Source organism: Dendrobates tinctorius, unplaced genomic scaffold (assembly GCF_039654945.1).
Source record: "Dendrobates tinctorius isolate UK_male_01 unplaced genomic scaffold, ASM3965494v1 ptg000023l, whole genome shotgun sequence".
Lineage (NCBI taxonomy): Eukaryota > Metazoa > Chordata > Amphibia > Anura > Dendrobatidae > Dendrobates > Dendrobates tinctorius.
This window is the reverse complement of record NW_027361691.1, coordinates 10,394,923-10,539,101: the sequence shown is the minus strand read 5'-3', so window position 1 is coordinate 10,539,101 and position 144,179 is coordinate 10,394,923. Positions and strand designations below refer to the sequence as shown.

Below are 144,179 nucleotides of genomic sequence, written 5' to 3'. Positions count from 1 at the left end.
GGCTGATGGGATGATGTGGGATATTAGGGGTAGTAGTCCGGTGGCTCTGGCTGACGGGATGATGTGGGATATTAGGAGTAGTAGTCCGGTGGCTCTGGCTGACGGGATGATGTGGGATATTAGGGGTAGTAGTCCGGTGGCTCTGGGTGACGGGATGATGTGGGATATTAGGAGTAGTAGTCCGGTGGCTCTGGCTGATGGGATGATGTGGGATATTAGGGGTAGTAGTCCGGTGGCTCTGGCTGATGGGATGATGTGGGATATTAGGGGTAGGAGTCCGGTGGCTCTGGCTGACGGGATGATGTGGGATATTAGGGGCAGTAGTCCGGTGGCTCAGGCTGACGGGATGATGTGGGATATTAGGGGTAGTAGTCCGGTGGCTCTGGCTGACGGGATGATGTGGGATATTAGGAGTAGTAGTCCGGTGGCTCAGGCTGACCGGATGATGTGGGATATTAGGGGCAGTAGTCCGGTGGCTCTGGCTGACGGGATGATGTGGGATATTAGGGGTAGTAGTCCGGTGGCTCTGGCTGACGGGATGATGTGGGATATTAGGGGTAGTAGTCCGGTGGCTCTGGCTGACGGGATGATGTGGGATATTAGGGGTAGTAGTCCGGTGGCTCTGGCTGACGGGATGATGTGGGATATTAGGGGTAGTAGTCCTGTGGCTCTGGCTGACGGGATGATGTGGGATATTATGGGTAGGAGTCCGGTGGCTCTGGCTGACAGGATGATGTGGGATATTGGGGTAGTAGTTCGGTGGCTCTGGCTGACGGGATGATGTGGGATATTAGGGGTAGTAGTCCGGTGGCTCTGGCTGACGGGATGATGTGGGATATTAGGGGTAGTAGTCCTGTGGCTCTGGCTGACGGGATGATGTGGGATATTATGGGTAGGAGTCCGGTGGCTCTGGCTGACGGGATGATGTGGGATATTAGGGGTAGTAGTCCTGTGGCTCTGGCTGACGGGATGATGTGGGATATTAGGAGTAGTAGTCCGGTGGCTCAGGCTGACCGGATGATGTGGGATATTAGGGGCAGTAGTCCGGTGGCTCTGGCTGACGGGATGATGTGGGATATTAGGGGTAGTAGTCCGGTGGCTCTGGCTGATGGGATGATGTGGGATATTAGGGGTAGTAGTCCGGTGGCTCTGGCTGACGGGATGATGTGGGATATTAGGAGTAGTAGTCCGGTGGCTCAGGCTGACCGGATGATGTGGGATATTAGGGGCAGTAGTCCGGTGGCTCTGGCTGACGGGATGATGTGGGATGTTAGGGGTAGTAGTCCGGTGGCTCTGGCTGATGGGATGATGTGGGATATTAGGGGTAGTAGTCCGGTGGCTCTGGCTGACGGGATGATGTGGGATATTAGGGGTAGTAGTCCGGTGGCTCTGGCTGACGGGATGATGTGGGATATTAGGGGTAGTAGTCCTGTGGCTCTGGCTGACGGGATGATGTGGGATATTATGGGTAGGAGTCCGGTGGCTCTGGCTGACAGGATGATGTGGGATATTAGGGGTAGTAGTTCGGTGGCTCTGGCTGACGGGATGATGTGGGATATTAGGGGTAGTAGTCCGGTGGCTCTGGCTGACGGGATGATGTGGGATATTAGGGGTAGTAGTCCGGTGGCTCTGGCTGACGGGATGATGTGGGATATTAGGAGTAGTAGTCCTGTGGCTCTGGCTGATGGGATGATGTGGGATATTAGGGGTAGTAGTCCGGTGGCTCTGGCTGACGGGATGATGTGGGATATTAGGAGTAGTAGTCCGGTGGCTCTGGCTGACGGGATGATGTGGGATATTAGGGGTAGTAGTCCGGTGGCTCTGGGTGACGGGATGATGTGGGATATTAGGAGTAGTAGTCCGGTGGCTCTGGCTGATGGGATGATGTGGGATATTAGGGGTAGTAGTCCGGTGGCTCTGGCTGATGGGATGATGTGGGATATTAGGGGTAGGAGTCCGGTGGCTCTGGCTGACGGGATGATGTGGGATATTAGGGGTAGTAGTCCGGTGGCTCAGGCTGACGGGATGATGTGGGATATTAGGGGCAGTAGTCCGGTCGCTCAGGCTGACGGGATGATGTGGGATATTAGGGGTAGTAGTCCGGTGGCTCTGGCTGACGGGATGATGTGGGATATTAGGAGTAGTAGTCCGGTGGCTCAGGCTGACCGGATGATGTGGGATATTAGGGGCAGTAGTCCGGTGGCTCTGGCTGACGGGATGATGTGGGATATTAGGGGTAGTAGTCCGGTGGCTCTGGCTGATGGGATGATGTGGGATATTAGGGGTAGTAGTCCGGTGGCTCTGGCTGACGGGATGATGTGGGATATTAGGGGTAGTAGTCCGGTGACTCTGGCTGACGGGATGATGTGGGATATTAGGGGTAGTAGTCCTGTGGCTCTGGCTGACGGGATGATGTGGGATATTATGGGTAGGAGTCCGGTGGCTCTGGCTGACAGGATGATGTGGGATATTAGGGGTAGTAGTTCGGTGGCTCTGGCTGACGGGATGATGTGGGATATTAGGGGTAGTAGTCCGGTGGCTCTGGCTGACGGGATGATGTGGGATATTAGGGGTAGTAGTCCGGTGGCTCTGGCTGACGGGATGATGTGGGATATTAGGGGTAGTAGTCCGGTGGCTCTGGCTGACGAGATGATGATGTGGGATATTAGGGGTAGTAGTCCGGTGGCTCTGACGGGATGATGTGGGATATTAGGGGTAGTAGTCCGGTGGCTCTGGCTGACGGGATGATGTGGGATATTAGGGGTAGTAGTCCGGTGGCTCTGGCTGACGGGATGATGTGGGATATTAGGGGTAGTAGTCCGGTGGCTCTGGCTGACGGGATGATGTGGGATATTAGGAGTAGTAGTCCGGTGGCTCTGGCTGATGGGATGATGTGGGATATTAGGGGTAGTAGTCCGGTGGCTCTGGCTGACGGGATGATGTGGGATATTAGGAGTAGTAGTCCGGTGGCTCTGGCTGACGGGATGATGTGGGATATTAGGGGTAGTAGTCCGGTGGCTCTGGGTGACGGGATGATGTGGGATATTAGGAGTAGTAGTCCGGTGGCTCTGGCTGATGGGATGATGTGGGATATTAGGGGTAGTAGTCCGGTGGCTCTGGCTGATGGGATGATGTGGGATATTAGGGGTAGGAGTCCGGTGGCTCTGGCTGACGGGATGATGTGGGATATTAGGGGCAGTAGTCCGGTGGCTCAGGCTGACGGGATGATGTGGGATATTAGGGGTAGTAGTCCGGTGGCTCTGGCTGACGGGATGATGTGGGATATTAGGAGTAGTAGTCCGGTGGCTCAGGCTGACCGGATGATGTGGGATATTAGGGGCAGTAGTCCGGTGGCTCTGGCTGACGGGATGATGTGGGATATTAGGGGTAGTAGTCCGGTGGCTCTGGCTGACGGGATGATGTGGGATATTAGGGGTAGTAGTCCGGTGGCTCTGGCTGACGGGATGATGTGGGATATTAGGGGTAGTAGTCCGGTGGCTCTGGCTGACGGGATGATGTGGGATATTAGGGGTAGTAGTCCTGTGGCTCTGGCTGACGGGATGATGTGGGATATTATGGGTAGGAGTCCGGTGGCTCTGGCTGACAGGATGATGTGGGATATTGGGGTAGTAGTTCGGTGGCTCTGGCTGACGGGATGATGTGGGATATTAGGGGTAGTAGTCCGGTGGCTCTGGCTGACGGGATGATGTGGGATATTAGGGGTAGTAGTCCTGTGGCTCTGGCTGACGGGATGATGTGGGATATTATGGGTAGGAGTCCGGTGGCTCTGGCTGACGGGATGATGTGGGATATTAGGGGTAGTAGTCCTGTGGCTCTGGCTGACGGGATGATGTGGGATATTAGGAGTAGTAGTCCGGTGGCTCAGGCTGACCGGATGATGTGGGATATTAGGGGCAGTAGTCCGGTGGCTCTGGCTGACGGGATGATGTGGGATATTAGGGGTAGTAGTCCGGTGGCTCTGGCTGATGGGATGATGTGGGATATTAGGGGTAGTAGTCCGGTGGCTCTGGCTGACGGGATGATGTGGGATATTAGGAGTAGTAGTCCGGTGGCTCAGGCTGACCGGATGATGTGGGATATTAGGGGCAGTAGTCCGGTGGCTCTGGCTGACGGGATGATGTGGGATGTTAGGGGTAGTAGTCCGGTGGCTCTGGCTGATGGGATGATGTGGGATATTAGGGGTAGTAGTCCGGTGGCTCTGGCTGACGGGATGATGTGGGATATTAGGGGTAGTAGTCCGGTGGCTCTGGCTGACGGGATGATGTGGGATATTAGGGGTAGTAGTCCTGTGGCTCTGGCTGACGGGATGATGTGGGATATTATGGGTAGGAGTCCGGTGGCTCTGGCTGACAGGATGATGTGGGATATTAGGGGTAGTAGTTCGGTGGCTCTGGCTGACGGGATGATGTGGGATATTAGGGGTAGTAGTCCGGTGGCTCTGGCTGACGGGATGATGTGGGATATTAGGAGTAGTAGTCCTGTGGCTCTGGCTGATGGGATGATGTGGGATATTAGGGGTAGTAGTCCGGTGGCTCTGGCTGACGGGATGATGTGGGATATTAGGAGTAGTAGTCCGGTGGCTCTGGCTGACGGGATGATGTGGGATATTAGGGGTAGTAGTCCGGTGGCTCTGGGTGACGGGATGATGTGGGATATTAGGAGTAGTAGTCCGGTGGCTCTGGCTGATGGGATGATGTGGGATATTAGGGGTAGTAGTCCGGTGGCTCTGGCTGATGGGATGATGTGGGATATTAGGGGTAGGAGTCCGGTGGCTCTGGCTGACGGGATGATGTGGGATATTAGGGGTAGTAGTCCGGTGGCTCAGGCTGACGGGATGATGTGGGATATTAGGGGCAGTAGTCCGGTCGCTCAGGCTGACGGGATGATGTGGGATATTAGGGGTAGTAGTCCGGTGGCTCTGGCTGACGGGATGATGTGGGATATTAGGAGTAGTAGTCCGGTGGCTCAGGCTGACCGGATGATGTGGGATATTAGGGGCAGTAGTCCGGTGGCTCTGGCTGACGGGATGATGTGGGATATTAGGGGTAGTAGTCCGGTGGCTCTGGCTGATGGGATGATGTGGGATATTAGGGGTAGTAGTCCGGTGGCTCTGGCTGACGGGATGATGTGGGATATTAGGGGTAGTAGTCCGGTGGCTCTGGCTGACGGGATGATGTGGGATATTAGGGGTAGTAGTCCTGTGGCTCTGGCTGACGGGATGATGTGGGATATTATGGGTAGGAGTCCGGTGGCTCTGGCTGACAGGATGATGTGGGATATTAGGGGTAGTAGTTCGGTGGCTCTGGCTGACGGGATGATGTGGGATATTAGGGGTAGTAGTCCGGTGGCTCTGGCTGACGGGATGATGTGGGATATTAGGGGTAGTAGTCCTGTGGCTCTGGCTGACGGGATGATGTGGGATATTATGGGTAGGAGTCCGGTGGCTCTGGCTGACGGGATGATGTGGGATATTAGGGGTAGTAGTCCTGTGGCTCTGGCTGACGGGATGATGTGGGATATTAGGGGTAGTAGTCCGGTGGCTCTGGCTGATGGGATGATGTGGGATATTAGGAGTAGTAGTCCGGTGGCTCAGGCTGACCGGATGATGTGGGATATTAGGGGTAGTAGTCCGGTGGCTCTGGCTGACGGGATGATGTGGGATATTAGGGGTAGTAGTCCGGTGGCTCTGGCTGATGGGATGATGTGGGATATTAGGGGTAGTAGTCCGGTGGCTCTGGCTGACGGGATGATGTGGGATATTAGGGGTAGTAGTCCGGTGGCTCTGGCTGACGGGATGATGTGGGATATTATGGGTAGGAGTCCGGTGGCTCTGGCTGACAGGATGATGTGGGATATTAGGGGTAGTAGTACGGTGGCTCTGGCTGACGGGATGATGTGGGATATTAGGGGTAGTAGTCCGGTGGCTCTGGCTGACGGGATGATGTGGGATATTAGGGGTAGTAGTCCGGTGGCTCTGGCTGACGGGATGATGTGGGATATTAGGGGTAGTAGTCCGGTGGCTCTGGCTGACGGGATGATGTGGAATATTAGGGGTAGTAGTCCAGTGGCTCTGGCTGATGGGATGATGTGGAATATTAGGGGTAGTAGTCCGGTGGCTCTGGCTGACGGGATGATGTGGGATATTAGGGGTAGTAGTCCGGTAGCTCTGGCTGACGGGATGATGTGGGATATTAGGGGTAGTAGTCCGGTGGCTCTGGCTGATGGGATGATGTGGGATATTAGGGGTAGTAGTCCGGTAGCTCTGGCTGATGGGATGATGTGGGATATTAGGGGTAGTAGTCCGGTGGCTCTGGCTGATGGGATGATGTGGGATATTAGGGGTAGTAGTCCGGTAGCTCTGGCTGACTGGATGATGTGGAATATTAGGGGTAGTAGTTCAGTGGCTCTGGCTGATGGGATGATGTGGAATATTAGGGGTAGTAGTCCGGTGGCTCTGGCTGACGGGATGATGTGGGATATTAGGGGTAGTAGTCCGGTAGCTCTGGCTGACGGGATGATGTGGGATATTAGGGGTAGTAGTCCGGTGGCTCTGGCTGATGGGATGATGTGGGATATTAGGGGTAGTAGTCCGGTGGCTCTGGCTGACAGGATGATGTGGGATATTAGGGGTAGTAGTCCGGTGGCTCTGGCTGATGGGATGATGTGGGATATTAGGGGTAGTAGTCCGGTAGCTCTGGCTGACTGGATGATGTGGGATATTAGGGGTAGTAGTCCGGTGGCTCTGGCTGACAGGATGATGTGGGATATTAGGGGTAGTAGTCCGGTGGCTCTGGCTGACGGGATGATGTGGGATATTAGGGGTAGTAGTCCGGTGGCTCTGGCTGATGGCACAATATGGGATATTAGGGGTAGTAGTCCGGTGGCTCTGGCTGATGGGATGATGTGGGATATTAGGGGTAGTAGTCCGGTGGCTCTGGCTCACGGGATGATGTGGGATATTAGGGGTAGTAGTCCGGTGGCTCTGGCTGACGGGATGATGTGGGATATTAGGGGTAGTAGTCCTGTGGCTCTGGCTGACGGGATGATGTGGGATATTATGGGTAGGAGTCCGGTGGCTCTGGCTGACAGGATGATGTGGGATATTAGGGGTAGTAGTTCGGTGGCTCTGGCTGACGGGATGATGTGGGATATTAGGGGTAGTAGTCCGGTGGCTCTGGCTGACGGAATGATGTGGGATATTAGGGGTAGTAGTCCTGTGGCTCTGGCTGACGGGATGATGTGGGATATTATGGGTAGGAGTCCGGTGGCTCTGGCTGACGGGATGATGTGGGATATTAGGGGTAGTAGTCCTGTGGCTCTGGCTGACGGGATGATGTGGGATATTAGGGGTAGTAGTCCGGTGGCTCTGGCTGATGGGATGATGTGGGATATTAGGAGTAGTAGTCCGGTGGCTCAGGCTGACCGGATGATGTGGGATATTAGGGGTAGTAGTCCGGTGGCTCTGGCTGACGGGATGATGTGGGATATTAGGGGTAGTAGTCCGGTGGCTCTGGCTGATGGGATGATGTGGGATATTAGGGGTAGTAGTCCGGTGGCTCTGGCTGACGGGATGATGTGGGATATTAGGGGTAGTAGTCCGGTGGCTCTGGCTGACGGGATGATGTGGGATATTATGGGTAGGAGTCCGGTGGCTCTGGCTGACAGGATGATGTGGGATATTAGGGGTAGTAGTTCGGTGGCTCTGGCTGACGGAATGTTGTGGGATATTAGGGGTAGTAGTCCGGTGGCTCTGGCGGACGGAATGATGTGGGATATTAGGGGTAGTAGTCCGGTGGCTCTGGCTGACGGGATGATGTGGGATATTAGGGGTAGTAGTCCGGTGGCTCTGGCTGACGAGATGATGATGTGGGATATTAGGGGTAGTAGTCCGGTGGCTCTGGCTGACGGGATGATGTGGGATATTATGGGTAGGAGTCCGGTGGCTCTGGCTGACAGGATGATGTGGGATATTATGGGTAGTAGTCCGGTGGCTCTGGCTGACGGAATGTTGTGGGATATTAGGGGTAGTAGTCCGGTGGCTCTGGCGGACGGAATGATGTGGGATATTAGGGGTAGTAGTCCGGTGGCTCTGGCTGACGGGATGATGTGGGATATTAGGGGTAGTAGTCCGGTGGCTCTGGCTGACGAGATGATGATGTGGGATATTAGGGGTAGTAGTCCGGTGGCTCTGACGGGATGATGTGGGATATTAGGGGTAGTAGTCCGGTGGCTCTGGCTGACGGGATGATGTGGGATATTAGGGGTAGTAGTCCGGTGGCTCTGGCTGACGGGATGATGTGGGATATTAGGGGTAGTAGTCCGGTGGCTCTGGCTGACGGGATGATGTGGGATATTAGGAGTAGTAGTCCGGTGGCTCTGGCTGATGGGATGATGTGGGATATTAGGGGTAGTAGTCCGGTGGCTCTGGCTGACGGGATGATGTGGGATATTAGGAGTAGTAGTCCGGTGGCTCTGGCTGACGGGATGATGTGGGATATTAGGGGTAGTAGTCCGGTGGCTCTGGGTGACGGGATGATGTGGGATATTAGGAGTAGTAGTCCGGTGGCTCTGGCTGATGGGATGATGTGGGATATTAGGGGTAGTAGTCCGGTGGCTCTGGCTGATGGGATGATGTGGGATATTAGGGGTAGGAGTCCGGTGGCTCTGGCTGACGGGATGATGTGGGATATTAGGGGCAGTAGTCCGGTGGCTCAGGCTGACGGGATGATGTGGGATATTAGGGGTAGTAGTCCGGTGGCTCTGGCTGACGGGATGATGTGGGATATTAGGAGTAGTAGTCCGGTGGCTCAGGCTGACCGGATGATGTGGGATATTAGGGGCAGTAGTCCGGTGGCTCTGGCTGACGGGATGATGTGGGATATTAGGGGTAGTAGTCCGGTGGCTCTGGCTGACGGGATGATGTGGGATATTAGGGGTAGTAGTCCGGTGGCTCTGGCTGACGGGATGATGTGGGATATTAGGGGTAGTAGTCCGGTGGCTCTGGCTGACGGGATGATGTGGGATATTAGGGGTAGTAGTCCTGTGGCTCTGGCTGACGGGATGATGTGGGATATTATGGGTAGGAGTCCGGTGGCTCTGGCTGACAGGATGATGTGGGATATTGGGGTAGTAGTTCGGTGGCTCTGGCTGACGGGATGATGTGGGATATTAGGGGTAGTAGTCCGGTGGCTCTGGCTGACGGGATGATGTGGGATATTAGGGGTAGTAGTCCTGTGGCTCTGGCTGATGGGATGATGTGGGATATTATGGGTAGGAGTCCGGTGGCTCTGGCTGACGGGATGATGTGGGATATTAGGGGTAGTAGTCCTGTGGCTCTGGCTGACGGGATGATGTGGGATATTAGGAGTAGTAGTCCGGTGGCTCAGGCTGACCGGATGATGTGGGATATTAGGGGCAGTAGTCCGGTGGCTCTGGCTGACGGGATGATGTGGGATATTAGGGGTAGTAGTCCGGTGGCTCTGGCTGATGGGATGATGTGGGATATTAGGGGTAGTAGTCCGGTGGCTCTGGCTGACGGGATGATGTGGGATATTAGGAGTAGTAGTCCGGTGGCTCAGGCTGACCGGATGATGTGGGATATTAGGGGCAGTAGTCCGGTGGCTCTGGCTGACGGGATGATGTGGGATGTTAGGGGTAGTAGTCCGGTGGCTCTGGCTGATGGGATGATGTGGGATATTAGGGGTAGTAGTCCGGTGGCTCTGGCTGACGGGATGATGTGGGATATTAGGGGTAGTAGTCCGGTGGCTCTGGCTGACGGGATGATGTGGGATATTAGGGGTAGTAGTCCTGTGGCTCTGGCTGACGGGATGATGTGGGATATTATGGGTAGGAGTCCGGTGGCTCTGGCTGACAGGATGATGTGGGATATTAGGGGTAGTAGTTCGGTGGCTCTGGCTGACGGGATGATGTGGGATATTAGGGGTAGTAGTCCGGTGGCTCTGGCTGACGGGATGATGTGGGATATTAGGGGTAGTAGTCCGGTGGCTCTGGCTGACGGGATGATGTGGGATATTAGGAGTAGTAGTCCTGTGGCTCTGGCTGATGGGATGATGTGGGATATTAGGGGTAGTAGTCCGGTGGCTCTGGCTGACGGGATGATGTGGGATATTAGGACTAGTAGTCCGGTGGCTCTGGCTGACGGGATGATGTGGGATATTAGGGGTAGTAGTCCGGTGGCTCTGGGTGACGGGATGATGTGGGATATTAGGAGTAGTAGTCCGGTGGCTCTGGCTGATGGGATGATGTGGGATATTAGGGGTAGTAGTCCGGTGGCTCTGGCTGATGGAATGATGTGGGATATTAGGGGTAGGAGTCCGGTGGCTCTGGCTGACGGGATGATGTGGGATATTATGGGTAGGAGTCCGGTGGCTCTGGCTGACAGGATGATGTGGGATATTAGGGGTAGTAGTTCGGTGGCTCTGGCTGACGGGATGATGTGGGATATTAGGGGTAGTAGTCCGGTGGCTCTGGCTGACGGGATGATGTGGGATATTAGGGGTAGTAGTCCGGTGGCTCTGGCTGACGGGATGATGTGGGATATTAGGGGTAGTAGTCCGGTGGCTCTGGCTGACGGGATGATGTGGAATATTAGGGGTAGTAGTCCAGTGGCTCTGGCTGATGGGATGATGTGGAATATTAGGGGTAGTAGTCCGGTGGCTCTGGCTGACGGGATGATGTGGGATATTAGGGGTAGTAGTCCGGTAGCTCTGGCTGACGGGATGATGTGGGATATTAGGGGTAGTAGTCCGGTGGCTCTGGCTGATGGGATGATGTGGGATATTAGGGGTAGTAGTCCGGTAGCTCTGGCTGATGGGATGATGTGGGATATTAGGGGTAGTAGTCCGGTGGCTCTGGCTGATGGGATGATGTGGGATATTAGGGGTAGTAGTCCGGTAGCTCTGGCTGACTGGATGATGTGGAATATTAGGGGTAGTAGTTCAGTGGCTCTGGCTGATGGGATGATGTGGAATATTAGGGGTAGTAGTCCGGTGGCTCTGGCTGACGGGATGATGTGGGATATTAGGGGTAGTAGTCCGGTAGCTCTGGCTGACGGGATGATGTGGGATATTAGGGGTAGTAGTCCGGTGGCTCTGGCTGATGGGATGATGTGGGATATTAGGGGTAGTAGTCCGGTGGCTCTGGCTGACAGGATGATGTGGGATATTAGGGGTAGTAGTCCGGTGGCTCTGGCTGATGGGATGATGTGGGATATTAGGGGTAGTAGTCCGGTAGCTCTGGCTGACTGGATGATGTGGGATATTAGGGGTAGTAGTCCGGTGGCTCTGGCTGACAGGATGATGTGGGATATTAGGGGTAGTAGTCCGGTGGCTCTGGCTGACGGGATGATGTGGGATATTAGGGGTAGTAGTCCGGTGGCTCTGGCTGATGGCACAATATGGGATATTAGGGGTAGTAGTCCGGTGGCTCTGGCTGATGGGATGATGTGGGATATTAGGGGTAGTAGTCCGGTGGCTCTGGCTCACGGGATGATGTGGGATATTAGGGGTAGTAGTCCGGTGGCTCTGGCTGACGGGATGATGTGGGATATTAGGGGTAGTAGTCCTGTGGCTCTGGCTGACGGGATGATGTGGGATATTATGGGTAGGAGTCCGGTGGCTCTGGCTGACAGGATGATGTGGGATATTAGGGGTAGTAGTTCGGTGGCTCTGGCTGACGGGATGATGTGGGATATTAGGGGTAGTAGTCCGGTGGCTCTGGCTGACGGAATGATGTGGGATATTAGGGGTAGTAGTCCTGTGGCTCTGGCTGACGGGATGATGTGGGATATTATGGGTAGGAGTCCGGTGGCTCTGGCTGACGGGATGATGTGGGATATTAGGGGTAGTAGTCCTGTGGCTCTGGCTGATGGGATGATGTGGGATATTAGGAGTAGTAGTCCGGTGGCTCAGGCTGACCGGATGATGTGGGATATTAGGGGTAGTAGTCCGGTGGCTCTGGCTGACGGGATGATGTGGGATATTAGGGGTAGTAGTCCGGTGGCTCTGGCTGATGGGATGATGTGGGATATTAGGGGTAGTAGTCCGGTGGCTCTGTCTGGCCGGATGATGTGGGATATTAGGGGTAGTAGTCCGGTGGCTCTGGCTGACGGGATGATGTGGGATATTATGGGTAGGAGTCCGGTGGCTCTGGCTGACAGGATGATGTGGGATATTAGGGGTAGTAGTTCGGTGGCTCTGGCTGACGGGATGATGTGGGATATTAGGGGTAGTAGTCCGGTGGCTCTGGCTGACGGGATGATGTGGGATATTAGGGGTAGTAGTCCGGTGGCTCTGGCTGACGGGATGATGTGGGATATTAGGGGTAGTAGTCCGGTGGCTCTGGCTGACGGGATGATGTGGAATATTAGGGGTAGTAGTCCAGTGGCTCTGGCTGATGGGATGATGTGGAATATTAGGGGTAGTAGTCCGGTGGCTCTGGCTGACGGGATGATGTGGGATATTAGGGGTAGTAGTCCGGTAGCTCTGGCTGACGGGATGATGTGGGATATTAGGGGTAGTAGTCCGGTGGCTCTGGCTGATGGGATGATGTGGGATATTAGGGGTAGTAGTCCGGTAGCTCTGGCTGATGGGATGATGTGGGATATTAGGGGTAGTAGTCCGGTGGCTCTGGCTGATGGGATGATGTGGGATATTAGGGGTAGTAGTCCGGTAGCTCTGGCTGACTGGATGATGTGGAATATTAGGGGTAGTAGTCCAGTGGCTCTGGCTGATGGGATGATGTGGAATATTAGGGGTAGTAGTCCGGTGGCTCTGGCTGACGGGATGATGTGGGATATTAGGGGTAGTAGTCCGGTAGCTCTGGCTGACGGGATGATGTGGGATATTAGGGGTAGTAGTCCGGTGGCTCTGGCTGATGGGATGATGTGGGATATTAGGGGTAGTAGTCCGGTGGCTCTGGCTGACAGGATGATGTGGGATATTAGGGGTAGTAGTCCGGTGGCTCTGGCTGACAGGATGATGTGGGATATTAGGGGTAGTAGTCCGGTGGCTCTGGCTGACGGGATGATGTGGGATATTAGGGGTAGTAGTCCGGTGGCTCTGGCTGACAGAATGATGTGGGATATTAGGGGTAGTAGTCCGGTGGCTCTGGCTGACAGGATGATGTGGGATATTAGGGGTAGTAGTCCGGTGGCTCTGGCTGACGGGATGATGTGGGATATTAGGGGTAGTAGTCCGGTGGCTCTGGCTGATGGCACAATATGGGATATTAGGGGTAGTAGTCCGGTGGCTCTGGCTGACGGGATGATGTGGGATATTAGGGGTAGTAGTCCGGTGGCTCTGGCTGACGGGATGATGTGGGATATTAGGGGTAGTAGTCCGGTGGCTCTGGCTGACGGGATGATGTGGGATTTTAGTTAGTTACCATGGCCGGGCAATGCCGGGCTCTTCAACTAGTGTTTAATAAAGTTAGTTTTATTCATCAAAAACGCAGCAAAAACGCCCGATTTCACCTTCTCATTGCTTTCTCCTGGTGAAAAAACGCTGCAATTATGAAAAAAGGTGCAGTTTTCAAATTCAGTCAGGAAAAAAAAATAACACTGGTGTGCATGAGATATGCTGGTACTGTAAAAAAACAACTTTTGATTTGACAAAAAAAAGCTACAAAAATGCATCGTGAAGACATACCCTAAAAGGTTTTTTTCTAAGCATTTTTTTTATGTTCATGTGGCGTTTTTTGCTGTTGATTTTGAAGCAAATGAACATTAGAAGAACCTCCAGGCTTTATTCATCATTTGAGTCATTTTTATGTCACTTTTTTATTTTTAGCTTGTGCTATTTCAAGACATTTTTGTGCCAAATTCATCAAAATCAATTTTGGGCAAAAAAAAATCTATTTCTTTCTGTAACATTTTTGTTCACAGGCTCTTTGTGTGAACTTGGACAAGTTTCAAAAGGGGATTCAGCCCGTTGTCATGGGATCTTCCAAAACCTGTTACCCATAGCAACCAATCACAGCTGCTTTCATTTTACTCAGTCCTAAGAGCCGGAAGCTGATTGGTGGTTGTAATGTGGAGCACTTGCTCCTAGCCAATCGCCTGTCATTCCTTGTACAGGCGAGCCGCCATATTTGGATTTCCTATCAACGTCCGCCTCATATTTTTACACACGGCGAGGCCCCGCCCTCAGGTCGCATGACTGTCTCACCTCCGCCGCGTCACGTGACCGCTGACACTATTTAACCATTGCACGCTGCTCCTTTCCTTCCGTAGTTGGAGGATTGGGAGATGGAGTCTCTGAGCGCCGTGCTGGTGGTTACGCTGCTGGCGGTCTGGAGCCGGCCTGCGGCCTCTGACACCCCGGCCAACTGCTCCTTCCCGGACCTGGAGGGGATCTGGGAGTTCAGAGTGAGCCCCAGTAAAGGAGGGGCCCGCACCAACGACATAGACTGCTCCCAGCTGGGTGAGAGGGGGAGGAGGGTGCGACCTGGGGTGGGGGCAGAAGCAGAGTCAAAGGTACCACAGACCCCCTAACCCTGCCCGCTGCTGGGTAATAAGGTGTGAGCTCTGCTGCCCGGGGGTATAGTGGTATAATGGGGGGTAATAGTGGTATAATGGGGGGGGGGGGTAATAGTGATATAATGGGGGGCATAGTGTGAGCTCTGGTGCCTGGGGGCATAGTGATATAATGGGGGAGTAATAGTGTGAGCTCTGGTGCCCGGGGGCATAGTGATATAATGGGGGGGGCATAGTGTGAGCTCTGGTGTCCGGGGGCATAGTGATATAATGGGGGAGTAATAGTGTGAGCTCTGGTGTCCGGGGGCATAGTGATATAATGGGGGAGTAATAGTGTGAGCTCTGGTGTCCGGGGGCATAGTGATATAATGGGGGAGTAATAGTGTGAGCTCTGGTGCCCGGGGGCATAGTGATATAATGGGGGGGGCATAGTGTGAGCTCTGGTGTCCGGGGGCATAGTGATATAATGGGGGAGTAATAGTGTGAGCTCTGGTGCCCGGGGGCATAGTGATATAATGGGGGAGTAATAGTGTGAGCTCTGGTGCCCGGGGGCATAGTGATATAATGGGGGAGTAATAGTGTGAGCTCTGGTGCCCGGGGGCATAGTGATATAATGGGGGGGCATAGTGTGAGCTCTGGTGTCCGGGGGCATAGTGATATAATGGGGGAGTAATAGTGTGAGCTCTGGTGTCCGGGGGCATAGTGATATAATGGGGGAGTAATAGTGTGAGCTCTGGTGTCCGGGGGCATAGTGATATAATGGGGGAGTAATAGTGTGAGCTCTGGTGTCCGGGGGCATAGTGATATAATGGGGGAGTAATAGTGTGAGCTCTGGTGCCCGGGGGCATAGTGATATAATGGGGGGGCATAGTGTGAGCTCTGGTGCCCGGGGGCATAGTGATATAATGGGGGAGTAATAGTGTGAGCTCTGGTGTCCGGGGACATAGTGATATAATGGGGGGTAATAGTGGTATAATGGGGGGGGGGGGGTAATAGTGATATAATGGGGGGCATAGTGTGAGCTCTGGTGCCCGGGGGCATAGTGATATAATGGAGGAGTAATAGTGTGAGCTCTGGTGCCCGGGGGCATAGTGATATAATGGAGGAGTAATAGTGTGAGCTCTGGTGTCCGGGGGCATAGTGATATAATGGAGGAGTAATAGTGTGAGCTCTGGTGCCCAGGGGCATAGTGATATAATGGAGGAGTAATAGTGTGAGCTCTGGTGTCCGGGGGCATAGTGATATAATGGGGGAGTAATAGTGTGAGCTCTGGTGCCCAGGGGCATAGTGATATAATGGAGGAGTAATAGTGTGAGCTCTGGTGTCCGGGGGCATAGTGATATAATGGAGGAGTAATAGTGTGAGCTCTGGTGCCCAGGGGCATAGTGATATAATGGGGGAGTAATAGTGTGAGCTCTGGTGCCCAGGGGCATAGTGATATAATGGAGGAGTAATAGTGTGAGCTCTGGTGCCCGGGGGCATAGTGATATAATGGAGGAGTAATAGTGTGAGCTCTGGTGCCCAGGGGCATAGTGATATAATGGAGGAGTAATAGTGTGAGCTCTGGTGTCCGGGGGCATAGTGATATAATGGGGGAGTAATAGTGTGAGCTCTGGTGCCCAGGGGCATAGTGATATAATGGAGGAGTAATAGTGTGAGCTCTGGTGCCCGGGGGCATAGTGATATAATGGAGGAGTAATAGTGTGAGCTCTGGTGCCCAGGGGCATAGTGATATAATGGAGGAGTAATAGTGTGAGCTCTGGTGTCCGGGGGCATAGTGATATAATGGGGGGGCATAGTGATATAATGGAGGAGTAATAGTGTGAGCTCTGGTGCCCAGGGGCATAGTGTGAGCTCTGGTGCCTGGGGGCATAGTGATATAATGGGGGGGGGGGTAATAGTGTGAGCTCTGTGTTCAGTGACTATAATCGGGTGTGATGGAGTGTGAGCCTTGTGGTCCGGCTCGGCTATGTGTCATTTGGCCACTTCCTCGCCCACGCACCTGTCTGATGTGATACATTAGGTTGTGATCTCTGGGGCCCGGGCCACATGATCGCTGTGACTCTGCTGGTTAGGGAAGTCCGATAAAACTAGAAGTTCACATGTTCTTTCCTTAATCTTTCCAAAGGTGCATTCTGATGGAAATCACCTTGTAAATAGAAACTGACAAATATCTTATTAACCCCTTTTTATCAGAGCTTGGTGACAATCAATATGGCTGCCAGAGTTATGGGTCTCATTGTAAGATTTTGCCTTTCTAGGTGGTAGGTTGCCCGTTATGACCCTTGATAAACTGGATAACAGTGTTGCGGGAGATGTTCTGCAGCATCTGAGCCCCAGTCCGGCTTTGTGTGGGCGACTCTTGTGCTTCTACCTTGTACTTTCGGTTTGGCTGAGCGGCCTCCCGGCTGCTACTTTCTATATTATGTTACATGACGCTGTAACTTATAGCCACAAAGTAACTGCAGGTTTTGTCTGCTTCCAGCAGGTAAAAGGTTAATCCTGCCATGGTGTTTTTGGCTTCCTCTGTGTTCACATTGCACAATAGTAAAGTGATGTTAACAGGTTATATTGGGGGACGGGTTCTGTCTTGTCCTGAGCGCCATGATTAGCTGTGACCGGTGTGAGGTCAGGCGGCTGCAGTAAAGCCCCAGATCAGCACACCACTCTAGGTACTGTTTAGTGAGGGGCAGAAGCTGAGCTGCTATAAAAATAACATCCAATGGCCGAGAATTAAAATAAAGTTAACTTGCATCATGCCTTTATTTAGAGAGGTTGTCACATGATGACTCCTTTTGTCTGCAGCCATCCCCAAACTCGGTGTGGAAGTTTGAACCTGATGCTTTTGGGTGTGTGGAGGAGGGAGTCAGCAATCTGATGTTTGAGGTGAGGTCTCCCAACTCTTCCCCCTGACAAATGCTGCAGAGGAAAGCAGATTGTGACAAATATTTAAACACCCTGTCAAGTAGAGACTGAGCCAGACGTGCCATTATCGGCAGAATCAGCCGACTGCTTGTGTACAAGGGGGTCTCCCAACCCTCCTCCGACTCCCAAAAACCGATCTTCTCGTTCTTCCTGGAGATGAGCTGCTGTTGTAGACAAAAAGTAGCGCTGGACCGACTGTTCCTCTGTATGGGGGAAATCGGGAGAGAAGGCCATCTGCAGAACCATCATTCTTCGGCCAATGTGTGTGTTTTGGGGGTCCGAGCTTTGGGACAAAAAAGTGGTAGAGTATAGCTGACCTTACAGGTGGGAATTGTCAGTGATTGGTAAAATGAACGTTCGGCTAGCTCCCATCCCCAAGTGTTCATGTACTTTCAAGAGTAGAAAGTTGCGGTCTGTGGCTTGTATCACCGAACTTTAAAAGGATCGAACGATGAGAGTTCACTTGCTCGATTTTGTTCTCCTCCACCATAATCAGCCAGGGAGACATAGGAGGCCGCCATACAGGTGAACGCTGGGATTGGATAGCTTTCATCTACTGTGTATCAGGGTCTTTGAGCTCTGTGCACTCATCTGAGTCTTTGGTGTTACATGTCAGGATGCATTTGTAGTGTCTCCAAAGAAAGGAAGCCTTTGTAAATGGAGCCCAAGTGCTAAGTCTGACTTCTACCCTAGGGACCTGTCAGACTTTGGCGCAGTCTCTGCTTAGGAATAATTTAAGACTAGTTTAAAGTTGAATATCCACCTAGATTGCCCCAGTGTTTATGTCCTACAGAGTTTCACTTTATATACCAGAGTGAAGAACCTCTCCCAGAAGAGCTCCTCTCGAATCCTGGAGCCTTGGGTTGTGTTTTTTTTTTTTTTTTTTTTTTTTTTTTTTTTTTTTTTGTTTTTTTTTTTCTTGGCCGATCGAGATGAGCTGGCCTTGTCTGAAGTCCAGTCTGATTTTCTTTATCAATTGGTATCCTGATGATCCATGATGACATGGGGCCTAGCAAGGGCAAAAGCAATGACTGGGCTCGGGACCATTGGAGTGTAAATCAACTCTCTCCTCCCTAATGACCTTTCATTGGCTTTATCATGTCAAGAATAAGTGCTTGTCAGTAGGCGGAGCTGTTGTGAACTCCTTTTCTTTACCTCTGGCTTCTGGTGAGGGTGGTGGAGCTGGCTGTGCTGACATAGGAGTCGTGAGTTCTCCATCCGGGCTCCCTCTAGTGGTGACAGTAGGTAATGAAGCTGATCTAAATAGCAGAGACCTGCCACCTGAGGAGGAGGACTGTGAGTGGACAGCAGGAGTCTTGGACTGGATTTAAGACAGCCGACTCCCTAATTTTGTGCTGGTGATTATTTTCATGCCCTGAGGTTCTGGTTTCCAGTTCTGTTCCTGCCTTCTCAAGCTTAGTGTGCACTGCTATTTTTTCACGAGATTTTGTCTGGTTTACTCAGGTTTTTGTGGTCAGCCAGCCCCTGCTGGGGCTGTGCTGAATTTCCATTCTTATGTCTGTTTATGCCAGTTTGCTTTTTGTCCCTGATCAGTTTGGTCTCTTTTTGCTCTGTCTTCAGAATATACCAGAGTGCTGATATAGGGAATTGAAGTCTAGCGACTTCAGGGTTTTTGTTATCAGAAAGTGTTGGACATTTTTTTGGCAGGGTTTTGTGCGTGATTGCAGACAGCATCTTTCCTTTCCTGTCCTTTCTAGTTAGTGTGGGCCCCATCGTTTGCTCAGCCTATTTTTCTATCTGTTTGTGTTTTCATCTTGTCTCACTGACAATACATGTCTGGGGGCTGTCTATTGCTTTGGGGTCTGCGCTGGGGCCGTAGGAGGATTTTTTCCTTAATGGAGATTAAGCAATTGTCTGATCATGTGCAGCAGCTTGCTGCTAAAGTGTGGGGAATTTCCGCCTATCTCTCTCAATCACATGCTGTTGAACCAAAAATCCCTACTCCTGATGTGTTTTCTGGGGATCGGTCTAAATTTTTGAATTTTAAGAATAATTGTAAATTATTTCTTGCCTTGAAGCCTAGCTCATCGGGGAGCTCTGCGCAGCAGGTTAAAATTGTCATCTCTTTGCTGCGTGGCGATCCCCAGGATTGGGCTTTTTCTTTGACACCTGAAAATCCTATTCTGACTAATGTGGATGCATTTTTTTCAAGCCTTGGGGTTGTTGTATGATGACCCTAATACTATTGATCAAGCTGAGACAGCCCTATTGGCATTGAACCAGGGTCAGGATTCTGCAGAGTTATACTGTCAAAAATTCCAAAAGTGGGCGGTCCTTAACATGGAATGTTGGTGCCTTGGCAGCTCTTTCGCAAGGGTTTATCAGAAACCGTGAAAGATGTTATGGTGGGATTTCCTGTTCCCTCTGGTCTTGACGATTCTATGTCATTAGCCATTCAAGTTGATCGGCGTTTACGTGAACGTAAAACTACACGAGAGGTGTTGCCGCCTTTTCAACAAATGTCTGAACCTATGCAATGTGATGGTTTTGTCTAGGGTGCAACGTCAGGAGTATAGAAGGCGTAATAAGCTGTGTTTTTTCTGTGGAGATGCCTCTCATATTATTTCTGTCTGCCCTAAACGAGAGAAATGTTTTGCGCACATATTTGCTGTGGGTGGCGTACAACCTAATTTTCTTTTGGCAATTACTCTGATCTGCTCCTTATCCACATTTTCCGCCAAGGCTTTTGTGGATTCGGGAGCGGCTTTGAATCTGATGGATTTGGATTTTGCTAAACGTTGTGGTTTTCCCATGATACCTCTGCGGACGCCTATTCCTTTGAGGGGTATTGATGCTACTCCTTTGGCGGAGAATATACCTCAGTTTTGGACCCAGGTGACAAAGCAGGTCGCCCCAGACCACCAAGAAAATTGTAAATTTTTGGTACTGCATAATTTGCATGATACTATTCTGGGTTTTCCCTGGTTGCAAATCCATAATCCAGTTTTGGATTGGAAATCTGTGTCTATGGTGAGTTGGGGTTGTCAGTGTGTTCTTAGGGACGCTCCTGTTTTCTCCACCTCTCCTCAGTCTCATGATGATCCTGACTATTTGGCTGATTTTTATGATGTATTTAGTGAGAGTGAGTCTGCGTCCCTGCCTCCTCATAAGAGTTATGACCGTGCAATTGAGTTGAGGCCTGGGTGTAAATTTCCCAAGGGTCGGCTTTTCAACTTATCTGTACTTGAACACGAGGCTATGCAATCTTATATTAAGGAGTCGTTGGAGAAGGGTCATATTAGACCGTCCTCATCACCCTTAGGTGCTGGGGTTTTTTTTGTGGCTAAGAAAGATGGTTCATTAAGGCCTTGTATTGACTGTCGTTCCCTTAACAAGATTACGGTTAAATATCAGTATCCGTTACCCCTGATTTCTGCTTTATTCTCCAGAGTTAAAGGTGCCTGCTCGTTTACTAAGCTTGACCTCAGGGGGGCATATAATCTTATTCGCATCAAGCATGGGGATGAATGGAAGACGGCGTTTAATACTCCGGAGGGACATTTTGAGTACCTGGTGATGCCTTTTGGGCTCACTAATGCCCCTTCTGTCTTCCAATCCTTCATGAATATTTTCCGGGACTTTGTTTGTGGATAAGTTTTTGATCATCTATTTGGATGATATTCTGATCTTTTCCAGTGATTGGGATTCTCATGTGGAACATGTTCGGACTGTGTTCCGGATTTTGAGGGAGAATTCCCTGTATGTTAAGGAATTGAAATGCCTTTTTGGTGTACAGAGGATTTCATTTTTGGGATTTATTTTGTCTCTGTCAACTATTGAAATGGACCCGGCCAAGGTACAGGCCATTTATTATTGGGTTCAGCCCACTTCTTTGAATGCTCTCCAGAAGTTTTTGGGTTTTGCTAATTTTTATCGTAAATTTTATATCTAATTTTTCTGGTATTGCCAAACCATTGACTGATCTGACCTAGAAAGGCGCTGATGTGCTGAATTGGTCTCCAGAGGCTGTTTTGGCATTTCAAGAGCTGAAGCGGAGGTTCACTTCTCCGGTTTTACGGCAACCTGATGTCTCACTTCCATTTCAGGTAGAGGTAGATGCTTTGGAGATTGGTGCAGGAGCTGTTTTGTCCCAAAATGATCCGGTGACTTCTAAAATGAATCCCAGTGTTTTCTTTTCCCGAAAGTTCTCCCCATCTGAACGCAACTATGATGTGGGGAATCGGGGAATTGTGGGCATTCGAGGAGTGGAGACATTGGTTGGAGGGAGCTAGACATCAAGTTTTGGTCCTCACTGACCACAAGAACTTGATTTACCTGGAGTCGGCCAAACACTTGAATCCTAGACAGGCTAGGTGGGCCTTGTTTTTCACGCGTTTTGATTTTGTGGTCTCCTTTCTTCCGGGCACTAAGAATGTTAAGGCAGACGCCCTTTCTAGGAGTTTCTTTGCTGATTCTCCTATTGTGACCAAACCTACTACCATCCTAGGTGAGGAGGTAGTTCTTTCTGCCATCTTGCCCGAGTTGAGACGTGCTCTGGAAGAATTTCAGGAGGACAAACTTGAGCGTTGTCCTATGGGAAAATTGTATGTTCCTGACCAGTGGAGGAAGAGAGTGATGTCCGAAGTTCATTGCTCCACGTTGGCTGGTCATCCAGGTATTTTTGGTACCAGCTATTTGGGGAGTCGGTCTTTTTGGTGGCCCACCTTATCTCGTGATGTCAGGAATTTTGTGCAGTCTTGTGGGACTTGTTCCCGGTCTAAACCCTGTTCTAGTGGGTTGTTTATGCCCTTGCCGGTGCCCAAGAGGCCATGGACCCATATCTCAATGGATTTTATTTCTGATCTTCCTGTCTCTCAGAGAATGACTGTTATCTGGGTGATTTGTGATAGATTTTCTAAGATAGTCCATCTTGTACCACTCCCAAAGCTGCCATCTTCCTCAGAGTTGGTGCCCTTGTTTTTACAACAGGTGGTTCGGTTGCATGGGATTCCTGAGAACATTGTGTCGGACAGAGGAGTCCAGTTTGTCTCCAGACTTTGGAAAGCCTTTTGTTCCAAGCTGGGAATTCAGTTATCCTTCTCCTCTGCGTTTCACCCACAGACCAATGGGCAGACTGAGAGAACAAACCAGACTTTGGAGTCCTATTTGAGATGTTTTATGTCTGCTGATCAGGATGATTGGGTCTCATTTTTGCCCTTGGCCAAATTCGCCCTAAATAATAGAGCTAGTTCTGCCATATTGATGTTGCCCTTTTTCTGTAACTTTGGGTTTCATCCTTGATTTTCTTCAGGGCAAGTGGAATCTTCAGCCTGCCCAGGTGTTGACACTGTGGTAGAGAGAATGCAGCAGATTTGGGACCAAATGGTGGATAAGTAGTCCCTCTCTCAAGATAAGGCCCAGCGGTTTTCCAACCAGCATAGGACCATTGGTCCCCAGTTTAAAGTGGGTGATGTGGTTTGGTTGTCGTCAAAAAATATCTCTGTAGGTTGCGTCTCCAAAGTTCAAGCCAAGATTTATTGGACCTTATAGGATTTTGGAGATTCTTAACCCGATTTCTTTTCGATTGGCTCTTCCAGTTACGTTTAAGATCCATAACGTGTTTCATAAGTCTCTGTTGAAGAGGTTTGTTGAGTCAGTGGTTCCTATGGCGGCACCTCCTGACCCTGTGTTGATTGAAGGTAATGTGGAATGAGGTAGAGAAAATACTGCATTCTCGTCTGGCTAGACGAAGACTCCAGTATTTGGTCAAGTGGAAAGGTTATGGCCAGGAGGACAATTCTTGGGTCTCTGCCTCTGACATTCATGCCGATAGATTGGTTCGTGCTTTTCACCGGGCCAATCCTGAACGGCCTGGTGGTGTGGATGAGGGTTCGGTGACCCCTCCTCAAGGGGGGGTATTGTTGTGAACTCATTTTCTGGTTTACCTCTGGCTTCTGGTGAGGGTGGTGGAGCTGGCTGTGTTGACAGGAGTCATGAGTTCTCCATCCTGGCTCCCTCTAGTGGTGACAGTAGGTAATGAAGCTGATCTAAATGGCAGAGACCTGCCACCTGAGGAGGAGGACTGTGAGTGGACATCAGGAGTCTCTGATTGGATTTAAGACAGCCGACTCCCTAATTTTGTGCTGGTGACTTTTTTTTCTTGAGGTTCTGGTTTTCAGTTCTGTTCCTGCCTTCTCAAGCTAAGTGTGCTCTGCTATTTTTTCACATGAGTTTTGGTCTGGTTTACTCAGTTTTTGTGGTCAGCCAACCCCTGCTGGGGCTGTGCTTAATTTCCATTCTTATGTCTGTTTATGCCAGTTCGCTTTTTGTCCCTGATCAGATTGGTCTCTTTTTGCTCTGTCTTCAGAATATACCAGAGTGCTGATATTGGGAATTGAAGTCTAGCGTCTTCAGAGTTTTTGTTATCAGAAAGTGTTGGACATTTTTTGGCAGGGTTTTGTGTGTGATTGCGGACAGCATCTTTCCTTTCCTGTCCTTTCTAGTTAGTGTGGGCCCCATCGTTTGCTCAGCCTATTTTTCTATCTGTGTTTGTGTTTTCATCTCGTCTCACCGACAATACATGTTTGGGGGCTGTCTATTGCTTTGGGGTCTGCCCTGGGGCAGTTTGATTTCCCCTTTTCTTGCTTTAGGCTTATTTAGTTCTCTGGCTGTGACAAGGCATCTAGGATCATCGTAGGTACGCTCCACGGCTACTGCTAGTTGTGTGGATAGGATCAGGGGTCTGCAATCTGCTTAGTTACCAACCTCTCTGGTCTTCTGTGGCTTAGCTTGTTTTTCCTCCTCGGTGACTCATTCATAACACCGAGCCCTGTTGTGGTAGATTAGTGATGGTGGGTGAACCTTTTAGAGACCTAGTGCCCAAACTGCAATCCAAAACCCCACTTATTTTTCGCAGAGTGCCCCGAATACTGAGGTTTTAAATTAGAAAGACAGCTCGTACATTAGCGCGCTATAGTCAGTATCAAAGAGCTTGTAAGCGCTGCACTCCAAGCCAAAGGTACTAGCTGTCAATTGTAGTAGAGGTCTGTTCTTGAGAATGGAGAGGATTTTTAATCAAAAGTAAAATTGTAAAGTTTTTTTGTCTTTACAACCTCAATGCTATTGTAACCCTTTATCATGATGAGAACAAACCCTTTAAGGCAGGGATATCAAACTCAAATACACAGAGGGACAAAGTTTAAAAAATGGCAGAAAGTCACGGGCCATCCTTAATATTTGTTAAAAAAAAAAAAGTCTACAATTGAGGAGGTTTTTCCTTATTAAATAAAGCGATAAACTTTTGGAATTATAGTGGAATAGTATAATGTGATATGGAAGAGCAGTAAAAAGGGTATGGCCCAATGGCCTAATATAAATATGTAATCACAAAGGATAAAAGAACCTTGAATAAAACATGTGCATGAGTGCGTTGTGCCGGATCCTTCTCTGGTTTCTGTAATGTGGATCTTTCAGCTTATAAATCCTGGAGGCGATCTGGAATATGGCCTTGTGTGGCGCGGTGGCTTCACATCACGAAGTCGTAACGCTCTCGTTATTCTAGGGCCGGTGGAGACGACAACTCGGGTCACTATAAGACCGCTGGACACCGCTGAAGATGATATGGGGAATGTCGGCTTTGTTACCATCATCTACAACCAAGGCTTTGAAGTCGTGATCGGCGGCTACAAGTGGTTTGCCTTTTTTAAGGTATGTGTGGACTAATCGGGATTTCTAGGAGAAAGAGGGAAGGTCCTGAGTGGAGACACTCACTCAGGTCTGCAGGGAAGCTCAGGTGGTTCCATTATACATGACCTTTCTATAATGACGCCTTAAGTCTGTGGTTCAGATGGCCACATTTCAGTTTGTGGAGACCACAATATCCTGGACCGACCACTGCTCTGACCCAAACTTGTAGACCCATATCCAGTCCAGCATTGCATTCCTATACGGCTGTCTGATCCTAGTGCTGCATTTAATATATAAAATGAGGCCCGTTTGCCAACCTTTTCATTTTGAGTCTACAACCCCCAGGCAGACCTATGTGACTCCATGGTAGCAGGCTTCAAACAAAGTGTAGGAAGTCCCCTAATTCTTCCAGCATAAATTTTGAAGAAACGTGAAAGTAGAGGCCAGATGTACTTTTACCCCATGTCACTCTTTTTGCCTACAGACCCCTTATAAATGGGGAATAATAATGTGGTTTCCACAACCCAGGACCTAAGGCTGGTTCAGGAGGTTGGGTGGGGAGGGATAGAATGATCGTAGGTGATCTTGTATGGATTGTACTTGAGGACCATCGCGGGGAGTCTGGTGCTTGTGGTCGGCCGCGTAACTCCCGTTTTCTTCACTTTCAGTATGAGCAACATGAGACGAACGTCACCAGTTACTGCCACGACACCTTCCCCGGCTGGGTGCACGATGTGCTGGGGAATAACTGGGCCTGCTTCGTCGCCAAGAAAGCCTCCTCCCGGTCTGGTATAAAAGTGAACCCCGTGCCGTTTCCCAAGGAAGGAGGATGGTGAGTCTTGTAGTATAAATGGTTGTGGGCCAAGAGGTTATGATTGGTGATTAGCGCAAGTACTCACTACCCCACATTGCAGAGGGTCCTTGTGTATCGCAGGTGCTCGAGTGACCTGTTCGAGGTCCTCATGATTCACGACTGTTAGCCAGCCAGGGATTGTCTGACGTACCCAAGCAATCCCCCCCCCACCTCCCCTCATCACTAGTGAGTCTGTCCTAATCTCACTCCATATGTGGGCCAAGTTGGAATGGCGCCATTTACTGTACACTAAAAATATATATATATATATTTTTTTTTCAGAGAAGTAAATGCTAAGTGGGTGACATGATTAAAAAAAAAAAAAAAAATCTGGATTTCTACTTCTGTTCTTCGCTGTTTTCTTTACGGCAAACATTGTGTAATAGAAATAACTTTATTCCTTGATTCTATGATTGGGTATAATTATGCTGATGCCTAAATTAAGGGCGTGATGGTTATGTTCATGCATAGATGTATTACTACTTCTAATTGAAGGGGTTTAAAGCTTCTCATGGGTAAAACATCGCAAAATGTTTGAACGAAAGAGCAACTATTTACTAAAGAATATAGAGATTTCTTTTATAGGTTTAATCTCAAGACCATTCAGGGCTGTTTTTTAAATTTTTTGTTCATTGCCTTTTTTACCAGCCACCTCTGCAGTGGCCTTTTTTGCTATACAGCTTGCAAACAGAACGCCTTTGACTAGCAGAGGTAACGCAACCTCTCCTTGTAGAGTAGTGGAGCTCATGCCAGCGGCTCTGGTCTGCAGTGATCAGATCGGACCACCATGCACAGTCTTGGCCGCGGCTCTTCTGATCGGCCAATGACCCCTTCATACATCTTCATACAAGGCTGTCTCGTTCAGGTCAGGAAATCCACGGCCAAGTCTGTGCATTGTGGTCTGAGTCCTAACCCCTTCATGACGCTGCCAGTTTCCTTTCCACTGTTTAATTTTCTTTATTTTTTTTTAATTTTTTTTTTTTTCTTGCCTTTTCCCAGAGCCATAACTTTATTTTTGGGCCAAGAATACTTTTTTTTTTTTTATACCATTTTGGGATAGATATGACTTTTTGTGCACTTGATATTGTGGTTGCGGTTTTTTTTTTTTTTTTTTTTGTTTTTTTCCTTCTTAGGCATGTCCCTTTTTATCCAGTATGAATGTATATAAACTAATTTTCACCCTTCTTCAGGACCTCACGCTCAACCTTCAAAAGCAACCATGGGTTTGTGCAACAAATAAACTCGGTCCAGAAATCTTGGACTGCGAGGGTGTACCCTGAATTGGACGGGCTGTCAATGGAGGATCTTCTGAGACGAGCCGGCGGACGTAAATCTAAAATTCCAAAGTAAGTCAATCTGTAGATGAGACTCCTGAAGTCCTGGTGCCGTGGTATCTCCTCATTGTGCTGCACTTACTGCACTACGATGGGTCAAATGCCGGTAGTGCACCATACATTGGCCTGTACCTGTAGTCTTCAGGTTATTTTGTGGGGAGGGGGTTTATGTTTTGGGGGAATAAAAGCGTATTTGTTTTCCTGTGATCTCGCAGCATTCCACCTCCGGCTCCTCTGCCCACCGATGAAAAATTTCAAGGTCTCCCCAATGCTTGGGATTGGCGTGATGTTGAGGGGTACAACTTTGTCAGCCCTGTTAGGAATCAAGGTACTGTTACCAGACAGTCTAGTTCTTCAGAATTAGACCGGGGAGGGGAAGACTGACCCATGTTTTTTACGCAGCATCTTGTGGCAGCTGTTACGCCTTCGCGACCATGGGAATGTTGGAAGCTCGTATCCGTGTGATGACCAAACTTCAACAAAAGCCCGTACTGAGCACCCAACAGGTGGTCTCCTGCAGTAACTACTCCCAAGGTAAGTGGCCTCTGACGTAAAACCGCACATCCTTAACCCTGGCGTAATGGATGGAATACTTGGCAAGTCCGATGTCCAGCAATGTGCACGTCCTCCTGATGAGCCGACTGCCGGTTGACTCGCATGCTCGGTCACTTTGCCCACAGCCAGGTCTCTTATGTAAGGAGCGGCTGATAGACACTGCTTTCTGCTATTCAGGAGAAGAGCGAAGCCTCTGACTCTCTATCCATAAGGATATATAAGGTTGTGTTCTAACAATTTTTTTTTTTTTTTTTTTTTTTTTACTGCAATAGTTTCCTTAAGGGACTAAGAGCTGTGATCTTCTGATCGCTTAGGTGACAGAGCAGGACTTCACCTATGCTATGTGTAGCAGAAATGATCATCTGGTATGAATGGTGACCATGGGGCGGCGCTCATAGCAGATTGGCAATGACAAGTACAGGGATCTCCTGCAGATCCCCAGCTGTCATGTCAACCTATCGGCTCACCGCGATCATGTGACACGCTTCTGGTGTTCGCTTGTTAAATGCCGCTGACAGAGATTGACAGTGGCGTTTAACAGATGCAGGCGGATTACGATTCCACCCACAGCTGATAGGGACACAACAGCTGATCATATCATCTGTCGTGCTGGCACTGAGACCACTTCAAATGCTAGTACATACTTCAAATGCTAATAAATTCTTCATACCTATGGGTCATGAAGGGGATAATATTTTGGAACTGTGGAAGACTGGATGCCAAGCTCTTTAAAGATTTTCATGTGCCAATTAAACTGCTTGTGCTTGGTGGTATTGTAACTTCTGGTCTGCTCACAGGTTTTCTGTGATTACCATCATGACCAAGGAATGGGCAGTAATACTGTCCTTCTTGAGCATGAAGGACAATAAGTGAATGACAGTCATGTGAGCACAAACTGGATGGAGACTGAGTCTAATTTCCACTGTGTGTGATGATTACATGCATACATACTCGCTTCAATGTGAGCCATAATGAGATGGGCCACGTTCAGACATCTGATTCACAGATCGGCCATAAGTCTTTCAACCTAAACTTGGCAGCTTGGAAAAAAAACCTATGAGGTGAAGTTCAGATCCAACTTACATCCAATCCGGCATCACAGTCCATACATGGGCTGCATCCACACATCTGCATGTCGCAATCCAAGACTTGAGCCATATGTGCTTGTGCTCCCTCTAGTTGTGGCTGCATGGAGCCATGATGCCTTTTTTTTTTTTTTTTTTTTTTTTTTTTTTTTTTTTTTTTTTTTTGCTAGTTTCACAAGCTGAATGTATGAACTCTTTTGACCCAAACTCAACACTCGATAGCCTCGCAGCCGGTTCAGCCATTGTGGTCCAAATTTCGGCTAAAAATATGATGTTACTCCATAATCCGAAATTAAATATGTATATAAATAGGGTACACAACTTTGAGAGATTAAAATCTAGAAATAAGGAGAGGCCAATGAGAGATACAAATATAAGATAATGCAAGAGGTAGCCACCTGATATCAGAGTACTACCAAGGATTGATAATGAAAATGTAAAGTTGTGGTCAAAAGTCCAGCATTGGCTTGGGGAAAAAAAACTTTTACATACTTCATTAAAACTGGAGATACATGTTTGTTTTTGTAATTCCTCAATGTGTCATACATTTTAATTTTTTTGCACTAACCATACCCTCCACAACACAAAGCCTTCCGACACCATTGTCTGCCGAGGAGCCCCACACCATTACTTTCATCAGATGTTTCGCAGAGGAGCCCAAACATTCTGGCTTGTTCTCTTTATGCGGGAACCTTCTCATGTATGACTTGTCTTCATTTCCCAAAATGCGCTTTCATCACTAAATGACCAATTCTTCAACTCCTCCTTTCTCCATATTTCAATGCCCACAGTTTTCGCTTTTGTCTTTGTATAGGTTCTTTTCCGCCTTGCAGCTTTACAAATCTGCTTCCAAACTTCTCTACCTAACAGTTGATGTTGCTACCTCCCTTTTCTTGCCATTCTCGCAGAGGCTTGGTGAGCTTTCAATTGCCAATGGATGGTCTTGGTACTCTATCCTCCCTTTTCGATGACTTTCTGGGATGATCAGATCTGGGCCTGTACAGAGATATTCCAAGCTGTTTGTTTCTGCAAAGCTATTACAACCTTTCCTGCAATGTGTGGGCCAGAATGTCCCTCTCCTCCGTGCACTACCACACCTCGCACACGATCCTCCGCTGTCAAAAATCTGAAGGCTGCCATCCTAATTGGATCTCCTGGTCTCTAGATAAACCAACAAATCGTAAAGCATCAGTTGTGATTGTCTACCACATCCCGCTTTAGGCTTGGTCACACGAGAATAATCGGTGATTGGCTAGTTTTTGAGTCTGAATTTGTACAACATTGAGTTGTGACTTTTTTTTTAATGCAGAGGAAACTACTTCAAAAGCTAAAAATCTTACGAATGGCAAAAAATGGAATTCTGTACGCACCCCTATATAACATGTCACAGTAGTGTCGAAGATATTTCACAGAAAATGTTTTAAACTTGAAAAAAATCAATTTGGCCTATGCAAGACTTCTGAACACCACTGTATATCCTGGAGGTTGGAGCGATGGAGATTGGATGTAATATATGCACAAATGGTGCAATGTACTTCACAAGATTGATTGACTAGGATGCACCTTTATAAATTTAGTTAGACATGCCCAAAAATAAAATGTCACCACATTCAGGGCTGTGGAGTCAGTCTGTCGTGGAAATTAAAGAGAATCTGTCACCCCACTTTTGCTCTGAGCTGACGGCATTGACATCAGGGTCTTATCTACTGCATTCTGTAATGCTGTAGGTAAGCCCCCTATGTAATCTGGAAGAAAAAGGAGTTATACTCACTGGGGGGGGGCGGGCCGGTCTTGGTCCGATGGGTGTTGTGGTCCGGCGGCTCCCATCTTCTAACGGTGATGACCTCTTTGCTGCCTGTTGTGACGCAGGCGCACTGCACAGAGTAAAGTACTGCAGTGCGCAGGCGCTGGGCCTCTCTGACCTCTCCCGGCGCCTGCGCACTGCAGGACTCTGCTCTGCCCTCAACAGGGCAGAGCAGTGAGCCTGCGCTGGAGCCACGACAGGCAGCAAAGAGGACGTCACCGTTAGAAGATGGGAGGCGCTGGACCGCAACACCAATCGGATGAAGACAGGACCGCCCCCCCCGGTGAGTATAATATAACTTTTTTTTTCTTCTCTTTCAGATTACATAGGGGGCTTATCTACAGCATTACAGAATACTGTAGATAAGCCCCTGATGTCGGTGCCGGCAGCTGATACTCGAAAAATGGGGTGACAGATTCCCTTTAAGGAGTCGGAGGTTTGGCTTACTGACTCCACATCCCTGACCACATTGGCCTCTAGTTTAGACCCTACTTCATCTTGAGGGACGTTATTTTGTGTCTCTCATCGGCCTCTTCTTGCTTTCGGGGCGTCTTTATTTTTAATTATTTAACTTTTATTGTCTTTATACACTTATTGCATGATGATCAGAAGTCAAACACTTAGGTGTGCTCTCCATTATATTGGGATTACTATTGGATTATAAGCTCCTTTTAATATTTAGGCCAAGTTCATACAGCTGTTTCACCATCCAAGAAAGATGGCTATATTTTTGCCTTTAGTATTGTCTTTTGGCCGACCTTCCTCGATGTTCTTGCACACTGTGTGACATTCTTCACTTTCATGTCTCTTCATTGCAGGCTGTGACGGTGGCTTCCCTTACCTGATCTCTGGCAAATACATCCAGGACTACGGTATCGTAGAGGAGTCTGATTTCCCATACACCGGCCACTCCTCCCCCTGTACCCTGAAGGATAACTACTACAGATACTACTCCTCCGAGTATCACTACGTGGGAGGGTTCTACGGGGGCTGCAACGAAGCCTACATGAAATACGAGTTGATTGCAGGAGGACCTATAGCCGTAGCCTTCGAGGTTTACGATGACTTTGGGTATTATTCAGGAGGCATCTACCACCACACGGGGCTGCAGGATCGCTTCAACCCATTCCAATTAACAAACCACGCGGTTCTCCTGGTGGGGTACGGAGCGGATTCCAATACCGGCGAGAAGTACTGGATCGTGAAGAACAGCTGGGGGGAGTCATGGGGGGAGAAGGGTTTCTTCCGAATACGGAGGGGCACAAACGAGTGCGCAATTGAAAGTATAGCCGTGTCTGCCACACCTATTCCAAAGCTGTAAGAAGAGCCTGGGGGTGGGGGGGTGTTATTGTCCTGTGCATATAGATTGAGGTGGGATGGCTCCATGCTGGACATGCACAATGTTTAATGAATGTTCTCAATCATGCTGTAACTGAGACTTGGCGGGGGATTCACAGTCTCAGACCTACTGAACACCTAACCAATGGTGGTTATTGGTCTAGACCTGCCAGAGATTAATCATGTCTTGGCATTCAGCTTTTGTACAATTTGGCAAACTTATAGATAACTTTTTAAAAAGTGAGGGGAGGGGGGGGTGCAAAACTAAAGGAACCCTTTAAAAAATATGGCGGCTGGGAAAGCATTTCCTCTGCACTGACCACTACAGGTGGAATGTAGTATTGCATGACAGCTATCCAGATAAATGGCTGTCCATGTAATGGTCTACTCGGGTCTGACTGAACGTGGCTCTCTGATCCTGCTAGTGGCGATCCTGCTTCATGGACGTCTATATGCCCTTTGTGGCGTAGTTCTGTTCAGTAGGGTGGGCCTGGGTCCCTGAGACCCCCAACGAGTGTTCAGAACACTATGAAGCACACAGTTCTTGCATGAGTGGTGTATGGCCACAATAGTAAGTCTGTGGAGCGGTGTTTTGACTAATCAGCGAGGGTCTTGGGACCACCTCACCCCATGGATCGGCAGCACTATACAGCACCTATAATGGAAAAAATAAAGCTTCAATCTCTGTGTTCCTGCAATGTAAGCTCGGTTATTGGTGACATTTATTACATGACCGCTGCTGCCTTCTTGGTATTCCTCCTGAGCAGATCTTTGATGTGGCGGAATATCAGCGGCTTCAGCCGAACAGGATACAGACACGAGGCCCGGACCCCCTGAATCTAGAGGGCTTGGCTCCGACTGCTATATTACACACACGTTTCCCCCGGTCTCTTCTGCGCTTTTATATCCAGATCTTGCTTTGCCATCAACACACAACCCCTCTGCATTTATAAGGTGAGCGGCTGTGTACATCTGCACTAGGAGAACTCTCTCCACAAAGGGATTTCATGTGCCTTAATTCAATTTATTATCAGGGACTTTTTTTTTTTTTTTGTTTTTATGCCATCTGTGAAATTTTAATGATTATCAATAAAGATTGTTTTATATATTTAAAAAAAAAAAAAAACTGCGGCTCTTTTTCTCGCCGTGCAAACTATGAGGGAAAAAATCAAATGGGATTATAAGACCACTCCGATATGGAGTTCTAAAAAAAAAAAAAAAAATAGTACACCAGCACCACTAGGTCTAAGGGCCCCGTCACACATAACGACACACCACCGATCCCGACAACGATACGATCTTGTCAGGATCGCTGGTGTGTCGCTACATGATTGCTGGTGAGCTGTCAAACAGGCAGCTTCACCAGCGATCAGGACCAGCGACACGCGGGTAACAAGCGACGCACGTCACTCGGTTATCCGCACCAGCATGCTGATGCAGGGAGCTGGTAACCAAGGTACACATTGGGTTTCTAGGGGCCGTGCAGCACTTAGAAACCCGACGTTTACCTTAGTTACCAGCTGGCAGATCGCTGGTCTCCGCCTGTCACGCAGCGATGCAGGAGACAAGCGATCAAAAAAAGGTCCAGACATTTCCACAGCGATACCCGGCAGGGGGGCCGGTCGCTGATTGCTGTCTCACACAGCAATCTCGCTGGTGAGATCACTGTTGCGTCACAAAACTTGTGACTCAGCAGCGAGATCGCTGTGTGAGACGGGGGTTTAAAACCCATCCACATTAATATCAGTCCTGGACAGCCCCACTCCCATCATCAATTTGCTGTGGACAGATGGGCACAAAGTATAGACCCAGAACAGCGCCATACATTGTGTAGTGGCAGTTTTTGTTACTGCAACTTGGATCACATTTTTTGGGGGGGGGTTGTTTTATATTGGAAGGGTTCAGCTTTCTATAGTGTTGTCCAAACGTGGCCCATTAGCGGGAGTCCCGGCATCCAATTTGTTGGCCTTTAAAATAAGCATATTTAGACCTGGTGTCAGGTGCTCAGGCATCAATACATTGTGTAGTGGAGGGACCAACACAAGCTAGTAACACAGGTGGAAGGCATGTGGAGCTGGTAAGGTGGCCATGCTTGCTGGCATTGTTGGTGACTTATAGGGCGCTACAGTTTAGGTACTGGATAATGTTGTAGATGATCGTTATGGAGCTGCTGAATAATGTAGGCAACGGTTATGGGGCAGCTGCTGGCTTGTAGGGCACTAGTTGACATTATTAATATTTGATGGTCTTTGGCTCAACCTCGAGCCATGGTGACTTAATAGATGAACGATCTGTAGGAAGATCGATCTGCAAACCGAGAGGTCCACCAGGGTCTTCTCCGCTGTTATCAAGCCATCCTTTTGCTGGTCTTGCTTTTCACCTTGTTCCTTCTATTCTTCCAACCATGATGTCCTTCTCCAGTGATTGCTCTCTTCGTATGACCATGACGTCCTTCTCCAGTGATTGCTCTCTTCGTATGACCATGACGTCCTTCTCCAGTGATTGCTCTCTTCGTATGACCATGATGTCCTTCTCCAGTGATTGCTCTCTTCGTATGACCATGATGTCCTTCTCCAGTGATTGCTCTCTTCGTATGACCATGACGTCCTTCTCCAGTGATTGCTCTCTTCGTATGACCATGACGTCCTTCTCCAGTGATTGCTCTCTTCGTATGACCATGACGTCCTTCTCCAGTGATTGCTCTCTTCGTATGACCATGATGTCCTTCTCCAGTGATTGCTCTCTTCGTATGACCATGATGTCCTTCTCCAGTGATTGCTCTCTTCATATGATCTCTCCAAAGTAGACAAGTAGTAGCTTGGTGATCCTTGCTCCTCCCAGTTACATGTCTGGCTTGATTTGTTCCTAAATTGATTTGCTTGTTTTTCTTATAATCCATAGTAATGATAACAACCTTCTCCAGCACCACATTTTCAAGGCAAAGATTCTTCGGTATTGTTTTGATTATCTTACAGGCTTTGCATCTGTAAGTTGCCACACTAAAGACCACAGAAATGGGTAACTACACTGACCAAAGATAGAAACACAATTGGGTTTTCACCCCATTTTTTCATGAGCTGAACTCAAAGATCTAACACTTTTTTTCTTTGTACATAAAGGCCTTTTATCACAAATATTGTTCATAAGTTTGTCTAAATGTGTGTTGGTGAGCTCTGCTCCTTTGCTGAGAGAATAATCTACCTCCCAGGTGTGGCATATCCAGATGCTGATTAGACACACGATTATTACACAGGTGCCTTAAGCTGGCCGCAATAAAAAGGGTTTCTAAAATGTGCAGGTTTACCACAAAGCTTGCAGTTGGCATGCTGACGGCAGGAATGTTCACCCGAGGTTTTGCCCGTGAATTGAATGTTCATTTCTCCACCATGCACCCTCTCCAAAGGCGTTTCAGAAAGTTTGGCAGTACATCCAACCGCAGACCACATATAACCACACCAGCCCAGGCCCTCAACATCCAGCATCTTCACCTCCAGGATTGTCAGAACAGCCACCCAGACAGCTGCTGCAACAATCTGTATAACCAAAGACTTTCTGCACAAACTGTCAGAAACCGTATCTAGGAAGCTAGTCGTCCTCATCGGGGTCTCCACCTGACTGCAGTTCATTGGCGTAACTAACTTGAGTGGGCAACTGCTCAGTTGATGGCGTCAGGCATGTTGGAGAGGTGTTCTCTTCAAGGATGAATCCCGGTTTTCACTGTACAGGGTAGATGGCAGACTACATGTATGGCGTTGTGTGGGTGAGTGGTTTGCTGATGTCAACGTGAATCGAATGGCCCGTGGTGGAGGAGTTATCGTATGGGCAGGCGCATGTTATGGACATCAAACAGGTGCATTTTATTGATGACGTTTTGAATTCACAGAGATGCCGAGATGAGATCCTCAGGCCATTGTGCCATTCATCCACTACCATTTCCACATGTTGCAGCATGATAATGCCTGGCCACATGTTGTAAGGTTCTGTACACAATTCCTGGAAGCTGAAATCATCTCAGTTCTTGCGTGGCAGCATACTCACCGGACACGTCACCTATTGGGCATGTTTGGGATTGGCGTATACAATCGTGTGTTTGAGTTCCTGCCAATATCAAGCAACTTCGCACAACTATTGTAGAGGAGCGGACCAACACTACTCAGGCCACAATCAACAACCTGATCAACTCTGAAGGAGACACTAAAAAGAGATTAACTGGTATATAAGTTGGTGCGCATGCTGCACGCTCACACTGACCACTTAACACACAAACCTAAGATTAAGAAAATGAGCAAATACCCTGCAGTAAATAAACAGCAATAGTGCATGAAAATAATATAGCGTACATAGTTTTGATTTAAAAGCGAAAATGTAAACTATGTTAAGGCCATCCAACCACATCAAGGTGACCCTACTCGGAGTGGTCCTAATCTCTAGTATTAAAACCTTACCATTTGTCAAGTAACATAAATGTGAAAACACAGAAGTATAAGTTGTTTAGTGCTCAGAGACATGGCTGAGCTGAGGAGGCTGAGCCTGACCGACATAGTGTACCGGCGCATGCGCAGTAATGATTTTCAGCTTTGCCCGCAGTTGGGCAAAGCATACTGTGTGAACGACGCAAGATTGCTTTGTCCACGCGTGTACTATGGAGTTGAACTTCTCTAATACCAGCAAAGATCGCGGACGGGGGCCACTGATGGGGTGGAGAAAGAAGAAACCCCGCCCATCGGACCGGACAAAGGCCATTTACATAGGCCTCCAACTTCCGGTGACAGATTCCCTTTAAAGATGAAAGGATAATGACCCGGCCCCGTCCTCACTGGACCTAAACTCTACAGAGAACTTGTGGTCTTTCTTACATGGGAGATTTACTGTGAAGGACAATAGTCACCTCTCTGATCAGTGGTTGGGGCAGCCCAAAAAGTTGAACTGTTGATTGTCAACCGATGAAGAAACTGATAGACACCATGGATGGGAACTTATGGCTGTTGCTAAGTAGAAGGGTGGCCATATTACTATATTGGTCACTGATCTATAAATGCAAATATATATTATTGAACAATTTTAGCCCTTTGGTTCATATTCTCATTGATGAAAATAAACAATCGAGATGGAAAATTTGCAGTTTTCATTTTGTTACCCAATAATTCTGCTCACAGAGAAATTTTCCTAAGAAAGACGGAACCGCACTTTTTTACTTTCTTAGATATTCAGGTTTATTAACCTTTTGGATGACCGACAGCTCTGGAGATTTCCAATAATAAAAATGAATCCTAAAAAAAAAAAAATTGCCTAATAATTCTGTGCACAGAGTACTGCGAGCGCCGCTGTAATCATTACCCTGCACGTTGACGGCTTGCTCGGCACTCAATGCATTTTCAGGCTGATTTTTCTTTGGAATCCACTTGAAAAAGCGCTAAAAAAAAAACTCCAAAATGAATGAACATGTGGAGAGTGATGTCAAAACGAATGGCTGCGCCCACGTTCCATTATTTGTCACTTCTTTCAACGGCTTCATTCTACGAAAATCATAATGGCAGGAGCCTAACTGCAATAGGTGCAGAGATTGTAATTGTACCCAGGCCCTTGTGCCTTGGGGGTCCTAAAAGGTCCCTTTGCCCCATGTCAAAAGACTATTACTATGGAAGACCTCAGGTAGTTGGGGAAACTATTGCAAATTTTCCATTTGGGACTACAAGCTTCACATTATGCCACTGTATAAAGGGGCTAAAATCACCACCGGCCCGTTCCCTTTTAAGAGGTCCTCGGCCGGCTTTTCGGCTATGTTCCGAGAACCCTTGTTTTGTCATTTTATGTCTCTTGAGGAACAGACCATAAAAGACGGACCCAATTCATTATTGTATTTATTTACCCCTTCTTTTTTCATCTCATTTTTGGTGTTTTTTTTAGCATGTTTTCATTTTGCACCAAATACTTTTATCCTTTTTTTTGCAGCTTACTTTGTGTTAATTGTGGTCGAGATTTTTTGGTTTCCAGAAATTTCGCATCTGATTCGCCAAAGGTGGATTTTTAATCTTTACAAAAATTGCAAAATGATTGTATTCCAGTCCTCACTGGAGTTTTTTTTTTTTTCTTCAAACCTGAATTTTTTGGCATAAATTTTATGACAATGTGGTTAGGCGGTGTGCATGCGGTGAGTTTTTGGAGCAGTTTTTCCTGCATGGAATTGGCCCCAAAGCAATAGGGGTTAAGGAACAAAATTGACAATGTGTGTCTAGAGGAATGTGACACAAAAGGAACAACAATAGAGGACAGGAAAAAAAAACTAGCAAAATGCTGAATTTGACCCAAAGTGTCCCGATTTGTTTTTCTTTATCTGCTCCACATGCTTTCTCCATCATTATCTCCCCGGGTAATTAAAATGCAGCATCTCGCTCCAGCAAAGGCATGTAAATGAGCAGATTAAATGTGCCATCTAATGTCTTCAATCCATTTTTAATAACCGCGTAGCCGAGGTTGAAACAAACCCGTCCATCACTCTCCGCGCTCCCGGAATTTTAACTACTTGAAGTCGTCCAGCTGTCATTAAAAAATGGCCCAGAGACACCAAAATAAATATGCATGGTATTAATGATCCTACGGAGACACAACCACTGCCGGGCGAGCGGCTTCCTCCTGTCGGCAGTGAATCGTGACGCCGCCTGCTCTGACAGGTACGCGGTGACGGGAACCACCAAGGACAATTATTGGCACTTTTTTTTTTATCGTCCCAGAGCCTTTTTTTTTTCTTGCTCTTTAATTGAGACATACTTGTCCGATAGATTTTTTTTTTTCTTTGGGATTAGTAATTTTATGGTGCAACTTTATGGCAATGAAAAACCTCATTTGTGCCACTTTTTTCACATTTCTATAGTTTGTATTATTTTTCGGCAATCAATACAAACCTAAATAGAAATATTTATGTTTTTATTATTTTATACAATCATTTTCTTTTTCGTGACGTGCTATTTTTTTCTTTTCATGACTCGCTGCAGTTTTTGTATTAAATTTGACTTTCCAAAGAGTGTAATAAAAAATGAACACAAAAAAAACAGCAATTCTATATTTTGATTATTTTTTCTAATCAACTTTCGGTCTAATTGTTGTGTTTTTTATTTTTATTCTGTGGGTCAATACGATCACGATGATATCAGATTTATATAGGTTTTTCGGTTTCGCTACTTTTGCACAAGAAAATACTTTTTGTTGTTTTTATTGTCTGTCTCCATGTTTTGATACCCATAACTATTTCTAGTTTTTCCTTAGATGAAGCTTTATAAGGATTTTATTTTTTCTTTATTCTTCATTTTTTTTTGCAGGTGAAGATGTATTAATTGGTAAAAATAAGCTTAGCTTTTCTTGTTTTACAATGCGTACTAGTCCCACAAAGAAGACTTTTAGCCGCAAGTATTGATTGCATTGATAATACACTGCACTACTTGTTTAGTGTAGTTACAGGCTAGGTAGTGCAGTGCATTATCCACCCGGCCAGTGTGTGAAGGACCGGTAACCTTTGCCTTTAGTGGAATCTCGTGGGTATATGTCAGACTCGGAGGCCATAAGGAGACTTCTCATCCTGCTACGTGCATGACTACACTCTATGGCATTAAAATAGTGGCAATCTTTAAGTACAGTTACATCCATTTGCGGGAAGGGGTTGAAGACATGCTACGGAAAACAGTCTGTTGATCCCCCGAGGTGGCAGATCTGCATTCGTATTAGTTAAGAGCTGCACACAATAGTAGCAGAAGGCAGATAATACTTTGTCACAATCGTCAGAAGGCTCCAAATCATTTAGGCTGCTGGTTTCTTTGACAACCTCAAATCCTGGATATAAATCTCCAAAAAAAATCACTTGAAAAGAATCAGTAAATGTAGAAAGCAAACGTAAAATAAAAAAATCCAACTGAATGTTTCAAATGGGAGCACCCCTTTTATGACATATTGGCAAGATATAAAATAAGTGTCCTAGACTTGCAGGGAATACACAATTATCCTAGTTATTTCCATGGCTAGCCAGAAAACTTACACTGAACTGTGCTGCCAACAGTGGAATTCACTTTATCAACTACGGCTATTGTATAACTAATTTTCATTGCATGGTGTATGATGTTACACTATATGTGTTGTTTGTTTTGAATATATATATTTTTTTGTTGCAATTTGCTATGTATTTATAACCATTCAATTTATCAAGTAGGCATTTGCACAATTGATGGGGATTAGTGTGGATGGTATCTAAGGCCCCTTTCACACATCAGTTTTTTGCCATCAGGCACAATCCGTCGTTTTTTGAAAAACAACGGATTCGGCGACTGATGCCGCTGGATCTGTTTTTTTTCTCATAGACTTGTATTAGCGACGGATTGTGACAGATGGCCTCACCTTTCGTCCGTCGTTCGCTGGATCCGTCAAAAAATGTTTGCCCGGCGGCCGGACACGACGCACAAATGAATTCATCTCTGCGCAGGTGCCCCGGCTGACCGGAGATGAACTAATAAGCGTGGGAAAGTTTCTGAACTTTTTCCCACACTGTTGGATCGCCGCGGGTCAGGCGGGGAGTCTGCGAAGCCTCAGTGACTACCGCTGAAGTCACTGAGGCTGCGCGGAGTCCCCGGCTGACTGGAGGTGAACTCGGGAGCGTGGGAAAAAGTTCAACCACTATGTCCAGCTATCGCCCAATATTGCTGCTCCCATTCACTTCCAAACTTTTGGAGCAGCACGTCCACGCTGAACTTTCCTTCCATCTCTCATCTAACTTGCTCTTTGACAATCTACAATCTGGCTTCTGCCCCATCACTCCACTGAGACAGCCCTGACTAAAATTACTAACGACCTACTTACAGCCAAAGCAAACGGACAATACTCTATACTCCTGCTTCTAGACCTGTCCTCTGCCTTCGACACAGTTAACCACTGCCTCCTACTACAGATCCTCTCCTCCTTTGGCATCAAAGACCTCGCCCTATCCTGGATCTCCTTATACCTTTCAAACCGCACATTCAGTGTCTCCCACTCCCACACTATCTACTCATCCCACCCTCTGTTGGAGTCCCCAAAGGCTCTGTTCTTGGACCACTACTCTTCTCCATCTATACACTTGGCCTGGGGCAACTCATAAAGTTCCATGGATTCCAGTACCACCTTTAGGCCGATGATACTCAGATCTTCCTCTCTGGCCCAGATGTTACCTCCCTGCTCGCCAAAATCCCGGAGTGTCTATCAGCCATATCCTCCTTCTCCTCAAACTGAACGTGGACAAATCTGAACTGATCATCTTTCCCCATCTCACAGATCTTCCTTACCTGACCTATCTATAACAATTGACGACATCACGCTTTCCCCCGTACCGGAGGTCCGCTGCCTCGGAGTAACCTTTTGACTCTGCCCTGTCCTTCAAGCCGCACATCCAAGCTCTCTCTACCTCCTGTCGCCTCCAGCTCAAAAATATTTCCAGAATCCGCCCCTTCCTCAACCCTCACTCTACTAAAATGCTTGTGCACGCCCTCATCATCTCCCGCCTCGACTACTGCAACATCCTTTTCTGTGGCCTCCCAGCTAACACCCTCGCACCTCTCCAGTCCATCCTTAACTCTGCTGTCTGACTAATTCATCTCTCTCCTCGCTACTCCTCCGCTTCTCCCCTCTGCAAATCTCTTCACTGGCTCCCATTCCCTCAGCGTATCCAGTTCAAATTACTAATACTGACCTACAAGGCCATCTATAACCTGTCTCCCCCATATGTCTCTGAACTAATCGCCCGATACCTTCCCTCACATAATCTCCAGTCCTCCCAAGACCTCCTCTCCTCCACACTTATTCACTCCTCACCGAACCGCCTTCAAGACTTCTCCCGAATAGCCCCCACCCTCTTGAATTCTTTGACCCAACACATCCGACTATCAACCACATTCGGATCCTTCAGATGGAACCTGAAAACTCATCTCTTCAGGAAAGCTTACAACCTGCAATGATCCTGCTACCCCCTCACCACTACTGGTGCCACCGCCTCACCATCACTGGAGCTGCTGCAACCCCCCAACCTACTGTCTCCTTCCCCACCATCCTGTAGCATGTAAGTCCGAAAGGGCAGGGTCCTCTCCCCTCTGTACCAGTCTGTGATTGTTAGTTTGTTTACTGCAAGTGATATCTGTAATTTGTATGTAACCCCTTCTCATGTACAGCACCATGGAATCAATGGTGCTATATAAATAAATAATAATAATAATTTAACTTAAACAACCCTAGACCACCACGGAATATTGCATTGGCTTTTGTGCTACCCTAGTCAACCAGGGAGTATTGCATTGGCTTCTGTGCTACCCCAGACGACCATTGAGTATTGCATTGGCTTCTGCGCTAATCTAGTCAACCAGGGAATATTGCATTGGCTTCTGCGCTAAACTAGACCACCACTGAGTATTGCATTGGCTGCTGCATTACCTTAGACCACCAGGGAATTTTGTATTGTTTTTTTAAATTAAAGTACTGGATAGCTGGTAGTTCTTCAGCATAAAATCTGCTAAAGAAAATTAATTAAAGAAATTTAAAAAAAAAATTCTGAAAAACTTAAAAGAAATTCAAGTTTAAATAATAATATGAAAAAAAAAAGAAAAACCTATGAGAAAGAGACACAGAATAATCCCCTGACGTTCGCTGCTCATGTGATCCGTCACACTGATGGGGTCAGTCTCTAAGGTCATGTGAACATCTGATGGAGACAGTAAGGACTACAGCGTAACAAAAAGATCATTGATGTTCCCGGCCCTTCACTTTTGCTTAACTTTTCTTTCCAAAAGCAAAGAACGTTGCAGTTCTGAACCCGAGATCTGACCATCTATATAACCTTCCGTTTTTCGTTCACCCTACGCCAATGGCTAATTAGAATAAAACAGCAGTGCTATTCCTTATTTCTACCACAAGGTGGCATCTTTCTGGCAATGTGATGGGTGACGGCCGGCGGGACACGCTGCCGACATGTAATACCAGTACAAGAGAAATAAGTCACGTGAGTGACAAAAATTAAAGGGGAATTTCACCTAAATGCATCTTTTGATGGTCACATTGGAGTGTAGGGGAAGAAAAGGCAAAAAGTGAAATGGAAACTTCTTCTTTCTCCAAACTGGAGATGGAAAAGTGCAAAAATGTCACCTCGATGTCCTCCGGTCACATAACCTAAATTGATTCCCAAGTAATGACAACAAATTGAATTTGCCTTAATAAAAAGTGCAAAAACAATTTTGGCGAAGAGGAAATTTTGGGAATTTGATTCTCACAAATCCAGCAAAATAGTGACCAGTCATCCGCTATATTTGTAGTTCCTATAGATCAGGAAATGGTTAAAAAACAATACAAATTTTAAGAGGGACACATTAAATATATTTTAGGCAGATCAAATTTCAAATGATGAAAAAATGAAAACAAAGTGTTGAAATCATCTCTGTTTATTCAGAATGTTGTGTGAGCGCCACAGAAATCCCGGAACCTCCAGCCTCAGCTGCTATCATTGAGGTTATTAAAGGCCGTCTGAGGAAGGTTCTGCAGCCGCTGAATATATCTGGGAAAATCATCAAGATCTGCTGCTGGCAGCTTCTGTGAAATCACCGACCAATGTCTTCTCAGATGTGCTCGATGGGAGACAAGAGAGGGAAAGTAAAAAAATGCCAATGTTATTTAACACAGAATTTACATCAATAGTACACAAATACAATGGGCATGACAAAGATGGACAATGTGGAACAAAGGTGCAGAAGGCACACAGACCCCAAAAGTATGCAATGGATGGGGGACCAATTGAAATAGCGGCATTGCAAGTAAATTGCCAGTGCTTCATACAATTCCTAATCACAAATTCTGTGAGCTCACCATGTAACTATTAAATTTGGAGTCTCACTAGACAAAAATAAGTGTCCAAAGTCCAATCTCAATGCTAGCAGCCCTGAGGCTCATAATATGAATCACAGGAAGAGAGGGTGAAGGTGATCAGGCCGTATATACAGCTATAGCCATTAATAATAGGTCTTACCCATAGTCTCCGCAAGGGTCCCGTTCCCGCAGCCCCAACGCACGTTTCGCGTGGGCTTCCTCTGGGGGCTGTGAGACAAGTCTGGAGATGCTGCAGGCCATAGTGGCACGTTTAGACTACCCAGGTGGCTAACATTAGCATGAGCAACATGTTCCTGAGAGACTTTGGAGAAATGACTGAAACACTGGTTTCATTATTAATTCATTCTATACCGCAATTGTAATTAGAAATTGCCAAGTCAAAGGTGTCAAACAATATCTACACAAATCAGCAGAAGGCGTCTGCACGATATTGGTCTACGAGCCAGATGTCTGGCTACAGGTGCTTCATTGACCTCATGCCACTGCTCTCAAATGCCATCACTGGAGGCTGGAATGGAGGTCTGTCCTCTTCATTGTTGAGCCTCTCTTTTGTCTTGGATGCAATGATAGTCAGAGATTGGTCTGAAGACAATGTGGGCAATGCCATAATTAGGCCTTCATGAGGGAACATCACACTGTTCTTACTCCTGGGATTATGGTGTAGTGTGGCACCATGTACGGTAGTCGGACCCTTCTAGTCTTCTTTCCAGATACACTAACAGCTCAGCGTTACATTGATTTGGTCATGGCACCAGTGGCACGGACATTTCTCAAAAATGTCTCAGGAGCCATTTTTCCTCATTATAACGCTAGACCGCATGTTGCTCGTGCTACAGTGAGCAACCTGCATGACCTAAATGTGCCACCATGGCCTGCAAGTGTCTCCAGACTCATCTTCCATTGAGCACATTCAGGACGTCATTGGTTGGTGATTACACAGGAGCTGCCAGCAAAGGATCTTGATGATTTGCCCAAATGCATTCAGCACAGCACAACCATTAATAACCTCATTGATAGCAGCTGAGGCTGTAAGTGCAGGGATTTCTGCACGTGGCTCATACTCCCGACTGAATGAATCAAGATGTTTTAAAAAAGTTGTTTCTATTTTTTTCTTCAGTAGCATGTCTGTCCAGCCTGTGATTTCCGTAATTCCACCTCTTTTTTCTTCTTTGTTTTACAATTTCATTGTTGAGAGGTGTAGAACTTTTATTAGTTTATTTTTAATAAGTTAACAAAATACAAAATAAATGAACGAAAGACAAATCTAAATCCCATCGATATTTGTTGTGACCGCCATTTGCCTTGAAACAGCATCAATTCTTCTAATTGCGCTTACACAAAGTCAGGGATTTTGTAGGGTTATTGTAGGAATAATGTAGTGTCTTGCACACAATAAGGACTTGGCTGAGAAGATTTGGATCCAGTGATCAAGAGAGCCACTTCCCAGGTTTTGCCAGAACAGTGTATAACACATCAAGTAAAGCTGAACTCAAGTTTCACCACTAGAACTTTTTCTAAGACATGGCTAGCTTTAATCTTCACCTTTATACTGTGTCCACCCCAAAGACTTATGCGGAACGTTTTGTAGGACTATTGTCAGGTGAATGAGTAACCACCTATACCAAACAGGTGATAATGATCAACACTTTCATATGTAGGTTGAAAAATAATGATTTGCTGAAACAGAACCAACTGTGGGGAGGCTACAAAGTGGGTGAGGAACAGCCAAACTCTGCTACAAAGGTGTGGTTGTGGAAGACAGTTTCAGGTCACTGGGTTTACACAATGGAAAGACTGAGCACAACAACAAGACACAAGGTAGTTATACTGCATCAGTAGTTATACACAATGGAAAGATTGAGCACAGCAACAAGACACAAGGTAGTCATACTACATCAGTAGGGTCCTCTCCAAGTCAATCCATGTCATTATGGTGTAAATCACTGGGCAAAAAATTTTGGTTACCACCCCACCCCAGTAATAGGCTGCTCTACAGATTCACAATTTGATGAAAAACAAAGTGGACACAGATGGCGGACACCTTGATGAACTTTGAGTTATCGCATTATAATAGGTGCTGGTACAGTATATCGATATGTCCCAGCAAGCGATAAAACCAAATACTGAAATGATTTTGGATGAAGGAAGTTTTGGAATTGAGCCCTACTCCTTCCTTTGGGGGTGCTAGGAAGGCTCCATTATAAAAAACCATAAAGGTTTCACGAACGAAACCCGCAGTGAAGCTTTTCCAGAGCATCCCCTACAGACAAAATGTAGTACTGCATGCTGGACACTCAACTAAATGAGCAATTATATAATACGCATAATGGTTGTGTCCAACAGATTGAGAGCTACGCTTGTTGAAGGGACCACCAAGTAAGGGACCCCCTTTATTGCACCAATATGCGTTGGGGCATAAGGTCTTTTTAATTCCAATTTTCACCATATACATAATTTTAACATTCAAGGTTTGTATAAGCGGCGGCTACCACAACTTTAGGAATTCTCTCAATGTTTGTATCAATCTCTACATCCAAGTTAACAAATACAAAAGGGATTAAAAAAAAAAAAACACTTTAAAAGACTCATAAATTTGAAATCCGCCTGAGTGCACAAAGGGACAGCGTCAGATGTTAAATATATGCAGGAAGCGAGTGTTTGGTGTCTCATTGTCATGCAAAACGCTTCTTTTCCACCGGGGATAAACAGAAAATCGTTGTTGTAATTTGCATACGTCAGTAATTATGTTGACAAAGTAACAAACACATCATCTCTAAATCCCAAATCTGTCACAACCTACCTCTTATATCATTCTGGGGTACACACCGGCTATTTGTGCCATAACTCTGCCCAAAGATCCAAAGAGGAGAAAGCTACGAGTTCAGCAGACATTTCTGGAAAACAATTCTGAAAAATATTTCTGTATCCAGTTTAAAGCTCTCCCATAGACAGGCCGGACTGGTTGTAGACAAAATGTGGACCTGAGCAAAAAATAAAAGTTGCGCCGTAAATTCTGCACTCACATTGTGATATTAACAGTACGTCCACTAACCCATAGCCTGTCTAATAAGACACGGGAATGATACCTGGAGGTCATACATACCAACAGGTATGTGGAAAATGGATGTGAGTCCAAAAAATAGAAGCGCTAGGCACCAAGCACTAACATCAATGTGACAATAAGATCTGTCCGAGAAAGGAGGCTAAATCAGGCGTAGCGCTCAGGAAACATATAGACAAAGTGTAATAAGAGAAGAAATCAAGCTGCATAAAAAAACTTCCGTTATTTCCAAATAAGTGCATATCACAGGAGAGTATTTATTTGTTTCTATTTATGCAGCGTGGTGAATTACATAATTTCTTCTCTCTTATTATTATGTGTAAATGTGACGTCCTCAGCTCACGTCACCTCCGGATGCAACAATGAGCGGCGGTGGGCTTAAAAAAAAATAAAGTCTTCAACAAAATGGCCTCGATGCATGTGTAGCAGCATCTAGTCGGTAAGTGATGCTCTCAATCTGTGCATGCGCCGCCCACTGTATACCCAGGACCAGTGTGAGAGCACGTACAAGAAGAGGCTGTCATAGCACCTAGGAGTACAGCGCACACAGGAGCCAAACACAGGAACCAAACAGGAGTCAATCATAGAAGTCAAACACCGGAGCCCACACAGGAGCCAAACATGGGAACCAAACAAAGGAGTCAATCATAGAAGTCAAATACAGGAGCCAAACACCGGAGCCCACACAGGAGCCAAACATGGGAACCAAACAAAGGAGTCAAATACAGGAGCCAAACACAGGAGTCAAATACAGGAACCCACACAGGAGCCAATCACAGGAGTTAAATACAGGAACCCGCACAGGAGCCAATCACAGGGGTTAAATACAGGAGCCAATCACAGGGGTTAAATACAGGAGCAAAACACAGGAGCTCACACAGGATCCAAACACAGGAGTCAAATACAGGAGCCAAACACCGGAGCCCACACAGGAGCCAAACAACGGAGCCCACATAGGAGCCAAACACCGGAGCCCACACAGGAGCCAAACATGGGAACCAAACAAAGGAGTCAAATACAGGAGCCAAACACAGGAACCCACACAGGAGCCAGTCACAGGACTCAAATACAGGAACCCACAGAGGAGCCAATCACAGGAGTTAAATACAGGAACCCGCACAGGAGCCAAACACAGGAGTCAAACACAAGAGCTCACACAGGAGCCAAACACAGGAGTCAAATACAGGAGCCAAACACCGGAGCCCACACAGGAGCCAAACAACGGAGCCCACATAGGAGCCAAACACAGGAGCTCACACAGGAGTCAAACAACGGAGCCCACATAGGAGCCAAACACAGGAATCCACACAGGAGCCAGTCACAGGAGTCAAATACAGGAACCCACAGAGGAGCCAATCACAGGAGTTAAATACAGGAACCCGCACAGGAGCAAAACACAAGAGCTCACACAGGAGCCAAACAGGAGTCAAATACAGGAGCCAAACACCGGAGCCCACACAGGAGCCAAACAACGGAGCCCACAGGAGCCAAACACAGGAGCTCACACAGGAGTCAATTACAGGAGCCAAACACCGGAGCCCACACAGGAGCCAAACACCGGAGCCCACACAGGAGCCAAACAACGGAGCCCACATAGGAGCCAAACACCGGAGCCCACACAGGACTCAATTACAGGAGCCAAACAACGGAGCCCACACAGGAGCCAAACACCGGAGCCCACACAGGAGCCAAACAACGGAGCCCACACAGGAACCAAACACCGGAGCCCACACAGGAGCCAAACACAGGAGCTCACACAGGAGTCAATTACAGGAGCCAAACAATGGAGCCAAACACAGGAGCCAAACAACGGAGCCCACACAGGAGCAAAACACCGGAGCCCACACAGGAGCCAAACAACGGAGCCCACACAGGAGCCAAACACCGGAGCCCACACAGGAGCCAAACAACGGAGCCCACATAGGAGCCAAACACTGGAGCCCACAAAGGAGCCAAACAACGGAGCCCACATAGGAGCCAAGAACAGGCGTCAAATACAGGAGCCCACATAGGAGACAAACACACGAGATTTGGTGTAAATAGCATTAAAGTAATAAATTCAACTCACTGTGCCACTAATGTATTATAATATATAACAAATATTAATTTTCTGGCTGGCTACCTAGTTAGGGATAGGATAACATCTATCAATCCATTACAGTAGAGTTCAAAATAATAGCCGTGTGTTCAAAAATATGAGTTAATCACAAAATCTTTCTACAAGTTTTTATTTCCAGCATTGCGAACATTACACTTTGTTTACTGAAGAGAAATGTAGATAACACAGGTCTACAAAAAAATGTTTTTTGTAATCATCGCAGGTGACTTTGTACTGTTCTGTATGTGTATAGTTTTTCTGTAGCACGTATAGTTTCCATGGAGAAGGATCATTATAAGGTATAGGAAATATACTGGCAACATTAAGAAAACAGTAATCTACACATCAGAAAAAATGCTTCACCTTACAAAACAGTTTTTATTGAACTAAAATAATTTCACATGCAAAATAGAAACCAAAATATGAGCAGAAATCAAAAGTGCTTGACATTAGACTGTCGTTACGATTTTTCAGGGTTGCCCCTATATAACAGTAAGGGTATATGCACACGTTGCGGATTCTGCCGCAGATTTTTCCACACAAAATCCACAGCTCTTGGCAGAAAACGCACGTGCCTTTTTGATGCGTTTTTGCCGTGGATTTGATGCAGTTTTTCAGTGCGGTTTTGCCTACGGATTTGTATGTGTTTTTGTAAGCTAAATAAAGATATGTTATTTAATAAAAAAAAAGATTTGTGATGTCATTTCTGTCCAACCTCATTTACATTGGTCCAACCCACACTCCATTACACACACGGATAGATAGATGGATAGATAGATAGGATAGATAGATAGAAGGATAGATCTATTCATAGATCTATCTATAGATACAACCATAGATAAATCTATAGATTTAGCCATAGATATATAGCCATATATTTTTTTTTTTTTAAATGGCGTGGGTTCCCACGCAATTTTCTGCGTCAGAGGGGGAAAGCTGACGGCCTGGGGCCAATATTTGTAGCCTGGGAAGGGGGTAATACCCATGGCTCATTCCCAGGCTATATCAGCCCAGAGCTGTCTGCATAGCCTTTACTGGCTATTAAAATAGGGGAACCCCCCCAAAAAAATGATGTGGGGTTCCCCTATATTTTATAGCCAGAAAGGCTACGCAGACAGCTGCGGGCTGATATTCATAGCCTAGGAAGAGGCCATGGATATTGGCCCCCCCCTTTGCTACAAATACCAGCCCGCAGTCGCCCCAGAAATGGCGCCAATTCTGGCACTTCGCCCCTCTATTCTCACTCCCATGTAGCAGTGGGATTTGCGGTAATAAGGGGTTAATGTCACCTTGCTATTGTAAGGTGACATTAAGTCCGATTAATAATGGAGAGGCGTCAATAAGACGCCTATTCATTATTAATCTTATATTAACCCCTTCACGACCTTTGACGCCACGTAGGCGTCATGAAAAGTGCCAGAACGACTTTAAAGCCCCCCTGCGGGTCGGGTGACCTAGGTCACTGAAAGGTCACCCGATCCGCAGATACAGTGGGCTTTGTTCTTCACCACAGGGGGCGTGGCTTCGCCCCCACGTGGCTACGATCGCTCTGATTGGCTGTTAAGTGAAACAGCCAATCAGAGCGATAGTAATATTTCATCAATGAAAATTGATGAAATATTACAATCCAGCCATGGCCGATGCTGCAGTAGCATCGGACATGGCTGGAGACCGTGATCCGACCCCCCCCGGCTCACGGGGCCGATCGGCCCCCGATACCGACTGACGGCGGCAATGTGCCGCCGCCGTCATCATCGGCTCCCCTCCCCCTTTTCTGTGCTCCCCCCACCTTCTGACCCCCCCCGGTACCTCCGATGTCCCTCTCCGCCTCCCGGTGTCCCGCGGTCCCGGACCATGGGCGCCGCCATCTTGAAAATGGCGGGCGCATGCGCAGTCCGCCCGCCGGCTGCAATTTCCCTTCATTCTATTTTGATCACTGTGATAAACTCTCACAGTGATCAAAATATAATGAAAAGTAAATAACCCCCCGTTTATCACCCCCATAGGCAGGATCAACTAATAAAATAAAGAAATTATTTTTATTTTTCCATTAGGGTTAGGGTTGGAAAGAGGGTTAGGGTTGGAAAGAGGGTTAGGGTTAGGGTTGGAAAGAGGGTTAGGGTTGGAAAGAGGGTTACGGTTGGAAATAGGGTTAGGGTTGGAATTAGGGTTAGTTTTGGAATTAGGGTTAGGGATGGAATTAGGGTTAGGGATGGAATTAGGGTTAGAACTAGGGTTAGGGTTGGAATTAGGGTTAGGGTTGGAATTGGGGTTAGGGTTGGAATTAGGGTTACGGATAGGGTTAGGGGTGTGTTGGGGTTAGGGTTAGGGATGTGTTGGGGTTAGGGTTATGGTTAGGGGTGTGTTGGGATTAGGGTTGGAGTTAGAATTGAGGGGTTTCCACTGTTTAGGCACATCAGGGGGTCTCTAAATGCGACATGGTGCAACCATTGATACCAGCCAATTTTGCGTTCAAAAAGTCAAACGGTGCTCCCTCCTTTCCAAGCCCCGACGTGTGCCCAAACAGTGGTTTACCCCAACATATGGGGTATCAGCGTACTCAGGAAAAATTGCACAACAACTTTGCTGATCTAATTTCTCCTGTTACCCTTGGGAAAATAAAAAATTGGGGGCTAAAAAATTATTTTTTTGGAAAAGAAATTTTTTTATTTTCACGTCTCTGCGTTATAAACGTCTGTGAAGCACTTGGGGGTTCCAAGTACTCACCAGACATCTAGATAAGTTCCTTGGAAGGTCTAGTTTCCAAAATGGGGTCACTTGTGGGGGTTTCTACTGTTTAGGCACATCAGGGGCTCTGCAAACGTAACGACGACCGCAGACCTTACCATCAAAGTCTGCATTTCAAAATGTCACTACTTCCATTCTCAGCCCTTACGTGCACCCAAACAATGGTTCCTCCCCACATATGGGGTATCAGCATACTCAGGACAAACTGGACAACAACTTTTGAGGTCCAATTTCTCCTGTTACCCTTGGGAAAATAAAAATTTGCGAGCTAAAAAATCATTTTTTGAGGAAAAAAAATGATTTTTTATTTTCACAGCGTTGCGTTATAAACTTCTGTGAAGCACTTGGGGGTTCAAAGTGCTCACCACACATCTAGATAAGTTCCTTGGGGGGGTCTAATTTCCAAAATGGGGTCACTTGTGGGGGGGTTCCACAGTATAGGCACATCAGGTGCTCTTCAAATGTAACATGACGCCCGCAGACAATTCCATCAACGTCAGCATTTCATAATGCCACTACTTCCCTTCCGAGCCACGACGTGTGCCCAAACAGTGGTCCCCACCCACATATGGGGTATCAGCGTACTCAGGACAAACTGGACAACCACTTTTGGGGTCCAGTTTATCCTGTTACCCTTGTGGAAAAAAAATTGCTGGCTAAAAATCATTTTTTTTTAGCAAAAAAAATTATTTTTTGTTTTCACGGCTCTGTGTTATAAACTTCTGTGAAGCACTTGGGGGTTCAAAGTGCTTACCACACATCTAGATAAGTTCCTTGGGGGGTCTAGTTTCCAAAATGGGGTCACTTGTGGGGAGTTTCCACAGTTTAGGTACATCAGGGGCTCTGCAAATGTAACATGATGCCTGCAGACCATTCCATCAAAGTCTGCATTCCAAAACGTCACTACTTCCCTTCCGAGCCCCGACGTGTGCCTAAACAGTGGCCCCCACCCACATATGGGGTACCAGCGTACTCAGGACAAACTGGACAACAACTTTTGATGTCCAGTTTCTCCTGGTACCCTTGTGAAAATAAAAAATTGTGCACTAAAAAATAATTTTTTGAGTTAAAAAAAATATTTTTTATTTTCACGGCACTGCGTTCTAAACTTTTGTGAAGCACTTGGGGGTTCAAAGTGCTCACTATGCATCTAGAAAAGTTCCTTAGGGGGTCTAGTTTCCAAAATGGGGTTATTTGTGGGGGAGCTCCAATGTTTAGGCACACAGGGGCTCTCCAAACACGACATGGTGTCCGATAACAATTAGAGGTAATTTTAACTTCAAAAAGTCAAATGGCGCTCCTACCCTTCTGAGCCCTGCCGTGCGCCCAAACAGCGGTTCCCCCCACATATAGGGTATCGGTGTACTCAGAACACATTGCACAACAACTTTTTTGGTCCAATTTCTCCTGTTACCCTTGCGAAAATAAAAAATAGCGTGCTAAAAAATCATTTTTGAGGAAAAAAATGATTTTTTTTATTTTCAGTGCTCTGTGTTATAAACTTCTGTGAAGCACCTGGAGGTTCAAAGTGCTCACTGCATATCTAGATAAGTTCCATAAGGGGTCTAGTTTCCAAAATGAGGTCACTTGTGGGGGGTTTTCACTGTTTAGGCACACAGGGGCTCTCCAAACGCGACATGGTGTCCGATAACGATTGGAGCTAATTTTCCATTCAAAAAGTCAAATAGCGCTCCTTCACTTACGGACCCTGTCGTGCGCCCAAACAGTGGTTTATGACCACATATGAGGTATCGGTGTACTCAGGAGAAATTGCTCAACAAACTTTAGGATCCATTTTATCCTGTTGCCCATGTGAAAATGAAAAAACTGAGGCTAAAAGAAAATTTTTGTGAAAAAAAAAGTACTTTTTTTTTACCGATCAATTTGTGAAGCACCTGGGGGTTCAACGTGATCACTATGCATGTAGATAAGTTCCTTGGGGGGTCTAGTTTCCAAAATGGGGTCACTTGTGGGGGAGCTCCAATGTTTAGGCACACAGGGGCTCTCCAAACGCGACATGGTGTCCGCTAAATATTCCAGCATGTTTTCCATTCAAAAGTCAAATGGCGCTCCTTCCCTTCTGAGCCCTGCCGTGCGCCCAAACAGTGGTTTATGACCACATATGAGGTATCGGTGTACTCAGGAGAAATTGTCCAACAAATTTTAGGATCCATTTTATCCTGTTGCCCATGAGAAAATGAAAAAATTGATGCTAAAAGAAAATTTTTGTTGTAAAAATTAAAATGTCCATTTTTTCTTTCCACGTTGCTTTAGTTCCTGCGAAATACCTGAAGGGTTAATAATCTTCTAGAATGTAGTTTTGAGTAGCTTGAGGGGTGCAGTTTTTAGATTGGTGTCACTTTTGGGTATTTTCTGCCATATAGACCCCTGAAAGTGACTTCAAATGTGAGGTGGTCCCTAAAAAAAAAATGGTTTTGTAAATTTTGTTGTAAAAATGAGAAATCGCTGGTCAACTTTTAACCCTTATAACTACCTAACAAAAAAAAATTTGTTTCCAAAATTGTGCTGATGTAAAGTAGACATGTGGGAAATGTTAATTAGTAACCACTTTGTGTCACATAACTCTCTGGTTTAACAGAATAAAAATTCAAAATGTGAAAATTGCGAAATTTTCTAAATTGTTACCAAATTTCTGATTTTTTCACAAATAAATGCAAAAATTATCGACCTAAATTTACCACTAACATGAAGCCCAATATGTCATGAAAAAACAATCTCAGAATCGCTAGGATCCATTGAAGAGTTCCTGAGTTATTACCTCATAAAGGGACACTGGTCAGAATTGCAAAAAATGGCCAGGTCATTAAGGTCAAAATAGGCTGGGTCATGAAGGGGTTAATAAAGGGTTAAAAAAACATACACATAAGAATAAAGTATTTTAATGAAATAACACACAACACGGTTTTCATATTTTTATTGCATGCCCAGATCCAAGCGATGCCCTCGGTCTCCTGTATTAAAAGGTAAAAAAATAAACAAACCAAATACTCCCTGTCCGACGCAGTCCAATTAATAACTAGTGTCTCACGACAATCTCCTCTATAGAACAGTGGCATCAGGTGATGTCACTGCTCTACAAGGGCTCCCAGTGATGAACTGACAGGAGACAATGCCTCCTGCAGTGCATCACTGAGGTTACCTGAGTTCAGAGTCTCATTTTACAGCAATGCTGCATGAGAATTAAGGTTAGGGCTAGGGTTACTGGACCTCTTTCCCGGCAAAGGGATACCTCCGCCTGTCATTTCATCGCTGTAGCCCCTGGAGAGCGGTCGCATCAGCTGATGTGGCAGCTCTCCAAAGGAGATCATCGTGGGACCCTCGTTATTAATTGGACTACGGCGGAAAGGTAAGTATATGTTGGTTTATTTTTTTATGTTTATTACAGGAGATCGATGGCTTCGGGGAATTAGAGTATCGGGTATCGGCCGATACTTGCTGTATCGGAATTCCGATACCGACTTCCGATATTTTTTCAATATCGGAATTCGGCATCGGAATCGGAAGTTCAAAGTTGATTGACGGCCTGACGTCATCATGATGCGCGGTGTGTGCGCATCATGATGCGCCGTCATTTCGGGCCTTCCGGGGGTCTCTGCCGGCCTGCCGGGGGGCTGTGTGGACTGCCCGGGGTTGGTACCGGCCTGCCGGGGGGCTGTGCCGGCCTGCCGGTGGTCTGTGCACCCTGTGGGGGTCTGTACCGGCCTGCCGGGGGGCTGTGCCGGCCTGCCGGTGGTCTGTGCACCCTGTGGGGGTCTGTACCGGCCTGCCGGGGGGCTGTGCCGGCCTCCCGGGGGGCTGTGCTGATGTCCGGGGGTCTGTGCAAGCATCGTCCGATGGGACTACAAGTCCCATCTGGCGATGCCTGCTACCATGACAGTGATTGACACATTAGCCAATGATGGGACAGTAGTAGTCCCATCATCCGGCTAATGTGTTAAATGTTAAAAAGAAAAAAAAAAAAAAAAATACTACATACATACTACATGCATGCTACATACATACTACATGCTACATACATACTACATGCTACATACATACTACATATATACTACATGCATGCTACATACATACTACATGCTACATACATACTACATGCTACATACATACTACATATATACTACATACATACTACATACATACTGCATGCTACATACATACTACATACATACTACATGCATGCTACATGCATGCTACATACATACTGCATGCTACATACATACTACATACATACTACATACATACTACATGCATGCTACATGCATGCTACATACATACTACATGCTACATACATACCACATACATACTACATACATACTACATATATACTACATGCATGCTACATACATACTACATGCTACATACATACTACATATATACTACATGCATGCTACATACATACTACATGCTACATACATACCACATACATACTACATACATGCTACATACATACTACATACATGCTACATACATACTACATACATACTACATGCATGCTACATACATACTACATGCATGCTACATACATACTACATGCATGCTACATGCATGCTACATACATACTACATGCTACATACATACCACATACATACTACATACATACTACATACATACTACATATATACTACATGCATGCTACATACATACTACATATATACTACATGCATGCTACATACATACTGCATGCTACATGCATGCTACATACATACTACATACATACTACATGCTACATACATACCACATATATACTACATACATACAATACATTCATACAATACATACATAGACATACAGTACATATAACATAGAGTAACATACTTACCAATACTTGTCACATTGTTCCCCGAAGCCATTGTCTTTTACGGAATAAATATTAACATAACAAACCACAAAAATACTCACCCACAATCCGAAGCAGTCCACGAGTGTGTCCCACGACGATCTTGGGTAGAGAACTGCAGCATCAGATGATGCTGCCGTTCTCTACGGGCTGCAGGAATCCAATGACGGAAGGTAGGTATCCTTCCGCACTGTATTCCTCCGCCACTTAAAAAAAAAAAAAGTCCCTAGTCTCACTTTATGCCATTGCTGCGTGGGAAATTCCCACACAGCAATGGCATAAAGTGAGACTAGGGACTTTTTTTTTTTTTAAGTGGCGGAGGAATACAGTGCGGAAGGATACCTACCTTCCGTCATTGGATTCCTGCAGCCCGTAGAGAACGGCAGCATCATCTGATGCTGTAGTTCTCTACCCAAGATCGTCGTGGGACACACTCGTGGACTGCTTCGGATCGTGGGTGAGTATTTTTGTGGTTTGTTATGTTAATATTTATTCCGTAAAAGACAATGGCTTCGGGGAACAATGTGACAAGTATTGGTAAGTATGTTACTCTATGTTATATGTACTGTATGTCTATGTATGTATTGTATGAATGTATTGTATGTAGTATGTATGTAGTATATATGTGGTATGTATGTAGCATGTAGTATGTATGTAGTATGTATGTAGCATGCATGTAGCATGCAGTATGTATGTAGCATGCATGTAGTATATATGTAGTATGTATGTAGCATGTAGTATGTATGTAGCATGCATGTAGTATATATGTAGTATGTATGTAGCATGTAGTATGTATGTAGTATGTATGTAGTATGTATGTGGTATGTATGTAGCATGTAGCATGCATGTAGTATGTATGTAGTATATATGTGGTATGTATGTAGCATGTAGTATGTATGTAGCATGCAGTATGTATGTAGCATGCATGTAGTATATATGTAGTATGTATGTAGCATATATGTAGTATGTATGTAGCATGTAGTATGTATGTAGCATGCAGTATGTATGTAGCATGCATGTAGTATATATGTAGTATGTATGTAGCATATATGTAGTATGTATGTAGTATGTATGTAGCATGCATGTAGTATATATGTAGTATGTATGTAGCATATATGTAGTATGTATGTAGCATGTAGTATGTATGTAGCATGCAGTATGTATGTAGCATGCAGTATGTATGTAGCATGCATGTAGTATATATGTAGTATGTATGTAGCATATATGTAGTATGTATGTAGCATGTAGTATATATGTAGTATGCATGTTGCATGCATGTAGTATATATGTAGTATGCATGTTGCATGCATGTAGTATATATGTAGTATGTATGTTGCATGTAGTATATATGTAGTATGTATGTTGCATGTAGTATATATGTAGTATGCATGTTGCATGCATGTAGTATATATGTAGTATGTATGTTGCATGTAGTATATATGTAGTATGTATGTTGCATGTAGTATATATGTAGTATGAATGTAGCATGTATGTAGTATGTAGTATGAATGTAGCATGTATGTAGTATGCATGTTGTATGTATGTAGCATGTAATTTATTTATTTTTTTTACATTCAACACATTAGCCGGATGATGGGACTACTACTGTCCCATCATTGGCTAATGTGTCAATCACTGTCATGGTAGCAGGCATCGCCCGATGGGACTTGTAGTCCCATCGGACGATGCCTGCACAGACCCCCGAAGCCTGCACAGCCCCCCGACAGGCCGGCACAGCCCCCCGGAGCCTGCACAGCCCCCCGGCAGGCCGGCACAGCCCCCCGGCAGGCCGGCACAGCCCACCGGAGCCTGCACAGCCCCCCTGGCAGGCCGGCACAGCCCCCCGGCAGGCCGGCACAGACCACCGGAGCCTGCACAGACCCCCTGGCAGGCCGGCACAGCCCCCCGAAAGGCCCGTACAGACCCCAGAGAGGCTGTACAAGGGAAAAACAGGATTTTTCTTATTCCGATACCGGAAGTCCCATAGACTTGAATGGGACTTCCGGTATCGGAATCGGCGATACCGATACTTTTTTTTAAGATCGGCCGATCCATTCCGATCCGATACTTTGAAGTATCGGACGGTATCGCTCAACTCTATTGATGATGCTTATATTGTATAGCATCCAAAACAACAGACAGATTTTCATAACTTTCCTTTAGAAGACATGAGTGAGCAATAGGGATTGATGGTTTCATATTTCCATTGTGAAGCAACACTGCTTTCAAACTTCTTTAATTTATGTTAAGAACCTATAATGCTGCCCTTCACTTCGCCAAACAGACCTACTTCACCACCCTGATCTCCTCACTAGCCAACAACCCCAAGAAACTTTTTGACACTTTTCACTCCCTCCTCAGGCCAAAAGCACAAGCCCCTATCACAGACATTTGTGCTGATGACCTGGCCTCCCACTTTACAGAAAAAATAGACAATATCCGTCAGGAAATCTGCTCCCAACCACCAAGTGCTGTGACTCCCATCCCTTCCTGCATCTCCCCTGGCTCACTTTCCACATTTGATCCCATCACAAAAGTCTCCAGACTCCTTTCTTCTTCTCGTCCGACTACATGCACTACCGACCCCATTCCCTCACATCTCCTCCAGTCTCTCTCTCTAGTCGTCACAACCCACCTAACTACAATATTTATTCTCTCCCTCTCCTCAGGCATTTTCCCATCCTCCTTCAAACACGCCATCGTTACTCCATTACTAAAGAAACCCGCTCTCAACCCATCCTGCACAAACAACTACAGACCAGTCTCCAATGTCCCCTTCATATGTAAACTTTTGGAGCGCCTAGTTTACTCCTGCCTCACCCGTTACCTCTCCACTCACTCCCTTCTAGGCCCTTCACAGTCCGGCTTCCGCCCCCTACATTCGACTGAAACTGCACTCATCAAAGTGACCAATGACCTTCTGACAGCAAAACGTAACAGTGACCACTCTCTGCTCATTCTTCTTGACCTATCTGCAGCTTTCGATACTGTTGACCACCATCTCCTACTCTCTAGGCTCCAGTCACTAGGCATTAAGGACACTGCTCTCTCCTGGTTCTCTTCCTATCTCTCTGACCGCTCCTTCAGTGTTTTGTGCTCTGGCTCCACGTCATCTCCTCTTCCTCTTGGAGTCGGGGTACCTCAGGGCTCAGTCCTTGGCCCCTTCTTTTCTCTCTACACGGCCCCAATTGGACAGACCATCAGCAGAATTGGCTTTCATTACCATCTTTATGGTGATGACACACAACTATATACGTCGTCCCCCGACCTTACCCCCGCTGTACTACAGAACGCCAGTGACTGTCTGTCCGCAGTCTCCAACATTATGTCCGCTCTCTATCTGAAACTCAACCTCTCCAAAACTGAACTTCTGCTCCCGCCGTCTACTAAGCTCCCTAAATCTGACATTTCCCTCTCCGTGGGTGGTACCACAATAACACCCCAGCAGCAGGTGCGCTGTCTGGGTGTTATGTTTGACACCAATCTCTCCTTCACATCCCATATAAACTCTCTTGCCCGCTCTTGCCACTTACACCTAAAGAACATCTCTAGAATCCGCCCTTTTCTCACCATGGAAACAACAAAAACCCTCACTGTTAGTGTTGAGCATTCCGATACTGCAAATATCGGGTATCGGCAGATATTCACTGTATCGGAATTCCGATACCGAGTACCGATATTTTTTCAATATCAGAATCGGAAGTTCCCATAATGCAATGAGCCACTGTTGTGGCTCTGATTGGCTGCCAAAATGACATCATCATGATGCGCGGTCTGTGCTCATCATGATGCGCCGTCAGTTCGGGCCTTCCGGGGGGTCTGTGCCGACTGCCCGGGGGTCTGTACCGGCCTGCCGGGGGTCTGTGCCAACTGTCCGGGGGTCTGTGCCGACTGCCGGGGGTCTGTGCCGACCTGCCGGGGGGCTGTGCTGGCCTGCCGGTGGTCTGTGCCAACTGTCCGGGGGTCTGTGCAGGCTGCGGGGGTCTGTGCAGGCATCGTCCGATGGGACTACAAGTCCCATCGGGCGATGCCTGCTACCATGACGGTGATTGACACATTAGCCAATGATGGGACAGTAGTAGTCCCATCATCCGGCTAATGTGTTGAATGTAAAAAAAAAAAAATACATACTACATGCTACATACATACTACATATATGCTACATACATGCTACATACGTACTACAGATATAGTACATGCATGCAACATGCAAACTACATATATACCACATATACTACATGCATGCAACATACATACAACATATATACTACATGCATGCAACATGCATACTACATATATACCACATATATACTACATGCATACAACATACATATATACTACATATATACTACATGCATACAACATACATATATACTACATGCAACATGCATACTACATATATACTACATGCATGCAACATACATACTACATATATACCACATGCATGCAACATGCATACTACATATATACTACATGCATGCAACATACATATATACTACATGCAACATGCATACTACATATATACTACATGCATGCAATATACATACATACTACATATATACCACATGCATGCAACATGCATACTACATATGCACCACATATATACTACATGCATGCAACATACATATATACTACATGCAACATGCATATAGTATATATACCACATGCATGCAACATACATATATACAACATATATACTACATGCAACATACATACTACATATATACTACATGCATGCAACATACATACTACATATATACTACATGCATACTACATATATACCACATGCATGCGACATACATATATACAACATATATACTACATGCATGCAACATGCATACTACATATATACCACATATATACTACATGCATGCAACATACATATATACTACATATATACTACATGCAACATACATACTACATATATACCACATGCATGCAACATGCATACTACATATATACTACATGCATGCAACATACATATATACTACATGCATGCAACATACATATATACTACATACAATACATTCATACAATACATACATATAGACATACAGTACATATAACATAGAGTACATACTCACTATCACTTGTCACTTTGACCCCGAAGCCATTGTCATCTGTGGAATAAATATTAAAATAACAAACCACCAATATACTTACCCCTGATCCGCAGAAGTCCACGAGTGTTCCACGACGATCTTGCGTGGAGAACAGCAGCATCAGCTGATGCTACCATTCTCTACGGGCTCCAGGAATCCAATGACGGGAGGTAGGTATCCTTCCGCACTATATTCCTCCGCCACGGTAAAAATAAAAAGTCCCTGACGAAGAAGCGAAACGCGCGTTGGGGCGAGGGGGAAGCCAGCGCCATTACTCACATCTTGTAAGTGCCCTTCTTTGGACTGTCCGCATGTTTTTATATTGTCTTTCTAGTATAGCGCTCTTGTTCTGGGCGCTTCCAGTAATTGATATGTAATCATGGATTGGCTATGTTCATTCCCACTGTGGAAAGCACTGTGAGTTCAGAGGCATTTGCGCTGTTCTTATTTTGATATTGGTTACTAGTTTGAGTGCAGCATATTTTATGCCATTCCTTGATTATTAATTGTAATTGATTTGTACCTTTACTTGCATATGTTCATTCGGGCACGTGTGCAATATGGCTCCCTCTTTGGATAGCAGTGACCCATTTGTGTAATTTTTGTAATTTTTATCCATTCATTTGTTATGCTTTTGCATTCAATAAAATTTGTATTTATGGCAATTTATACTTACTTTCGTGGTTTATGGTTTGTATCTTGAGTTTTTGCCGTGATAATTATTTATTGGGTTTGTGTTGGTTATCATGTTGTATATATGTAGTATGCATGTTGCATGCATGTAGTATATATGTAGTATGTATATTGCATGTATGTAGTATGTATTTTTTTTTTTTTGTACACTCAACACATTAGCCGGTTGATGGGACTACTACTGTCCCATCATTGGCTAATGTGTCAATCACCGTCATGGTAGCAGGCATCGCCCGATGGGACTTGTAGTCCCATCGGACGATCCTGCACAGACCCCCGCAGCCTGCACAGACCCCCGGACAGTCGGTACAGACCACCGGCAGGCCGGCACAGCCCCCCGGCAGGCCGGTACAGCCCCCCGCAGTCTGCACAGACCCCCGGACAGTCAGCACAGACCACCAGCAGGCCGGCACAGCCCCCCGGCAGGCCGGTACAGACCCCCGCAGCCTGCACAGACCCCCGGACAGTCGGCACAGACCACCGGCAGGCCAGCACAGCCCCCCGGCAGGCCGGTACAGACCCCCGGGCAGTCGGCACAGACCCCCGGCAGGCCGGCACAGACCCCCGGAAGGTCCGTACACACCCCCGAGAGGCTGTACAAGGACAGAAAAGGGTTTTTCTTATTCCGATACCGGAAGTCCCATAGGCTTGAATGGGACTTCCGGTATCGGAATCGGCGATACCCGATACTTTTTTCGTATCTGGCCAATACCATCCGATCCGATATTTTAGGGTATCGGATGGTATCGCTCAACACTACTCACTGTAGCATTGATCCACTCCCTCCTGGATTACTGCAACGCTCTATTAATTGGCCTCCCCGTCACTCGACTATCCCCTCTCCAGTCCATACTTAATGCAGCAGCCAGGGTTATCCATCTGGCTAATCTGTACTCGGACGCGTCCGCTGTTCGCCATTCCTTACATTGGCTGCCCATTCATTATATGATCCAATTCAAAGTACTTGTTCTCACCCACAAAGCTCTCCACAGTGCAGCACCCCCCTACATCTCCTCCCTCATTTCTGTCCATTGGCCTAACCGACCGCTCCGCTCTGCAAACGACTTCCGACTAACCTCTGCACTAATCCGTACCTTCCTCTCCCGACTCCAAGACTTCTCCCGTGCTGCTCCTATCCTCTGGAATGCTCTACCCCAAGACATCAGGACTATCCACAAATTGCATAGTTTCAGGCGCTCCCTCAAAACACATTTGTTCAAAGCGGCCTATCACGTTCACTAATCAAAGTCATTCTATGTGTAAGTGTGCGTGTGTAGCCCACTCACTATCTCCATCCATCCCTCACTCCCTCAAGATGGCTGGACCTTCATTGTAAATACACACCTGTACTTTGTATCTCCCTCACCTCATGGTAGATTGTAAGCTCTCACGAGCAGGGGCGGCTTATTTCGTCTTATTTCGCTTTAATTATTGTATTGTTAACGTTGTTACTTATAACTTGTGTTTTGAAACTGTTAAACTGTAAAGCGCTGCGGAATATGTTGGCGCTATATAAATAAAGATTATTATTATTCTCTGGGATGAGTCAATAGACAATCGCCAATCTGCAACAAAACCCTCTTGGTTCAGTTCTTCAAAGAGGCCATTCAGTACACCATTGGTCCATCAACTGTGAAAAATTGTGTTAAAGTGTTACTTCTGTTTCGGTAATAACACACTTTGACATCATCATGAAAAAGATTCTTCTGTATCAAACTACATGCAAGAAGTTCAGCTTTATCTTTTGACAATGAAAGGTCTCTGATGAGATCATTTAATTCATGTTGAGTAAAGCGTTCTTGCTGCTCGGCTGCTCCATCAGGTACATACTCATCTTGACTTGAGGTCTCCGTGTCTTCGCCAGGAGCTTCAGCTCCATAGTCTTCATATTCTACTTCATTTTTATCTAATACAGAGAACGGTGGTACAGGAATTGGCAAGGTGCCATCATGTGGAACTGGCCTAATCGCAGATTCAAGTTGAAGGTAATTAATCTTATGTTTGTTCTTTGAAGAAAAGCCCTTCAGTTTGACAAAACAAAAGTAGCAGTCATCACTATGTTTTTTGGGCTCTCTCCAAATCATGAGACCAGCAAATGGCATAGCCACTTTCCTCCTGTTCAGGGGCTGGCTGGCAAATTTTAGCCTGGGGAGCAAGCACAATGCAGTGGCCCACTGTGACGCAGGCCGCGCCTCATCTTAAGGTTTGGGTCTCCTGTAGTAGCACTTGAGTATAGCTCATGTGCGACAGAGGTACACCTTCTAACAACCCATTTCATAAAAATGGTTGAGGAACAATAAGGGTGTGTGCACACGTTGCGGATTCTGCTGTGGATTTTTCTGCGCAGATTTGCCCAAATCCGCAGGTCAAAAGACCTGCGGTTTATCTGCGGATTTAGTGCGGTTTAGCCTGTGGTTTGACACCGGTCATGGAATCCGCACAAAGGATTGACATGCTGCGGTTTTGAAACCGCAGCAAATCCGCGCGGAAAAATCCGCAACGTGTGCACTGCGTTTTTCTTTTTTACATAGACTAAAATGGTACTGTACAACGCAGCAGAAACTGCTGCGGATCCGCAGGGCCAAATTCACTGCGGATCCGCAGCAGAATCCGCAATGTGTGCACACACCCTAAATACTTATCAATAGAAAAAAGGCTCTGTTAGTGTATCACCACCGAAAATATAAGTGCTCAATTAAGCGAGTCAGCCAGGGGTCCACAGCATACCATAAATTGATATCAGCACAAATCCTGCCTTGCTGCAGGTCCAGCTCTCTGAACCATCGGCACGCTATACCACCACCATCAGTAACATAGTTTTGAACATGGTTTTGAAGGCTGAAGGAAGACCTTATGTCCATCTAGTTCAGCCTATTTTTAGTGCAGCTGTTCTGCATTGTTGATCCTGGGGAAGGCAAAAAACCCACAGAGTAGAAGCCAATTTTCTCCATAGGGAAAAAAATTCCTTCCCCTAAGCTGGGTCAACCATCTACCTATAATATTCTGTTATTCGTAACCTTCTATGCTGTTACTCACAAGAAAAGCATCCATTCCTTTCTTAAATTCATTCAGTGAGTTGGCCATCACCACTCCCTCAGGAAGAGAATTCCAGAGCCTCACTGCTCTTACCGTGAAGAACCCTCTTCTATGCTGGTGCAGAAATTGTCTTTCCTCCAAACGAAGAGAATGCCCCCTTGTTCTTGTCACAGTCCTTGGTACAAACAGTTCATTGGAGAGATCTCTGTATTGCCCTCTGATATACTTGTACATATATATTAAGTCTCCCCTAAGTCTTCTCTTTTCTAGAAGAAAAGAGAATACTACCATAATTTTACTAAATTATTGGTAGTGGTTGTAGTAGTGCCTATACAACCAGCCGATATCTCAGCCCCATATTTTCAGCGCAGTGATATATACTGTATATATATTTATAAAAAAAAAAAATTAAGAGACGACCACATCAAATCCCTGTCAGGGCAGCCCAATCTCCAGACCTGAACCCCATTGAAAACCTCTGGAATGTAATCAAGAGGATGATGGAGAGTCACAAGCCATCAAACAAAGAAGAACTGCTTACATTTTTGTACCAGGAGTGGCATAAGGTCACCAAAAAGCAGCGTGAAAGACTGGTGGCAAGCAGCCAAGACGCATGAAAGCTGGGATTAAAAATCATGGTTATTCCACAAAATATTGATTTCTGAACTCTTCTATTAGTATTGTTGTTTCTAAATGAATATGAACTTGTTTTCTTTGCATTATTTGAGGTCTGCAAGCACTGCATTTTTTTCTAATTTTGACCATTTCTCATTTTCAGAAAAAAAAATACAAAATTTATTGCTTGGAAATTCGGAGACATGTTGTCAGTTTATAAAGTAGAATAAAACAGCAATTTACATTTTCCTCAAAAATATAAAGAGAAAAATCAGACAGACTGAACATTTCAAAGTGGTCTCTTGGTTTTTGCCCGAGCTGTATATACTGTGTATATATTCTTTACAATCAGCTATAGTGTGCTATGCGCTACAGTATTGAACCACACTCAGGGATAGCACCCATTTATCAAATAGGGATAATATTGGACGTGGACACCACTTACCGCAGGGCGTAGGCACTGGGCAGCAGGGACTGGAGTAGGAGTGGGACTCAGACTGGCCTGTGGCACACTGTAACCTCATGCAGTGTATATAGGGAGGCTGTGCGGGGCTCATGCAGTGTATATAGGGAGGCTGTGGGGGCTCATGCAGTGTATATAGGGAGGCTGTGGGGGCTCATGCAGTGTATATATGGAGGCTGTGCGGGGCTGATGCAGTGTATATAGGGAGGCTGTGGGGGCTCATGCAGTGTATATATGGAGGCTGTGCGGGGCTGATGCAGTGTATATAGGGAGGCTGTGTGGGGCTCATGCAGTGTATATATGGAGGCTGTGCGGGGCTCATGCAGTGTATATAGGGAGGCTGTGTGGGGCTCATGCAGTGTATATAGGGAGGCTGTGTGGGGCTCATGCAGTGTATATATGGAGGCTGTGCGGGGCTCATGCAGTGTATATAGGGAGGCTGTGTGGGGCTCATGCAGTGTATATAGGGAGGCTGTGTGGGGCTCATACAGTGTATATAGGGAGGCTGTGTGAGGCTCATGCAGTGTATATAGGGAGGCTGTGCGGGGCTCATGCAGTGTATATAGGGAGGCTGTGTGGGGCTCATACAGTGTATATAGGGAGGCTGTGTGAGGCTCATGCAGTGTATATAGGGAGGCTGTGCGGGGCTCATACAGTGTATATAGGGAGGCTGTGCGGGGCTCATGCAGTGTATATAGGGAGGCTGTGTGGGGCTCATACAGTGTATATAGGGAGGCTGTGCGGGACTCATGCAGTGTATATAGGGAGGCTGTGTGGGGCTCATGCAGTGTATATAGGGAGGCTGTGCGGGGCTCATGCAGTGTATATAGGGAGGCTGTGCGGGACTCATGCAGTGTATATAGGGAGGCTGTGTGGGGCTCATGCAGTGTATATAGGGAGGCTGTGCGAGGCTCATGCAGTGTATATAGGGAGGCTGTGCGGGGCTCATGCAGTGTATATAGGGAGGCTGTGTGGGGCTCATGCAGTGTATATAGGGAGGCTATGTGGGGCTCATACAGTGTATATAGGGAGGCTGTGTGAGGCTCATGCAGTGTATATAGGGAGGCTGTGCGGGGCTCATACAGTGTATATAGGGAGGCTGTGTGGGGCTCATGCAGTGTATATAGGGAGGCTGTGTGGGGCTCATACAGTGTATATAGGGAGGCTGTGTGAGGCTCATGCAGTGTATATAGGGAGGCTGTGCGGGGCTCATGCAGTGTATATAGGGAGGCTGTGTGGGGCTCATACAGTGTATATAGGGAGGCTGTGTGAGGCTCATGCAGTGTATATAGGGAGGCTGTGTGGGGCTCATACAGTGTATATAGGGAGGCTGTGCGGGGCTCATGCAGTGTATATAGGGAGGCTGTGTGAGGCTCATGCAGTGTATATAGGGAGGCTGTGCGGGGCTCATGCAGTGTATATAGGGAGGCTGTGTGGGGCTCATACGCATTGAAAATTTCATCCGATCCCTCTCACCCGGGACACTCCTCATTCCAACTACTCCCTTCAGGACGTCGCTTCAGAGTCCCCAAATGCAGCACCAACCGCCATATGAACAGCTTCTATCCACTCTCTGTTCAACAATTAAATCGTCATGTGTAGACTATATACTGTATCTGTCTTGTTAGATGTTACTTGTTGTATCTGTTGTTATATATTATGTTGCCTCTTTGCCACAAAGAATTCCTTGTATATATGTAATATGTACTTGGCGATAATAAATTTGACTGATTGATTGATACAGTGTATATAGGGAGGTTGTGTGGGGCTCATGCAGTGTATATAGGGAGGCTGTGTGGGGCTCATGCAGTGTATATAGGGAGGTTGTGTGGGGCTCATGCAGTGTATATAGGGAGGCTGTGTGGGGCTCATGCAGTGTATATAGGGAGGCTGTGTGGGGCTCATGCAGTGTATATAGGGAGGCTGTGCGGGGCTCATGCAATGTATATAGGGAGGCTGTGCGGGGCTCATGCAGTGTATATAGGGAGGCTGTGTGAGGTTCATGCCGTATATAGGGAGGCTGTGTGAGGCTCATGCAGTGTATATAGGGAGGCTGTGTGGGGCTCATGTAGTGTATATAGGGAGGCTGTGTGGGGCTCATGCAGTGTATATAGGGAGGCTGTGTGGGGCTCATGCAGTGTATATAGGGAGGCTGTGTGGGGCTCATGCAGTGTATATAGGGAGGCTGTGTGGGGCTCATGCAGTGTATATAGGGAGGCTGTGTGGGGCTCATGCAGTGTATATAGGGAGGCTGTTGGGGGGCTCATACAGTGTATATAGGGAGGCTGTTGGGGGGCTCATACAATATACAGAAGGGGTTGTGCTTGGGTTCAAACGATATATAGGGGGGTGTCAGCATACTTAATTCTGCTCAATATATTAAATTCTGATACAATTAAAATTATCAATAATATAAGAATAAAATATCAATATTAATATTGAGAAGAATTAATTTTGGCCTATTGGTTCAGCCTTCCATGACAGTCATGATCTCTCATGTGGCCCCTCAGGAAAATTAATTGCCCACCCGTTATAGAGGGTCACATCCACATTACAGAAGGTCACATCCACATTTTAGAAGGTCACATGATGTGACCCTCTAAAATGTGGATGTGACTCTCTACAATGTGGATGTGGCCCTCTACAATGTGGATGATATCACCCACATCCACACCCTGGCCATATCCACATTTTAGAGGGTCACGTGACTCACATCCACATTTTAGAGGGTCGCATCACATCCACAATAGAGAGTCACATCCACATTACAGAATCTGTAATGTGGATGTGGCCCTCTAAAATGTTCATGTGGCCCTCTAAAATGTGGATGTCACCTACATCCACATTTTTGAAGGTCACATGCACAATTTAGAGGGTCACACCCACATTTTAGAGGGTCACATCACATCCACATTTTAGAAGGCCACATCCACATTACAGAATCTGTAATGTGGATGTGGCCCTCTAAAATGTTCATGTGACCCTCTAAAATGTAGATATCACCTACATCCACATTTTTGAGGGTCACATTTTAGAGGGTCACATGACTCACATCCACATTTTAGAGTGCCACATCACATCCACATTTTAGAGGGCCACATCACATCCACATGTTAGGCTACTTTCAGATTTGCGTTCGGAGGCGCAGCGCAGGGCCACCGCTAAGGTTTCTCCGCCCCCAGCGGCGCCTCCTCCGGTCAGCTCTTCCTCTGATCGCATGACTCTGCATGCGATCAGCCGCGTACCCTATAGTTAACATTGGGTTCGCTGGTCGTGTGCTGGTAAACTTTTGCCGGTGCTTGTGCCCTTTTGGCACAGCGCAGAGCGCACAAAAATGCAACACGGCGCGTTTTTGTGCACTCGGCACAGCGCCAAAAGGGCACAAGCACCGGCAAAAGTGTACCAGCGCACGACCAGCGTACTCAACGCTAACTATAGGGTACGCTGATCGCATGCAGAGTCATGCGATCAGAGGAAGAGCTGACTGGAGGAGGCGCCGCCGGGGCCAGAGCTTTGCGGCGGCCCTGCGCCTCCGAACGCAAATCTGAAAGTAGCCTTAGAGGGACACATCACATCAACATTTTATAGGGCCACATCCACATTATTGATGTCTGTGGCTGTGGATAAAACACATTTTCCCATACTTGCTGCTGGAGGAGCCTGCCTGGGCTGGAGGACACACGTCAGGACCCCTGTGTGAGGTGAAGTAAGTAGCAGCAATTGATTCAATCAGCAGTGCACTGACTCAGTGGAGCGAGTGGACTGTGGCCTGGCTGAGGCTGTCACTGTGTGAGCAATGGCGGCTGCTCTCTGCCTCTTCACTCAGATCTGGCTGGGGTTCAGAGGCGTACTCATGTAGCATGCTGTACATGACCCACCCGCCTCTCTGAACCCCAGCCAGATCCTCCAATCACAGCATGCCGCTGGCTGCCACATCATTGCAGTCTCAGCCTGCAGTCTGTGCAGTGACTGAGTGCCGCCCACCTGCCCGGCCCCACCCCTCCCCCATGTGCCTGCAGACAGCTACTAGTGCTATGTGTGCGGTGCCCGCCCACCTGCCCGGCCCCCCTGTGTCAGCTAATGCTATGTGTGCGGCGGACCGCCCATCCGCCCGGCCCCCTTGTGTCTGCTAATGCTATAATAATGTCACATAGCATTAGCAGGCACAGGGGGGCCGGGCGGGCCGCCACACACATATAGCCTATGTGTGTGTGGCAGCCCGCCTACGCGCCCGGCAACCCTCTGTCAGCTAATGCTATGTGTGTGTGGCGGCCCGTCCACCCGCCCGGCCCACCTGTGTCTGCTAGTGCGGCCGCTCTCCTCCTGTCTCCTCTGACATGGCCGCGGCCGCCATGTTTGCAGTGATGCTGACTGACTCTGTCATAAATATGTATGTACACACGCTGCGGGGCGGGTGGGCGAGTGGGGCGGCCCTGTCTTTTGCCAATTAACCGGCCCGGGGGCAAATGCCTCCCTGCCACCCGGCCCAGCCCGCCCCTGGTCATATTCAACCAGTCACGAAGACCATTTGAACAACTTGAACATATCACATGAGGGGCCCAGCTTTTGTCTTGATCACCAAGTGGACACTTAAAGTACATCTGGTACATCTTTTTAACATCATGAGTGATTGAACGTACTTGGCCTTTTGGTGTAAAAGAATCACACACATAGCAGAATCTAACAAAACCAAAGGAAAGACAATGTGTGCTTATACCCGAATGAAAATAAATAAGTAAAAAAGCAACTGCATTAAATAACATAGGGTACTTAGTAAACACTATTTTTGATCAAAAAAAGCATAAAGCTGTCCCACCGCGATAAGGTGTACTCAATTGGGACAGAGCCTACACTCTCTATTGTTAAAACCTACCTAGTGTAAATAGTGGCAGAGAGTCACCGGGTCCCAACCGGACACCCAGCTTTGGAGGGACTATATATGAACTGCAGGTCACTGAAGATTCACTGACCTGTCATTTAAGTAAAGGCTGATAACAATGAGCCCAGAGCACCACCCATAGGCCCACCTCAAAGCACCAGCATATCTTAAAACTTCAGAGAACGATTACCCAAGAACCAAAAAACCTCCACTGCAAGTATCATTTTAATCATTGCAACAGCAGCAATATGACAATGCCTGTACTTACATTAGCAAAATCTTGCTGACAGGTTCCCTTTAACATCATGTCTACTCACCCACTGCCAATAGTAACATTGCATGCATCACAGCACAAGTGGGGTCCCAGCATGGGGCCCTCTGTGGATAAGGGGCTCTAGGCAAGTTCCTTGCCTGCCTGCTCTTAACGCCTTCTCTGTAGATGGGATGTGTGATAAATGTATGATTGAAGGGAGTCAGACCACTGAGACCCAAAAATCACTTGTCTGACCACATTAGATTGATTCTACTGTGAATTGAATGCCAAAAATATGGGATTGGTGACAAAATGAAATTTTGGGGAAATTCATAGCGAAATGTGACTCGCTCATCTCTAGTGATAAATATTTTTTATTGGAATGTGACCACACAGGAGCAGTGTAGATCACTAGGATCCCAACCTAAGGCTGTGTGCACACGATGCAGATTTGCAGCGGTTCCGCAGCGGATTTTACCGCGCAGAAACGTTGCATATCTGCATTGTGATGTACAGTAGCCTTAAAATCAATGGAAAAAAAAAAAACGCTGTGCAGACGCTGCGGATTTTTCCGCGGTACAAAATCCGCAGAATGTTACTTCTTTTGTGCGGTTTTCCATCTCCCCTGTCACCAAATCCACAGGGGAAAAACCACGATGGAAAACCGCACAAAAAACGCATGAAAACCGCATGAAAAATGGAAGAAATCTGCAGGAAAAATGCAGGTCATTTGACCTGCGGATTTCTTCCATTCTGCGCGGAAAAATCCGCAGGGCCAAAAAGTACGTCTGCACACAGCCTAAAAGTCATGCCACAACATTGGAGATGGAGCCCACCAAAAAAGTCATCGGCTTCATGAAAATGGACACATGCATAGGCGACGCATGCATAGAGTTAGATCTCAGCTCAATAACAGTGTCAATATAATGCGCCTGAATAAAAATATCAGCCCTATGCTGTACCCCTAAATAATTGCCCCTCAATGTACTCTCTGCAAAATATATGGCCCCCACACTGTCCCTCTTATAATACATGGCCCCCACAATATCTTCTCCTATAAAATATTGCCTCCACACTGTTTGACTCTTTCAACACTGGGCCCCCTCATGCTAGGTCTATATTGCCAGTCTCCATACTGTGCCCCCTCCTCACATTCTCCCCTCTATATATTATCATCTAAAATCCCCTATGCTGTCCCCTCACACTTTCCCCAGATACTTTCCCTTCACCTTCATAGTGCTCCCTCACACTACCCCCCATACTGTCCCCTCACAATACTCTCCGCCCAAACCGTTCTCTCACACTTCCTCCATACAGTGTCCACATACTTTTCTCTGCCCTACTGTCCCCTCACACTGTTCTAACCCATACTGTCCCCTCACACTTACCCCCACCGTCCCCTCATAAGATTCCCTTCACTCCATTAGAGCGTTTACCTTTCCACCGTCCACCTCTTCTACGGTGCAGGGGTGACATCAGCAGCGTGATCAGGTGATTTGATCATGATGCAAACGTTGCCCTGACCTGAAAGTGCAAATCAAAAGAGGAAAGGCCAGTACAAATATAGTGTGCACACCTGGAATAATGTAAAATATATAACAACTTTATTAAACACCAAGAGACATACAGAAAGAAGATAAAAAAAACATCTAAAAGCAAGTGCATGGGTGAACAATAATGTGGCCTACACCCCTGAATAAGCGAGGCAACAATTTAGAACAGGGGATCGTAGTAAATAAATAAAAAATCAATGATATATTAATGTGATATATGCCCATGTAATGCTTCAAATAGAAAACTATAGCATATGCTCATAAGGATAGAGACATGAAGGAGGATGTACAATACACATACAGGATGAACCTCGTGGGGGAAAATGTCCAGAGAAATATGAGCATACCATATGATGAAAAGCATCTGTAACCCTAATCAAAACATGAAAATACACCACGTATCGCCGTACACAACAACTTCGTCAGGGGAAGTATGTCACTAGATGAAGGTGGAGATACATATATATATATATACAAAAGGGAAGATGAGGTAAGTATTTATTGGTGTCACATCCATGATCACTGTCATTCATGAGAGTGGGGAGAGAGTCCGGCGCATGCACTGGGGAACAGAAGGCGAAGATTGGCCAATATACCGACATGTCAGCCCAACTGCCATGTCAAGGCGTCCTTCAAAAGTTGGGTCCCTGTCCTCCTGATATGTCACCTGTCCTGGGCATAAAAAAGACTATAATTTATGGGACAGGAATGGACCACCTAACTACTTAAAATTACTAGTGGCTGATGGGAGTGGGAGTGCACATGTCCAAAAAGAGTTTGATACAAATGGAGAAAAAGACCAGCACATCTAAGCTAGTGTGAACAGGTGCCAACCTAAAAAAGCATATAACTTGAAAAACAATAAAGGCTGCACCATGATTTACCAACAATCATTATTCTAGAACAGACCTGGGCAAAGTGCGGCCGCATGGAGCCCGCCCGCTCACTGTCTCCATCTGCGCTGACGGCATTGGTGGAGGAGGGGCCTCTGGTCACTTCCTCCACCAATTAGCGTGTGAAACAGCTGACGCGATGGCATCATTTCATCGCGTCAGCTGTGTACTGCGAAGAGTCAATGCAGCGGAGACAGGAACAAGCAGGGAGGAAGGCTGTGTGGGGCTCAATCCGTATATAGGGAGGCTGTGTGGGGCTCATGCTGCATATGGGGGAGGCCGTGTGGGGACCCCATGCCGTATATAGGGAGGCTGTGTGGGGCTCATGCATTATATAGGGAGGCTGTGTGGGGCTCATGCAGTGTATGGGGAGGCTGTGTGGGGGCCCCATGCAGTATATAGGGAAGCTGTGTGGGGGCTCATGCATTGTATATAGGGAGGCTGTGTGGGGGCCCCATGCCGTATATAGGGAGGCTATGTGGGGGCTCATGCATTATATAGGGAGGCTGTGTGGGGCTCATGCAGTGTATGGGGAGGCTATGTGGGGGCTCATGCATTATATAGGGAGACTATGTGGGGGCTCATGCAGTGTATATAGGGAGGCTGTGTGAGGCTCATTCAGTATATATTGGGAGGCTGTGTGGGGCTGATGCAGTATATATAGGGGAAGCTGTGTGGAGCTCATGCTGCATATGGGGGAGGCTGTGTGGGGACCCATGCCGTATATAGGGAGGCTGTGTGGGGCTCATGCATTATAAAGGGAGGCTGTGTGGGGCTCATGCATTATAAAGGGAGGCTGTGTGGGGCTCATGCATTATATAGGGAGGCTATGTGGGGGCTCATGCAGTGTATATAGGGAGGCTGTGTGAGGCTCATTCAGTATATATTGGGAGGCTGTGTGGGGCTGATGCAGTATATATAGGGGAAGCTGTGTGGAGCTCATGCTGCATATGGGGGAGGCTGTGTGGGGACCCATGCCGTATATAGGGAGGCTGTGTGAGGCTCATGCATTATAAAGGGAGGCTGTGTGGGGCTCATGCATTATAAAGGGAGGCTGTGTGGGGCTCATGCATTATATAGGGAGGCTGTGTGGGGTTCATGCAGTTTATATAGGGAGGCTGTGTGGGGGCCCCATGCCGTATATACTGTAGGGAGGTTGTGTGGGGGCTCATGCATTACATTGGGAGGCTATGTGGGGGCTCATGCAGTGTATATAGAGAGGCTGTGTGGGGGCCCCATGGCGTACATAGGGAGGCTGTGTGAGGCTCATGCAGTGTATATAGAGAGGCTGTGTGGGGCTCATGCAGTATATAGGGAGGCTGTGTGAGGCTCATTCAGTATATATAGGGAGGCTGTGTGGGGCTGATGCAATATATATAGGGAGGCTGTGCAGGGCTCATGCATTATATAGGGAGGCTGTGTGGGGCTCATGCAGTGTATGGGGAGACTGTGTGGGGGCCCCATGCAGTATATAGGGAAGCTGTGTGGGGGCTCATGCAGTTTTTTATAGGGAGGCTGCGTGGGGCTCATGCAGTGTATGGGGAGGCTGTGTGGGGGCCCCATGCTATATATAGGGAGGCTATGTGGGGGCTCATGCATTACATAGGGAGGCTATGTGGGGGCTCATGCAGTGTATATTGAGAGGCTGTGTGGGGCTCATGCAGTATATAGGGAGGCTGTGTGAGGCTCATTCAGTATATATAGGGAGGCTGTGTGGGGCTGATGCAATATATATAGGGAGGCTGTGCAGGGCTCATGCAGCATATATAGGAAAAAAGGAAAAAAAGCGCTATTTAATGTATATATGAAATACTCATCTGCAAAATTGCTATGAAAAATGCAGTAAAATAGGAGGTACTTAGTGCATTGATTGGCTAATATATGTGAGCCCGACTGCCATGTCAAGGTGTCCTTCAAAAGTTGGGTCCCTGTCCTGTCCGGTATATATACCAGAATGTTTTTAAACCTGTGTACTTTTTGTCTGTTTGTAATTTTGATACCTGTTAATAAAGTGCCATATATATTTTTATGCAATTGAGGTGTTCCCTTGTAATGTGGACATGATTTTCTCTTTTGGTCTAGAAAGACTTGCCGCATGTCTGTCTCCGCGGGTGAGCCGCAGACGTCTGTGCCCGCATAGTGGGCATAGGATTTCAAGAAATCCCATCCACTATGCTGTAATACCTGGATGCTGCAGGTTAGACGCTGCACAATCACGCAGTGTCCAACACGCAACTTTTACTGACCGTGTGCACATACCCTTACAGTTCTCTAAACCGCATGAACCATAAAAAAAAAAAAGTACCTGGGGCTAAATAGCTCCGTCCTGGACTAGTTAAATCTGTATCGCAAATATGAAAACAACTTAAAAAAAGAATTAAAAAAAATGGTGTTTTATGTAGCCCAACATCATGTGAACCAAAGAGATATCGATCTACAACTTATCTTGATGCAATGATACCACACCAGCTTCCGTTTTCTCTGATCTCTCTGCACATTTGTGATAATTCGAGACCTCCTTGAATCTTTTCCTAACTTTTCGACAGTTGTTTCTTTTTTTTCTTCCCTTTCAGTGTCTGTTGTATTCCATCAGTGCTGTTCCTTCATCCCTCCCCCTTTCCATCCTCCTGACCCTGGCAAGAATTTGCTACAGAGCATGGGATTAGTCTTTTGGGAGCTTGGGAATCAAGATGCACAGCCATCACACGGAGCATCTCTACAAGATCCTGGTGATTGGTGACCTGGGTGTTGGCAAGACGAGTATCATCAAACGCTATGTCCACCAGAACTTCTCGCCACATTACCGCGCTACCATTGGGGTAGATTTCGCTTTAAAGGTGCTCAGCTGGGACTCGGATACCGTGGTCCGTCTACAGCTATGGGACATTGCAGGTGAGTGAAGCAAGAACAGTTTTTTGGGAATTCTGGAGTTGCCGCCTGGTTGAGATTCGACATCTTAGCGGGGTTTTGATCCCACGTGAGCATCCGTACGGTAATGCCGTGAAATCCAACTTGTCGCTCTCCGGCTTTTGTGAAACTACAACCTCCATCGTGATGCAAGATTTAGTTTCCTAAAAACTGGACAGTGACAGGTTGATGACCATTGTAGTATTGTCAGTCAGGAAAATGGGCAAAGATAGAATTTTTGAGAAATATCAGTTTTGGAACCCCAGAGATCCCCGACTTTTGACATGTAGTTAAAGGGTGATTCCAGGGTACAAAAAAAGAGGTGTTGGGAGAGGGCTGGGAGCCTCAAAAAGGGAACTCAATCATTATTTTTTTTTTCCATTTTATGACGCACAAATTTTTATGAACCGAAAAACCTTTTTAATTTTCAGCTCATATTTTTTTTTTGGACTGATCCCTACACATCCAGCCATTCGTTGCCTTTTCTTTACTTATGGAAACATCGGAGAAACTGATGGCTGAAGTGATCATGCAGTTTTCATTTTGAGTATATGGCACATCAGCTTTGTAGCCGAATTAAAAATTTTTGTGGGCATCATTTTATTTTTGACTATGGACACGGGATCAGTGCACATTGGGGTGATGGGTCTAAGAGATCAGTTCTGTCAGGCGCTGGCATAAACTGAAACAGTACAATGGGATCCAAGCCTCATGCCATGTTCATGCTCACACGACGAGGTCAAGGTTCTTTTTTTGTTCCAAATTGCGGTAAAGCCACCATTTTGCAGCAATTTTTAAAAATCTATGCAAAAATTGTTTTTACCGAAATTTAAAAAAAAAAAAAAAAAAACGCGACGTAAGTGTATTGTGTGAATATATTGTGACACAGCGAATCCTATACAATAATTTCAACTGTTTCTTATACCTTAATATTAATAGAAAAAAATATTTGATTATTTCATTTTTTTTTACCGTCGTCGCAGTAAATTCGCGGCTCTCCAGGGACTCGCGCGTGACGTCAATCTCGCCCTTTGAGGTTTGCGAGAAAGTTCTGTCCTAAATTTTACCTCTGCTAAAAAAAAGGTATTAATGCAGTGTACCTTTAATAATATACAATCAAATTTTGTCAATGTAGCAGAATTGGAATTGGAATTAGCTCCGCGTCATTATCTAGAAAAATGGATTATGCCGATTTAATGATTCATTGGGAATCCTTCAGGCTCCATGATGAATCCATTATTTGACCCCTTCACTGGATTCTTTATTAATATCACAGTGACTTGTGCCTAGTGTTAAACTCAGCTCTGCTACGTACGAATGAGGCGAGTGCAGAACTCCCTGCAAGTTAAGACGCTAGTAAATGTATTAACATGGGTATGTCAAATGTCACACAGCGAGGAGAAAATGCAGTGCAATTCCTGAATTTACTTTAATGTGCCGCAATTACTTGTTTCGGAACGATAAAATGACTTTGATCGGATGTAGCAGAGTGGAATTTGCTTTCGGTGCATCATCATTTTTTCTGAGTTTAGGATGTGCGAGATTTATATTAACTACATAACCAACTCAGCTCCGCTACAGCCTAGGGAAAACCGAACAGCAAGTATTTTTAGAGGTAGCCCATGCAACTCCTATGGGGCACATCAGAGGTATAGCTTAAAGCTCAGAGGCCCCAATGCAAAAATCTGTAAAAGAACCCGTACCTACAGTACTATGTGCCATTTCTAATCCCACCGAGCTGTTGCTGCACCTTTTCTAGCTTGCTTAGCATCATTATAATGCCCTATATTGGGACATTTAAACCTCAACCCTGGATCACCCCTAAAAGGCTCAAAAGGGAGGGTTCGCAAGACCCCCTATATGGTAAAATGGCATGGGTGCGCACCGATGTTTCTTAACTTTTAAGGGATCTGACCCCTGAGCGTTCATGGTAACGCATGGAAGTTGGATTGCGACTTACACTAGCGGTTAACATTTTACGTATACAGCTTCTATGCAGACGTATGTGTCTCCATGGTTACAGACTACAAACAAACTGTGTAGTCAGTGGTCTCACCCTACTGTACCTCCTGTGCTGCCATGATGTCGGTCCTACCTAGCTGATTCATTTTCAGTATAAAAAAAAAGTAGGGTGGAGGCGGCAATGGGAGCTGTGATCATGCAATCCGCCACCAGCATAGGTCTCCATTTTGAAACAGGCCCTCCCCCCCCCAAAAAAAAAAGGTGGACTAAATGTGAAATGGGGACATTAACTTGATAAAGTAACCCACCCCATGCTGTGTTGTTGCCACCATTTTGGGAGGAGTTTAAGTCCCCAACACCAGTCCTTTTGAGAAAGCCTCTGACCTACCCCAGAACACCCATTTTGGGGTGGGACTGTGATAAACCTCGCCCCCTTTGAGCCAGGAGTCCCAGGAGATCCACGACAGGTGGAAGCCAAGTAATAATATATCTTGGAAACTGAGCAGTTCTGTCGAATTGTCGTACTATAATGATGTAATGGTGGAGTGGGCCGAGGAGCCATGATTGTGCCATCACGTGTGGGGCAGGTTGGACTATAACGCTGACATCCTGCTCTAATATCGTTAATTAAGACTACCGAACCCCTTAGATGCCCAGGATGCAATCAGAACTGTGAGGAGCCATTGGTTGCTATGGTAAACAGACGCCTAACGACGGCCTACAGGTCTGCCATCTTGGAAGGCCTTGCCAGAGGCCGTACCTGATAGGCTGCGGTGCTCGTCAGGGCTACATGTGTTGATTTCTTATGGTGTCACATTGTTACCCGCAATCTCCTGTGACTCATTTCCAAACGTGTTAGATTTTCGGCCTCTAGTCGCCATTCACCCGCGACTCACTTACTACAGACTTCAGTGCAAGTCACAAACAATTTGCGTTCGGCTTATCTGTGATTTGGACATTTTTTATAAATCAAAATCACAGATCTAAAATAGTCACATTGTCGACAGAAAGTGGGAGATAAATTGTACGGGTGAGGGTTTTCGGTCACGCGACCTGTTTGAGAATTGCCGTCGCGCAACACATGACGTCGTGTACAGCGACAGACATAACTACAGTATTACCTAAGGAATCAGAGGATTAGACATTCAAGACATTTAGTGGGAGTAAGAAAAAAAAAAATAGATAAAATTGTTTTTGGAAAAAAAAAAAAAAAAAAAAAATCGTCTTACAAAAATAAATGCATTGGCCTCAATTCATCAAGACCGGAGATTTTTGATGAGGGGTCGTGGATCCTGATATATGTAGAGAAGTGGGCCACGTCAGAAATCTTACTTTTAGGCCGGGTTCACACATGCGAGAAACTCGGCCGAGTCTCGCGTCTCAATACCCGGCACTGCCGCCGACACTCGGTTCGGAGCGTTCAGCTGCATGTATTGCTATGCGGCCGCACGCTCTGCTCCCGAGTGCCGGCGGCAGTGCCGGTTATTAAGATGCGAGACCCGGCCGAGTTTCTCGCATGTGTGTTTCCGGCCTTAGTGAGCGACACAGCTCATCATCAATTAGACGAGCTGCGGCATCGCGCCCCTGCCACATCATTTTGGCGTAGCTGGGAAAAACTGGTGTGGAAATACCAAAAGTCGCAAAATGTTTGCGCCATAATTTTACGACTTTTCATCAAAGCATTTTATGACAAAAAAATAATTACTTTGCTGGATATGGGCCATTACTTATCAGACATTTTTTTAAAAATGCTGTTTTTTTTTCTCCATCCAAACTCCCCTCCCCCCACCAAGAAAAAAGCCATGAATAAAAAGTGTAAAAAAAATGGAAGGAAACCCAAAATAGAAAACAGACTCACATGATAAAAATAGTAAAATGATCCTAACGCATTTTACTCCTCCAACCAAATTCCATGGTGTCTTGGATGTGGCTAGTGGATTGGTATATTACCATTTTTTTTTTTTGTCTACGTCACATTCATGACCTGCAGTATAGTTGTTAATGAAAACCTATCACCAGGCCAAAAAATGGTCATATTTTGCTCTTATTTTATTCCTGCTGTTCCCTGGAGTATTCCGTTGTTTGTTTTTTTTAGATTCGCCATATGGTTTCAGAGATATACAGTCATGGCCAAAAGTATTGACACCCCTGCAATTCTGTCAGATAATACTCAGTTTCTTCCTGAAAATGATTGCAAACACAAATTCTTTGGTATTATTAGCTTCATTTAATTTGTCTTAAATGAAAAAACACAAAAAGAATTGTCCTAAAACCAAATTGGATATAATTCCACACCAAACTTAACAAAGAGGGTGGACAAAAGTATTGGCACTGTTCGAAAAATCATGTGATGCTTCTCTAATTTGTGTATTTAACAGCACCTGTAACTTACCTGTGGCACCTAACAGGTGTTGGCAATAACTAAATCACACTTTCAGCCAGTTGACATGGATTAAAGTTGACTCAACCTCTGTCCTGTGTCCTTGTGTGTACCACATTGAGCATGGAGAAAAGAAAGAAGACCAAAGAACTGTCTGAGGACTTGAGAAACCAAATTGTGAGGAAGCATGAGCAATCTCAAGGCTACAAGTCCATCTCCAAAGACCTGAATGTTCCTGTGTCTACCGTGCGCAGTGTCATCAAGAAGTTTAAAGCCCATGGCACTGTGGCTAACCTCCCTAGATGTGGCCGGAAAAGAAAAATTGACAAGAGATTTCAACGCAAGATTGTGCGGATGTTGGATAAAGAACCTCCACTAACATCCAAACAAGTTCAAGCTGCCCTGCAGTCCGAGGGTACAACGGTGTCAACCCGTACTATCCGTCGGCATCTGAATGAAAAGGGACTGTATGGTAGGAGACCCAGGAAGACTCCTCTTCTTACCCCGAGACATAAAAAAGCCAGGCTGGAGTTTGCCAAAACTTACCTGAAAAAGCCTAAAACATTTTGGAAGAATGTTCTCTGGTCAGATGAGACAAAAGTAGAGCTTTTAGGGCAAAAGCATCAACATAGAGTTTACAGGAGAAAAAAGAGGCATTCAAAGAAAAGTACACGGTCCCTACAGTCAAACATGGTGGAGGTTCCCTGATGTTTTGGGGTTGCTTTGCTGCCTCTCGCACTGGACTGCTTGACCGTGTGCATGGCATTATGAAGTCAGAAGACTGCCAACAAATTTTGCAGCATAATTTAGAGCCCAGTGTGAGAAAGCTGGGTCTACCTCAGAGGTCATGGGTCTTCCAGCAGGACAATAACCCAAAACACACTTCAAAAAGCACTAGAAAATGGTTTGAGAGAAAGCACTGGAGACTTCTAAGGTGGCCAGCAATGAGTCCAGACCTGAATCGCATAGAACACCTGTGGAGAGATCTAAAAATGGCAGTTTGGAGAAGGCACCCTTCAAATATCAGGGACCTGGAGTAGTTTGCCAAAGAAGAATGGTCTAAAATTCCAGCAGAGCATTGTAAGAAACTCATTGATGGTTACCGGAAGTGGTTGGTCGCAGTTATTTTGGCTAAAGGTTGTGCAATCAAGTATTAGGCTGAGGGTGCCAATACTTTTGTCCAGCCCATTTTTGGAGTTTTGTGTGAAATGATCAATGTTTTGCTTATTGCTTCATTCTATTTTGTGTTTTTTCATTTAAGACAAATTAAATGAAGATAATAATACCAAAGAATTTGTGTTTGCAATCATTTTCAGGAAGAAACTGAATATTATCTGACAGAATTGCAGGGGTGTCAATACTTTTGGCCATGACTGTAAGCCTTGTTATTTAGTGCTAATTTCTATGGTCTTTACTAGAGTGGAGTGGCTCACTGGATCCTCGGGGGCGTGTCTTTAGGCTGCTCTTTATAACTAGTCCGTGAGCCACGCCTCCTACGTAAAGACCATACAAATGTGCACTACATTAAAAGGCCCATATCTCTAGGACAGTATGGCGGATTTTAAAAAAACAAGACACTGAATATTCAGGGGAGAAGTGGAAATAAAATAAGAGCAAAAGCTGCCCACTTTTAGCCTTGTGATAGGTCCGCTTTAAAGGGGTCTAAAACGAGAAAAAAAAATTGACAACCCTTTTTTATGTGACTCCTTGATCAGGTTTTTTTTTTTTTCATTTTATTTCCCACCCCCTGAATATGCAATTGGGCATCGAGACAGCTGGGAAGTCCGGGCGCAGTCATTTCTGAATCCTCTGAAGAGCTCCAACATCCACTTGCCTGTAGCTGTTTTTTTGCCTTGCCCCACCCAGATTTTCTAGTTTCACCCTTGGTGGCTCAGTGGTTAGCACTGTTACTTTGCAGCTCTGCGGTCTTGGGTTCAAATCCCACCAAGGACAACATCTGCATGGATTTGGAGTAGGTTATCTCTTGGAATTCCAATTTCATCTCAAGATATACTGATAAGAATGTAGGATGTGAGCCTAATGGGGGCAGTGATGTCTGCAATGTACTGTGGAATATGTTGGAGCTATATAGGAAATATAGGGCTCATCTTTGAGACACCCAAGGATGCCAGAAGTCACCTAGGCCTCAATTAGTGATACTTTCTGTCCAAGACGCTGCTTGGCTTTCTCCATAAACTTCAACACCATGGACCACATCTCTCATATATTTCTATGACAGAGGGTCCAAATCTAGAAGTTGGTATGCCACCACCTACCCGCAAATGTTTCATCCTGGAGAGTGAGAGTCCTCTATATAACCACAAGTAACATGATTCAGCTTTGCTACATCTTTAGCTGTAAGAAATGTGGGAATTAGGAGGGTAGGGGGGATATGTGGCTGCACAATAATGGGTTTGTTACATTTATTTACTCACAAATATTCTAAATATCTCTCTAATGTTACAGCTGATTTTCCTCTCCAGCTTCGTGCGGCCGCGCAGTGACACAGGAGCGAGCGCAGACCGGAGCGTAACGGGAGATAACATCTCGTTACACAATGCGATCTTGTGTAAGATGCTGCAGGTCATGTGTTGTCCGATCATATGATGCCGCTTCCTGCAGAAGAAACCAGAAAATGAGCCGAGATTCTCAGCATTTTGTAGAGCTTTTCCCTGAGAGCACCGTGGAGGGAACATTCTGCTATCCCAGAAAAATCACAATGAAAGAGGGGGTTCAGAACACATAAACAAAAGCATTTAAAAGAGTAACTAAACATTTTTTTCATAAATTTGTCCAATATGGAATGTTATAAAACTTTGACAATCACTTTATTAGGGGATTTGTCTTTTGTAAAAAAAAAAAAAAACTGCATGTAAGTGGCTTCCAAACTCTGGCTTTTCCCCATTCTGGTTACCTGCCTGTAGGTGCATAGATATGAGAATGAACTCATTTGGAGTACAGATGATGGCAGTGATGGGTCATCAGCACGTGTGTCTTGGTCTGAGTATGGTGCTTTTCAGGACAATCTCCTGGAGTAGATTTGTCCCCAGAGTTAATGACACAGGTGCTGAGTTGACCCATCACTGCCATCATCTGTACTCCAGCCTAAGGCAGACAAATAAACTGGGGCAAAAGCAGAGGTTTGGAAGCCACTTACGTGCTGTGCAGGAATGAAGACAAATCCCCTAATAAAGTCAATTGAAAAAAAAAAGTTTCAGAACTTTCCAAGCTGGATAGAATGCGTATATTGCTTTGCTAGAAGCGTGGATAGAGTTTTGAAAACCCTACCGCACATTGTGACAGATCAACATTGCGGAATTCTTATTAAAAATCCTGAATATTTTCTCTAAATTCATGCTTGAATCTCTCAATTTTGCTAAAATCTAATTTGATTCCACTGACACCAGGCGCACTCTTCTATACCCCTCATACACATTGCACACATACTCGTGTTTTTACATTTTTTAGCGTCCTTCACATCGATTTAGGGAGATCGATCTTGTGCAAGACATACTCAAATTACACATAGATATCCACGTACAGTAGACTAACATTAATCACACACATACACATTGTAGGAGTGTATGAGGGGTATAAGAGTGCGCATGGAACAAACGGAATGTATGTGCAAAAGTATCCATTTATATCAGTAATGCACATGGAAGCAGAATCGGCAAGGTTTGTTATAGGGTTCATTTGGGTTCCATTTGTTTCGTTTTTTTGTGTACAGTAAAAGATTTCTTCTTCTAAAAACCAGCAATTCCCTTCTAGTGTTGTCCTATACAGGCCACATGGTTTCACGTGCTGCACCTACCAGGATTGTATTCAAACTACTGACAAATGTGCCCTCTTGTGCAATAATTTTTTTCTCATAGTAGAATAAAAAAAAATATACATATATATACATACTAGATGGTGGCCCAATTATGCTAGATAAAAAAAAAATTAAAAAAAGGTTATTCTCACCTTCCGACGGCCCCCAATCTCCTCTCCACGCTCCCGGCATCTTCTGGTCCCTGTAATGCCTGGTGCGAAGAACCGGAGATGATATCACTCTCGCGAGAGCGCGACGTCATCAGCGGTCTTTCGCGCAAAGCATTACTGGGACCGGAAGATGCCGGGCGCGTGGTGTGAGGAGGGAAAGAGTCCGGGGGTTGTCGGAGGAAGGTGAGTATATCACTATTTTTTATTGTAATTCTATTTTTTACAGGGATATGGTACCCAGGGCCTGGAGGACAGTCTCCTCTCCTCCGGACCCTGGGTACCATCTGCGCCGGTCATCTCCCGGCTGCGTCGCCACTGACCTCCGTGCGGCAGGAGATGACCCGCGACAACCGTCGAGAGATCTGCGGTGCTGGCACCACAGATCTCCCGTTGGTAGCGGTGGTGTGCGTTGTTCGAATGCCGCGCCAATTCGTGGCCGGACTGCACCTGACGCTGTTTGGTCGCGGCTGGCTGGGCGCGACCAATCAGAGACGCGGGATTTCCGTTTCAGACAGACAGACAGAATTAGACGATTACATAGTAGATAGAAATATATATTATGAAAAAGAGAATATATATATATATATAATAGATATATACAGCTCTGACAAAAATTAAGGGACCACTGCAATATTTTCAGTTTGTCTGATCTTTCTCTTTATAGGTGTATTTTAGAGTAAAATTTAAATTGCTCTTTTATTTTATAAACTACTGACAACATGTCTGCAAAATTCTAAGCACTAAGTTTTGTATTTATTTTCAGAAAATGAGAAATGGTCAAAATAACAAAAAAATGCAGAGTGCTTGCAGACCTCAAATAATGCTAAGAAAACAAGTTTATAATCATTTAGAAACAACAGTACTAATGTTTTAACTCAGGAAGAGTTCAGAAATCAATATTTTGTGGAATAACCATGATTTGTATTCACAGCTTTCATGCGTCTTGGCTGCTTTCCTCCAGTCTTTCACACTGCTTTTGGGTGACCTTATGCCACTTTAAGCAGTTCTTCTATGTTTGATGGCTTGTGACTGTCCATCTTCCTCTTGATTACATTCCAGAGGTTTTCAATGGGGTTCAGGTCTGGAGATTGGGCTGGCCATGACAGGGATTTGATGTGGTGGTCCTTCATCCACACATTGATTGACCTAGCTGTGTGGCATGGAGCATTGTCCTGCTGGAAAAAACAGTCCTCAGAGTTGGGGAACATTGCCTGAGCAGAAGGAATCAACTGTTTTTCCAGGATAACCTTGCTTGTGTCTTGATTCATACGTCCTTCGCAAAGATTAACCTGCCCAATTCCAGCCTTGCTGAAGCATCCCCACATCATCACCGATCCTCCACCAAAATTCACAGTGGGTGCAAGACACTGTGGCTTGTACACCTCTCCAGGTCTCTGTCTAACCATTAGACGACCAAGTGTTGGGCAAAGCTGAAAATTAGACTCATCAGAGAAGATTATCTTACTCCAGTCCTTTAGGCTCCAATGCTTCTCATTGATGAAAGGCTTTTTTCTAGCTTTACATGACTTGAGCCCTGCCTCTAGGAGCCTGTTACGAACTGTTCTTGCCGTGCACTTCACCCCAGCTGCCATTTTCCATTTCTTTTGTAGGTCACTTGATGTCATCCTGCGGTTGCTGAATGACATTCAAATAAGATGTCGGTCATCCCGGTTAGTGGAGAGTCGTTTTTGCCCTCTGCCGGTCTGTAGCTTTGTTGTCCCCAATGTCAGGTGCTTGACCTTGTTGTAATGGACTGCCGTCTTAGAAATTTTAAGGATGGAGGCATCATGACGCTCACTGTATCCCTCTGCTAGTAAAGCCAGAATTGAGCCCTTCTTTTCCTCAAGACTTTTCAACTCCTTTGGCATGGTTAAAAGTTATTTTTTCATTCCTATTACTTTTGGGATATTACTAGCACTTGTTTTGCCATCCAGCTTGTTTTATTGCAAAAGGATTGTGAGCGGCACAGCAGGGTTTTTTATACTTTCCTTCGTTAAATAAGATGTGGTTCAGGTGACCACCTAATCAGAAGCACATTAAGTAGAATGAGGTGTACTCTGGTTGGAATTCAACTGACACTGGAATGGAATGGCTGTCAGACATGGAGAGAAGCTGATTTTTATAAAACTGTGCAGTGGTCTCTTAATTTTTGCCTTAGCTGTATATATTTTCCTCTCTGTGTCTGAGAAGATCAGCTATGTCCTTGTAACCTTGCTCCTCATCCTCACTGTCCTTTGCCTGGCTGTAAGAACACTTTCTGCAGCAGGAGCCTCTCCCCATCTGATTAAGCACCGCCCCTTCAGCAGTTCCAAAGATATGAAGGGAAGAGATTAGTAAGGAATCAACTTCTGCAGGGATTTCCGAAACTGTATTCTACTGTATTCTACCATACCTCCATGAACAATTACTGGGCGAACGACTAAAGTTGTCACTCCACTTTCCACAACCCCTAATCATGAGTAAATCTGCATATTTTGTTTGTGCTCCCTCTTTTAGAACTAGTATCCAGCATAATCCCAAGCGTGCTAAATCCCCTATAAACACAATAGTGCAGTGTTGTACAGTGACCGAATAACCTTCCCTATAAAAGTGGTAATTCTACAATTACAATAATGGCAGATTTCCACTACTAGGGGTCAGGAAAACTTGTGAATGGAGGTGGCTGCCGGTCAGACAGATTAGTGCAGGTTTTTTTTTTCTTTCCAGCCTTTGAGACATTTTTTTGAAGGATTATATTAGTTTAAACAAAGAGCTAAACGTACGCTACACATTTGTTTTGCTACAATGAGTTACTATTGGGATAGAGATTACTGGGCTGTAAACTGATTGTAGGTACCAGTTAGAACAAGAAAGTGATCTGACTTTTTCTTGAGCCACAATTTTTCAGTTTATGACTTTTTGGTTATATATATATATATATTCATACGTAAAGTGATCTAGATCCTGTATTACAATTATTAAAGACGTAGGCCCCAAATAATACTGGCATATAGTGACCTAATCATATTGCCATACAGTGCTGTGGTGTTGGAGACCCCAGATGTTATCGGTGATGGTGGAGACCCTAGCTGTTTGTTGTGGTGGTGGAGACCCTGGCTGTTACCTGTGATGGTAGTGTGGCGCCCCTGAGGCTCAGTCGCCACAGAGGTACTGCACCTCCTCCTGAGGTGTGGTATCCCACCATCCAGGTAAGGTGGAGACTCCTGACCACGCTCCAACATCTGCACCCCACACAACAAAGTAGTGTAGCAAAGCACCTTCGGCGGCTCCCTGCTTGGAGTATAGCAAAGCACCCATTGGTGGCTCCCTGTTTGGAACACGAAACGTGCTGGGAGGTGGGTGGAGTTAGATTACATTTCAAGGACCGGGAAGAGTTTGAGTTAGTTAGTCAGTAGTTGGTTGGAGAGAGAAGAAGATCCCTAGAGAGAGGGATAGATGGATGGAGGTGCTGCAGCAGATCCCAGTGATCTGGGTCTGCTGGCACGGGAAGGAGAGAAAGAGAAGAGACTGAAAGCTTGACTCTCCATAGAAAGAAAGGATTAGTACAGAACGTGAGGAATAAAAGAGAACAGAGGACGTGGGTGAGAGGAGAACCCTTCCTAGAAGTTCTAAGCGCAAGGCCGGGGCCCGGTCCCCGAGGTTGTACGGATACTAATGGTCCTGCAGCAGACACCGGAGGAATAGAAGTAGTGACCACTTTATTCCCACACAAGACTTGGGGGCACAACAGCAACTGGACAGTGAGTCGGGACTTAGGAGTAGAGAGTCCCCGAAGCAGGCTACAGCTGTCTGCTGTACAAGTAGAGTTCATAGGAACATCAGACAGGAGGAACTCCAGTGTAACTCAGTACTAGGAGTACTTCATCTAAAGGCGCTATAAGAGGAGACGTTAAGAAAGGGACCCCAGCTGTTACTTGTGGTGGTAGAAACCCCAGCTGTTACTTGTGGTGGTGGAGACCCCAGCTGTTACTTGTGGTGGTGGAGACCCCAGCTGTTATTTGTGGTGGTGGAGACCCTGACTGTTACTCCTGGTCAAGGGTGGATTAGAAGATGACAGGGCTCCAGGCAATTTAGAAGGTATTGCCCCACCCATACACAATGTATCACATGATGGGCAGCACGGTGGCTCAGTGGATAGCACTGCAGCCTTGCAGCACTGGAGTCCTGGGTTCGAATCCCACCAAGGACAACATCTGCAAGGAGTTTGAATGTTCTCCCCGTGTTTGCGTGGGTTTCCTCTGGGCAGTCAGGTTTCCTCCCACATTCCAAAGACATACTGATAGGGAATTTAGATTGTGAGCTCCATCAGGGACAGTGATGATAATGTGTGCAAAGTAAAGCGCTGCGGAATATGTTAGCGCTATATAAAAATAAAGATTATTATTATTATATGCCACATGATTTCCTTTGATAGGTCATGTGATTGAAACACAGGTGCTCTGGTGCACATCTGTAGAAGGAAAACTACAGAGGAAGCGGCATGCTATTTTTTTCTCTTTTATACGTTGATATACATAAGAAACTGCTATACATAATAGACCAGTTATTTTTTATATAGCGCTAACATATTCCGCAGCACTTTACAGTTTGCACACATTATTTCAATTCTTTCACTTAGTATTGAACAGAATTAAGTATGCTGACACCCCCTATATACTGTATAAGCCCTCACACAGCCCCCTATATACCGTACAGTATGAGCCCCTACACAGCCTCCTATATACAGTATGAGCCCCACATATCCTCCTATATACAGCATGAGCCCTCACATAGCCTCTTGTACACAGGATGAGCTACTACGTAGCCTCCTGTATACAGTATGAGCTTCCACATTGCCTCATATATGACTTTCAAAAGTATTAACTCCCCTTTGGCTTTCGTGTTTTGCTACCTTACAACCTGGAATTTCACAGGTTTTTTTGAGAGTCTGCATTCAGTTCATGTAAAGAACATGTCTACAGCTATGAACATTTGGGTTTCTTTTTTTTTGTGAAGCATACAACAAATAAGACAAAATAATTGAAAAATAACTGAAAACTTTGGTGTACACAGCTAGTCACCCCCTAAAGTCAGTACTTTGTAGAGCCTCCTTTTGTGTCAATTACAACTGCAAGTCGCTTTGGATAAGTGTCTATGAGATTACCACAGCTTGCCAGCGGGATTTTTGCCAATCCCTCAAGGCAAAACAGCTCCTGCTATTTCAAGTTAGATTGTTTCCTCTGGTGAACAGCAATCTTCAAGTGTGACCACATATTCTTAATTGGATTAAGGTCTGGGCTTTGACTTAGGCCACTGCAAAACATTTACACATTTCCCCTTAAACCATTTTAAACCACTTTAGTGTTACTTTAGCAGTATGCTTTGGTTCACTGTCTTGTCATAAGGTCAACCTACGGAGGTCCCAGTCTCAAATCACTGACAGACTGAAAGAGGTTTTGATCAGCTATATCTCTGCATTTTGCACCAATCTTTCCCCTACTTGGACCATTTTCCATGTCCCTGCTGCTGAAAAACATGATCCTGCCACCACGATGTTTCACTGTGGGGATGGTGTTCTTGTGGTGATGATCTGTGTTGGTTTGGCGCCAGACATAGCGTTTACCTTGGAAACCAAAAAGTTAAAATTTTGGTCTCTTCTGACCACAGCATCTTCCTCCATACATATAGGGAGTCGCCCACATGTCTTTTGGTAAACTCAAAGCCTTACAATTTTTGTGTGGAAGCAAAGGATTTTTTCTTCCCATTTTTCCATAAAGGCCAAAGCTATGGAGTCTACGGCTTATTGTGATCATATGGAGAGATACTCCAGTCTCTGCTTGGGAACTCTGTTGCTCCTTCAGGGTTACCTTTGGTCTCTTTGCTGTCTCTCTAATTATGCCCTCCTTGTCCAGGCTGAGCGTTTTGGTGGGTGGGACTCTCTTGGAAGGTTTGTTGTGGTACCATGTTCTTTCCATTTGATGATAATGGATTTGATGCATTTCCGGGGATCAACAGAGATTGGGATTTTTTTATAACCTACCCTTACTTTTCAACAACTGTGTCCCGGACATGTTTGGAAATCTCCTTGGTTTTCATGGTGTTTGGTAAGTGGTGACTCTTATTAATGGTGTTTCAGCCTCTGTGGCCTTTCAATAAAGGTGTCTATATACTGACAGACCACATGACACTAAGGCTAAGTGCACACGTAGCAGAAAATTTCTGCTCAAAAACCTGACTCCCTTCCCAGAAACCGCGCCTTTTTTGTCTGCTCGTTTTCCGCGTGTTTTAGTCGCGGTTTTGATGCATTTTTTTCTGGCGTGTTTTCAAAACGCATAGAACTAGCCAGAAGCGCGGAAAAATCCGCAAAATTAATGAGCGTGCCGCGTTTTTTACCGGGATGCGGTTTTTTCGCGGTAAAAAATGCATCAATATGCACAAAAAGTGCAAAATGCATAGAAATTAACCCCTTCACCCCCAAGGGTGGTTTGCACGTTCATGACCGGGCCAATTTTTACAATTCTGACCACTGTACCTTTATGAGGTCATAACTCTGGAACGCTTCCATGGATCCCGGTGATTCTGACATTGTTTTCTCGTGACATATTGTACTTCATGTTAGTGGTAAAATTTCATTCAAATAACTTGCGTTTATTTGTGAAAAAAACGGAAATTTGGCAAAAATTTTGAAAATTTCGCAATTTTCCAACTTTGAATTTTTATGCCCTTAAATCACAGAGATACGGCACACAAAAAACTTGATAAGTAACATTTCCCACATGTTTACTTTACATCAGCACAATTTTGGAACCAAAATTTTTTTTTGTTAGGAAGTTATAAGGGTTAAAAGTTGACCAGCGATTTCTCATTTTTACAACACCATTTTATTTTTAGGACCACATCACATTTGAAGCCACTTTGAGGGATCTATATGATAGAAAATACCCAAAAGTGACACCATTCTAAAAACTGAACCCCTTAAGCTGCTCAAAACCACATTCAAGAAGTTTATTAACCCATTAGGTGCGTCACAGGAATTTTTTTGAATATTTAAAAAGAAATGAACATCTAACTTTTTTTCACAAAAAAAATACTTCAGGTTCAATTTTTTTTATTTTACCAAGGGTAACAGGAGAAATTGGACTGCAAAAGTTATTGTGCAATTTGTCCTGAGTACGCTGATACCTGATTTGTGGGGGGGAACGACTGTTTCGGTGCATGGCAGAGCTCAGAATGGAAAGAGCGCCGTTTAACTTTTTCAATGCAAAATTGGCTGGAATTCAGATCGGACGCCATGTCACGTTTGGAGAGTCCCTGATGTACCTAAACAGTGGAAACCCCCTACAAGTGACCCCATTTTGGAAACTAGACCCCCCAAGGAACTTATCTAGATATATGGTGAGAACTTTGAACCCACAAGGGCTTTACAGAAGTTTATAACGTACAGCGGTACAATTAAAAAATCATATTTTTTCCACAAAAATGATCTTTTCACCCCAATTTTTATTTTCCCAAGGGTAACAGGACCCTAAAAGTTATTGTGCAATTTGTCCTGAGTATGCTGATACCCCACATGTGGGGGTAAACCACTATTTGGGCGCATGGCAGAGCTCGGAAGGGAAGTAGCGCCATTTGACGTTTTTGGCTGGAATTGAGATCGGACATCATGTCGCGATTGGAAAACCCCTGATGTACCAAAACAGTGGAAACCCCCCACAAATGACACCATTTTGGAAACTAGACCCCCTAAGGAACTTATCTAGATGTGTGGTGAGAACTTTGAACCCCCAAGGGCTTCACAGAAGTTTATAACATAAAGCCGTACAATTAAAAAATCATATTTTTTCCACAAAAATGATCTTTTCACCCTCAATTCTTATTTTTCCAAGGGTAACAGCACCCTAAAAGTTATTGTGCAATTTGTCCTGAGTACGCTGATACCCCACATGTGGGGGTAAACCACTATTTGGGTGCATGGCAGAGCTCGGAAGGGAAGCAGCGCCATTTGACGTTTTTGGCTGGAATTGAGATCGGACACCATGTCGTGATTGGAAAACCCCTGATGTACCTAAACAGTGGAAACCCCCCACAAATGACACCATTTTGGAAACTAGACCCCATAAGGAACTTATCTAGATGTGTGATGAGAACTTTGAACCCCCAAGGGCTTCACAGAAGTTTATAACATAAAGTCGTACAATTAAAAAATCATATTTTTTCCACAAAAATGATCTTTTCACCCTCAATTCTTATTTTTCCAAGGGTAACAGCACCCTAAAAGTTATTGTGCAATTTGTCCTGAGTACGCTGCTACCCCACATGTGGGGGTAAACCACTATTTGGGCGCATGGCAGAGCTCGGAAGGGAAGCAGCGCCATTTGACGTTTTTGGCTGGAATTGAGATCGGACACCATGTCGCGATTGGAAAACCCCTGATGTACCTAAACAGTGGAAACCCCCCACAAATGACACCATTTTGTAAACTAGACCCCCCAAGGAACTTATCTAGATGTGTGGTGAGCACTTTGAACCCCCCAGTGCTTCACAGAAGTTTATAACGCCCGGGCGTGAAAATAAAAAATTCGTATTTTTTCCACAAACATGATCTTTTAGTCACCATTTTTTTTATTTTCCCAAGGGTAACAGGAGAAATTGAACCCCAAAAGTTGTTGTCCAATTTGTCCTGAGTACGCTGACACCCCATATGTGGGAGAAAACTACTGTATGGACACACGTCAGGGCTCGGAAGGGAAGTAGTGACGTTTTGGAATGCAGACATTGATGGAATGGTCTGCGGGTGTCATGTTGCCTTTGGAGAGCCCCTAATGTACCTAAACAGTGGAAACCCCCTACAAATGACCCCATTTTGAAAACTAGACCCCCTAAGGAACTTATCTAGATGTGAGGTGAGCACTTTGAACCCCCAAGGGCTTCACAGAAGTTTATAATGCCAGGGCATGAAAATAAAAAAATCGTATTTTTTTCCACAAACATGATCAATTAGTCCCCAATTTTTTTATTTCCCCAAGGGTAACAGGAGAAATTGAACCCCAAAAGTTGTTGTCCAATTTGTCCTGAGTACGCTGACACCCCATATGTGGGAGAAAACTACTGTATGGGCACACGTCAGGGCTCGGAAGGGAAGTAGTAACGTTTTGGAATGCAGACTTTGATGGAATGGTCTGCGGGTGTCATGTTGCCTTTGGAGAGCCCCTAATGTACCTAAACAGTGGAAACACCCACAAATGACCCCATTTTGGAAACGAGAACCCCTAAGGAACTTATCTAGATCTGTGGTGAGCACTTTGAACCACCAAGGGCTTCACAGAAGTTTATAATGCCCGGGCATGAAAATAAAAAAATCGTATTTTTTCCACAAACATGATCAATTAGTCCCCAATTTTTTCATTTTCCCAAGGGTAACAGGAGAAATTGTACCCCAAAAGTTGTTGTCCAATTTGTCATGAGTACGCTGACACCCCATATGTGGGAGAAAACTACTGTATGGACACACGTCGGGGCTCGGAAGGGAAGCAGTGACGTTTTGGAATGCAGACTTTGATGGAATGGTCTGCGGGTGTCATGTGCGTTTGGAGAGCCCCTGATGTACCTAAACTATTGAAACTCCCCACAAGTGACCCCATTTTGGACACTAGACCCCCTCACGGAACTTATCTAGATGTGTGGTGAGCACTTTGAACCCCCAAGTGCTTCACAGAAGTTTATAACGCTCGGACGTGAAAATAAAAAAATCATTTTTTTCCACAAAAATGATATTTTTGCCCCCAATGTTTTATTTTCCTAAGGGTAACAGGAGAAATTGGACCCCAAAAATTGTTTTGCAATTTGTCCTGAGTAGGCTGATACCCTACATGTGGGGGTAAAATACTGTTTGGGCGCATGGCAGAGCTTGGAAGGGAAGGAGCACCATATGACTTTTTCAACTCAGAATTGGCTGAAATTGAGATCAGACGCAATGTTGCATTTGGAGAGCCCCTGATGTGCCCAAACAGTGGAAACCCCCAATTCTAACTCCAACCCAAACCCCAACACACCCCTAACCCTAATCTCAGCCCTAACCCTAACCCTAGCCCTAACCCAAGCCCTAACCCTAACCCTAACCCTAGCTCTAACCCTAGCCCTAACCCTAACCCTAACCCTAGCCCTAATGGGAAAATGGAAATAAATACATTTTTTTAATTTTATTATTTTTCCCTAACTAAGGGGGTGATAACGGGGGGTTTGATTTACTATTTATGGCGGTTTTTATGTTTGGCAGCTGTCACACGCTAAAAGACGCTTTTTATTGTAAAAATAGTTTTTGCATCACCACATATTGAGAGCTATAATTTTTCCGTATTTTGACCCACCGAGTCTTGTGAGGTCTTATTTTTTGCGGGACGAGTTGACGTTTTTATTGGTACCATTTTTGGGCACGTGACATTTTTTGATCGCTTTTTATTCCGATTTTTGGGACGCAGAATGAACAAAAACCAGCGTTTCATGAATTTCTTTTGGGGGGGTGCATTTACACCGTTCCGCGTGCGGTAAAATTGATAAAGCGGTTTTATTCTTCGGGTCAGTACGGTTACAGCGATACCTCATTTAGGTCGTTTTTTTATGTTTTGTCGGTTTTATGCAATGAAAACTATTTTATATAAAAAATAATTATTTTTGCATCGCTTTATTCTGCGAGCTATAACTTTTTTATTTTTTCACTGATGATGCTGTGTGGCAGCTCGTTTTTTGCGGGACAAGATGATGTTTTCAGTGGTACCATGGCTATTTATATGCGTCTTTTTGATCGCGCGTTATTACACTTTTTGTTTGGCGGTATGATAATAAATCATTATTTTCTGCTTCGTTTTTTATTTTTATTTTTTAAGGGGTTCGCTAAAGGGGTTAACTAATGGGACAGTTTTATAGGGCAGGTCGTTACAGACGCGGCGATACCTAATATGTGTACTTTTATTGTTTTTTTTTTATTATTTTCAAAAAATGAATTTATTGGGGAATATTATTTTTTTTTTTTACTAATTTATTTGGCGATTTTTTTTTATTTATTTTTACATTTTTTTTAATTTTTTTTTACTTTATTACATAGTCCCAGGTGGGACATCACTGTCCTGTGACAGATCGCTGATCTGTCACATCACAGATCACTGTGACAGATCAGCGATCTGTCACAGGCAGTGCAAAAGGCTTCCTCATGCCTGCGCTTTGCAGGCACTGAGGAAGCCAGCTTCCTCAGGCCCCCGAAGGCCCCCGTCGCCATCTTGGATTCAGGGGCCTGGAGGAAAGGAGCCCCCCGCAGCAGCGCTGCACATTGCGCTGCCGTGGGGGGCTCAGGGAAGCACGGAGGGAGCCCGCTCCCTGCCGATGCTTCCCTTTAACTCCCGGTACACCGCGATCATGTTTGATCGCGGTGTGCAAGGGGTTAACGTGTCGGGGGCGGTCCGTGACCGCCCCTGACACATTGTGCCGGGTGTCAGCTGTGATAATCAGCTGACACCCGGCCGCGATCAGCGGCGCTCACCACGTGGGCGCCGCTGATCGCGGTAGACGTACTATCCCGTCCACGGTCATACGGGCCCGGGTACCGTGGACGGGATAATACGTCGGATGTCAGGAAGGGGTTAATGGGAAGCTTATTTTTAGCGGTTTTATTGGCAAAACCGCTAAAAATACCACTAAAAAAACGCTGTGTGTGAACACAGCCTTAGACTTCACACAGATGGAATTCCTTACACAAAGCATGTGACTTATGAAGGCAATTGCTTGCATCAGAAATTTTTAGGGACTTTGTAGCAAAAGGGGTGAATACACATGCATATGCCAATTTTTAGTTATTTTATCCCATAAATTTAATTTTTGGCTATATTTTTCTCACTTCACCAACTTAGACTATTGAGTGCTGGTGCATCATACACTAATCGGATTAAGAAAATATTTAAACACAGGTTGTAATGTAACAAAACAGGTAAAAAGCCAAGGGGGGTAAATACTTTCTCAAACCATACAATACAGTATGAGCTCTCACATTACCTCCTATATATATAACATAATCCCCCACATAGCCATTACATACAGTGGGTATGGAAAGTATTCAGACCCCTTTATATTTTTCACTCTTTGTTTCATTGCAGCCATTTGGTAAATTTAAAAAAGTTCATTTTTTTCTCATTAATGTGCACTCTGCACCCCATCTTTACTGAAAAATAATCAGAGATGTAGAAATTTTTGCAAATTTATTAAAAAAGTAAAATAGAAATATCACATGGTCATAAGTATTCAGACCCTTTTCTCAGACACTCATATTTCAGTCACATGCTGCCCATTTCCTTGTGATCCTCCTTGAGATGGTTCTACGCCTTCATTGGAGTCCAGCTGTGTGTAATTAAACTGATAGGACTTGATTTGTAAAGGCACACACCTGTCGATATAAGATCTCACAGTTCACAGTGCATGTCAGACCAAATGAGAATCATGAGGTCAAAGGAACTGGCCAAGGAGCTCAGAGACAGAATTGTGGCAAGGCACACACCTGTCTGTATAAGATCTGAATACTTTCCGTACCCACTGTATAGTAAGAGCCTACACACACAGCGCCCTATATACAGGATGAGTTCACACACACCCTCCTATATACAGTATGAGACCTCACATAACCCCGCATTGTACAACATGAGTCCTCACATAGCCAACTATATACAGTATGAGCCCTCACATAGCCCCCAATATACATATCAAAAGACGGCCCATCACTTCCAAACAGAAAAACTAGTGTAAACAGGTGCAAGCTAAGAGAGACACTCTATATATAACTAGCAAATTAAAGCTGCACTCTGAAGCGCTATAGTATCATAGAATCGTAGAGTTGGAAGGGACCTCCTGGGCCATCTGGTCCAACCCCCTGCTCAAAGCAGGATTCGCTAAATCATCCCAGTCAGATGTCTGTCCAGCCTCTGTTTGAAGACTTCCATTGAATGAGAACTCACCACTTCTCGTGGCAGCCTGTTCCACTCATTGATCACTCTAACTGTCAAAAAGTTTTTTCTAATATCTAATCTGTGTCTCCTCCCATTCAGTTTCATCCCATTGCTTCTAGTCTTTCCTTGTGCAAATGAGAATAAAGTTGATCCTTCTACAATGTGACAGCCCTTTAGATATTTGTAGACAGCTATTAAGTCTCCTCTCAGTCTTCTCTTTTGCAAACTAAACATTCCCAAATCCTGCAACCTTTCCTCATAAGACAGGGTTTGCAGACCGGTCACCATTCTGGTCGCTCTTTTCTGAACTTGCTCCAGTTTGTTGATGTCTTTTTTAAAATGTGGTGCCCAAAACTGGACACAATATTCCAGATGAGGTCTGACCAAAGAGGAGTAGAGGGAAATAATGACTTCACGTGATCTAGACTGTATGCTTCTGTTAATACATCCTAGAATTGCATTTGCCTTTTTTGCTGCTGCATCACACTGTTGACTCATATTCAGTCTGTGATCTATTAGTATACCCAAGTCTTTTTCACATGTGCTGTTGCTTAGCCCTATTCCTCCCATTCTATATATGCTTTTTTCATTTTTATTGCCCAGATATAGTACTTTGCATTTCTCCCTGTTAAAAACCATTCTGTTAGTTGCTGCCCACTTCTCCAGTTTATTTAAATCTTTTTGAATCCTCTCTCTCTCTTCTCTAGTATTAGCTATCCCTCCTAGCTTTGTGTCATCAGCAAATGTAATCAGTTTACCCTCAATTCCTTCATCTAAATCGTTGATAAAGATGTTGAACAATACAGGGCCCAGGACAGAGCCCTGTGGTACCCCACTTGAGACATTCTTCCAACTGGATGTGCAGCCATTTACGACCACTCTTTGGGTCCGATCACTAAGCCAGTTATGAATCCACCTAACAGTTGCCTTGTCCATTCCATACTTAGTCATTTTTTCAATAAGGATTGTATGAGAGACTTTGTCAAATGCTTTGCTGAAGTCAAGATATACTATATCTACAGCATTTCCTTGATCCACCCAATCAGTAATACCATCATAGAAGGAAATTAAATTAGTCTGACATGACTTATTAGTTACAAACCCATGCTGACTCTGCTTAATCACTTCATTCTTATCCAGGTATTGACATACATGTTATTTAATAATTTGTTCAAAGGTCTTTCCGGGTATAGAAGTCAGACTCACCGGCCTATAGTTGCCTGGGTCCACCTTCTTCCCCTTTTTGAAGATAGGAACAACATTTGCTCTTCTCCAGTCTTCTGGCACTTCTCCTGTTCTCCAAGAATTTTCAAAGATTATGGAGAGGGGTTCAAAAATTTCTTCTGCTATCTCCTTCAGTACTCTGGGGTGTAATTCATCTGGACCTGGAGACTTGAATTCATTTAGGTTAGCTAAGTGTTTCCTCACTATCTTTCTGTTTATAGATATCCTGGATTCTTCTATTCCCTTAATAGGACAGTGAATAACAGTTGATGTTACATTTCCTTTCTGAGAGAAAACAGATGCAAAATAGGAATTTAAAAGTTCAGCCTTCTCAACATCCTGTCTTACCATTTCATCATTTTCATCCTGTAAAAATCCTATAGCATCTTTGACTTTTCTTTTACTTTTGACATATCCCCAAAATCCTTTATTATTGCTTTTGACATCTCTTGCAAGCCTCAATTCATTTTCAGCTTTAGATAATCTGATTTGTGCCCTGCAGGTTCTGCAGACAGCATTATATTCTTCTTTAGATATGCCTCCCTCTTTCCATTTTATAAACATTTTTTTCTTCCTTTTTAGCATGTGCTTAAGTTCTGTGTTCATCCATCCTGGTTTCCTTAAATGCTTCCTATTCTTCCCTCTTTTCGGAATTGTTAACAACTGTGCTTTGAGAATTTCATTTTTCAAGATTTCCCATCCTTCCTGAACATTTTTGTCTTTAAGGATATCCAGCCATTGGATCCCTCCAATTCTCTTTCTGAATCCCTTAAAATCTGCCTTTCTGAAATCTAACCTTGACGTCTGAGTCTTCACAGGTCTTCCGCCTGTATGTCAACATCTATATATGAGGCATCATGATTACTCGCTAATCCCGCCCCCTGCACAGTAGCGCCGCCCCCCCACCACATCACCACACATAATCCCGCCCCCCACCCCATTACCACACACAATCCCACCCCCACCACATTACCACACACAATCCCGCCCCCACACCACATCACCACACACAATCCCGCCCCCCACCACATCACCACACATAATCCCACCCCCCACCACATCACCACACATAATCCCACCCCCCACCACTACACCACACATATTCCCGCCCCCCACCACATCACCACGCATAATCCCACCCCCCACCACATCACCACACATATTCCCGCCCCCCACCACATCACCATACATAATCCCACCCCCCACCACATTACTACACATAATCCCGCCCACCCACCACATCACCACACATAATCCCCTCCACCACATCACCACACATAATCCCGCCCCCCACCACATCACCACACATAATCCCGCCCCCCCACCACACCACCACACATAATCCCACCCCCCACCACATCACCACACATAATCCCCTCCACCACATCACCACACATAATCCCACCCCCCACCACATCACCACACATAATCCCGCCCCCCCACCACACCACCACACATAATCCCACCCCCCCACCACATTCGATAAGATTGGCGTTCTCCTACCTGATCCTGTATTCACACATGGTCAATTATACACTGCATTCTCTAGAGTAACAAGTTGCAAAGGTTTTTCAGTTCAAATTGTACCTGGTAGAAGTCAAGGAAAGATCTTTGAAAATGACGAAAATGACTATACAATTAATTGTGTTTACAGAGAAATTTTAATTTAATTTATGTTTCATTATGAAATTTGTTTAGATGCTGGAATGAATAAAAAACGCACATCTTACTGAATCCAGTTTGTTTTTGATTTACACTGTGAATAAAATGTATCATTAGTATTATTCAGATGTTTAATGATTACTATTGTTTTAATTTAATTTACCACCTGCGTAAGCGCTATTGAATGTTGTCATTATTTACTTTAGTTTAATCACCAGCAGCGTTAATTAGATAGCAATGAGCGTGCCGAGCGTTAGCTGGCTGGAAACAGCTAGTTGAATATTTGAGATTGGAATTGGATTACTGCGGTAGAAAACAAGTTAAAAATTCATGGCTGTCAGGCCCACATGAATTGGCCAATTTATGCTCTAAGTACCTTCATTTTTTAACATGTTTTCAATAGCAGAAATAGAATTCCAATTTCATATACTTTACTTACTATAGCATTTCAGAGTGTAGCCTTAATTTGTTAGCCCCCAATATACAACATTAGACCTCACATAACCCCTATATACAGTATGGGCATCCACATAGCTTTATATACAGTATTGCCAACAGTGGATCCAAGATAGTTACCTGCCCAATGATGTGCACCGCCGATGGCGGTACACCAAATATTATAGTAGGGGCGTTCTGACCATGGGCTCCCCTTGAGCCCTGTGCCCTTAGCGGTAGCCTAGATTATCCTCATTATAATCCCCATATGTCTATGGTGGTAGAGACCCCAGCTTTTACCTGTGGTGCCGAAGAACCCGTCTGTTTCCTTGTTATTGTGGAGACCCCGGCTGTTACCTGTTGTGGTGGAGACATCGGCTGTTAACTCTGGAGAGCCTCGTTTTTACCTGTCATGGTGGAGACCCAACAGTTACTTGTGGTGGTGGAGACCCCATATGTTTTTCTGTTACCAGTGGAGATGGAGACATTGGCTATTACCTGTGGTGACGGTTTTTCTGTTAACTGTGGAGTTGAAGACATCGGCTGTTACCTCTGGTGGTGGAGACCCAGGCTGTTTTTCTTTTACCTGTGGTGGTGGAGACACTGGCTATTATCTGTGGTGGTGGAGACTTCTGCTGTTTCTTGTTACTTCTGGAGGTGGAGACATCCCAACTCTTATCTGTGGTGGTGGAGACCCAGGCAGTTTTTCTGTTACCCGTGGTGGTGGTGGTGGAGACCCAGGTTGTTACCCGTGGTGGTGGAGACTTCGGCTTTTACCTGTGGTGGTGGAGGACCTTTCTGCTACCTGTTTTGTGGAAGTCTCTTCTCTTTCTTATAGTAGTGAAGGTCCCACCTGTTATCATTGATGGGATAGACCTCTGCTGCTATGTATAGTGATTAAAGCCCTTAACTGTTATCACTGAAGATCCCAGCTCTTACCGGTACTGATGGAGGTCCCGGCTATTGGTAAAGTCCCTCAATCTTTTTTACGACTAAAATTGCTGAGTTTAGTAATGTTGATTCATATTGTAATAATCCGGTCATCTAGCGGCATCTACTTTCTATTATATAATATTCATGTTGCCTGAACTAATGAAAAATTTTAAGCTACTCCTATGACCCCCATTGTATTTTGGAAACTGTCCAGTCTCGTGATTTCTACAAATGTTTTCTTGTAGTCAAATATTGGAAACAGAAGCGCATAGTTTTAGAACCAGAGATTAACAGTTCACGAGTTCACTCTGTTACCTATTGGCCGGTTCACCTTATTCCATATCAAGGACCTGAATTGTCACCATTCAATGCAATGAAGAGGGCAACAAAAACCTGCTTTTCAACCTGCTTTGTATTAAATGAGGCAAATACTGCCCCAAAACATGAGATTGAATTGTTTAATTGTTCAGTCAAGCCATAAAAATTACTGTAGTAGGAAAACAGATCTCCAATTTAAGAGTAGATCCACCTGTGAGGTATATAGTCTACATGGAAAGTTAGATCACTTTATAAATGCATACGTTGTATGTCTTATCCTGTCCTGGTCCTGGGTTACCTCCTGTATAATACTCCAGAGCTGCACTCACTATTCTGATGGTGCAGTCACTGTGTACATACATTACATTACTGATCCTGAGTTACACCCTGTATTATACCCCAGAGCTACACTCACTATTCTGCTGGTGCAATCACTGTGTACATACATTACATTACTGATCCTGAGTTACATCCTGTATTATACTCCAGAGCTGTGCTCACTATTCTGCTGGTGCAGTCACTGTGTACATACATTACATTACTAATCCTGAGTTACCTCCTGTATTATACTCCAGAGCTGCACTCACTATTCTGCTGGTGCAGTCACTGTGTACATACATTACATTACTGATCCTGAGTTACATCATGTATAATACTCCAGAGCTGCACTCACTATTCTGCTGGTGCAGTCACTGTGTACATACATTACATTACTGATCCTGAGTTACATCCTGTATTATACCCCAGAGCTGCACTCACTATTCTGCTGGTGCAGTCACTGTGTACATACATTACATTACTGATCCTGAGTTATATCCTGTATTATACCCCAGAGCTGCACTCACTATTCTGCTGGTGCAGTCACTGTGTACATACATTACATTACTGATCCTGAGTTACATCCTGTATTATACTCCAGAGCTGCACTCACTATCCTGCTGGTGCAGTCACTGTGTACATACATTGCATTACTGATCCTGAGTTACATCCTGTATTATACTCCAGAGCTGCACTCACTATTCTGCTGGTGCAGTCAGTGTGTACATACAGTGCATTACTGATCCTGAGTTACATCCTGTATTATACTCCAGAGCTGCACTCACTATTCTGCTGGTGCAGTGACTGTGTACATACATTGCATTACTGATCCTGAGTTACATCCTGTATTATACTCCAGAGCTGCACTCACTATTCTGCTGGTGCAGTCAGTGTGTACATACAGTACATTACTGATCCTGAGTTACATCCTGTTTTATACTCCAGAGCTGCACTCACTATTCTGCTGGTGCAGACACTGTGTACATACATTACATTACTGATCCTGAGTTACATCCTGTATTATACCCCAGAGCTGCACTCACTATTCTGCTGGTGCAGACACTGTGTACATACATTACATTACTGATCCTGAGTTACATCCTGTATTATACCCCAGAGCTGCACTCACTATTCTGCTGGTGGAACACTGGGTGGATTTAGTAATATAGATGTTAATCTGAGTTGAACATTTCGCTGTATTTGTAGCCAGTAATTCTATGATATTCTACAGTTGATATCAGACCCTCGTTTGAGGTGGCTCGGGCCGACCTTCCACAGTTCTCCTTTTGCAGCTTGACATGACGGTACACGCCTGGATCCATGGCTGACACCATTCGGCTTTCATTTGCACTTCACAAGCAGCGCTCATCCTGTCTGTGATTCTTTGAACTTTGCTTCTCAGATTTTACCCATAAATGATTTGGTTCTTGCAGAATGCAAAGTCTTATAAATATTAATGACATGTCCGGTCACCGAGATAGAAATACTGTATTATAGATACATGCCTGGTGCTGCAGATTGTCCAGGACTTTTGTGATGAAAATCCTCCTACTGCAACTGAGCTGCAATACCCCAAAACAGCCTATTCACTTTGTGGGGCGCTGTGGTTATGTGACAGCACAGGGCCTGCAAACAAGTGAGCAGTCGAACTTCCGAGTGTTAGGCCCCCACTGATCTAATATCGATGACCTACCAGCATCATTATAATTCCTGGACAACCCAGGGCTGCCGAATGTGATGTGCGTAAGTGTCGCGCTCAGACACTTATGGGTCGCCCGACAGGGCCAAGAGGCACTCAGAGCCAGGCCCGTTGATTTCAATGGGAAGTGTCACGGTAGCTGCCACCAGGTCCGTGGCCCTGGGCGTCCATTGTAAAAGGGGGGGAATGTTGAGTGTGTGGATGATGATTAAAGTTTATTAGTGAATGATTCGTGACGCCACCTGTGGTGTTCGGCAATGAAGATGTTAAGCTGACGCTGCAGACAGATCCTCTGGGACAGATGGTTTGGTGCAGCAATGATGTTGTGGCCCTCCACAGGTAGGGCAGTAGTCCCAGGGCAGTGTACGTGAAGAGATAGGGAGGAGACGTGAGTGTGTTGGCGCAGGAATAAGTGGAGGACACCAGGGCATGTAGTTCCAAAGCTTTACTCACAGTCTGTTGTGCATACAGATGCCCGCCTCAGTGCCATGTCCTCCAGGTCAGGGGCTCTGCCAACCTCCAGGCAAGATGAAGTACTCCGTTCCACCACTCCGCCAACATACAGTATGCACCTTTTCTGAACGTCTCCCTCCTTAACGCTCGTAGTGAAGTACTCACAGTACTTAGTTACACTGGAGTTCCTCCTTTAAGATGTTCTTAGAACTCTACTTGTACAGCAGACAACTGTAGCCTGCTTCGGGGACTCCTTGCTACTAAGTCCCAGCTCACTCTCATTGCTGTTGTGCCCCCAAGTCTTGTGTGTGAATAAAGTGGTAACAACTTCTATTCCTCTGGTGTCTGTCGCAGGACCATTAGTATCCATACAACCTCGGGAACCGGACCCCGGCCATGCGCTTAGAACTTGAGGAAGGGCTCTGCTCTAACCCTAATCCTTAGTTCACTTATTCTCCTCACGTTCCATACAAATCAATCTTTCTTATGGAGAATTAGGCTTTCTGAATATCTCTTTCCTGTGCCAGCAGACCCAGACTGACTGACCTAGTCCCAATAATCTCCCACTCTCTTGTGCAGACTAAGCTCCACCCACCCTCCAGCACTCTTCGTGTTCCAAGCAGGAAGCCACCAAAGGGTGCTTTGCTACACTACTATGTTGTGTGGGATGCAGGTGTTGGAGTGTGGTCAGGTGTCTCCACCTTACCTGAATGGTGGGGTACCACACCCCAGGAGGAGGTGCAGTACCTCTGTGGCGACTGAACCCTCTGGGGCGCCACACCCCCCCAAATGAAAGTGGCAGCCCCCGGTGGCTAAAGTAAAAATGACTAAATAAAAAATAGTGTTGTACATTTAATTTTGCATTAAAAATAATTGACTATATAATCAATAATTAAAAATTGCGTCACTTTCCCTTTAAGAGCAACCTACGCCGATGCAATAGTCAGACAGCTAAATATAAAGCAATCAGTGGCGCTGCTACGGGCCACAGTTTGTCGGGTATTTCCATCCCGCTCAGTCATTTTCCACAGCAGTGCATCCAATCTCATTTTATTACGTATTTTCCTATCTGATCACTCGGCAATAAATCAGAAACGCGTTTTCGGCATAAAGTCGGCATGTCACTTTAAAATGCCAGCAGTCAATAATATCATCACAAATCATATGAAGCTAATTTCTCAGTGGGAGTTTCCCCGTGATTGAAGTGATCACATTATCCCTACAGGCCACCGCTTCTTTTGAGCTCGAAGGAACATTCACGTAATTGCGACATTTGATTCATAAAGGTTATAATTTAACGTGTCCTATAGAATGCAGTTTAAGGATAAATTTGACCTAGAACGTGTCGAGCAATAACTTTTTTTTTTTAAAGAGCTTCTGCCCCAAAAACGTGATAACGATTAGGAGGTTTTTTATTTATATTATTATTTATTTTATTTTAACTTATTACGTTTTCGTGTTTTTATCTCAATATCAATGAAAAAAGCTAACATTTCCAGCTTTTGGAAGCATACTTGCGAGCTTTTCTGTATAGACTTGGGGGAAATGCGCAGAGTCATTTCATTATTATTTGAATTATTGTTATGATTGGCTGGGTGAGTTAAAGAGAAACAGTCAGCAGGTTTCTTTGCTATTTAATCTGAGATCCGAACATAGGGTTGGCTGCTTTCTGACAGTGTACACGGAAAGGAGAGAGAGGCAGAAAGGGAGAGAGGGAGAGAGTTCCAGACATCAGTGATGCGCTGCTCAGGGACCCGAGCACTTGAGCACCATGCGATACTCAGCACTGCTCGGAACTTGCCCATTACTAGAATTTTTTTTTAAAATGTGGACACCACCTTGAAGAATAAGGTTAAAAAAAACTAGGCACAGTAAAATGTTTAGGCTTTGAGTCAAGATAGAGCGTATATACCAGAATGTAAAACCTACTTTCCAAATTCCCTACAAGGGAATTGTGAACTATGGAGAACAGGTACCGCTCACTCTATGGAGGATTCACCATGTCAATGCAATACACAACCTGGCTGCTAGTTTTAATGGAAGCTTTGCACTACTTCATCTCGCCTGCGGGGGAGCTGTAGGAAAGTTAAACATGTGATATTTAGATTTCTGACAGGTCAGAATTTAGTTCTCAGGACTTTAACATCTTGTTAACAGTTTCACCCAAGAGGAGATCCCCTTTAGGATGACTAATAACTAATAGTAGCCTAACCAAAATTATCATATATATTGTCTTGGTGAGATTTCAGTTTGTAGCTTTAATTTTCATTCAATTTTGTGTCCTGTTAGGAGATGATGGGTAACAAGAAAGCTTCTGCTGAGGGACACATGACTTTATGTCTAATCTGATAAGTGCGCTCGTTGCAATCATGAGACACATTTCAGTTACACTGTATGTAAGTGCTCCCCAGGCAAGCTGATGGCAACCTGGCACACATCCCTCCTCCACAATGGAGTTCAGTGTGTAGTTCACTTTATATACATCAGATGTAGATACCAGAGACGGCTCTGACGTTACACGAGGGGCAGTGGGGCTCCGCACCCTTCATGTATCACACATGCCTAGAATTAAGAAGATATGGTACTTCATGAAGATAATATTTTCACAAACATGTCCGAACTCTTAACGTACAGGCCATACAAAGAATACACTATTTATATCCTAGTGCTCTCATAATAGTGACCACCACAGTACCATCATATCAGTGACAGCCACAGTACCATCATGTCAGTGACAGCCACAGTGCCATCATGTCAGTGACAGCCACAGTGCCATCATATCAGTGACAGCCACAGTACCATCATATCAGTGACAGCCACAATGCCATCATATCAGTGACAGCCACAGTGCCATCATATCAGTGACAGCCGCAGTGCTATCATATCAGTGACAGCCGCAGTGCCATCATATCAGTGACAGCCACAATGCCATCATATCAGTGACAGCCACAGTGCCATCATATCAGTGACAGCCACAGTGCCATCATATTAGTGACAGCCGCAGTGCCATCATATCAGTGACAGCCACAATGCCATGATATCAGTGACAGCCACAGTGCCATCATATCAGTGACAGCCACAGTGCCATCATATCAGTGACAGCTACAGTGCCATCAAATCAGTGACAGGCACAGTGCCATCATATCAGTGACAGTCACAGCGCCATCATATCAGTGACAGCCACAGCACCATCATATCAGTGACAGTCACAATGCCATCATATCAGTGACAGCCACAATGCCATCATATCAGTGACAGGCACAGTGCCATCATATCAGTGACAGGCACAGTGCCATCATATCAGTGACAGCCACAGTATCATCATATCAGTGACAGCCACAGTATCATCATATCAGTGACAGCCACAGTGCCATCATATCAGTGACAGCCACAGTGCCATCATATCAGTGACAGTCACAGTGTCATCATATCAGTGACAGCCACAGTGCCATCATATCAGTGACAGTCACAATGCCATCATATCAGTGACAGCCACAGTATCATCATATCAGTGACAGCCACAGTGCCATCATATCAGTGACAGCCACAGTGCCATCATATCAGTGACAGCCACAGTGCCATCATATCAGTGACAGTCACAGTGCCATCATATCAGTGACAGGCACAGTGCCATCATATCAGTGACAGCCACAATGTCATCATATCAGTGGCAGCCACAGTGCCATCATATCAGTGACAGCCACAGTGCCATCATATCAGTGACAGCCACAATGTCATCATATCAGTGGCAGCCACAGTGCCATCATATCAGTGACAGCCACAGTGCCATCATATTAGTGACAGCCACAGTGTCATCATATCAGTGATAGCCACAGTGCCATCATATCAGTGACAGGCACAATGCCATCATATCAGTGACAGGCACAGTGCCATCATATCAGTGACAGCCACAGTGCCATCATATCAGTGACAGCCACAGTGCCATCATATCAGTGACAGGCACAGTGCCATCATATCAGTGACAGCCACAATGTCATCATATCAGTGGCAGCCACAGTGCCATCATATCAGTGACAGCCGCAGTGCCATCATATCAGTGACAGCCACAATGCCATCATATCAGTGACAGCCACCGTGCCATCATATCAGTGACAGCCACAGTGCCATCATATCAGTGACAGCCGCAGTGCCATCATATCAGTGACAGCCACAGTGCCATCATATCAGTGACAGCCGCAGTGCCATCATATCAGTGACAGCCACAATGCCATCATATCAGTGACAGCCGCAGTGCCATCATATCAGTGACAGCCACAATGCCATCATATCAGTGACAGCCACAATGCCATCATATCAGTGACAGCCACAGTGTCATCATATCAGTGATAGCCACAGTGCCATCATATCAGTGACAGCCACAATGCCATCATATCAGTGACAGTCACAGTGCCATCATATCAGGGACAGCCACAGCACCATCATATCAGTGACAGTCACAATGCCATCATATCAGTGACAGCCACAATGTCATCATATCAGTGACAGCCACAATGCCATCGTATCAGTGACAGGCACAGTGCCATCATATCAGTGACAGACACAGTGCCATCATATCAGTGACAGGCACAGTGCCATCATATCAGTGACAGCCACAGTATCATCATATCAGTGACAGCCACAGTATCATCATATCAGTGACAGTCACAGTGCCATCATATCAGTGACAGTCACAGTGCCATCATATCAGTGACAGGCACAGTGCCATCATATCAGTGACAGCCACAATGTCATCATATCAGTGGCAGCCACAGTGCCATCATATCAGTGACAGCCACAGTGCCATCATATCAGTGACAGCCACAATGTCATCATATCAGTGGCAGCCACAGTGCCATCATATCAGTGACAGCCACAGTGCCATCATATCAGTGACAGCCACAGTGTCATCATATCAGTGATAGCCACAGTGCCATCATATCAGTGACAGGCACAATGCCATCATATCAGTGACAGGCACAGTGCCATCATATCAGTGACAGCCACAGTGCCATCATATCAGTGACAGCCACAGTGCCATCATATCAGTGACAGCCACAGTACCATCATATCAGTGACAGGCACAGTGCCATCATATCAGTGACAGGCACAGTGCTATCATATCAGTGACAGCCACAATGCCATCATATCAGTGACAGCCACAGTGCCATCATATCAGTGACAGCCACAGTGCCATCAGTGACAGCCACAGTGCCATCATATCAGCGACAGCCACAGTGCCATCATATCAGTGACAGCCACAGTGCCATCATATCAGTGACAGCCACAGTGCCATCAGTGACAGCCACAGTGCCATCATATCAGCGACAGCCACAGTGCCATCATATCAGTGACAGCCACAGTATCATCATATCAGTGACAGCCACAGTATCATCATATCAGTGACAGCCACAATGTCATCATATCAGTGACAGCCACAGTGCCATCATATCAGTGACAGCCACAGTGCCATCAGTGACAGCCACAGTGCCATCATATCAGTGACAGCCACAATGTCATCATATCAGTGGCAGCCACAGTGCCATCATATCAGTGACAGCCACAGTGCCATCATATCAGTGACAGCCACAATGTCATCATATCAGTGGCAGCCACAGTGCCATCATATCAGTGACAGCCACAGTGTCATCATATCAGTGATAGCCACAGTGCCATCATATCAGTGACAGGCACAATGCCATCATATCAGTGACAGGCACAGTGCCATCATATCAGTGACAGCCACAGTGTCATCATATCAGTGACAGCCACAATACCATCATATCAGTGACAGCCACAATGCCATCATATCAGTGACAGCCGCAGTGCCATCATATCAGTGACAGCCACAGTGCCATCATATCAGTGACAGCCGCAGTGCCATCATATCAGTGACAGCCACAGTGCCATCATATCAGTGACAGCCGCAGTGCCATCATATCAGTGACAGCCACAGTGCCATCATATCAGTGACAGCCACAGTGCCATCATATCAGTGACAGCCACAGTGCCATCATATCAGTGACAGCCGCAGTGCCATCATATCAGTGACAGCCGCAGTGCCATCATATCAGTGACAGCCACAATGCCATCATATCAGTGACAGCCACCGTGCCATCATATCAGTGACAGCCACAGTGCCATCATATCAGTGACAGCCGCAGTGCCATCATATCAGTGACAGCCACAGTGCCATCATATCAGTGACAGCCGCAGTGCCATCATATCAGTGACAGCCACAATGCCATCATATCAGTGACAGCCGCAGTGCCATCATATCAGTGACAGCCGCAGTGCCATCATATCAGTGACAGCCACAGTGCCATCATATTAGTGACAGCCGCAGTGCCATCATATCAGTGACAGCCACAGTGCCATCATATCAGTGACAGCCGCAGTGCCATCATATCAGTGACAGCCACAATGCCATCATATCAGTGACAGCCACAATGCCATCATATCAGTGACAGCCACAGTGCCATCATATCAGTGACAGCCACAGTGCCATCATATTAGTGACAGCCGCAGTGCCATCATATCAGTGACAGCCACAATGCCATCATATCAGTGACAGCCACAGTGCCATCATATCAGTGACAGCCACAATGCCATCATATCAGTGACAGCCACAATGCCATCATATCAGTGACAGCCACAATGCCATCATATCAGTGACAGCCACAGTGCCATCATATCAGTGACAGCCACAGTGCCATCATATTAGTGACAGCCGCAGTGCCATCATATCAGTGACAGCCACAATGCCATCATATCAGTGACAGCCACAGTGCCATCATATCAGTGACAGCCACAATGCCATCATATCAGTGACAGCCACAGTCCCATCGTATCAGTGACAGGCACCGTGTTCTCCTCTAAGCTGACAGCTGGTACCTGACGCCCGAACCTCCGAGCAGCATGAATCAGACACAAATGCTTTACGCTGAGACCCTGTGGAATATCTGAGGAAAACATTGAAAACCGAGATGCGGACCATGCGGCTCAGGTGACTAGTCTCAGAGGCCGGTCCCTGGCAGCTTCTTGAGTGACAGATTTTCTCAATGAATCTGTTAAGGGAGAGACCTGTCTCTCAAAAGGGGCACGGAGGGGAGACGATGCCTCGGACTGATGTTTTTGACAAGGGTCAGTCATGATACCATTGATTATACTGTGACTCCAGCTTCTCTTCACTGAATATCTGAGTCCCCCGAAATGTACCTCCTGCCTTCTGATGATATCCCAAGGATCAGGGGGTTTCTCTTTTCTATCGTGTATCCATCCCCATGCGGTAAACTGCAGCCCTGCTTGTTCAGAAGTAAAACCCATATCATACTAATGCAGCCAATGAGTATATACTTGTATGCAGTCCGTGATCCTACAGTCTGATGCATTCTCCTACACTGATAAATTGCAGCAAAAAATCAGGAGTGAGCCGAGGTTCACATTGCTGATGTATTTGACTGCAATTGTAACAAGAGTGTTAACAGCAGCACAGAGGATGTCAGTAAGGGTTTATTCCACTTTCGTATTTAACATCAGCTTTCATCCCCCAGGCCAAGAGCGATTTGGGAACATGACCAGAGTCTACTACAGAGAAGCCGTAGGGGCGTTCATCGTCTTTGATGTTACGAGGCCGGCGACCTTTGAAGCTGTAACAAAGTGGAAAGAGGATTTAGACTCAAAATTGACTCTCTCTAACGGCTTGCCAGTGTCTGCGGTTCTGCTAGCCAACAAGTGTGACCAGGGCAAGGATGGCTTTAAAAACAACTGCGGCAAAATGGACCAATTCTGCAAGGAGCACGGCTTTGTCGGATGGTTCGAAACTTCAGCAAAGGTACGTGCCTTCGATGCAGGGGCTTCATAAAATTACAGGAGGCAACGGCTGCACTCATCGTCTAAGTCGTATCATGTCATGCATCAAACAGAATTTGCAGAATTTACCATTTTCCATAGCTGTTTTTTTGGGCTGGTCTGCTAGTGGGGTGGTCCTCTCCTAGAAGAGCCCTATATACGTGGGCTATAAGAAAAGGCCAAACTGACCATTCAGAGGTTCCCACAAACCCTTGGTCAATTAGAGCAAAAGTTAAAGTTTAAGGAGGTTTTCCAATGCCCAAATAAAACCCTGTAGTGCTACTTTAAATAACCCCCTAATTACCCAGTGTATTTGTTTTGGAAGGTCCTTAACCAAAGTGGTGTAACTAGAGTCCCATGGGCCCAGGTGAAAATTTGGATCTGAGTCCTCACCTCCATGTTGGTCAGGGTCTGTAGCGTTCTAGATCCTATAAAGACATACATGAAATTGTTACGGACTGACGGAACGCACCTAATTAAAAATATGTAGCGGCTAGGTGCATTCGCAGTCCGGGGTCCACTGTGCAGAGAAGTTAACCGCTGCTAGACAATGACGAACAGAATATAACAGAAGATAGCTGGACACCGGCGGGAAACCACTGACCCGGTGCATACGAGGACAGACTCTGTTACTTCACAGAGTTTGCCCTAGCCGGTGTATAAAGCGTGCTCTTATGAGTCACAGGGCACGACAAAGTATGTCTTACTGCCTTGAGCAGGTATGTCTACCCTGGCAGACGCCACTAACCAGCATAAGCTTAGCGCTGGAAAGCGCACCTAACTGCGCACGGTGCCGCTCTGGTAGACGCTGCGGTACCAGCGGTATTGGAGCCACGTGGTGACTGACGCCCTCAGGCGCTAATAGGCTAGAGAATGCTGAGTGCACTGCGACACTAGATAATGCCAATACTCGGTGCCGATTCTACTCTGGAACCCTGTAAGTATGGGACGCAAGGCGGAATTGTAAGTATGGGACACAAGGTGGAACTGTAAGTATGGGAAACAAGGCGGAACTGTAAGTGTGGGAAAAAAGGCGGAACTGTAAGTATGAGACTCAAGGTGGACCTGTAAGTATGGGACGCAAGGCAGAACTGTAAGTATGAGACGCAAGGCGGAACTGTAAGTATGGGATGCAAGGCGGAACTAAGTATGGGACGCAAGGCGGAACTGTAAGTATGGGACACAAGGCGGATTTAGATGACACGCGTGACCCTGGATACACCGCCTCCTGTTGGGCGAATTTAAATAATAAAACATGCAGCTGGATATGCCGCCTCCAACAGGTGAATTTCGGAAATACACGTATGTCTGGAAACCCCGCCTCCAGTAAGGCGAATTTAAACAATAAAAGGGAAAACCTAGGTAACAATAAAAATGGTGGCCCTGCGATAGGGAACGGGGAAGTGGAGACCTCCTGCACTCCCCTGAGTCAGTGTCTCTACACTCCTAACGTTCCCTAGGCCAGTTCCGCACTGGGCGACGATCAGGAACGTAAAAACCCTGACTCGCCCTGCACCTAAACCCTCACTAGTGAAGTGGACGGTGCGGAAACTAATCCCACCACTGCACTAAAACACACATGAGGAAAAGAGACAAAACAGGGAAACACCACTTATCTTTGCTCTGTTGCTTATGCTCCCAGCAACAGAGCCCACCACCTGCGTGTATCTTTTCCTCCGACCGGATCCAACACCATAGTGCAGCCTTGGAGCAAACAGAGTCCATCACCTGCATGCAGCTGTCCAGAATCAGAGTCCAGCATATGAGTCCAGATTTCCAGCAAAAGAGTCCAGCATCTTGAGTCCAGCTTTCCAGCAACCAAGTCCAGCATCATGAGTGCAGCTCTACACCACAGCTGCCACTCCACCAAGCCATGCAAGAACTCCTTGCTGACACCATAGCTGCAACTCCACCAAACCATGCCAGCCCTCCTCGCAGACACCATAGCTGCCACTCCAGGACTCTCACTGAGCGGCCCGGGACTCTCCTTCAGCTCCATCCTTCACCCAGGCTTGCTTGTAACTGAGGACTATCACCAACCATGATTACCACACCTGACACTCTTTTATAGAGCAATCACACCTGTTTTATAATTACATGCACAAAACCAAAGTAACAAAAGTGCAGTGACCCTAATGACCACCGGGGGGAAACTAGCACTTAAACCACCACACTGCAACGACCCTAATGGCCACCGGGGGCAAAAACCAAACTTTCGCACACAGCTAAAGGAAAAAAAAGGTTACTTGTGCATTTTCTCTGTCATATCCAACCAGGATCATGACAGCCGAACTGTAAGTATGGGACGCAGGGTGGAACTGTAAGTATGGGACACAAGGCAGAACTGTAAGTGTGGGACGCAAGGCGGAACTGTAAGTATGGGACGCAAGGCAGAACTGTAAGTATGGGATGCAAGGCGGAACTGTAAGTGTGGGACACAAGGAGGAACTGTAAGTGTGGGACACAAGGCGGAACTGTAAGTGTGGGACACAAGGCGGAACTGTAAGTGTGGGACACAAGGCGGAACTGTCTGCCCACGTTACTTTTTTTAAGCGTTTCCGCAGCGTTTGTGCCAGCTCAGACACTGCAGAAACGCTGAAAAGAAGCTTCAAATTGATTTGCATGCGTTTTTGGCTTTTTGTGCCAATGCATGCGTTTTTAAATGCTCATGAATCGCTTAGCGTCTAAAAACGCAGCATGCTCATTAATTTCTGCATTGATGAGCGTTTTTAGCCTTCGCCAATGTTCCCAGAAAACGCTCATCAAAAACGCGTGTCTTTTGTGCACAAAACGCGCAAGAAACGCGTGGAAAAAAGACACGCATTTTCTGGGAAGGGTATCAGTTTCCTGAGCATTTAAAAACGCTAGCGTGGGCACATAGCCTAAGTGTGGGAAGCAAGGAGGAACTGTAAGTGTGGGACACAAGGCGGAACTGTAAGTATGGGACACAAGGCGGAACTGTAAGTATGGGACACAAGGCGGAACTGTAAGTGTGTGACACGAGGCGGAACTGTAAGTATGGGACGCAAGGCGGAACTGTATATCTGGGACATCACAGAAAGCGACGGAGGCGGTCACATGACAGAACATAGGCGTCCAAATGAAATAGCGATGTAATTACATAGTACCTCCTTTTTTTAAATCACAAAACCAACAGATAAAAATTAGAATAGTCTTCAAAGGCCCCCTTTAAAGAGTAACTAAACTTTTTTTCTTTTTAATAATTTTGTCCAGTATGGAAAGTTATGAAACTTCGAAAATTACTTTATTAGACGATTTGTCTTCATTCCTGCTTTTCCAGTGCTGTAGGAGATCTGATCAGCAAAACACTCAGAGTACATCACTGCCATCATCTGTACTCCAGATGAGTATATGGGGAAGAGCAGTGGTTTGGAAATCACTTTTTTTTTTTTTTTTTACAAGAATGAATACTAGTACTAGGGAGTGTTGCAATATTTCATAACGTTCCATGCTGGAGAAAATTCTAAAAAAAAAATGAATATTCAGTTAAATCTTTAAAAGGTAACCTGTCATGTCCGATACTAAAGAGACTTTCTTAGTACAAAATGACTGCTCAAACCAAGTACAGGCACTCGGTGCACCATGATGGGGCCAATCATTTAAATGCACCTTTCCACCTGCTTGTTTACCCTCAATCTCCACCCTTCCTTCCGTTTTTTTAAAAAAAAAAGCTATGAAGGCAGAGTCTCAGGGAGAGCTATGTCCGGCCCATAGATCTTAACAGCTCATTTACATATTAAGAAAAATGTAGATTTCTCTGGAATGAGACATCGGATCGCAGATATCAAGGTATCATTTTGCTCATACCAATATAGATGGTTTAGGCGGGTTTATCCTGCTGTCAGACTACCTTTAAGACAAGCCTGCTATTTTCCCTAGAAATGACAGCAATGAACACAGGTTCACTTAGTTTTTCTCCCTGTTCTTTGGATGTTGACTCAATAAGACAAGAACAATACAACAGTAGTTTAGTTTGATTGCTTGTTCATTGTTTAGTAATCAATGCAAAAATATACGTTATTCCTAGGGGTTCACTTACTTTTTCTGGCAACTGTAGATATAATAATAGCAACAATATAAAGTAAAATATGACAATTATGGATCTGACCTGAATTTTTGAGCTTTTATTTTATCCCTCATACTGATTTGTGATGAGCAGAAACTTTTTCACCCTCTTACCCTGACCCCGTTCACTGCATTCAAAATTGCTTTGTCCCAAATTTTCCGCCCAATTTACTATTTTAGTTTCCATGGTTGAATTAATTTAGTAATAACAAAGTTCCAAACATATTTTTAGGCATCAATTAGTTCAGCGCCAGTAACTGGAATAGTCAATTACCAGCTCCGCTCAGAATCGGGGAGGAGGGCTCCATGTTAAAAGTTCTGCTTATAGATCATCCACAACGAAAACATAAAATTAGCACAAACGTCTCCTTGTCAGATGGATCTTGAGCATCGGACGATTCTCCATGGGGTGTATAATACGCTGGAGAGCGTGCTGATTTTATGCATTCCTCCGATACTTACTGCTTAGATTATGAGACTAAAAATAGATAAAGTTCATAAAAAAACAAACACTTTAAACAATATTAACGTTGGATTAATTAAGCAAATTGACAAAAAAATTGACATCTGTCAAATTTGTATTTTCGAGGCTTTACCTGACTACCTACGAAAAAATATATATATAATTTTTAGACATTTTTTCTCCTAAGTAGGCATATAAAAAAAAAATAAATATAAAATATTTTTTAATTTAGCAATTTTTTAATGCACATGATGGCTGATTTAATCAGCCATCATGTGCCTTTAACAGCCATAGGTGGATCTGAGATCCACCTGCGGCTATTAACCAGTTAAATCCCGCTGCTAATCTCTGATAACAGGATTTAACATCTTTTCAACACCCCTGTCACGCGATCATGGGGCACCGATGGGTTATCATGGCAGCCGTGGCTCTGCAGAAGACCCCCGTGCCTGTCATTACGATACTCATGTGAACGCTGACTCGTGGCCGATGTTCATAGGGGATCGGGATTTCTTCTATACATAGTGCTTAATTTTTGCTATGAATAGCACAGGTGATCGGACGATCGCAGCTTCAAATCCCCTAAGGGGACTATTAAATACAGGAAAAAGTGAAGGAAAAAAAAGTTTTTAAAAACATGGGAAAAAAAACATACAAAATTTCAAATCACCTTTTGACCCATTGAAATTAAAACAGATTAAAAAATACACATACTTGGTATCGCTGCATTCAGAAATGTTCCATCTATGGACACCATAGGCCTATATGCTGACGATATGGTGATATTTATGGACAAAGCGGAGGAAACCCTAACAAGAGTGATCACTATTATAAATAAATTCGGTAAATATTCTGGCCTATATATAAATTGGGAGAAATCTGCTTTGATGCCTCTTTCCCATGCTCCAATGCCACGACTGGAGACTCTCTCCTCACTACCCACTGTAACCAGTTTCAAATATCAAGGTGTCCATATTTCTCAAGGCAGTAAGTTCGATCTGCAACTTAACATACATCCACTGTTGGAGGTGGTCAATGCCAAATTTGCGATCTGGAGTAAACTTCCATTGTCTGTAGCCGGACGTATTAATTTAATTAAAATGATATTACTCCCCAAACTTAGCTATTTTCTTCAACACAGTGCTGTAGTGGTGCCCAGATCCTTTTTTGCTATTCTGAATTCCCAGATCACATGTTTTATATGGGGGAAAGCCAGGCCCAAACTTAAACTATCCACTCTGCAGAGACCCAAGAAGGGAGGGGGGGCAGCGTTACCCGATTTCTTTCTGTATTTTCTGGCTGGACAGGTCAAAGCTATGAGCACATGGATGCCCGGTGGTCACCTCCCTAACTCTGAACATCATCTGCTTCATGCCGTGCAAACTAGTTGCCTGCTGGGTTTTTTGGAAATGGGGAAAATAAATGTCCCGCGGCTGTTACCCCTGCTTCGTCTGGCATGATCAGTATGGAAGCAGATTAAAAAGGTGGTTGGATTTGAGGATATTATAGCTGAAATGCCCCTATGGAATAATGGTTACCTTCCAGCATTACTTGAACACCCATCCGCTGAGTTTTGGGCCCAATACAATGTTGTTACGATAGGTGATCTATATGATCACGGAACTCTGATATCTTTTGAACAATTACAAGTTAACCTGTTGTGAACTCATTTTCTGCTCCTCCTTCCGTTCTCCCTCTGGTGGTGACAGGAGGTAGTGAGGTTGGTTTAATTGGTAGTGATCTGCCACCTGATGAGGAGGATAACGATTGGATCTCTGGAGTATCAGACTGGATATAAGATAGCCGACGCCCTATCCTGGTGCTGGTGATTCAGTCTGCTTCTCAGGTCTTGGACTTCACCTCTGTTCCAGTCTTCTCAAGATAAGTTTGTTTTTGCTATTGTTCTCACTTGCTCTTGTTGGTCAATTCAGTTTTTTGTGGTCAGCCAGCCCATGCTGGGGTTGTGCTGAATTTCCACTCCTATTTATCTGTATTTGCCTTTTGGTCCCTTATTAGATTGGCCTCTTTTTGCTCTGTCTCAGAGTATTTCAGAGTGCTGATATAGTGGGAGAAGTCTAGTGACTTCAGGGTTAATTTTGCTATTTGAAGTGTTGGACATTATTTTTGTAGGGTTTTTGGCAGATTGCAGACAGTGTCTTACCTTTCCTGTCCTTTCAAGTTAGTCGTGCCCCATCATTTGCTCAGCCTATTTTTCTGCCTTTTTTTGGCTGTCTTTCCTTTGGGGTCTGCTCTGGGGCAGTTAGTTTTCCTCTTTTCCTGCTTTAGGCTTTTTTAGCTCTCCGGTTGTGATGAGGCATCTAGGATCATTGTAGGAATGCTCCACGACTGCTGCTAGTTGTGTGGTAGGATCAGGGATCTGCAATCTGCATAGTTACCAACACCTCTGGTTTTCTGAGACTTGGCTTGTGTTGTTTTTTTCTCCTCGGTGACCCATTCAAAACATTAACCGCAATGTCCCGAGATCCCAGTTCTTTCGTTATTTACTACTAAGGTCAGCTTTTCAATCCCACGTGAGGTGTATAGGTATAGATAGGGCTATTTCATCTCTACCCTTGATAGGGATCCTTAAATCACAAGGCCCCCAAGGTCTCAACTCCTCTCTGTATACATATATGCTGTCAAAAGGGACAGAATCTACCATAGATGCCGTTAGGAGGAGATGGGAGAGGCTAATCCAAGATGCACGGGGAGAGGAATGGGAAGAAATCCTGGAGTCATCAATCAGGGTATCTCCGTCTGTTAATAACAGGATGATACAATTATATATTATAAATCAATCATATTTGACTCCAGCCCGACTCTTTAAGATGGGCCGATACCAGTCATCGGAATGTTTGAGATACCATTCAATAGATGCAGACTTTATTCATATGATCTGGTGCTGTCCTATCGTTGCACAATATTGGAAGGAGGTGACATCATTATTAACATCTTTGGTACAAATTCCTGTTCCCCTTGAACCACTGGTCTGTCTGTTTGGAGTGTGGGATGAGGAGACGTGGGGTCAATATGTTGGGATTTTCCTAAGGGAGATGCCGTTTATGGCATGGAAGGTACCGGCACTGCGGTGGATGGGAGGTTCATCTCCCTCTCTCGGGTTTTGGTTCAATTTAGTGAATTCAGTTATCCCATATGAACACAGGTTGTATCAAAACAGGGAATGCCCGGGTAAATTTGAAAAGATTTGGGAATGGTGGAATTCCTCTCACCTCACTTTGTAGAATGGAGATGTCACATAATAAATAGATAATTGTGAGGAAGTAGGCTGCGGAATAGTTTGTTTTGGTAGATGTAGGTATGGTTTGGAAATTAGGCAGATCTCATCACCCGAGAAATAACACAAGACCATTGTGATTTAATTGACATTGTGTTTTGCTTTATTTTGTATACAACCGGGAAGCACATTTTATTTTACAATGTTATGTGAAAAGTTGGTATATTTTGTATTATGCTTAACATTATATGCCAGCATGTATACTGTACACCTGTTTGTGGTTTAATAAACGAATTTTAAAAAAAGAAACGTTCCATCTATCAAAAAATAAAGTAAATTAATCCAATCGATAAATGGAGTAACGAGAAAAAAAAATCACATCGCCAGAATTACGATTTTTTGACCACCACAACATTGCAATAAAATGCAATAGGAGGCGGTAAAAACATTTTATCTATTCCCCAAAATGGTATCAATAAAAACATCAGCTCGAGGCGCAAAAAATAAGCCCTCACCCAACCCCAGATGCTGAAAATGGAGACGCTACGGGTCTCGGAAAGTGGCGACAAACGCAGACTATTTTATCATACCAATTTCAGATATTTTTTTTCACTGCTTAAATAAAAAATAAATTCTTCATGTTTGATATCTGCAAACTCGTACTGACCTGGAGAATCCTAATGACAGGTCCGTTTTATTATATAGTGAACATGGTAAATACATAAATAAAAATTGTGGAATTGCACTTTTTTTGCATTTTCACCCCACTTGGAATTTTTTTCCCATTTTCCAGTAAACTATATAGTAAAATGAATGGTGTCATTCAAAAGTGCAAATTGTCCAACAAAAATCAAGTCCCTTTGCTCTATCGACAGTCTTTACTGTTGATGTTACGCTGATTGACCTTCTGCTCCCCGCTGTTAGGCAGTGGGGAGCTGACTATCAATCAGCATAAAATCAGCAGTCAAGCCAAGTCGACAGAGCAGAACAGAAGAGAAGCCGCTGCTCTGCCGACGTGATGTCCGCGTTAGCCGCAGAATTGCCGGAAGGAGCGGTCTGTGACTACTCTGCACAGGCAAAGATCGGCGCCGAGTCCAACAGGCAGGTAGATAGTGTATGGGTGTCTGTCTTCTGTAGGTGTACACATCTGAAAATGATGCACAACAACACACATTCACTCTGCCGGCACCCATCGGCGCATAAACCCGAATCCCGTTTTGCAGGGAGTTAGGACATAAGCCCTGATGTGACTGACGAACAGGTGCCAAAACACAGTGTGAAAGCACCCTTTTCCTTACGGGAGTTTTCAAAGATGTTTGTCAACCATTATTTTTTAAAGAGTAGGTATGCAAGTAGCCTCTTCAGATAGGAAGAGGACAGGTACTTCAGTGCCACCTAACACAAGTAGCAATCCTAAAAGTCAATACTGACCCTTAAAGATCCTTCTCACTTGACTTCGGATAAGAAGCCTAACCAGTAACTCCATTTTCAGACTCATGTTCCTGATCAGTGTAAAGCAGGAGGTTGGCTGGGTGAGAGGGATAGTTTCTTCTTGTGGTGAGTGTCAAGTCAATGTAAGGAGACATAAAAGTCATGCAATGCTCCTCTAAGTGACTGTTCACAGGATCCTGTGCTGGCTCCGGGAGTGGTCGGTCATGTGACCGCAAGAATGTGATTTGCCACATTACAACTAGACGTGTCCGGTCTCGCTCAAGTCGTGCACATCTAGTTGGCACGTGACCACACGTACACAAAGTCTAAACTTGTGGTCACACGTCCGCCAAAATTGGAGAATCCTGACAGCATGCCCTGTGCGCGCTGTGAGGATTCACAAGTCTGCAGTCACTTAGAGTGACTGCAGACTTGTACCCCAAGCCTGGGCAACCCCTTAAAGGCTGGCCCTGCCTGTATAGTACAAATAGCCTCACAAACCTCTCACCTATTCTGCTTTTGGTTTGGTTGTCCTGAAAGTGGGAGGAATTTATAAAGGATAGTGAAAATTGAGAGGTTTTTTTTTGGGGGGTAACTTAAATGCTGGAATGGTGCCTATATGGTAGATGCAGGTTGGGGGGGGCACAATAAATTGTACCTCTTGTTTTAGGGTTTTTTCAGTGTAAACTTTGTGTGTGGACATGAGGACTATAACTACGTGCACTACATAAAGAATAGTGCCCCCAATAATCACAAGCATTGAAGAGGGCCCCCTCTGTGCTGTTTAATTGGATCTTTGGTTGATGCTCCATTGCTTAGATTTGTTTACCTGTAACTGCCACTAGGGGGAGCTCACTGCATACATACGTATACACATTTATACATTTGAAGGCAGCTCCCCCCTAGAGGTCATTGCAGTAGTCTGCGAGAATAGTCTATATGTGCTATACTATAACGCCCCCTTACATTCCAGCATTGGACTAGAATTAGCGTTCTTTATTCGCCGCCTTCTATCCGTGAAGCCGGTTTTCATGTTTCTGCTCGCAGTAGCCTTCCAATAAATAGGCCCAGCATTTATGAAATTCGGGGCTATTGATTTCACATTCAGCCGCTGATTACAATGTACTGTAAATTTAGCCGTGAATTACAGCAGTTATTTACCAGCGAGCGGGATTCATCAGAAGAAAGAGCCAGAAAACAATGGTTGCTAGAAAAATCCTCGCTATTGTTCCAGGCGCTAATGTAACGAGGTGACGGAAGTATTTCTGGTTCATCAGGCGGCACAGAACTCCCAAAGGTGAATGTTTAAAGCCCAAGAATGTGCCATAAACTGTCACATCAAGGCTAGATTCTCAAAAAGCTCGCCCCTTTTCGGCTCAGGTGGAGGGAATGTCCTAGCAGAATGGAAGTACTCCCATGTGATCTAGTTCCCATCATATTTACAACCCCGATTCATCGTTTAGGGGTTTTTTTTAAGTCACTTTCCTTTTTATTTTTTTTTGTTATTAGTTTCCGTTTTTAGCGCCATCTCATCAAAGTGGCGCACTCGATTCATGAATGTGGCAAAGGCAAAAAATGTACTTTATTTCCTGTCTTAAAGTCAAACTTTAACACCAAAAATTTGCACAATTTGTGCCAAAAATTTGGCGTACTCCAATATACACCAGGGAGGGGGACTGGAGTGTACGTGCAACAAATTTTGTGACATTTTTAAAAAGAAAAAAAATCATAATGTGTCCCTTAGTATGGTGTTCATTCTCCTAACCAGGCAGAAGAATGTAGAAATTTTCCCATTCGATGACCCCCATACTTGTTTATAATTTAGCTGTTCTCCCTGCCCAATAGGAAAGGAGAGATTACGGTTCAGGGCTGGACCCTCCCCCGAGGAGCCTTATAATCAGGGGCATGACAATAATGGATGCAGAGATTGTGTTGCCCTTGAGCCTTGTAGCCTCGGAAGTCAATAAAATTAATGACCAATGATATTTGTGGGCCGTGCTGAATAGTTTATGGTGGCGTAAATCAGCTTCACGATATGCCACTGGCTATAAACCCGGGTATAATATCACCAGGAATCGCATCTCCTACAATGCAACGCAGCAAAATGCAGCCCATCGACTCTAATAGATTTCCAGAAACATCTCGTATAATTCTGAATGCAGCTTTAGATGTGACTAGAGCATAAGATACATTAGATGCAATGATTGCAGAAGACAAGAGGCCACATCGGCTAATGCTGATCACCTGCACAAGATCAGGGACCACGCATCGGGAACGTAGACATCCCCACTCTAATCTCTGAGGTCTACCTAAACCCTTGTGATATTTCGGGAGCCAGAACTATTTTTCGCCGTGCATTCCTAATCTCCCGTTAGCCGTGTGACACGCTGTGAAGCGCCGGCTTCGGATTGGTTCGTTGCATTAATTCAATTTTCACAGCGCTCTGAAAATGATATGTTATAGAGTTGTGGAATCTGGGAACCCGGCCTCAAAGCACCTCCTGTGATGTTCATGGTGCCCAGGACATGGGCTCTATGCAGTCGAATTTGTCTTGCATCATGCATTATGTTTAGACGCAGTCCTATGTAAAGTCATAGATGATGTAGTAAATTTTCATTCAGACCTAGGTAAAGATGATGAGTTTTGGCAAATTACAAACTCCATACTGATCCATTCATCTCCGCACCTCTTACAAAAACAGCTCTGCTAAGTGTGATCTGAATTTCAGAACAGGTATTGTGATTCTTGTAAAGGTCAGAGACGAAATATCTGTTCTCAAAGTGGAACTCTAATATCACTCCTATACAGTGCAAAGTAATAACAGTGCCATACATTGCCCAATAACAATGCAATACAGTTCCCAAAATACCACTTCCATACAGTCCCAAATAACAACAGTAAAACGGTAATTAGACCTACCGGTAATTGTGTTTCCAGGAATCCATCCTGACAGCACACTGGAGGACGTCCTTCTTATCCATAGTGGGACAGGAAACCCTGAGAGTTTAAAAAGATCCTCCCCCTACCACACTTCAGTGATTTCACAAAGTAACACCTCTGGATGGATGCAAAACATAAACTTTATTTAAACCAACATTCTACATACATATGTTACATCACAGTTGTATGGACGTGTTTGTCGGGAGAGAACTAATAGTGCTGTCAGGATGGATTCCTGGAAACACAATTACCGGTAGGTCTAATTACCGTTTTCCAGGTCACCACCTGACAACACACTGGAGTAGTACCAAAGAATATTGGTCCTAGGGTGGGACTACTGCGTGGAGTACCTTTCTCCCAAATGCTAATTGTGCGGAGGCTACGTCTAGTTTATAGTGCTTAGAAAACGTACTGAGACTGGCCCAAGATGCTGCTCTGCAGATCTGTTCTACCGAGGCCCCCCCCCTCTCTGCCCATGATGCGGCCATGGCTCTAGTTGAGTGGGTTCTAAGGTTCCCCGGGGGGGCTCTGACCCTGTGCTCTATAAGTTGCGCTAATAATGGATTTAATCCACCTTGCTATTGTGGATTTCGACGCCTTCTTTCCTTTATTAGGGCCTCTGTACTGGACAAAGATTATTATCCTGCCTCCAAGGCCTGGTTGCGTCCAGGTACCTGAGCACTGTTTCCCTGAGTGGTTATGGTAAGCTTTCTCCTCGCTATTTTTAGGAAACTGGCAAAATGAGGGGAGCACTACCTCTTGATTCATTTTCAAGTCTGAGATAACCTTGGGGAGAAAAGGCGGGTCGAGTATCAGGACGAATATTTGTAAGTAGGGATCTTGGACCAATAGGGCCTGAAGTTCCCCCAGTCTTTTGGCTGATGTAACTGCCACTAGGAAAGCCATCTTCAGAGAGAGGTTACCGATACTTATTTCTTCCCCTAGCTGGTATGGCTGTCTACATAGCGCATTGAGGACTAGGTTAAGGTCCCAAGGGGGAACAGTCTTTCTTATCAAGGGTTTAAGCCTCTGCACAGCCCTTGAGAGCAGGGCTATCCAAGGGTGTGATGATAGGGTTGTGTCATAGAACACGCTTAAGGCTCCAATCTGTACACCCGAGTGCTGGGTCTAAGGCCCTTTTTGAACCCTGCCTGCAAGAAGTCAAGGATCTTCGGGATGTGGGGTTGGTCAGTCTCGACTGTCGCATCTCCACAAAAGCTGCAAAATTTTTTCCAGATCTTGTTATATATTGCTGCGGTCACAGGCTTCCTACTTGCTTGTAGAGTAGATATGACTTTGTCCGATAGACCCCTTGCTCTTAGGACCTGCCGCTCAGGATCCAGGCTGATAACTAAAGCGCTTCTGGTGGAAGACCGGACCCTGGTGAAGCAGGTCTTCTCTTTTCGGCAGGAGAATAGGATCTTCCCGTGATATCTTCCTGAGTAGAGGAAACCAACTTCTTCTTGGCCAATAGGGGACCACCAATATGACCCTGGCTCTGTCCTTGTAGACCTTCCTGAGAACCCGTGGAATGAGAGCTAGAGGCGGGAAGGCGTACAACAGGCCTCTGTTCCAGGACTGTGAGAGAGCGTCTATCCCTGTCAGGTTTCCTGCAGGGTTAAGGGAGTAGAAGGCTTTGACCTTTGTGTTCCCTTTGTCCGCAAACAGGTCTATTTTCAGTTGTCCCCAACGGTCGCACAGGCTGCTGAACACTTCGTCGTTGAGTTCCCAATCTGTTGCGGTTATTGTTCTTCTGCTGAGGAAGTCCGCAACTTAATAATAATAATAACACAGGTCAACGAAAAAAATTTTTTTTTCTGGTGTCCAAAATATTTTAATGAATTTGGGGTATTTTTGGGGTGCTGATTCTGAATATGTCATCAGTTTTGCCAGATTGGCTCAAGTTTTTGAGATTTTTGGTATCTTATTTATAGCACTTGTTGGTAAATGCGACGCATCATCTCATTAATTTCTTTGGATTAGTACTTGAACTGAGCAGTTCTCAATATAGTTTTGTGTTAATTAGTGTTCTAAAAGTTTGTTCATAGCTTGATTTTTGCACTAACTTTATGTTGTTGTCTGTTTTCCAGTGAAAAGCATGAACTCATCATGAAGAAGTTGTCTTAACGATCCAGACTCATTCTGTTACATTTGTGGTGAATATACACTGCCAAAACATAGAAGAAACATAACAGACTTCGTAAAAAAAGTGTATTTTGCCTATTTTGGGGTTATGCTTGGGGACCAAGACAAGTTTTGGGCACCACACATAGTGTGCAAAGCATGTATCGAATTATTACGAAAATGGAGCAAAGGACAAAGAAAAAGCTTCAAATTTGGTGTTCCAATGGTGTGGAGAGAGCCAAAAAATCATCATGATGACTGTTATTTCTGTGCAGTGCAAGTGCAAGGATTCAATAAGCATAAGAAACGAAAATGGGAGTAACATGGAATCTGCAAGAAGGCCTGTCCCTCATTGTGAAGATGTGCCTGTACCTGTGTTTACCATAAATAACAGTCATCATGATGATTTTTTGGCTCTCTCCACACCATTGGAACACCAAATTTGAAGCTTTTTCTTTGTCCTTTGCTCCATTTTCGTAATAATTCGATACATGCTTTGCACACTATGTGTGGTGCCCAAAACTTGTCTTGGTCCCCAAGCATAACCCCAAAATAGGCAAAATACACTTTTTTTACGAAGTCTGTTATGTTTCTTCTATGTTTTGGCAGTGTGTATTCACCACAAATGTAACAGAATGAGTCTGGATCGTTAAGACAACTTCTTCTTGATGAGTTCATGCTTTTCACTGGAAAACAGACAACAACATAAAGTTAGTGCAAAAATCAAGCTATGAACAAACTTTTAGAACACTAATTAACACAAAACTATATTGAGAACTGCTCAGTTCAAGTACTAATCCAAAGAAATTAATGAGATGATGCGTCGCATTTACCAACAAGTGCTATAAATAAGATACCAAAAATCTCAAAAACTTGAGCCAATCTGGCAAAACTGATGACATATTCAGAATCAGCACCCCAAAAATACCCTAAATTCGATGAAATATCTTTGGCACCAAAAATGCTGTTGACCAGTGTAATAATAATAATAATCTTTATTTATATAGCGCCAACATATTCCGCAGCGCTTTACAGTTGAACAGTTTCAAACACAACAGTCATAAGTAACAACGTTAACAATACAATAATTAAAGCGAACTTGGTTCCAGGTGCCTTCCAGATGTACTGCTGAGATTGAGAGGACCTCTCCTTCCGCCCACCTGAAGATCTGTTCTGCTAAGCTTTGTAATGCCGGGTGTCTTGGCCCGCCCTGGTGGTATTGTCTGACAGTATTTTGACGTGCTTGTTCTTCACCAGAGACCAGGCGACACGTAGTACCTTCCAGACCGCATGTAATTCTCTGAAGTTGGAGGACCTGCTGCTGTCCTCCGGACTCCATTGCCCCTGGTAGTACTCTTCTCCGACGTGTCCACCCCAGCCATACAGACTCACGTCCATGGTCACTACGATTTCTGGAGATTGAATCCATGAGACACCGGTTTTTAGGTTTCTCGGGACAGTCCACCATAGCAGCGATCTTCTGACCTGGGGGGTTAACTGTATTTTCTTGTCCAGTGAGTCCTGTCTTCTGTCCCAGGACGCTAGGACTGCCCGTTGTAGTTTGCGGGAGTGGAATTGACTTCATCTAACACAGGAAATGCATGAAGTCATCAGCCTCAGGATCCTCATTGCGTCCCTGATCGATACCCGGTTCTTTGAGAACTGACGAATCTTCCTTGGCATGCTGGTCTGCTTTTTCTCTGGGAGATAGGACATTCTTCTTTCCGAGTCCAGCATGACCCCAAAAAATTTTATTCTGGGCTTGGGTATGAGCTCTGATTTTGACCAATTTATGATCCAACCCAACCTCTGCAGCATGGAGATCGAGGCCTGACAGTCGACCCTGAGCTGGGCTGCTGAATCTGCTATGATTAAGAAGTCGTCTAGGTACGGGACCACCGTGATGCTTCAAGCTCTTAGGTAGGCCACTACTTCTACCATTAACTTTGTGAAGACTCTTGGGGCTGATGCTAGGCCGAAGGGGAGGCAGCGAAACTGGTAGTGGTGTATCCTGCCCTCCTTTTCGACCGCAAACCTGAGATATTTTTGGTGGTCTGGGTGGATGGGGACGTGGTAGTACGCGCTTTTTAGATCGAGCGTGCACATTTCCACCGCTTTTCCCAGCAAAGGAATCGTGGATCTTATTGATTCCATCTTGAAGCGTTTGTATGCTACCCACTTGTTTAGGGGCTTGAGATTTATTATGGTTCTGGACTCACCCGACGGTTTTTTTCATTGCGAAGAGGCTCGAGTAGTGTCCTCTCCCTTCTTCTTGGGCGGGTACTGGCATAATCTCTTCCATTTCTAGGAGGTCCTGGATATCCAACCACATGGGGGGGGAGTCGGACAGAGCTGTGAGCCGGTCACTAAGAACCTGTTCGGGGGTAGGGAGTTGAATTCTATCCTGTACCCTTGAGAAATGACTTGTAGTACCCAGGGGCTGGTGGTAACCTCCCGCCATTCTCCCCTGAACTTGAGCAATCGCCCCCCTACTCTGGTGGCGTCATTTTTTCCGGGAGCTAGACCCTGGGCCGGAGAAGATGGTATCTCTGCTCCTATTTCTACCCTCGCCCCCTTTGCAGTAGCTCCATCGACCCGACTTCCCCTTCCCTCTGTATTCTGTTCTCTGGTTGTAACGGGGTCTACGAAAGGGCTGATACTTTCTACGTTTCTCTTCAGGGAACCCCTTTTTTTCATCTGACGCCTTCTCTAAGATATCATCAAGCAACGGGACCGAAGACTCTACCCCCCGAGAAGGGAATTGAGCACAGTTTATTCTTTGACTGCATGTCACCTGACCAACTTTTAAGCCAGATAGCCCTTCTGGCTGTGTTGGACAAGGATTGGCTTCTGGCCGTGAACCTAACGGACTCTGCTGAGGCGTCAGCCAAAAACCCCGTAGCTAATTTTAGTAAGGGAAGGGATTTCAGGATGGTTTCTCTCGGAGTTCTATCCGACAGGTGCTCCTCCAAATCATCTATCCATAGATGCATGGAGCGTGCCACTGATGTCGCGGTTATATTTGTTTTTATGACCGCTGCTGAACTCTCCCAGGCTCTCTTTAAGAGCCCGTCTGCCTTCTGATCTAGGGGCTCCTTTAAGCTTGAGGAGTCCTCGAACGGAATGGCTGTCTTTTTTGATACTTTTGCCACTGGGATATCGATCTTAGGGACCTCCTCCCAGACCTTGACCTCCTCTGGGTCAAACGGCAGGCGAAGTCTGAAATCCCGGGGGATAGTCAATCTCTTTTCTGCTTCCTCCCATTCGTCTAATATCATCGCCCGTATATGGGTGTTTACTGGGAAGACCATCGAAGTCTGGGAGCGCAACCCCCCGAACATTTCATCCTGTATTGAGAGGGTAGTCGGGGGTTCCACAATCTGCATATTCTGCCGCACTGCCCCCAACAGCTCATCCGGATGAAAAGAGATATTTCCTTCCCCTTTCTGGGTGCTCTCTGATGTCCTCCTCCTCTGCATCTGATTCGGACAGGATGTCTTTGGAAGACGTGTCCGACTGCCTCTGCCTCTTTATGGATGCCTTGGGGTTCACTTGCGGGGTTTGGGACATGGCCAGGCCGGATACCAAAGCCTGTACTTCCTCTCTAATTATTGCTCTCATGTTAGACATGAGCGTAGCCTGTTTCTCCCCCATTATGCGTTTTGTACATGCATCGCAGAGGGTCTTTTGCCACGTGTCCTTTAGCTTCTTAGAGCAAACTCGACACTTCTTATCCTTCCTCCTGGGCTTCTTTCTCTCTGAGGTGGAGGTCCCCCCCCTGGAACACATAAAATACATGTTCTGTGGGGTGTGCCTTACTGTGGCCCTGCCCTAACCTCATTTGAGGTTACTCACGTGACCCTGACTCTCTGCTCCCGTCTCCGTCTTTGCCTGGTCCTCCATCCTGGATAGAGAGGCTTACTGTGCCTGCCTGCCTGTTGAGACACCGAACGTGTAAGTGGCCGCGAGCGTAGCGTCCGGCTCTTACTGTCGCAGAGTCTGGCGTACCGCTGCTGTTCCTGTTCCTGCTCTTGCCGTGCTGCCGATCCGCTCCACTGCCTGAAACTGCCCCCTTCTCAGATGGCTCTATGCCGGCAATGCCGGGCGGTCGCATTTGATGACGCGCCCCGGCCTGGATGACGCGACCGGAAGTGACGTGCCCCAGCCTGGCACGGCGTGATCCCTGGCATGCCGCATCTCACAGAGGGGGGAGAGGTGCGGTGATCCTCCGCTGGGGTCCGCTTGTGGGGCCATTGGACTCCATAGTGGCGGCCCGGGTACCCGTATATCGGTGGTGGCGGTGGCGTCCGGAGTCGAGAGCCCCCGTCGGGAGGAAGCGACCCCGTCTCCAGGAGCAGTGCTACACTGGATGGGCTGAGGGACCCTGTGCCGGGTGTCAGCTGCAGAATTTTTGAGGTAGGAAGGGAAAGGCTGGGCCCCCCGATCCTATCCATCTGCGCGGAACGGACGGATCTTCCTCTCGTCATTCCTATCCGCAGTGGGACAGGAAAAAACACTGAAGGGTGGTAGGGGGAGGATCCTTTTAAACTCTCGTGGTTTCCTGTCCCACTACGGATAAGAAGGACGTCCTCCAGTGTGCTGTCAGGTGGTGACCTGGAAAATGCATTTAAAACTAATATCACTTATATACGGTGCCCAATATTATCACTTCTATATAGTGCACACTAATATCACTTGTATACAGTGCCCATTAATGTCACTCCCAAGCAGTGCCCAGCAATAACAACGCAATAGAGTAGTCACAGATATACTGATATCACTTCTATATGGTGCCCACTAATAACACTTCTATACGGTGCCCAATAATATCACTTATACGGTGCCCACTAATATCACTCCTATAAGGTTGCCCAATTTTATCACTTCTATACGGTGCCCACTAATATCACTTCTACAGCATATGGTGCCCACTAATATCACTCCTATATGGTGCCCATTATTATTACTTCTATATGGTGCCCACTAATATCACTTCTATATGGTGTTCAATAAAATCACTTCTATACGGTGCCCAGTAATATCACTTCTATATGGTGCCCACTAATATCACTTCTATACAGTGCCCACTATTATGACGTTTATATGGTGCCCACTAATCTGACTTTTATACGGTGCTCACTAATATCACTTCTGTACGGTGCCTACTAATATGACTTTTATATGGTGCCCACTAATATCACTTCTACAGTATACAATATAGTGCCCACTAATTTCACTTCTATGTGGTTCCCACGCCCACTATTATCACCTATATACAGTGCCTACTAATATGGATTTTATATGGTGCCCACTAATATCACTTCTATACTGTGCTCCCGAATATTACTTCTGTATGGTGTCTGCTAATATCATTTCTATATAGTGCCCACTAATATCACTGCCAAGCAGTGCCCATCAAGAATTACGCAATACAGTACCCACTGATATCAATTCTATACAGTCCCACTAATGTCCCACTAATATCACTTCTATATGGTGCCCACTAATATCACCTCCATACAGTGCCCAATGATATCACTTCTATACGGTGTCCACTAATGTCACTGCTAAGTAGTGCCCAGCAATAACTACGCAATAGAGTACTCACTGATATAACTTCTATATGGTGCACACTAATATCACTTCTATACGATGCCCACTAATATGACTTTTATGCGTCGCTCATTAATATCACTTCTATACAGTGCCCATTAATATCACTTCTATATGGTGCCCACTATTATAATGTGCCCACTTACAGTGCCCACTAATATGACTTTTATACGATGCCCACTAGTATCACTTCTATACAGTGCCCACTAATGTCACTGCCAAACAGTGCCACATAATAACAGTACAATGTGTTTAACACTAATATCAGGTCTATACGGTAACCACCACTATCACTCCTATACAGTGCCCACTAATGTCACTGTCAAGCAGCGCACAGCAATAATTACGCAATACAGTACTCACTAATATCACTTCTATACGGTGCCCACTAATATCACTTATGTATGGTGCTCCCTAATATCACTTCTATATGGTGCCTACTAATATCAATGCCGTCATACAATTCCCATTAATGACTGTGCAATATAATTCCCACGAATATCACTTTGTCATGATGCCCAGTAGTATCAACGCCATACAGTACCCAACAATAAATGTGAAAAACATAGCCCACTAATATCGCAACCACACTATTACACTAATATTACAATACAGTACCCAAACATACCAAGGCAATAATAATGACTGTACATATACTCTCATACAGTGCCTTATCATACCACTGCCATACAGTATGCAAAAATAATGCCCTGCTATCCCAAAAACGACAATACCTTATTGTAAAAAGAGGAAATTATAAGTACAAGCAATACTGCCACACCATGCCCAATAAATAGCGCCATACGCTGCAGAAAGGAGCAGTGCAGTATAGTGCCCAATAATAATAGTGTCACACAGTGCTGAGTAATTAAAGTGACATTACGTGCCCGATAAAAATAGTGCTATATCATATCTATTACTATTACTGCTATATAGTGCCTCAAAAGCTTATTTTTTACGACAACCTCAGCTTTGCACTTTTAATATTTTATGTTCCAATACCTTTAGGCTCCGCTTGTTAAATATGGATTTCCCCTTTAACTGGATCATTCCTTTTAAAGCATGTCAATAATTGGAAAGATATCTTAATTTTTTTTTTTAAATTTTATTAATTTTATTTTATTTTTTTTGCAGGAAAACATAAATATTGACGAGGCCTCGCGGTGTCTGGTGAAGCACATTATCGCCAGCGAAAGCGACCTAATGCAATCCGTGGAGCCGGACGTCGTAAAACCGCAGATGAATTCCTCCAAAATAGCTAATTGTTCTGCTTGCTTTAAGTTCTAATTTGTATTATTATTATTTTATCTTTTTTTTGTTGCTTTTGGCTCAGTTGTTAAATAAAAGCGCGTTGTGATGGTGGAAACGAATCCTTCCGATGACTCATTTCTCGTAGGGAATGTTACACAACGTAGCAAGGTCGCCTCTTGTCATTTCTCAAGACGCTGAGCACCATTCTGTAAGAGACGCCGAGCACCATTCTGTAAGAGACGCCGAGCTCCATTCTGTAAGAGACGCCGAGCTCCATTCTGTAAGAGACGCCGAGCTCCATTCTGTAAGAGACACCGAGCTCCACTCTGTAAGAGACGCTGAGCTCCATTCTGTAAGAGACGCTGAGCACCATTCTGTAAGACACGCCGAGTACCATTCTGTAAGAGACGCCGAGCTCCATTCTGTAAGAGACGCCGAGCACCATTCTGTAAAAGACGCCGACCTCCATTCTGTAAGAGACGCCGAGCACCATTCTGTAAGAGACACCGAGCTCCACTCTGTAAGAGACGCTGAGCTCCATTCTGTAAGAGACGCTGAGCACCATTCTGTAAGAGACGCCGAGCTCCATTCTGTAAGAGACGCCGAGCTCCATTCTGTAAGAGACGCCGAGTACCATTCTGTAAGAGAGTTTTATGTTAACACGTCGGAATACAAGAAAAGTCTCGGGACATAGTAAACTTTATAAGTAAGGATTGATTAACGAAAAGTCGAAAACCAGAGAATGGTTCTTCAAGCGCCATCTACAGGCTAAAATGAGGTATTGCACTGCGTGAACAAGGTTTTCTACGCAGGGTATTATCACGCCTCTCTAACAAAAAGCACTTATTAATTCTTAAAGGGATTGTCTTGTCTTCCAAAATGGGTAAAAAACAAGCAGTTTTCCAATTTACCTTTTAGGTAAAATTCTCTCCATTCTCGATAGGGATAGGGATTTTTAACGTTATAGTTTACTGTTCATTTCCTTAGTTACCGGCTTCCTCTGCACTGTAGCAGAAGTAGCCTATTTTATAGGCAGGTAACATAGCGCCTACCAGCTCTTTTTTATAGAGCTTGCAAGCGCGTCTTTGAAGTTGGCCAGATCCCTATGCAATCATGAGCAGCTCCTGAAAACGGAAGTAGTGAATAACCCATTAAAGGGTCCTTAGGATAAGCCATCAATGTCTGATTGATGTGGGTGCGACATATGGAACCCCCCCGTCGATCAGCTGTACCTGCTGTCGGGAGTGACCAGACCTGCTCAGTTGTAGAGCTGTGAGCAAACTTGGAGATGAAAGTGGACATAAAACCCGCGCTGCACAGTTCCCTCGATGGTGCTGAGTGTCGCACCCACACCAAACAGACATTTTTGACCTATCCTAAGTCCCAGGCAACCCCTTTAAAGGGTTATTCACTACTTCCATCTTCAGGAGCTGCTCATGATTGTACAGGTGTCCAGCCAACTTCAGAGACGCACTTGCAAGCTGTATAAAAAAGAGTTTGTAAGTGCTACATTACTTACCTGATTGGCAGCTTTTTGTGAACAATATATACTTGCAGGCAGATGCTAATGAGTGGTGGTAGAGTGGCTGGACTAGGAAGCACGAGGACCTCTTATCCTGTAGTGATAATCTCCTGCTGACCAAACAATAATTGTAGCCAAACCCAGTCTAATCAGTGACGCATCATTGAAATCAGTGTCCCTACATCATGCTGCTCTCGGATTACATAGCAAAACCTGCTGACAGATTCCCTTTCATATATATTCACAGCTTCAAATGCAGTATGACACAGAATTCGACAAATGAAGACGATGATGTTAGGCTATGTTCACACAGAGTTTTTTGAGGAAGTCAAACGCCACAAATTTTTCAGCTGTAACCCACTTTTCAAAAAGTGTTTTTGAGGAGTTTTGAGGTTTTTTTTCCTGTGGTATTCTTTCCAGCCTTTTTATTGAGCCAAGCCTACTTTGAAGAGGATTCCTTTAGGGTCTGCTTCAAACCAGTGACATGCACTTTCTTTTTAGTTTCAGGATTTTTAAAATGTCTTAAAGGGAATCTGCCATTTCGGTGTTCTGGGACATAGTTCACCGGCGCATGCGCACTATTGCTTTTCGGCTTTGCTCGCACTTGGGCAAAGCATACTGCGCACGAACGATTGGAGATTGCAATGCGCACGTGCGTAATATGGATTACAACTACGGAAATTACCTGAAATATTGCGTGCAGCGGCCAAGGAGGGGTGGAGGGAAGGAGACAAAACACCGCCCATCGGACCAGACCAAACCCATTTACATACAGCGCCAAATTGAGGTGACAGATTCCCTTTAAGGAACAAAAGCTCAAAATAAAACACTCCTCGTGTGAATAGCAAAAAGTATTTCCCATAGAAAAGAATTTGGAATATTTTTAAGACTTTTTGAAGCAGTTTTTAAGGAACATTTTGGAAAAGATTTTGTCGAACAAACGTTTTAAAAAATTTGATTCATCATTAGTGGGGGAGTTTTAAAGGAGATTTTCTCAAGTTATAAAAGTGCTTTAAGCCCCTGTTACACACTGCGATATCGCTAGCAATATCGCTGTAAAGTCACCGATTTTGTGACGTTGCAGCGATATTGCTAGCGATATCGCTGTGTGTGATACTTACCTCCGACCGGCTCCCCCGCTGGTTATCGCTGATCGCACGAGAAGCTGCTGGATCATTCCTCGTCGGTCACTTCCTGCTGGGCTTCCTGTGGCGCCGACGAGCGACGCGGGCGGGAGGACGCAGGATCGCCGCGCCTGACAGGTAAGTAGCGACCCCCGACCCCTGCTATGTCGCTAGTGAGATCTGCCTGCGTGGCAGCTCACTAGCGACCACCCAGCGATTCACCAGCGATCCTGACCGCGTCATATCGCTAGTCGGGATCGCTGGTGCATCGCTAGGTGTAACGGTACCCTTAGTTAGACACTATGAAAATAATCAAGTTTGCAATTAAATTTCCTTTTCTATCTCCTGCCCTTCTAATGCAATGAGAGCTTTTTTATTTGATAGTGTGCAGCTTATTTCCATGGAGGTCAGCCACCAGTGCCTGCCCACACCCTAGCCAAGTGGGCACAGTAGTTACACTCCAGGATAGGAGTTAACTCCTAACATACCAGTCACTATTTTCCAGCCCATTAATTTCTATACAGAAGTTAAGCCCCCATCACACACAGCTGCTGAGTCACAAGTTTTGTGACGCAACAGCAATCTCACCACGAGATCGCTGTGTGTGACACTTACCAGCGACCGGCCCCCCCTGCCGGGTATCGCTGATTGTCCTGGAATGGCCAGGACATTTTTTTGATCGCTGGTCTCCCGCTGGCCAGCACGCAATGCTGCGTGTGACAGGCGGGAGACCAGTGATCAGTGAAATGGCGCTGGTAACTAAGGTACACATCGGGCCTCTAAGCGGCGCGCAGCGCTTAGAAACCCGATGTGTACCTTAGTTACCAGCTCCCTGCACCAGCGTGCGTCGCTTGTTACCCGCGTGTCGCTAGTGCTGATCGCTGGTGAAGCTGCCTGTTTGACAGCTCACCAGCGATCATGTAGCGACACACCAGCGATCCTGACAAGGTCATATCGTTGTCGGGATCGCTGGTGCGTCGCTACGTGTGACGGGGCCCTTAGTCTCCCTCTTCCTCTCCCTCAGCTCCTGACAAGCTGCTGTTATAAATCTTGCAAAATCATCAGCCTACAGCTTTCACAACAGGTCTCCTTATCACGGCTGTGGGCTCACCCTATCCAGAACTGTGGGGTTGTTCAAATGCCCTTTTTTCTCTATGTGTAAATACACTGATAGCAGTGTAGATTCCACAACAAACCACTGATAACTTGTGCTCAGCTTTGCAGTTCTACGAAGGCCTGTTTCACACATCCGTTTGTGTCCATCAGTCAAAATCCGCCGTTTTGCAAAAAAAAACGGATCCGCCAGTTTTCTTAGCGGATCCGTTTTTTTCCCATTGAGTTGCATTAGCGGCGGATCTTGACGGATGGCCATCCGTTGTATCCGTTTTTTTGCGGATCCGCCAAAATTTTGACATCCGCCAACATGCCCGAACGGACCATGCAACGTTTTTTCGGGTGGCAGGATCCACACTTCTCACTGCGCATGCCCGAAAGACTTCACTCAGCTGGAAATTTAACCCTAAACTCTGTTCTGGCGGCTGAAAAATTTCTCTCTCTCTCTCCCCTCCCCCAGGCAGCGGTTCCTTTAATATTCTTCCTTTCACGGATCCATTAAAATAACGGTCCGGTGACAAACGTTGTGGCCAGTACAGGAACGGATCCGCTATCCGCCATTTTAGCGGATTTTGACTGAACAAAAAAACTGATGTGTGAAACTGGCCTAACCAGAACTATCACTGAAGGAGGAGCACCCGCCTTGCCAGAAGTCAAGAAGTAAGGAGACTGTTAGAAAACTGCATTGCTCTGAGCTGCTCAACAGACAACTTGAGAATACTCCTTTAATTCACTTTTCTTTCTTTTTTTTTTCCTTGTGGTATACATTTAATTTTTTTAGCGCCAAATTGTTCAAAATGGTTTGCGATGTTCATGAATATTGAGCAAAATCAAAAATTCTCTATATTTTTGTCTCAAAATTTTTTTTTAAACTTTTCAGCCCAAAAAATTGCATGTTCAGTAAAATATTGCACAATTTGGGCTAAATTTTTGACGCATATTAAAATTACTTGGAGAGGGGAAAAGCAGACTGGAGGACATTTGCATGAAAATGTTGCAACTTTTTAAAAAGTCACAATTGATGAATAAGAAGAAAACATTTGAAAATCCCAAATCCCAGTTACAATAATGTACATGAAAAACAAACAAGCAGACAAACACATATCAAGTAGAATTTAAAAAAGATGCATTTCCCAGACAACACAAAGACAAAAAAAGAAGAAAAAAACAAAACAAAATGAGGATATAGCCTGTAGTAAGCAAATAAGTAATTAGTAATGGTATATATAAATAATATAGGGTACTTAGGTAACACTATGTTTATAAAAAAAAAGCATAAAAATCATAAAAGCCATTTCACTGTGACAATTATTAAAACCTCACCTTGTGTCAGATGACCTCAGTGTGAATACGGGGAGAGCAGAACAGGGGACACCTGTCCATGGGCAGTTATATAACTGAAATGCCTAACTCAAAAGGAGGAGCCACAGCCCTGTGTATATAGAGTACAAGAAACTACAGCAAAAACAAAGAAAAGAGCCGGACCTTAAGTTGGTATACGTGCTCTTACACATTGCACGTATACCAACTTACGCTCCGACTTTTTTCTTTGGTTTTGCTGCAGGTGTCTGCACAGTCAAACCTGGGTCCTGGTCTGCCCTTATTCACTGAGGTTGTCTGAGTTTTTAGTACTAGAGACAGGATAGGACCATCCCGATTGGGGCACACCTTGTCGCGGTGGGATGGCTTTTACGCTTTTTTGATCAAAATAGTATCAACTAAGTATCCATTATTATTTACATGTGCTATTACTATTTACTTATGTACCTACTACAGGGTATATCCTCATTTTGTTTTTTTTCTTGGGTGTTGTCTGTGAAATGGCCACAATGTGAATAAGCTCTTACACTTTGCACGTATACCAACTTACGCTCCGACTCTTTTCTTTGGTTTTGCTGTGGAATTAAAGGGAATCTGTCACCTGAATTTGGCGGGCTATTTAAATGACCTCTGTTCTGTCCGATGGGCGGTGTTTCCTATCCTAATTTGAGTAGGTGTCCGCCATAGTCCGCGCGTGCGCAATGCAATCTTGCCTCGCGCACACGCAGTATGCTTTGCCCAACTGCGGGCAAAGCCTAAAAGCATTACTGCGCATGCGCCAGTTAACTATGTCCCAGAACACAGCAAAATACTTCCGGGACATAGTTAACCGGTGCATGCGCAGTAATGCTTTTAGGCTTTGCCCACATTTGGGCAAAGCATACTGCATCTGTCAAATTCAGGTGACAGATTCCCTTTAAGTAATATTATTCTGGACATTAGGAGTGGGGCAACGACATTTCCTATCAATCTTTCTGTATGGAGCAGATAAATAATTTTGCCGGGGAAACTTAGCATGACCACTGGACAAAAAAAAAAGTCTAAGAAATTTGAAGTAAAAAAAAATATTGGAAAAATGTCACTTTTTTTTTTAAGTTTTCTCTTATTTGAAAAGAAAGGCAAAGTAATCAAAAGATGTGAACAGGGAAAGTCTCATTTATACAGAAATGATATTAGAGATCTGGCTGAATTGCCCACCGGGTGATGACAGTTTCCATTTGCAGGCGCTGACACATATTCATACCCAGTGGGGAGACCGCAGAAATTGTAACAGGTTCTTTCTGATTTTACAAGCAATTCTCCAACTTTAATTTCTTTTAGTCACTATTGAAGTTGGAATTGCTGCATTAAGTCCAATGCCTAAAAACCATAAGAAAAAATATTAAAAAAAAAGGTCAATATAAAATTGGGGGATTTAATTAAATGTGGCAATTATGCCTATAACTTTAAATGATAAGAAGCTTAACCTTCATGATCAGACAGTTTTACATTTTTGCACATTGTGTTTTTTTTTCTTTTTCCTTTTTCCAAGAGCCATAACTTTTTTAGTTTCAGTTCACACACCCTTACACGGGCTTGTTCTTTTGTGGGACGAGATGTAGTTTTGCATGACATTTTTCACTTTGCCATACAATGTACTGAAAAACAGGAACAAAAGGCAAGTGGGGTTTAAAAAATGTTGAAAAAAATGCAACTCCTCTATTGTTTTTTGGCCTTTGTTTTAACAGCGTTTTTTGGGACGAAACCTGGTAATATGATTCTTTAGGTGGTGGGGATAATAAATGTATAAGTCTTTTTTTTTAACATTTTAACGGTTTTCAAAAAATTAGACCTTTATGGGAAAAATATTGGTGTGTGTTATCGTTTGCTGAGACCGGTAACTTTTTAATTTTTCTGTTTATGGAGCTGTGAGAGACTTTGGGTTTTGGTGCATCAAGCTAACATTTTCAAGAATACCAATTTGGGATACATTTGATCACTTTTTTGTATAATTTTGGAGGAAGTACGGAAACTAAACTGTGCCAATTCTGGCTTTTCATTTGTTTTCCTTTTTGACATCTACCATACTTTTAGACTTTGCCATATTAGACTTTTACAGACAAGATAACAAACATATATATATATATATATATATATATTTTTTTTTTATAAACTTTGGAAACTTAAAATTTTATGGCTTTTAATTTTGGAGGGGAATTAAATTTTGTAATTTATTATTTTTTTTTTTACATTTTTTTCATTTCTTTTTTTGTTTCCAAAAGGGATTGAAATTGTAAACTTTTTATAACTTATACTATATACTGCAGCACTACATCTTCCATCAGGGAAGAATTGGGACACCCTCATTCAGGTTGGATGTCCGGTTGGTCCTGAAGAAATTGCAGATTCAACTCACATTTTTCTAGTGTATATGAGAACCTTTATGGTCATTTTACAAGAGCCAATGATCATGGGATCAGAGAAATGTTCAATATCAATTACTGCCATGTTAATATACCCATCAGACTGTCCACAAATGAGTGGCCATCTTAATAAGGACCTATTAAATTATCGATCTGTTGTATTGTAGCAATTAAAGTGAGCACAGACCCACTTCCAACACCATCCATCGCTGTTCGTTCAGGAACTTTATCAACCCGTGAATATGGACCATGAATCAGTCATGACCACCACATGTCAAAGAGTCTATTGTCATTTTTGTAGAAGGTCCATGAACTTGAGAACATCTTACTTAAAGAGACTACAATGCCCTTGTCAACCCTCTTTAAAAGTCTAGCTTTAACCCTGTTATGCTCCTCTATAACTTTTAGAAATTGTTTTATCGATAACTCTAAATTGTATGTTCCCTAAAGTACAGGACCTTTATTGAGTATGAGAACAGTGGAGGTGACCAAGGTCAGAGCACATGGTGATCACTAGAATCAAAAATGTCCACTTTTTTTAAGCCGTACCTTAATCTGGAGAGTAAGGTCATCATTGATCAAAGAAAAAAGTCAGGTGGGTCAAGGCACTAATTTTATCTGGAAATTAGGAGCAGTCGATTGTGTTCTACTAGAAGGTTGTGAGGAGAAACACAAATTCCACCGTTTTCATCTTTTCATCTAGTTACATTATATAAGATCCTTGTATTTCCCCTCTCAAGTATGACCAGAGAGAGAATTAGAGGTCATAGTGTTGCCCATAAATTCTTGGCAGTACTTAAATTGGAAGTCCTGCTGAAGTTCACTATCAGACTTTCACCCCTGTTGACCTTCCAGTACGTTTTCCCGGAAGAGGGAACCAAAGTACCTAGAAAAACCCCACACAATCATAGGGTAAACATACAAAGCTGCATGTAGATATTATCCTTAGTTAAACCCAGGACCCCAAGTGCTCTCAGGAGACATTGCTATCTGCTTTCTTTTTTTTTCCTTGTCTATATCGTTAGCAGAGAATAACTTGAGGCTTTCATACCTTAATGTTAAATCTGCAATACGGCCCAACCATGTATCAGTTATAATTATTATTACTCATCTGTCTCAGCTCCCAGGCCGGACCCTGCCCTTTCTCATCTGGTTGCTCAATGCTGAGTGTAACAACCCTGCTGGCATCACTACATGGCCTCCCATCCCCCGCACACCAACTTACTTTCTGCTTCAAGCCATGCTGTGAATTCTGTCTGTTGCCAGCTATGTGCCTCTGCTCTCCATGTTTCCAGACTGTGTGTATAGGGGGGCGGCGCCTGAACTCTCTGGTTCTTATGCAGTCAGGGTGCACCTGTGTAATCTGTCCCTGACCAATCACCTGGAGCCCTTGACTATTTAGTTTCACCACTCCCACTGAAACATTGCCTGAGCAATGTCTATACTCAGTATTTTGCTGCTGAGCAAGCCAGGCCCTGTTCTGTGTGTCTCCTTCTCTGGAGGAATACTTCTTGTCTTGCTTTGTACCTTGTCCGCCTGCCAGGAGGCAGAATATCCTGGCCCTTGAGTCTTGTTCCCAGTGCCTTGTCTGTTCTCTGTCCGCCTGCCAGGAGGCAGAATATCCTGGTCCATGTGTCTTTGTCCCGGTGTCTCTGTCTGAACTCAGTCTTACCTCTGTCTGTCAGTCTCCTTGTTTGTGGTTCCTTCTCTGCTGTGTCTTTCCTTGTGTCCCCCCTATCTGTGCATCTGCACCCTCGCAGCTTTATCTGTGCATCTGCACCCTCGCAGCTTTATCTGTGCATCTGCACCCTCGCAGCTTTATCTGTGCATCTGCACCCTCGCAGCTTTATCTGTGCATCTGCACCCTCGCAGCTTTATCTGTGCATCTGCACCCTCGCAGCTTTATCTGTGCATCTGCACCCTCGCAGCTCTATCTGTGCATCTGCACCCTCGCAGCTCTGTCTGCACGGCTCCTTAGCCGCTCTGCCTGCTCTGCACTCCTGCGGCTCTGCCTACCTGCACCTCCTGTGTGAACAGGTCCAAACCTGTTCTCTCATATACCACTCCTTCCTGCCTATATCCATACCTGCATCTCCTGTGTGAACAGGTCCAAACCTGTTCTCTCATATACCACTCCTGCTTGCCCTGTGTCTCCAAGCCGTCACCTACCTGTCCTGTGTCTCCAAGCCATCACCTACCTGTCCTGTGTCTCCAAGCCGTGCCCGCCTGTCCTGTGTCTCCAAGCCGTGCCCGCCTGTCCTGTGTCTCCAAGCCGT

General features: G+C 45.3%; 2 protein-coding genes across 2 annotated transcripts; both read left to right on the top strand.

Annotated features, from left to right (window-relative positions):
* The first annotated feature begins 14,197 nt into the window (after nucleotides 1-14,197).
* Nucleotides 14,198-33,105, top strand: CTSC (cathepsin C). The gene is made up of 7 exons (XM_073569253.1): nucleotides 14,198-14,462; nucleotides 24,963-25,108; nucleotides 25,756-25,919; nucleotides 27,131-27,286; nucleotides 27,490-27,602; nucleotides 27,677-27,808; nucleotides 31,537-33,105. The coding sequence occupies exons 1-7, from the start codon at nucleotides 14,288-14,290 to the stop codon at nucleotides 32,037-32,039; spliced, it is 1,389 nt and encodes a 462-aa protein (XP_073425354.1). The 5' UTR covers nucleotides 14,198-14,287; the 3' UTR covers nucleotides 32,040-33,105.
* A 43,645-nt stretch (nucleotides 33,106-76,750) lies between these two features.
* Nucleotides 76,751-134,541, top strand: RAB38 (RAB38, member RAS oncogene family). The gene is made up of 3 exons (XM_073569252.1): nucleotides 76,751-77,083; nucleotides 112,982-113,262; nucleotides 134,306-134,541. Exons 1-3 carry the CDS (start codon nucleotides 76,882-76,884, stop codon nucleotides 134,456-134,458), a joined length of 636 nt encoding a protein of 211 aa, XP_073425353.1. The 5' UTR covers nucleotides 76,751-76,881; the 3' UTR covers nucleotides 134,459-134,541.
* The last annotated feature ends 9,638 nt before the right edge of the window (nucleotides 134,542-144,179 follow it).

Bases quoted from the DNA above. Each gene is read 5' to 3' on its own strand.
- CTSC (XM_073569253.1), top strand. From the start codon at position 14,288: ATGGAGTCTCTGAGCGCCGTGCTGGTGGTTACGCTGCTGGCGGTCTGG. The intron at 25,920-27,130 runs GTGAGTCTTGTA...ACCCTTCTTCAG, and splicing joins TTTCCCAAGGAAGGAGGATG to GACCTCACGCTCAACCTTCA. The intron at 27,809-31,536 runs GTAAGTGGCCTC...TCTTCATTGCAG, and splicing joins CTGCAGTAACTACTCCCAAG to GCTGTGACGGTGGCTTCCCT.
- RAB38 (XM_073569252.1), top strand. From the start codon at position 76,882: ATGCACAGCCATCACACGGAGCATCTCTACAAGATCCTGGTGATTGGT. The intron at 77,084-112,981 runs GTGAGTGAAGCA...TTCATCCCCCAG, and splicing joins ACAGCTATGGGACATTGCAG to GCCAAGAGCGATTTGGGAAC. The intron at 113,263-134,305 runs GTACGTGCCTTC...TTTTTTTTGCAG, and splicing joins GGTTCGAAACTTCAGCAAAG to GAAAACATAAATATTGACGA.